Source organism: Onychomys torridus, chromosome 12 (genome assembly GCF_903995425.1).
Source record: "Onychomys torridus chromosome 12, mOncTor1.1, whole genome shotgun sequence".
NCBI classification, from domain to species: domain Eukaryota; kingdom Metazoa; phylum Chordata; class Mammalia; order Rodentia; family Cricetidae; genus Onychomys; species Onychomys torridus.
Genome location: NC_050454.1, coordinates 11,102,470 through 11,244,761, shown reverse-complemented (window position 1 = coordinate 11,244,761; position 142,292 = coordinate 11,102,470). Strand labels below are relative to the sequence as shown.

At 47.6% G+C, this 142,292-nt stretch overlaps 3 protein-coding genes and 1 long non-coding RNA gene across 8 annotated transcripts; 2 read left to right on the top strand and 2 right to left on the bottom strand.

Moving 5' to 3' along the window:
- Window positions 1-41,233: 41,233 nt before the first annotated feature.
- Fam43a (family with sequence similarity 43 member A) lies at window positions 41,234-44,112 on the bottom strand. Its single transcript, XM_036203628.1, has one exon. It carries the CDS (start codon window positions 43,166-43,168, stop codon window positions 41,891-41,893), a length of 1,278 nt encoding a protein of 425 aa, XP_036059521.1. The 5' UTR covers window positions 43,169-44,112; the 3' UTR covers window positions 41,234-41,890.
- Window positions 44,113-57,709: 13,597 nt separating this feature from the next.
- Lsg1 (large 60S subunit nuclear export GTPase 1) lies at window positions 57,710-84,963 on the top strand. Its single transcript, XM_036203915.1, has 14 exons — window positions 57,710-57,861; window positions 59,715-59,841; window positions 65,600-65,720; window positions 66,120-66,206; window positions 67,695-67,781; window positions 74,154-74,214; window positions 74,679-74,843; window positions 76,494-76,955; window positions 78,703-78,804; window positions 78,888-79,031; window positions 79,664-79,787; window positions 81,171-81,250; window positions 81,699-81,872; window positions 84,505-84,963. The coding sequence occupies exons 1-14, from the start codon at window positions 57,763-57,765 to the stop codon at window positions 84,682-84,684; spliced, it is 2,013 nt and encodes a 670-aa protein (XP_036059808.1). The 5' UTR covers window positions 57,710-57,762; the 3' UTR covers window positions 84,685-84,963.
- Window positions 84,964-89,981: 5,018 nt separating this feature from the next.
- LOC118593907 lies at window positions 89,982-97,382 on the bottom strand. Of its 2 annotated transcripts, none has more exons than XR_004946309.1 (2): window positions 96,897-97,382; window positions 89,982-90,308 (listed from the first exon to the last, which is right to left on the bottom strand). It is a non-coding gene; the product is annotated as an uncharacterized LOC118593907 (long non-coding RNA). The 2 variants fall into 2 exon arrangements; XR_004946310.1 differs by lacking the exon at window positions 96,897-97,382 and adding an exon at window positions 91,627-91,745.
- Tmem44 (transmembrane protein 44) lies at window positions 96,509-128,072 on the top strand. 4 transcript variants are annotated; one of them, XM_036203495.1, is made up of 11 exons: window positions 96,512-96,985; window positions 99,516-99,642; window positions 101,656-101,749; window positions 104,177-104,346; window positions 104,523-104,609; window positions 107,015-107,185; window positions 108,442-108,585; window positions 109,995-110,099; window positions 118,131-118,289; window positions 124,150-124,182; window positions 127,159-128,072. In XM_036203495.1, the coding sequence occupies exons 1-11, from the start codon at window positions 96,849-96,851 to the stop codon at window positions 127,267-127,269; spliced, it is 1,338 nt and encodes a 445-aa protein (XP_036059388.1). In that variant the 5' UTR covers window positions 96,512-96,848; the 3' UTR covers window positions 127,270-128,072. The 4 variants fall into 4 exon arrangements, with proteins under 4 accessions (XP_036059391.1, XP_036059388.1, XP_036059389.1 ...); XM_036203499.1 differs by lacking the exon at window positions 96,512-96,985 and adding an exon at window positions 99,069-99,256; XM_036203496.1 differs by lacking the exon at window positions 124,150-124,182.
- The last annotated feature ends 14,220 nt before the right edge of the window (window positions 128,073-142,292 follow it).

Sequence of the window (142,292 nt, the reverse complement as noted above, 5' to 3'; positions counted from 1 at the left end):
GATCTCTTCTTCCCTTGTCACGGCCCCCTTTCTTCTTTCATGACCACACACATACATGCACACATGCACACACACACACACACACACACATGCACACACATTCTGCCTTTGGTTTATTTTGCTTAATATAATGATCTCCCATCCCATCCATTTTCCTATAAATCATGACTGCATTTATACCTACCACATTTTCTTTACCCATTTATCTGTAGGTGGACACCTAGGCTGGGTCCAGTTCTTAGATATCTTGAGACGTACAGGATCTCCTCTCAGACCTCCACCCTACTCTACCTCTACCTTGCTGCCGGGACCCCAAGAATCTTGAGAATGCCTTAAGACCCACAGTAGCCAGCCAGATGTCCAAATGCAAACCTGACTATGGCAGATCTCTGCTTCAGATGTCCACTGCCCTTAACATAAAAATAAAAGCCTGGATGAAGTGTGCTGCCATCTACACACACACACACACACACACACACACACACACACACACACACTGCCTCAGCCTCCTCCCTTCCGGGTCTTATACACACCAGACTTCTCCCAGTCTCAGGTCTTGGGCACAGCCATTCCCTATTTCTGGAATACTCCTTCTGTGCTAGTCTCCTATTCACCCCTATGCCCGCCCCCAACCTATCCCCATCTTCCCTGTTCTCCCCTGATGACTCATCTTCTCAGCAAAGCCTTCCCTCGCCCCCCACCCCTCCACCTGGATCAAGCCCCTACTTCTAAGTGTTCTTGGTACTCTTCACTTCCCATAGCTTTATGGTTTTCTGTGGTTCTTTACGTAATGTCAACCTCCCCCCACTGAGCTGCGCCCTTAACAGGGAAGGAAGTGCATTGGTTTAATACACCACTGCACACAACTGTCCCCCAACCCCAGGTCCGCCCAGCACTCCTCCCATCTAATAGGAGCTGTTCTGCAAATGTCTTCTGTGTGAATGCTTCTCTATTTCTAGGTACCTCGGGCTTAGAAGCCATGTTGCATAACAAAAGAAGCAGCAGCGGGTATCCAGACATCTGCATTTCAGTCCACCCCCTTCTAAGGGAGCTCTGTAGTGACCCTAAGCACATCCATTCCCCTCCAGAGGCAGAAAATCTGCAGATAGTCTGTGTGATCCGGTCTCTCAGACTGTCCCAGTTGAAACAGCCCATAGCTGTCTCTTCCTATCTGTACTGATTTGGGGCTCCCCTTCTCCCGGGACACCCTAGACCTGTCAAGGAAGTAGCGGGAACAGAGGTGAGAATAAAGCTTCCTAAAGAAAAGAGTACGTTTGTGTCCTTTGTTATTGCAATACTTGTACAGCAAAGTGACCTTCAGAACCACAGCCAAGGGACTGCTTTGTCATCTCAGTTTAATTCCTGGTTCTGGTCTTTAAGCCCATGACTTACACTTTCCATTTCCTCACAAGACAGCTGGAAAGCGGGCATCCCCCACCACAGGGCATTCCTACAGACAATGTACAGTCTATAGGTCGACAATTCAACATCCCCGAGTCTCTTAAAATAAACCATTACCAATTGTTGACGTTGCATGAAAGAGCAAGGAAGGACATCTTGAGGACATTAACTTTCAGGGTCTCCTTTGTGTCCCCAATATATTTCTCCCCTTGCAAGTATCGCTCTCCTAGCTTCCATGCCTGGCTCTCTAGAATTAGACTGTCTAGCCTTGGCTTGCTCAGAATGCCAGGTACTAATTACGCTGCTTCGTTGGGCAGTGGCAGCTGGTGTCTCCTATTTGCACACTTTGTTTCCAAACAGCGCTTAAATGCAGCAGAGAGAAAACAGACTCCTGCAAAGGAATCAGAAATCTGAGTGAGATGCTTTGTTTCCGTCATTCAGAGTCTCTGGAATCCTGTGCTTTTCTGTCTGGGGGAACTGACTGGGAATTTCCTCCTGTTGTTGAAACTGTTAGGTCTCACACCCAGGACAAACGGAAGTGCCCTTTTAACCTACCAAAGCGGACCTGGCCACCAGGTTCTCCCAGCATCCTTCAGTCCCTCTACCCTGAACTCCCTGCCCAGTGGCTGGGCGGCCCTTCCCCCAGCAGCTCTTCCATATATAATCCAGTTCTTCCATGTATAATGGCTCCACTGATCTCTTGGCCTCATGGCCTGGGCCACCTCTTGTTCGGTGGCTCCTCTCCTGCTCTCCCTCCCCATCTCTCCTGTTGCAGTTGGGTTTAGTCTGCTGCCAGCCATGTTCAGCCTGGACTCCCCCCTCTGCCTGTTTTCTCCCTTATATCTACAGTAAAAATCGTCTCCATAAGTAGTCACGTCCCCTCCTTTTATTTCATTTGTTCATTCAGAAATTAACCTCCAAAAAGCCTGGCAGACTTCCAAGGGCCCCGGACCGCTAGGACAACACTCAAATTTGGGGACTTCTTAGGGACCCCAACACCCCACCCCAACCCCCACCAGCCTTCCAGGGGAGTCCTGCAAGGTATGCAAGGATGCATGGTGATGGCACTCCCCCGAGCCTGGACTGGGAGCCCTTCTGGGCAAGACTGAGCATAGCTTTGGCCCGTACCAAAGAACTAGCTACTTAGATGGTCCTCAGGCATATTAAAGTGAGTTCCAGCTAATTAGGCTTTTAAAAGCTCTTCTGGCTTAATTAATCTGCTCCGGGTGACTTGTAGAAAAAGCCTGAACACAAAAGAAAATTAAAACACGCCCCAACGTGGCAGTGTCTCTGGTGTACTGTCTCGAAAGTGGCAGCCATTTAAAATTTAATCAGAGGACCGGCTGCGATTCTTAACAGTCCAACAGTGCACTGTGAAAACTAATAATAGTTGTGCCCCCTCTACAAAAAAAGGGGGTGGTGGTAATGATACTGCAATGTTTTTACAAGACCAGGGGGATGGGAAGATGGGGAAGATGAATCTAGGCTACTGGACGGTCTCCTGACCTTTTGACACACACCAGTTAAACTCTTCATCTCTCACAGGTGAGTAACTCTTGACAGGATACAAATCGCTTTCACAGCTCTGGAGGCTGCCAGACAGACAGACAGGCTGAGTGGCTGATGTATCCCAGGTCCTGCTGTCAATCAATGGCCCTGTGTGCAGGCTCTCAGCTGCTAACTGGGTTACTTCATTCCCAGGTTGACTGATATTCATGGTCCATGTGTAAAATAAGATTTTCAGAAGGAAAAGGAGATAACAATTTTAATAAAGGGGTGGGGGTAACTCAAGTCTTTATTCCCGGGCTTGTTCTCATCAAACATGATTTTGGAAAAATGTTCATTTTTGTTGTTGATGTTGTTTTAATTTTTATGTCTCTACCTTTCATTTCAAATATTGTGAAGAGTCACAGAGAAATTAAACTTTTGAACCTGTGGGCCTGACAGCCAACCTAAGCCAGCCCTCAGCTTGCCCAGCCGGTTCACCTGCTGTGTGCCCTTGGGCAGGTGGTTTCACCTCTCTGGTCTTCTAGCTCTTCATCTATAAAATGGGACAGTAATGGCCCCTCCCTCCAAGTGGAGGTGGGAGAACAATATTAGATAACTGTCACCACCCAGGGTATCCAGCAGCTAAGCATCTGACCAACCAGGGTAGGGAGCAGCTAAGTACCCGAATCTGTTAATGATTTTCACTTGTCTTGTGTGTGTGTGTGTGTATGTCTGTGTGTGTGTGTGTGTGTGTGTGTGTGTGTGTGTGTGTGTGTTTGTGTTTTGTTTTTTGAGATATGTTTGTTCTATGTAGTCCTGACTGTCCTGGCACTCACTCTGTAGACCAGGCTGGCCTCAAACTCACAAAGAATCTCTCTCTGCCTCTGCCTCTGCCTCCCCAGTGCTGGGATTAAAGGTGTGTGCCACTATGCCCAGCTTAATTTATCTTTTCATTGGGCTTGTCATGGTGTCACTCACCTTTATCCCAGAACTCTGAAGGCAGAGGCAGGAGGATCTCTGGGAGCTCACGGCCAGCCTGGTCTACACAATGAATTCCAGTACATAGAGAGACCCTGTCTCAAAAACAAACAAACAAACAAACAACAAAAAAACTCCACAAAATACTGACCCCAATGTCTCAGCCCCCCCTAAATCAGATGCACTTTGTTCAGAATACCAATCCTCACTGTCCCACCCAGAGCCCTCTGGTAAGATATGGAAAAGACAAGTGTCACAACTTCTTTTTTTGGTGGGGGTGAGGGGTGTTGAGACAGGGTTTCTTGGTGAAACCATCCTGGCTTATCCTGGAACTCACTCTGTAGAACTGGCTGGCCTCAAACTCACAGAGATCCGCCTGCCTCTGCCTTCTGAGTGCTGGGACTAAAGGCGTGTGCCACCACCGCCCAGCGATACAACTTATACATTCAGATGAACGAGTCGTTAACACAAAGGCTATGTGTAGTCACTTTGCACACTGGTCCTCAGCACTCAAAGGTTGAACAGTCTCTTAAACTCATAGAAAACTGGCTTCTCTGTGTCCAGGGAGAAGGAACCACAGGGACTGAGGGAAAGCAAATGTTTATTTGGTTCCCTAACAACAGTGGCCTCCCAAAGAGGAGCACACTCCTTCCTTAAGTGTTTGTAAGCTGAGTTCCAGCCCCTCCACTTCCTGGGGAAACCGGAAACTCTGAGCAAAGTATTTATTCCCTCTTGAGTTCAATTTCCCATTTGAAAAACAGGCTTGATGTGTTACTATCTGGATTAGCCATAACATGTAAACACATCCCATGTGAGATGGTGTATGCCTTGAACCTCAACACTCCAAATGCAGGGAGAGGAAGGCAGATCTCTGTAAGTTTGAGGCCAGCCTGGTCTACACAATGAGTCTCTTAGTCAGGGTTTTTATTGCTGTGATAAAGACTACAACCCAAAGTAACTTTTAGTATGGATAACTTGGGGAGAAAAGGGTTTATTTCATCTTACACTTCTACATCATAGTCCATCATCAAAGGAAAGTCGGGGCCCAAACTCAAGGCAGAAACTGATGCAGAGACCGTGGAGGTCTGGCTTGCTACTCATGGCTTGCTCAGCCTGCTTTCTTACTGCACCCAGGACCACTAACCCAGGGGCAGCTCCACTCCCATCAATCATCAATCAAGAAAACGCACCACAGGCTTGCCCATGAGCACTTCCTCAGCTGAGGTTTCCTCTTCCAAAATGACTCTGATTTGTGTCGTGCTGACATAAAACTAGCCAGCACAGTGAGTTACAGGCCAGCCAGGGCTAGCCAGGGCTACCCAGTGCGACTCTGTCTCAAAACAACAGCAGCAACAACAAGAAGTAGTGGAAACGTGTGACACCACGTGCTCAGAACACCGCAGAGACTTTGCCAACTGCGTCTGGGCTCCAGGCTGAAACGAAGTCAAAGAGGAATTTCCTTGAGTCCCACAAGGGGTTGAACCACTACTAGTCTTAATTCACACTGCCCCAGAAATTAGGACCCTTGGAGCAAGTACCAGCTCTCCAAGGTCACTGACTTATCCTGAGTCTCAGAGTCTCAAAGAAAATGATGGAGCTCTAAGTCCATGGAGCCCAAGGCATCTAGTGGCGATGGTCCTAATGCCTGGAATTGTGCTGTTGGACTGGCTAAGTTAGAATAAATACGATCTAAATATATGGCCTGGAAAAGTCACTCTCAGGGGCACGGTCAGCAGGAAGCCTGCAAGTGTGCACCCTCACTCGCCACAGAGCTGTCTGTAAAAGCCAGCAACTGGAAACAACCCAAATGCCCAGGGATAACCGTGCATGAGCAGGTTGTGGTGTCACCATATAGTGGGCTCCATGTACACATGGCAATGAACCAGCTGTGCACCCTACTACAAAGCGGTGCAACCACAGCCTCATAATGTGAGTCTAAGAAGCTAGACCAGAGTGCATGCCGCAGGAATCCACAAACACAAAGTTCAGAAACAGAACTAAAGCATGATGTTAGCCATGAAGAGAGTGGCTACCTTAGAGTAGCAACTGAAGGGGAAATGAGGTGGACTCCCGGGGTGCTGGCTGATGTCATCTTATTGACATCATCACTGTGTATGCTCCCATACACTTACAATGTGTGTGTTAGTGTGTGAGAAATTCATCATTCAACAGAGGTATCACAGAATCCTCTTTGGTCTTCAGTAGTCATTGCTTCCTATGTATTAGTCACTGTCCTGGGGAAGAAGTGGGGAGAGAAGGCTGCAACTACATGTAACCAAGAAAGCACAGCACATTTTCTCTAGGGTTTTTCCTAGGAATTCCCAGTTTGAGAGTAGGCAGCTAGGTGAGCAGAAATAACCAAGTGCCAGCATGCAGATTGGAACAGATTATTGTGGGAACCCGGAAGAAAAGAAGAGCTGACATTTGAGCAAGATCTTAAGAAAGAGAAGATGAGAGAGAGGAAGAGGGAGAGAGGGAGAGACGGGGGAGAGAATATCAGACTGGAGAGACTCACCATGCTGGCTAGTTTTATGTCAACTTGACACAAGCTGGAGTCACCTGAGAGGAGGGGGCCTCAGTTGAGAAAATGCATCCATAAGGGACTATAGGCAAGCCTGTAGGGCATTTTCTTAGTTAATGATTGATATGGAGGGCTCAGCCCATTGCTGGTGGTGCCACCCCTGGTCTAGGTTCTATAAGAAACCAGGCTGAAGAAACCATGCAGAGCAAGCCAGTAAGCAGCACCCCTCTATGGCCTCTGCATCAGCTCCTGCCTCCAGGTTCCTGCCCTGTTTGAATTCCTTTCCTGGCTTCCTCTAGTGTTAGACTATGATCAGGAAGTGTAACCCTTTTCTCCCCAACCTGCTTTTGGTCGTGGTGTTTGATCACAACAATAGTAGCCCTCAGACACCACTCTGCAGGGAGTAAGAAGGGCCCTGAGCTGGCGGCCAGAAGCTGTAGTCTGGGGCACAGGTGTTCAGCCTTCAAGTTTCACATCCCAAGACAACACACCACCGGGAGCTACTGATGGGGGAGCTTAGCATCGGAGACCTTCCAAACTGGGTCCCCGGCATCAGCTATGCTTTTATCTCCCAGCCTTAAGGAAGAACTAAACTCGCCTAACAAAGGCCACCTCTTCCATCCCTCTGCTCTCTCCCATCACTCTCACCTACTTGAGATCATCACTCTGGTCCGGCTCCTTCTAACGCCCGCATCAGCTTTCCCGCTCTCAATGGAACCTTCTCTGCAAGCACAAAAACATGCGGTTATTTCTCCGATCTTTAGAGAAATGCTCTCTTCATCTCTTTCCTGTCTAGCAACCACTTCACGCCTCTCTTTTACCTCAAGACTCCTCAAAACACTGGGAATGCTGGCAGCTTTGTCCTCCTGGTTCTTATCAAATGTACTGGGGCTATGTTTGCACCCAAGCAGTGCCCTCCGCCTTGCCAACCCCAGCGGCCACATCTCCACTTAACCTCACTAAACAGCAGAGTATGGTCTGGACAATGACTTTTGGTAAAAGGGTTCCAAACTGGTTTTCCCCTGCCATGAACCTGCTCCTTCTTGTATTTGCAGGTCCCTTCTCTTCTCTGTGGATCTGTTCTCTATCTGCTCTTACCGTGGAGCCCCCATCCAGTGTCACATTTCCAGATTCCACCCACTAGCTATTGACTCCTAGGTCCTTGTCTCTGCCTTGTTTTTTATCCCCAATTCCAGACACACACACAACCAGCAGCCCATCAGACATTGGTGGACCTGGTGGTCTAAGAGACATCCTAAAACCACCATGCCCAAAACTGAACTGAGCTGTCCCTAAAACTTGCTCCTCCCTGGCTGCCTATCTCAGGAACAGCCACCCCATCTTTCCAGTTCCTCCAGCTAAAATGCTCAATTTTGAGTCTTACCTCCCATCTTTCACGAAGTCTGTTGACAGAGGTTGTGAGCTTCATCTTCAAGTCTTCAGGAATCTGACCACCCTTATCACTTCCAATGTCATCGCCCTCCTATAAACCACTGTCGTCCCTACCTGTACTCCTCCAACAGCCTTCAACCTGAGAGGCATCTGCCCAACCCTCTTCCTACTCCCCACCCAGTAGTGCTGTATAAGGCTTCCCTTGGAAATTGAAGCATTCCATCCTGCCGGGAAGCTCCTTAAACAGGAAGGCAAACAACTCAAAACAGCCTCGGGAAGTCCCTGAAACTGACCAGATTCACTAGGCCCCTCCCTGCCAGAGTAAACAATAAAAAGCTGAGAGTCCTTCTCAGATGGAGGAAGGATGTTGAGCTTCAAGAAAGACTCTCGCCGGGCAGTAGTGGCGCACACCTTTAATCCCAGCACTCGGGAGGCAGAGCCAGGCAGATCTTTGTGAGTTTGAGGCCAGCCTGGTCTACAGAGCGAGCTCCAGGAAAGGAATAAAGCTACAAAGAGAAACCCTGTCTTGAAAAAAAAAAAAAGAAAGAGAGAGAGAGAGAGAGAGAGAGAGAGAGAGACTCTCAGAAGAGAAAAGCTACAAAGAAAACCCTAGACCCTGAAGAAGCAGAAACCAGACGAGCTGCCTGGAAGAGGTTTAGACCAGAGTCACTTGGCAAGGACACTGTCCAATCTGTTGAGCTGCCTGCAGGCTGTGCAGTGTGCTCTGATTCCCAGCTTTTGTGAGCTGTCACTCATGCTGGGATGGGCTTTGGTGATGGAGCTGCCTTTGAGTCATTTCTGTTCCTGTGAGTGACCCCTCATCCATTTTCCTGTAAGGAACCACAATAAACTCATTATTTCCCCAAGTTGGACTTTGGTGGTATCTGTACCTTGGCCTGTTGTGGGATCCCTATCTGGGGTGAGTAGACACGTGTGTTGTGTCTCCCCAGGGAAGTTTTGTCACACCTCATTAAGCAATGGACTAGACCAAGCTTCCAATAGGCTTCACCTCCAATCCAGGTCCTCCACAGGCATCCAAGACCCTGTATGCCTCGCATTACCTCCTTCCCCATGGCTTCTGGCTGTCCTCTTCTCTAGACACACCAGTCTCCTGGCTCTTAAGCAGGCCAGGTGCCCTATGGGCTCCAGGTCTTCACACTTGGGGAAGAGCTGTTCCCTCAGAAACCAGCAAGGCGTACTTGCTAAATAAGACCTGTAATCTCTTCCCAGAGAGGCTCTCTGTGGTGGTTTGGATGAGAATGGCCCCTATTGCCTGAAATACTTGTATGCTCAGACCTCAGTTTAGAAAGATTAGGAGGAATGCCCTTGTTGGACAAGGTGTATTGCCAGGGATGGGCTTGGGCTTTGAGCTCGCTTTCTCTCTCTCTCTCTCTCTCTCTCTCTCTCTCTCTCTCTCCCTCCCTCCCTCTCTCTCCTTCTCTGTCTCTGCCTATGGATGAGAATATAGCCCTTAGCTACTTCTCCAGTGCCATGCCTGCCTGCATACCATTTGGCCTTGCTCCTCACCATGGTGATAATGGACTAACCCTGTAAGCCAGCCCCCAGTTAAATGCTTTCTTTTGTAAGAGTTGCCTTGGTCAAGGTGTCTCCTCACAGCAACTGACCACTAGCTAAGACACTCTCCTCTGAGGGATTGCAGCCCCATCCCCCAGCAGAGGTCCTTACCTCCCTCCCTTGCTTTGTTTTCCCAGCCATGACACACTCAAACTTTACCAGATTCCAGGTCCTTATCTGCTTTCCCTCTCTTCACTACTCCCCAAGGGCTGTTTTGATCATTGCTGTAGCTTGGGGTTTCAACAGTGTCTGGCCCACAGAGTGAATGGGAGTGTTGTGACCAGCACTGTCCTTTGGGGCTGCCGTGTTTTGTGCTATGAAGCAGATGGGCTCATGGGGGGGGGGGGGATATTGGCACTGCCTAGAAGTGTTTCTGTGGTCCAGGTGGGATGCAGTGAGCTTTGAACTAGGGAATGGAGGACTAGGAGAAGTTATTCAACATACATTTAGCAACCAGATTTGGCAGCTGCAAGGAGTAGCAATGTTGGGTGGGGGGCAGCTAGCACGACTTTGGAGTCTCTGGCTTGGAGGACTATTGGGTGGTGACTAGGCCATCAACTTCCATCTGGAAAGGAAACAGAAAAGAGGATTAGATTTTGAAAGGGGAAAAAAATGTGACCAAATTTCTCTGTCATCCAAGCCACACACACACACACACACACACACACACACACACGCACGCACGCACGCACGCACGCACGCACGCACGCGCACACACACACACGCGTGCGCCAGTTAAAACGTGATGAGTCCCAGAACATGAGCTTCACCCAGCCTACAGCTCTACAGTGCCTGAGCCACGCCACAGACACCTGACTCCAAAACTCCCTCATGCAAAACCCGCCTGTGTGAACGCGAGCTTAGTCACAAAGCTACTGCCAGTCTCCAGATGGCCAGATTCTCTAGTCCTCTTCAATTGTATCAGCCGAGCCAAGCCTAGTTCACCCAGGGTCCCGCAGCCTGCCAGAGCTCTGCATTCTGCATAAACACGACATGAGCTTCTGATACTTCCTCCGACCCTCTGCATTACTCACTGTCGTCCTCAGCTCAAGCAAACATATGCTTCTGTTGTTATATGGACTTTGGGACACAAGGCCGCTCTGGGTTTGGTTCTATGTCATACAACAGAAGTTTCTCTCACTCAATCTCACGATGCCTTGGGATTCCTAAAAAAGCTTAAGTCAGGGGTTTGTGATCTTGCGGGGCTGTGGGTTTTGTGCATTGTGATGATGAAGTTACGGAATTGTGTGGACATCTAAAGATCCTATAGAAAGTTATTACGTGGCCCTGGGAAGAGAGCTCCGTCAGTGAAGGACTGGCCGTGCATGTGTGAGGCAGCCCGCAGAAAGTGGGGGTTGGGGGGCCAGGTGCAGCAGTATGCACCTGGAACCGCAGCTGGGGAGGAGGAGGGGAGGAAGCAGAGACAGGCAGATCCCTGAGGCTCCATCCTCAGCCAGTCCAGCTGGATCAGCAGTCTCCAGGTTCAGTGAGAGATCCTTTTTCAAAACGTAAGGCAGAGTGCAATTGAGGAAAACGTAGCTTTTACTAGTGGCCTTCACTTGCATGCTTACGAATGTAGGTGTGGGCCTGCACAGGAACACACACACACACACACACACACACACACACACACACACACACACACGTTGTTGTAAATTATTTGGGGGTGATACCCACTGGTCATGGATTGGATTCAGTTTTTTTACATGAATCCAGGTGGCTCTGGTAGTCATTCTGGTTGAGTGCTTGTATTGGCTTTGAGTCACTAGGACAAAATGCCCGAGGCAATCAGCTTAAGGAGGAACAGTTTACTACTGCACCTGGCTTCAATCCACCGTTGTTTGGAATTTAGCAGGACAAGCCGCCTTGGTGGGATCATACTACAGAGGAAGTCTGTCTGCCTCCTGCTCACTGGGTATCAAACAGAAAAGGAAAAAAGGGCCTGGGGTCCCAGAAGCTCCTTCAGAATCATGGCCCCATGACCGGACCTCCTCCCACCATGCTCCACCTTCTGAAGATTCTTCCACCTCCCAGAAGCACTCTGTGCTAGTGACCAGGCATTCAGCACATGGACCTTTGGGAGACATCCAAGATCCAAAGCTTAGCAACAGGGTTGTGCTGAGTGAGGTGTAAGTGGGAAATGAAAACCCACCAGCCTCTATCTGGGCTGTAACTTCCCAGAGAAGGTGCCTCCCTTGGTCAGATGTCCACAGCTGTGCGGTGTGGGCTGGTGCTGGCTGCATATAACATGCTGGCAAATGGTGGACTATATGAGGGCATCTGAAGCTTTCCAAAGAAGCGCGGGACACAGATTTGAAGGGTGCATGTTGGCATTGTTCTCTGAAACACTAATTTCTTGCACTAAGATCATACACACTTCATGTACATCAAGTTTTTTTCTTACAAATGAACGCACATAGAGTAAGTGGCAGGGAATGAGCGCCATAGCTAGAGAGGATTGTGTGGGCTTTAGTTAATCCCAAACTAAGCATGGCTCCATATTAGAGAATCTCTCAACTGGGCTTTTAACTAAGGGCCAGCCAGCTTTGTACAATCAGCGAGTTTCCATGGGCATATGGTTGCTTAGAAATTAAGTAGCACTTCCTGGCTAGTACAGAGGCAAGAGGCACACTGGGGTGGCTGTTCTTGGTTGTCAGCCTGACTACATCTGGAATTAGCTGAAACCCAAGTGGCTGTGTACACCGGTGAGGGATTATTTCCTTGATTAAGTCATTTGAAATGGGAAGACCAACTTTTAACTCAGATCTTTTGAGGTGGGAAGATCCACCCCTAATTTGGGCCACACCTTCTCCTGACAGCCTACATAAAGGACATGGAAGAGGGAAGCTTGCCCTCTTAGCCTGCTTGCTCTCATTGGCAAACTCATTCCTTCACTGGCATTAGGGCCTACTTCTTCAGAATTCTGGCATGTACTGAAGACCAGCTGAGACATCCAGCCTCATGGACTGAATAACTACTGCATTCTTGGACCTTCCATTGGTAGACAGATGTTGGACTAGTTGAACCAAAGCCATTCTAAGAATCCCATGTATATGTACACACACACACACACACACACACACACACACACACACACACACACATACACACATACACACACAATCAGTTCTGTTCCTCTAGAGAACCCTGACTAATACACTAACCAAGGACTCTCCTTTCCAAAACAAGGGCCTAAGATTTCAGAGCATACTTGACATTCTTGCTTCCATTTCCAACTTGAGTGTGTGACACAAGGCGTTGTGACTCAATGTGGACTTGACCTCAGAGCCATTTTCAACCCGGTGATCTAGGCAGCCACAACCCATTGGGCCATCAGGTTTGGTGTACATAGTTAAATCTAACTGCCTGCCCTTCTAACTAGCCTCTTATCCTTTGCTCATATATAATCAAACGTGCATAGGCAGAAACAGGGAAAACATACAATATTAGAGATGCTACACCATGGAAATAATCTTCCAACTCCACCCACCTCCTTCAAGACTGTGGGTGTCTTACCCAACATCCCTCTCTGAATCTGTGTCCCTATAGCTCCTAACAGTTCCTGTGAGGATGGGCGATTCCTACCTTTTTATAAACGTGCATTGTTGAAAAGCATATCTTAAGTGGATTGTTTCCTTAAAGTAATGATGGGACAATTAAAGGCTTTGCTACTGAGAAAGAACTTGGCAACAAATAAATCACAAAGACAGACAACAGTACGCCATGCAGGCAAGATCACCAACCAGAACTTCTAAGATTAACTAGAGCATAGAACTTTAAAGGCCCCCAGAATGGATTTAACCACATTACACACATGGATTAATCAGTGTTAATATGATGCTTACGCCCCACATAAGAGCAGCCAGCTCAACTGATTCACTGGTTTAAGCCATCTAAAACAAGGGTTTGTGTAGATGGTAATTAACTAATTAAAAAGAATTGGGCTTGCCATAGGAATTAAGAAGGGTTGGGGGATAATGTGATGATCCAGATTTGTCTAGAGCAGGGAAGACATTGCCAAACCTATTCTGAAAAGGGTGGTACTGGCTGGTGTTCCTGCTGTGTGTTCGTCCCTGTTCTGGGAGCGCCAATGGACAAAGCCAGTCAAATCCCCCCCACCAATGTCAGAGCTGCACGGATGGGACCATGCCTTACAAAGTCGCCCATTTCAGTACAGAATTTAGTTATGCCTGCTTGTCGCCATTTTATTCTCCTTTGTCTTTCATGTACTTGTTAATGTTTTTATTAATTCGGGCTTTCATTCACAGTAGTCATTTGAAGGTCTCATGCCGATGGCCTAACATCCACACCTGTCCTTCCTCCTCTATGTTGCTGCCTGTTCATCAGCATCACTGGGACAGCTTTTAAATGTCCTGATGCCCAGTGACATTCCACAAGTTAAATCAGAATTTCTGCTACTAAACCAAGGCATCAGTGGCTTTTAAATGTCCCTAAGTATGTCCACTGTGCTCCAACTAGATGCCACTGCCAAGATCTCTTTATTAAGTGGAAGGGCAGGTGTCCCTCCTGACTGTCCCCACCAGAAGGAAACTTCCCTGTGCTCTGTATTTGCCTGTTCTTGACTTCCAGATGGTACCACAAGGCTTGAGCCATTGGTGAGATGCGAGGCTGACTGAAGACCTCACTCAAAGGGTCCCTGAGGAAGAAAGTAGGGGGAAGGCAAGTCCAATTCTATCTCCAAATTCCTTTCCATAGACACTTCCCAGCATGCCCTACAAAGTACCACACACTTGGTAGCTTTAAACAACAGAAATAAATCTGTTCATCCACCTGAAAGCTGGTGTCAACAGGACCCCCATTTCTTCTGGAAGTACTCTGGGAAAATGAGCACTTGGCTCTTCCAGCTTCCAGTGGTGGCCAGCGACCGACCTCTGTCACTCCTCAACTTGCAACCTGCCGGCCTGTGACTTCTCCCTGTGTCTATGATGTCCTCACTATATATGAGGATAGCTAATCATGGGATTCAGGATTCCCCCAATCCAACCCATCTCATCTTAATTTGACTCCATTTGCAACAAGACTAAGGCAGTTTGAATGAGAACCACAGGGTCGGGCTTTTGAACACCTGGTACCCAGTTGGTAGCACTGTTTGGGGACATAGAACTTTAGGTGGCACAGCCTTGCTGGAGGAAATACATCACTGAGGGCAGGCTTTGAGGTTCACTGTCTACCTTTTGTGTGCAGGTGGAGCTGTGATCGCCTGGCTTCCTTCTCCAACTGATGGGTGCCATGCCTCCTCCAGCATTATGGACGCTCCCTCTGAAAACAATAGGCCCTCATACATCCTTCTATATGTTTCCTTGGTTATGATAGCTAATCACAGCAACAGAAAAGTGACTAATACAGATACTCTTCTCCCAGGTAAGATGCCATTCACAGGTCCCAAGAGGCCATGCATTCGAGGGGACACATGCAACAAGTCAACTGGTAAACCATCTGTCAACAATTCTTTTCTGCTGCTAGAATGCAGACTAGAGACAGTCATCCAAGGTGACCTGTGCATCTACTTAGATATACAGTCCTTCTGCGGGATGGTAGAAAGAAAGCTGTCTAGCTGTGGCTAAAAGAAAATAATGTGGCTAATTAGATTGGCCTTTCAGAATTGTTTAAGGCAGAGTTGTTAGGGACTTTGGTTTGGTTTGAAGTCAGACATCGTGAGTTTTTTTTGGGGGGGGGGGCGGACAGGGCAAGGATAGGTTTTTACTTCATGTTTCTAGCCACCAAGGTAGTTCTGTGTCTGTGTAGAAATAGCAAAGATTTATTTAACGTATAATCAACTTATTCTTTTTACTTCTAATGAGGGTTGGCAGCTAGCTGGTGTACAGCATTGACTGAGAAGTCTTTGGATTTTTCCCGTTTAGCCTTGGACCTATTAATGCAGGTGGCCGAGAAGGCACTGTGGGAAGCCCGGGCCAGTAGTCAGAAATTCCTGTGAGAGACTCATTTCACACTTCCACTCCACGTATAACTCCTTTGTACAAAGTATCAGGCAGGTTTTACCCACATCTATCATTGGTATTGCTCTCCAGACCCTGGTGTATTTACAGAGTTAAACCATGTTAGGCTTTGAGGAATAAGAGGAGGCAGTTATAAAAATCCTCCAAGTCCCCAGGGTTCCTGGGCTGATCTAAAGGTCTGGGCCTGGGAATTCGCCAGTCCCACTTCCATTTCTTCCTATCATTTCAGCTGTCACCTTGGAGATGTCGTAGCCCATATGTGCTTCCTTCTGTGAAATGAGGCCCACGCTCATTGGCTCCGGAGCACCAGGGGAGCAGCCAGAGCAGCCAAGGGATGTAAAATTACCCTCGCCCTCAAGCCACGCCAGGTCTGTGCTAAGAAAAGCAGAAGGCGGGGCAGGGCACGAGGTGGAAAACAGAACACAGAAAAGGTTGCATGCACACAGCACTCTGCCTTGGACCACCCGGGTTCAAAGCATAGATTCCTCTTTGGAGAACAAGAGTCTGAACTTCTTGAAGGATGATTGCTCATCTAGAAAATAAAGATTGAACAGCACCTGCCTCAAGAGTCGTGTGACAGTGACACAGTAGCAAATAGGGTAGTCCCAGAGCACACAGTAAGTGTCACACAGTAAGATGTCAGCCCTTACCGCCTTGAGTGACAGTTCTCTCCAGTGTCTGCAGTTGTCTGGGTCTTCAGAGGTCCCACTCAGGCCCACTGGGAATTCATAGACAGATAGGTTAGCGATGCCTGCTGTACTGGCTGGTTCTGTGTGTCAACTTGACACAAGTTAGAGTCATCAGAGGAAGGAGCCTCAGTTGAGGAAATGCCTCCATGAGATCCAGCTGTAAGGCATTTTCTCAATTAGTGATCAATGGGGGAGGGCCCAGACCATGGTGGGTGGTGCCGTCCCTGGGCTGGTGGTCCTATAAGAAGGTGGACTGAGCAGGCCAGGGAAAGCAAGCCACTAAGCAGCTCTCCTCCATGGTCTCTGCATCAGCTCCTGCCTCGGGGATTCTGCCCTGTTTGAGTTCCTCTCCTGACTTCCTGTTGCCTGCAAGATGTAGGATTCTCGGCTACTTCTCCAGCACCATGTCTGCCTGCCAGCCGCCATGCTTCCCACCATGATGGTAATGGACTGAACCTCTGAAACTGTAAGTGAACTACCATAATTAAATGTTTTCATGTCTAAGACTTGCTGTGGTCCTGGTGTCTCTTCACAGCAACAGAACATTAAGACACCTGCCTTGGATGTGAACTAGAAGATAGAGTCTCCTGGAGCTTATACAGTGATGGCCATTCCAGAAAGCACAATGTTGGACTTCTTTCTTTCTTCCCAAGATCTCATCCCAGGATTCTCCACGTAGAAGGCCCTCATCAAATATGTGGTTCAATAACCAGCTAGAATTCTTGCTCGTTGATGTTAGGCAACAGGAGAATGAATGGGGGGAGGGAGGGACCAAAAGTAGGTTCAGAGCCAGATACAAAAAAATCTCTCTCAGCTACATGAACTTGCTGTCACCCTTTCACAGACGAAGTGTTGCCAGGATTGAGTAATCTTACCTGTGGCTAAAAACTTGCTTTGAAGCTGCCTGGGCTGGTATGCAGGAGGGAATGTAGAAACCCGAAGTGTGATGTGTGGTGCCTAAGAGCTGGAGGCAGTGCTATAGGGTAAGGGCCATGGTTAGTGCCGGCTGCTCAGAAACTCAGCCCATGGCCCGGAGCACATCTGAGCATCTCTCTTGCACTCAGCTCTCCATCCATTCCACGAGGATCATAACAGGCACCTGTGAGGCTCAAGAGACGTAGATGCCAGAAATAGTTCAGCACAGGTTGTTTTGGAAGAGTATCAAAGCAAGGAATGAAATGCTACCTACTCACAAGAATCTCAAAATAAAATAAAATATATATATATATATATATATATATATATATATATATATATATATAGTTACAGCAATTGCTTACTTTTGTTTTTGTTTTTCAAGACACAGTCTCTCTGTGTAGTCCTGGCTGTCCTGAACTTGCTCTGTAGACCAGGCTGGCCTCGAACTCACAGAGATCCACCTACGTCTGCCTCCTGAGTGCTGGGAATAAAGGCGTGCACCACCACAGCTGGCTGTCACTCCTCTTTGTTAGGATGATGGGCGCAGTCTAAGAGGAAGTTGTAGCATGCTAGGCCACCCCTAGGCCATCTCTAGGGTGCAGTTGTATTCTCTGGAGATGGACTGGAGCTTAGAGGGGGGGGGGGGGCTTTGTTGCACTGGTGTCTTTGTTTTCTTTTCTCCCAGAGGTTCTGCAGTTCTGTAAGGTTGAACACCATTGGAAAGCCTCATCAGAGCTGGAGGCTGGGACCCAGGTTCTGCTGCAGGAATCTGGGAACCTGGGGTAGTCTGGAAGAGGAGTCCCTGCAAGAGAGAAGCAGTGGAAGAAGGGGAGCTGGTCAGCTTAGGGAGGAAGAAACTGTCCCATGCCCAAGGCCTGAAACATGAATCACTAAATTGGGCCCTAGGAAAAGTGAACAAATGCTGTGCCAGGCAAACCCAGCCAGCTAGTTCCTGCACTTGTAAATTTGCTAAATGAGGTATGTATTCTGCAGCCATGATGTCAAACCAACCTAAAGAGGTAGAGCTGTGGTTACCCTTTACCAGGGGAGGAAGGGCAGGTCTGAGAGGAAGGGCAGGTCTGAGAGGGGCGTGATGTGCCTCGAGTCATTTCTGCTTGCCAGCTGGGGTTCCGAGGTGACTTTCCTGATGCCAATGCCAGGCACGGGCACCAGGGAGACAACTCAGTTTAGAGTTTCTCAGAATTTTGGTGCTAGCCAAGAGATTGGAAAAGATGAGGGAGACAGATCGGTAAATGCGAAATAAAACCCAGAACGCAGAGGCTTCTGGGAACTGAGCATCTGCGTGAGCTTGAGAAAGTTCAAACAAAAGTCGGGATTTCTAGGCCAGGAGATCCCCTGTCTTCCGCAGGTGGTAGGCATGAAGCTGTGTGACGCAAGTCCTAAAGCAGAAGGACTAAACCCCCCAAAAAGGTCACAGGAAAGGGCTGAGGACACCTGTTCCCAGGCAGCCCTGGGCTGAAGCCTTTGGTTCCAGGGTGCAGCCCGTCCATCATGATGAGGGAAGTATGGCAGCAGGAGCCTGAACCAGCTGCTCATGTTGCATCATAGGAAGCAAAGAGAAGTGGATGCTGACAGGTCCTGGGCTGATTTCCCCTCTTCTTCAGTCTGGGCTTTAAGCCCACTGAAGGGGACCAGTTCCTTATCGTCTTTCCCTTCCTCTATCCTGAAAGGAAACACCCCTCAGAAATTCAGCTGTTTACATGCAGAACAGTTTACTGTAGAGACCCATAAATAATCAATAGTAATACAGTGTTTTTAACTTAATGCAGTCATCCTGTAAGCCTGGTAGGAATTCATATATTAATAAATGAAAACTGTAAGCCTGGTAGAAATTCATACATAATAAATGAAAATAATGTTTGTGTAAGAAGAGTATATTAATATGAAATATTATGTAGTAAGTAATATTAATGAAATCAAACTGATACTTACTGCTTAACTTAGTTTTTTTGCCCAAGTCTTTTTTTTTTTTTCCTGGTTTTTCGAGACAGGGTTTCTCTGTGTAGCTTTGTGCCTTTCCTGGAACTTGCTTTGTAGACCAGGCTGGCCTCGAACTCACAGAAATCCGCCTGGCTCTGCCTCCTGAGTGCTGGGATTAAAGGTGTGCGCCACCACCACCTGGCCTTGCCCAAGTCTTGATCTGGGACCTATCCATGCCAAGCCAATGCCAGTTCACTTATGCATTCTACTATATAAAAATACCAAAATTTACATATATATTCTCCTTTTGACAAACACAAAATTTTTCCAATGTCTTGCCAGTTCCTTACTGTAATAAGTGATGTCAGAATGAATATTCATATGTGTATTATATATTCTGGTTCTGTACCTAGCAGTGGAATTGCTGTGTTCTGGGCACTGTAGCAATGAGCCTCAGACTCATGCCCATTGTAAGTGTCTTTCCTGGTCCCTGCCATCACACGTACTCTTCAGGTGTGGTCACTTCTGGAGTCCAGGGTGTGGTCAGAAACCGCTGCCCACTGGCATGAGGCTGATCAGCTCAGGCCCTCAGGGTTAAGGAGGCTTTGTGTGCTTATCTTTGTGCATCAGCCAGATCTGACCCAGGTCTCCTGGAGATAGAGCCATAAATTAAAACTATCTATGTTATTATATTATGAAAGTAGATAAGTTAAACCACGGAACCCAGCACTACCAGGCCCCATCTAAAACAGGCCACTTCTCTGCCTGTCTTTGTTGTGGAACAAGCCATGGGAAGCGAGCCAGGGAGCAGCGTTCCTCTGAGGATCAGCTTCAGTTCCTGCCTCCAGGTTCCTGCCGTGAGATCCCACCCAGACAAGCCTCCATGATGAACTGTACCTTGTGAGGTGGAATACACCCTTTCCTTCCCAAGTTGTTTTTGTTCAATATGATATCACAGCAGTGAAGCAGGACAAGGATAGATGGCCGACCCACTTCCACCCACCAGCAAATTGTGAGACCTCTTTACACTGTGGCTCAGATGTGGAGAGGAAACCTTCAGATCTTGGCTCACCCCTGGAGAAAAATGCTTGGCTTCCTCCCAAGCTGTTTGCATGAAGCTGCTTCCTTCCATGAGAACAAACAGGACAGCAAAATAGACAGCTGACACTATGGGAAAGGCAGCCCACACAATGGGACTCTTCCAGTAAGGAGAGTTGAAACAGGCCACTGGGACAGTAGATGGTATATTGCTTTGCATTCTTCAGGTTGACCAATAATGACAATCAAAATAATAGTAGCAAATTTAAGCAGGGGGAAAAAAAACCTTTTTTCTGGGAACTTCTAGGGATGAGGCTGTATGCTTTGGGAAGATTGTATACTGCACAATTGAAGTGTGTGAAAACCATTCGTTCTGTATGGATAGCACCTGCTGGCACAGTAGAGCAGAACATTGCCTGTACAACCACCCATCAGGCTTGAGCATCTCATAAAACTCTCTCTCCACTGTTTGTGCTGAAAGACAAGTTTTTAAGTACTGTTAGTACTCAGATCCATTGTGATCCAGGACTTTGATAAAAAAAAGGAACACGTTGCTAGAAAAATAAAAATCCCTTTGACATCTCAACAGTGTGGGTCTCAGTTTGGGGAAACAGCCTTGATCCACAGACAAAACTCCACGTAGCATGGGAGATCTTGTCCAAATCGCATAGGGGTGAGGATGAAGGTAGGCATGCAGATCACCTAGAACCAGACAATCCACCACATTTGGACTCTTCTCTGCCTGTTGGGACTCCCAGCCTCATTTCAGAATGGGGATGGTCAAAACTACAACAATGTGCTGTGTTTTACAACCTAAGCCATGTGGAGAATTACTGGTTGCAAATTCTAAAAATTCCAGACAAAGGACTTAGTAACCCATCTCAGGTCTGAACTCCCTACTGAAGAGTAAGAAGAGGGTAGTTTGAGTCAAGGGTAGGGCATCAAAAACATTAGCTCTGCATTGGGGAGATGACGTGGCTATTTAAGGGCTTGCTGCTCAATCAAGAAGACCAGAGTTCAGATCCCCCAAACACATGTAACTGCCAAGCGGTCCCACCTTGAACTTTCAGCCTTAGAAGGCAGAGATGGAACCTTCAGAGAAAGCTTAGCCTGCCATATTGGCTAGTTCTGGGTTTAAGAGATCCTGCCCCAAAGGATATTCTAGAAGACAGTTGAGGAAGATTCCTCCACAGGCACACATGTGCATCCACGTGTTGTGTGGTATTTTGGTCACATTCTGACAATAAAGCTTGTTTTGAATCAGAGGACAGAGCTAGCCACTAGCTGACCAAAATTAACCATAGAGATTTTGGAGGACTGAGGACAGAGACAGGAAGTAGTAAGGCAGGAGAGAGGATCTCAGTCCTTTTGGAGGAACAGAAGAAATAGGAGGTCACTGGTCACTTCTCTGCTGATTCTCTGATCATTCAGGTTCTTACCCTGATATTTGACTCCTGATGGTTTTTTGTTGTTGTTGTTGTTGTTGTTTTGATTTTTTGTTGTTGTTGTTGTTGTTGTTGTTTTTCAAGACAGGGTTTCTCTGCAGCTTTGGAGCCTGTCCTGGATCTCGCTCTGTAGACCAGGCTGGCCTCGACCTCACAGAGATCCTCCTGCCTCTGCCTCCCTAGTGCTGGGATTACAGGCGTGCGCCACCACTGCCTGGCGACTCCTTATTTTTTATTGATAAAGAATAGTTAGAACACACTCACACACATATGAACACACCCACAAACCCACACAAGAAATAGAAGAAAAAACACCAGCTCCTTCGGGGACCCATGAATGGGGCTGGGTGCACACTTCTCAGGGATGTGGTAGACTGATGAGAAAGTAGGTTTCACATTATTAAATCTGTGTTTTCCTATGTCTGTTTTCCAGTAACTACATCATCTGAAATATTCCCCCCCCCCACAAGGTTTGTGGGTCAACCAAATCTGGGGAACAGATTTCATCACACTCATAAGGGACCAGAAGGTGTTTCAGCACTGAAAGCTCCCGAGAGGCTTGCAAAAAAGAAACTTGTTTAACTGTGCTCAACCCAGTGTTTCCCAAGCTCACTTGGTCACTAAACCTGTTTTAATGTAATGCCAGTAACCCTCCATGGGGTTTGTGTCATAGCACATTTTGGAAGAAAACATCCTGAGTAATGGATACTCTCCAGAAAGATCTGAGTCAGATTCATCAAAGAAGGCGAAACAAACAAACAAACAATCCTGAGAGCTGTGTATTTATAGAAACTTCTGGTAAGCTATGTGGAAAGAGTTGTTTCAAAGTGTAATTTTAACATCACCCAAGCTATCATTTCCTAGGCTCAGAGTTTTAGGTGCTCAGAGTTATGTTTCTTTTTGTTTTGTTTTGTTCTCTGAGTAACACTGATTGTCCCAGAACTCACTCTGTAGACCAGGCTGGCCTCGAACTCAGAGATCTACCTGCCTCTGCCCTGTGAGTGCTGGGATTAACGTCATGCACCACCACTGCTGGGCTCAGAGTTATGTTTCTTAATGTGGGGTATGGCTATACAACCCCACGCCTTCCCTCGCTGGAGCATTCTTTTCCCAGTTCGTCCTAACATTTCATGTGATAGCTGGTACCCTGGTTCCTTTGGAGTAAGGTATATCTACGCCATTATGAGGTTGGCTACTACGGTCCACAAAACCAACTTAGTAGCATGGGGGCATCTGTCCTGTCCTGTGTGTCTGTGTAATAAAAGGCCCCAGTAAGATGAGCAATGCGCTTGAGAACAGCATCAACAGCACCTCATATCTGGGGAAGCTTCAGGGCTGGGCCAAAATTAATTAGTATAATGAAGGTCTTCACCTCTCTAATGAGGGCTTAGGATTTCATCCCAGATCAGCCAGCCGGATTACAGGCACAGCTGAAGGGCACAGTGAAGCGCTTGGGCATCTGAGAACAGGGCACTGATACAGGCTACCAAGTCTAGAAATACAGGCTGAAGTATAATAGATGGTTTATTGATATCACAATATGATGTATGGCAGTATAATATCTGTGTTTCCAGACTTCGTGGCCACACTGTAGTAAAAGCTGTTATTTACATCAAGCAGTCGAGCGTCACTGAGTGCCATTATCAGTGCTTTACCTGCCCTACCTAAATGAATCCTTACAGCCCTAGGAACTGGAGGCTGCCATCATTTCCATGGGAATGGGCCAGGAAACTCAGGCAGAAAGGGAATTAGTAGCTAGACCAAGTTCCTCTATTGGTAAGTAGGAGAACCAAGCTTCCAGTCTAGAGAGACTCAGTCTAAGCCTGGCATGCTCCAGCTGCCTTCCCAGGAGGACCAGAGGTCTTAGTGCTTTGCTGAAACACAAATAAGCACAAATTTGGAAATTTGGGGTACTCTATCTTACTCTTTTTTTTTGAGCTGAGGATTGAACCCAGGGCCTTGCGCTTGCTAGGCAAGTGCTCTACCACTGAGCTAAATCCCCAACCCCCTCTATCTTACTCTTTTTTTTTTAACCACAGACAATATAATTAGGATCTGGACAGTCATCCCTCCAGATCTGAGGGAAATGGGTCTAGCCTGCTCCTTTCTGGGTACCCAAATCCACAGGTGCTCTTATATGAAACAGCACCGTATTTGCATATAAGTAGACCTACATCTCAGATGCTTTAAGCCGTCTCTAGGAAACCTATAACACCTACTACAAATGTCAATTCTATGTAAATAGCCATTGTGTTGTTTATAGAATACTACAGGAAAAGTGTAGACATGTTTAATACAGGCACTTTTTTTTTCCGATCTGTGATTGGTCATCATCCTGGATGGAATTGCAGACATGGAGTTCTGACTACCCTTTACTTTGCCGCTGACTCTTCCATCACCACCCACTACAGCCAACCAGGCAAGGACGACCACTCATTTTTATAGATGAAAAAGCCAATGCCGTTGACAGGATCCCTTCCTACCAAATAGCAGAGTCATGTCCTCTGACTTCTGGAGTCACTTGATTTTCGCTCACTGCCTGCGTTGGGTTGTGTGAGAGGCAACCCTGAAGATGGTGCCTGATGATCTCTGCCTTTTGTATGACTTCCTCCTGTACCAACTAACTACCAACCTGTGTAGTAATCATTTTCACACCACGGAAGTGCTGGTAGATGTCTTCTAAAGCTAGGCCATGAAAGGCATTAAAGATTCTGACTGTCTTAGTCTGTCTTGGACTGTCACTCATGAGAGCCAATTGTCCGGTCATGAGGACACTCCAGAAGCCCCAACAACAGGCAGCATCAGCATCCCTCAGCCAGCACTAACTTGCCAACCATACACACAAGCTCCTTTGGAAACAAGCCTACCACCCTCACTCAGATGATTGTGAACCCAGCTGGTACTTTAAGATCCCAAACCATGTCGTCGTGGGTAAGTCATTTCTGAATTTCTGACTGACAGAAGTCATGAGACAGTAAATGTCTAGACAGTCGGCTTAGCTACTTGAAAGATTATTAGCTGGTTGTTATTGTTGCTGCTGTTTATTTATTTGTCTGTTCATTGTAGTGGGAGAAAATTCATCACAGTTCCAACTTCAACAAATGACCTAGGTCTCTACGTGGAAATGTGAGCTTCAGAAAATCTTCAGCACATTCTTTGGAACTCAGTTTCTTCCCCTGCTAAATAACAATCTAGGTCTACTTGAGAGTCATTCTCAAGGTTCAGAGAATGCCCTGCCTAAAAATCGACTCCTGGTTCATGAAGGCTCTTTCGTGATGCCCCCGGGCCATGCAAGTCCCCAAAGAGTACTTCATTTGTGAGTGTAGCCTATCAAGTCATGAGGACCTGATTTAGGTCCCTGGTAACAGCCCTCGGATGGTTGTTGAGTATCACTTCCCTGTTTCATGCCAAGATCTCTCGAAAGGTGTGCCTTTGCACACAGTGGTTAGTTCACTAGCAATACCTTCCCCTACCCTACCCCAACCATCTTCTTCACTCATGCATTCCTGTCCCAGGTCCACCTCGTGCCTCTGAAGCATTAAGACACTGCCCTCTGAACAGTCCACGGTAGGAGCAGCTTCAGGTAGCTGGCGGAGGTGTGCTGTTAGAGGTGTATTAACCAGCTCTCTGTAAGGGGGCATCTTGGTCAAGGTTTTCATCGTTACATTATAGACCATGACATAAGCTACTGGGGAAGGACAGGGTTTGTTTCAGCTTGTAGTTCTACACTGCAGTCCATCACTGGGGGAAATCAAGGCAGGACGTCAAGAACCTGGAGGCAGGAGCTGATGCAGAGGCCATGGAGGGGTGCTGCTTACCGGCTTGCTCCTCATGGCTTAAACAGTCTGCTTTCTTATAGAACCCAGGGGTGGCAGCACCCACATCAATCATCAGTCAGGAAAATGTACCACAGGCTTGACCATCTGGTAGGAACACCTTCTGAGTGGAGGCTGCCTCCTCCAAACTGACTCGCGCTTGGGTCAAGTTGACAGAAACCTGCCAGCGTGAGGGAGAAATGGGTCTTTATTTCCGAGTTGTGACTCCCCCGACCATTAATGATTTGATCAGCTGCCAACCTTGCTTCCCTGAAGGGGGAAAGAAGCCTGTCTGTTCTTACACCGCTGTTTCCAACACCTCTCGCTTCCTCTTGCCTGCGTGACTGTTATGCAATATCCTTGGGATGTGTCCTCTCACCCACAGTATCTCTCCGTCAGCCTCAGCCTTCCTCATTGTTACCTAACTATTGCAAGAGGCTCTTCTCCTTCTCTCCACCCCCTCCTCACTCCCTTCCCTCTTCCACAGTCCCACAGGTACATACCCCGCCATCATCTCGTGGCACAGCACCATCCAATCTGAGATTCATCTAAGCCTGAGGTAGTCCATGAAAGTAGCAAAGTTACTGAATACATGAGCACTTGATGACCTGACCCCTATATATACTTTTCTCATACACACACACACACACACACACACACACACCACCTAATCCCAGCACATCTCTTCAATCAGCCATGCTTCAATTGTGTCCCTGTGACATTCCTATGGCTGTATGTACCTTATTCCCAGTCACAAATCCCCTCTCTGGATCTATCACCATCGTCCTCTTCCCTGCTAAGTATCACTTCCACAATCCCCCTGTTTCCTTGTGTAATGATATGGTACAGGGGGGCTCAATTTCATTGATGGAATACTTACCATGGGGAACCCTGGATGGTTCTGAATACATCTGGTTTTCCCTTCCCAAAGCCACAGACTCTTCCAGGCAGGCAAGACGCTTTGATGAGTCTCCTATTCTTCCATGCCTGGCACCATGCCCTGGCAATAGGGGAGCCTATTTGGATCTAGAAAGGGCACAGTTGTGTGAGTGGAGGACCGTGAGGCGAGATCACGGAAATGACGTAGTCAATGTCCTCTCCTGCCTAGGGAGGCAGAGAGAGATGCCAATGGCTGAGATGGGGATGTCAGAGGGGGCACAAAGGAGCAGGAGTCCATCTAGACCCCTCTGCATGGCTCAGGCTCCTAGAACCGTCACCTCCCCTCTATCCAGTTTCTCTGTATTTCTCCTAACTCTCAGCGGTTAAAGTTCCGCCCTCGAGGTTCTATGCCTCTTATATTGCTTTAAATATTGGATATTTAAATTGGATAATTATGGGCTCAGAACCAGCTCTTGTTAAAGGCTGTGGTCCAGACCTTAGCCCAGAGTGTGGAGGGTGGTCAGTTCTCTCTTCCCAGTAACATCGGAGCTGAAGAAATGGACCACGGTTTGGATCTCAACTGTAAGAAAATGCCTTTGGCATGTTTGTTCTGGTCCACTTACTAAGGGATGAGCGAGCCTCCTCATTCCAGCTAGCTTCTCTATGAGAAAAAAAAGAAAGAAAGAAACTCTGTGGCCAGAAAGAAGGTCATCACTACCTCCGACACTGTGACCCTAAGCCAATAGCCCCTCTCTGAGCCTTAATTTCCTGACCTGTAAATAAGAATAATTATCTCTGTCCAAAGCCAGGTGTGGTGGCTCACGGCTGTATCCCTAACACTAGGCAGAGGCAGGACAATTGCCAAAAACTCAAGTCATAGCAAGTCCTTGTCTCAAAATAATAATAATAATAATAATTAATAATAATAATAATAATGCTAAATTTAAAAATTAACTTCTACCCATTTCAAAAGTCTATTTACAATCAAATGAGGTAATGGAAATAAAAATACCGTGGTAAAATGTACTATGCTTTATCAGTTATTATAAATAAAACAGTATACTGATACTGTTTTATGGCTATTTCTGGGTAATCTTAGTCAATTTTACCATGATTATGGACATCATGGTGAATGCCAATTTAAGAGAGAAGCAAGAATATACCAAATTAATGTCCTCTGAAGTGGGTGTTCTTTCCATGGCTGAACCCACTCAGGAGTCAAAGGCCAGGTACAGTGGCACACATCTTAGTGGCAGGGAGGCTGAGACATGAAGACCTAGAGCCCAAGCTGTATAGTGAGTTCTAAGCCAGTAAGGTCTTGTCTCAGAGCCAGAATCGAAGCAGCAACGACAGGAGCTAAACCTTGACTGAGTAAGCTGTGGACAGACCACGAGCCGAGCCTGCGTCTGTAGTTGATCATTCCCCGAGTTCTATGCTAAGGACTGGCCATTTAAATCCAGGCATGCGTGTTTATTCTAAGGCTTGTCCTGAATGTTCAGTCAGCCTGCTAACAAATGTGCTGAAGGGAATTAAAGTAACTCATGCCTGTTTGCCTTTCCCAGGTAGAACGTAACTAGGCCACTGTCGTGTTTCAAAGCCTCTTTATCGTTGTTATTATTCAGCTGTTCAAAAGCAAGGTCAAGATTCAGAAGTGAGCCAGGTCTCACTTTGATCTTCGAGATCATGGCCACACTCTGCCCAGAAGCCTGTATCCTTGTGTCTCCAAGCACAATAAAAATATGATTAGGAAATCTTTGTGGTGTCCTTGAGTGTTGCTATACCCAGAGGGACTGAAGCCAGAGACCATATAATCAAATCACTGCATGACTTTTACCTAAAATGATGGCCCACCATACCTCTATGATGAAGCTATACAATGAACCTGTCTTTGTCTTGCTTCGTAGAGGAGACCAATTATCAGGGCAGCTTTTTCGGGTGATAATGGAGGTGCGGTTCCAATTTCAGGAGTGCCATTTGATGCCTGGAATGCAAGATCGATCCCTGAGCATCTCACTTTTCATTAACATACAGGTATTTGATCTATACAGGTGGACGGAAGCAGATGGGCAGGTGACCAAACCACTGGTGACATATCTGTCTTGTAGTGACATGGAATCTTCTACTGATGGGAAACCCTGAATGAAAAAGCATGACTTATTTTTGTCCCCACCACAGACAGAGTTAGCCAGGGCCACCACCGACTGGCAGCCCAGGAACCTCTTTGTATCTGAAACACGGCCTTCTGGAACATGGTATGAAAGCAAAGCCCACAGACATTTTGTGAACTAAACCCCATTAACAATGTCTAACACAGAGTCCTTGATGTTTCTAAATTAATTTACAGATAAAGATGTGCATTTCTCTTGCCTGCCATCTCCCAGGACAGCCTTACTAATTAGCATAATATTGAATGATTCCATATCTGTCAGGAAACAGCCAGTAGCCCAGGCTTCTCCATGGTGTCACCAGGCTACCATGTCTCCTTCGTGAACCTTTCCTCTCCTACATTCACATGTGTCCATGATCTAGCTACTGAAGAAATATCACTTAGCTAAGCAGAGGACCCAAGCCAGGCCCCTATTTGGGCCACTGACTGTTCAGACATGGGGTGCCCATACCCTACTGTGTGCCTAATACTTTGCTGTCATTGTGATTTTCTATCCTGAGTCACTTGTGTGCAGCTGTTCAGGGTGCCTGTGGTCTTTGCTGTCCACACTTGGACCACTGGGTCTGGCTGGAGGGGACCCCAGCCTAGGGACATAAGTCATGAGCCTCAGCACAGCCACAGGGTAAATGCCCAAAGCCTAGGCAGGCCCTGCACTAACCCTGAAGGAGGTGTAAGAAATGCCCGCTAAGACTAGCACTTAGCATGGCCTCTTTCCCCTCAGCTGTGTCCCTAAGCCTGACGTGGGGTGCCTCTTAAATTCCAGATATAATGACACCTAACAGCTATGTGGGGAAGTCCTTAACCTGCTGTCTGCGTCCACGTCCCTCAGTTCAGGCCAATGGAGAGAGATAATGACCTATCCTAGGTTTAATTAACATCTGGGCCATGCAGCTGGGAGAGTCCCAAACCCACTTCTCCTGTAATTGCAAGTCTTTATTTATTTGGGCACACTTTGATGACAGTCGCATACTAGAAGCCATGGCCCCAACCCCACCCACTCCCTTGTACATCCCAGCTGCCGTCCTCTCCTCCCCATATTCTCCTTCCTGTCTACCCATCTTCCCAGTGCTCCTCAGCCAGTCCCTCTGGCCTGAGCCATTTTGCCCTAATTGAACACTTAGAATCAGGAGTCTTGGACTCTGAGCCTGGCCCTGCCATGGTTTATTCTCTTACAATGAGAAGCTCACATCTGATCAGCAGCGCTTTGCTGTGTGCAGTATGGGCCATCTTGTCCTTTCTGCTGCTCTCCATTCTTTGCTTCCTAAATCTTTTACCTAAAAGCTGAGTTATGAATACTCCCCTGGCTGTGTGACTCACTGGATGGCTATGAACATTGGATAGAAATTAGCTGAGAGCATTGCTGTGTTGGGTCAAATGTGCCACACACACAGAAAAGTGACTTCTTCAGGACTGGGGTGTGGATGTGAGGATCGCTGACTGCAGGATCCAGCCTTCAATATCACTGTGTCTTGGGACTTTGTAGTTGGAGCAGGAATTGAATGAAACAGTTAGGGAAGGCAGCAGCTGTCAGAATGCCTCGCTGGCATCCTCTGCTCCCCTCCACCATGCTGAGTCGCAGCCTTAGCCTGGTGATTCCATGAGATACGGCTTCTATTGGTTTCCTTTGAATGGAACAATGCCACAATTCTCCCTGTTTACAAATGATCATGAGTTGGACACCTCAGAATTGTACCATCTGGGACATGCAGAGGGGGCTGCAAGCAGCCTCTGAATTGCTGGCCTGCTTCCCCTCGGGGTGGTGCATTCACCCAGCTTGTTTCCTTGGCTTTCTTTATTCTTTTCTCCCTTTCTTCCTGTCTTCTTTTTCCTTGACAATGACACCTTAATTTCAACTATTATCAGATTCATCACTAAAGTTAACAAAAGAGAATAACTAAAATCCCCTCATTAATCAATTTCCCAGATATCCTTTTAGGAGCCATAAACGTATTGAAAAATGCCATGATAGATCAAAATATTCCTAAAGCATATTATCTGCCAATCTCCACCCACCACTTCCTCATAACCCAACACTGTGCTAGGGATTTATAAACATGAGACCATGTTTTTACATGGGTGTTGGGAATGATCCAAACTCAGGTCCTCATGCTTGCTTAGCAAACGCTTTACCAAATGAGCCATCGTCCCAGCCCCAGGAAGAGAATTTTTAATATTTGGGCTGATGAAAGTCTCATCTTTGAAGATTCAAATGTGCGGCATATGAACAGACTTAGGATGACCAGCGTGGTCCCCTTTCAGCACGTTGTAGACTCTGTCTCTCTCTTCTCCACATCCCTTTCGGTCCTGCTTGGGTTTTGTCTGTTTTTGTTTTCAGTTCCTGCCTCCAGATCCCTGCTCTGAGTTCCTGTCCAGCCTTCCCTTCACCATGGACTGAACTGTACAATGAAATGAACCCTTTCACCCCCAAGTTGCTTTTGGTCATGGTCTTGATCACAGCAGTAGAAAACCAAACCAAGACACTTTCCTTTTTCTTCTAAAAACCCACAGATATTTCCTCTGCATTGACAGGTACAACTCCATCCTGGGCTCTCTGGCCATGGAAATGTGGGCTGAAGTGATGTGCATCACTTCCAGACTTGACCTATTTGGGCCTTGTAAATGGCCGTGACCACTATGGGACCCTCTCTGCCTGGATGTGGAGGGAAGAGCTCTGTGACTTAGAGTAGCCGTCAGAATCTTTTTATGTAAAGCGTAGGGCAGTAAACACTTTGGGTTTGTGGGCTACACAGTTGTGGGAGTCCGCCTTCTGTCACTTAAAACATCAAGAACATCTAAGACAACTCATGAAAAGAATGGTTTTAATTTATTTTATTTTATTTTGGAGAGTCCACAGTTCACAACTGTGGAGAGTCCAATGCATGGCAGATTGGATCCATCACCCTGGGTCTATTATGAGGCAGCTCATTGTGACAGGAGGAAGTGGTAGAGAGAAACAGCTCACCTCATTAACAGGGAGGCAAAGGGAAGGGAAGAGTCCTGGGGTGTCGTGGTTCCCTGGGTGACTCTGTCTCCAAGACTTGAGGACCTTTTACCATGCTTACCTTCTAAACATTCCTCCACAGTGTTACACAGGGACCTTTTGGGAAATACTTCTCCAAATCATAACAACAGTGTTTGCTGCAACTACAGTTGGTCCTTTGTACCCTAAAGCTTGGCCTTTATAAGTTTAGTCTGCCATGGGAAAAACTATAATACTAATACTAATAATACAGTTAAAATAAGAGCATATCAACTACCACAGAATTTACTTTTTAGTAGTTACTATAATACAAATATGGTTTAAAGTATCCAAGAGGACCTGCCTAAATTATATGGCAAATAAATAACATTTACACAAAGGATTTAAGCATCCTCAGATTTTGTTTTCTGTAGTGGAGTGAAAAGGCACTCCTGGAACCAATTTCCCTTAGATATTGAGGGAGAGAATATGTTAGACACTCCTGTTGTGATGCCCAAGCAAGAATAGGAAATATGCAAATGAACAGGTATGACTGAGTTTTTGGTTTTGTTTTAGTTTTTATGTGTAGTTTTGGTGCCTGTCCTGGAACTCACTCTGTAGACCAGGCTGGCCTTGAACTCACAGAGATCCACCTGCCTCTGCCTCCCCAGTACTGGGATTAAAGGCATGTGCCATGACTGCCTGGCTTATGACTGAAAAAAAACTTCATAAACAAAAACAAGTGTCTTGCCCTAGGAAAGAGCCACAATGTAGAAGGAGCCTGGATTCCTGAATGACTGACTTCCGGTAACCAGAACTCTTTGTATTGTATTTAATGTCACTTGATGAAACATAAATATTCATGATATCAAGCCAGTGAAAGTAGGCAATTTGTTAATGTATCTAGTAGTATTTACCCTATTCCATTAGGGCCATCATATTATTTCTTTATCAATGCCAAAGTTGTGGATGAAAAAGTGGACCAAAGTGGAAAGGGAGAAAATAACGTTCTTCTTGAGAAGACCTTAGCTACACTAGAGGGCCAGGAACTTGGCCAGAAGAGAATTTGCCTAGTGTGCATCCTGTTTGATCCTCCAGTACTGCCTCAACTTAGCATGGTGGCCCATACCTGTAATTACAACACTCAGAAGTGGTCACATGAGGTTCAGAAATTCAGTCATCCTCAACTACACACTGAGTTGAAGGCTAACCTAAGCTACATGAAATTTTGTCTCAAAAAAAAATTTTTTTTTAGTAATGTAGCTAGAGAAACACCTCAGTGGTACTGAGCTTACCTACTAAGCACAAAGCCCTGGATTCAATCCTCGGCACAGCATAAACCATGCCTACATGCCTATAATCCCACTTCAGAGGTGCAGCTAGGAAGAACAGAAGTTCAAGGTCATCTTCAACTACATGGAAGTTTAAGGCCAACCTGAGATACATTAGACTCTGTCTGAAAACAAAACAAAGTAAAAAAGAAACAAAAAACCTCTCTGGTATCCAGGCTTGGCAGCAAGTGTCTTTATCCCCTGTGCCATACCCCATCTCCCCTCACTGCTTCCTCTCTCTTCCACCCCTCTCCTTTTGGTTATACCTTTCATGTTGGAGTGGTATCGTATGCTTGGCACATTACAAGTGTGCTTTCAGAGAGGAAGAGAACCAAAAACAATGAGAACTGCCTAGGTGGCAAGTGGGCAGTAGTATCATTTTGAGACTGGAAAGAGCTTTCACTATAATTATGGGAGGGCATCGGGTACGCGCCAAGGCTGCCTTGAACAAGCTGCAATCTGTGGCAAGTCTGACGAGCCAATGCTTCTTTGGGTCATGGTCTTTGGCAATATAAAGCATTCCCAAAGGGAACTGGTGATTTTTTTATTAGCTCAAGGACCACTTAATATTAATAAAAAACAAAAAACAAAAACCCAGAAATTGAGAGCATAATGGAGAGGAAAGGGTGATGTGATCCGAAGTTTTTCTTGGCAGGAATCTGGGAGGATCAGCATGGTGCTGTCATTGCCCCGAGTTCTCACTGTCCATTTCACACCGAAGCCAACCACAACAGCTGGAGTGTGCAGCACAGCTTGTGTTCTGAGCATCATTCCAGCCATGCCCACCCAAAGGGCAACCGCACATGTGGACAGGCATGCCTGTTTGCTTGTGCATGTGCGTGCGTGCACACACGCGCACACACAGACACACACCACTGTTTCATCTTCACAGAAGAATCCTAAGAGAGCCTTCGTGTGCTCTTTTCCAATATATAACGCCTCTGAGAAAAACCTCAGATCCTCCACCCTTCTAAAAGACCGTCTCTCTCTGCAGAATTGCTTTAGGAGAATCTATGTGCATTTCAAAGACGTCTGTTTAAGAGGCAAATATTTATGGGAGGAGAGAGAGAGAGAGAGAGAGAGAGAGAGAGAGAGAGAGAGAGAGAGAGAGAGAGAGAGAGAGAGAGAAGAACATTAATCACACCAGCAATATTGATCTGGGGCAATAATCAAGTGCTGACATAATGCACCTCATTACAAGGACCAAATACAAATTCATCCAGAGAACACAGTGGTACACAGAGGCGGTGGTACACTCCTCTGCCACAGCTGATGGAAGAGACTGGTACAGAGATGGCAGAACCATGTGGACACCTAACATCTTGGTAGGGATGTTAGCCACAAATTGTCTTATGCCATGTTAATACTCACCTGCAGTTTCCTGCTCTTAATTCATTGTGTCCTCATTTCCACGTTTGCCCTCCTTGGGCACTGGAACACAGTCCATGGAAACTGTCCCTGTCTGTGGACACGTGTGGTCTACAGGAGCCCCACAGAGGGTCTCCAGCCAACTGTCATTTTACCTGACTATTGTAAGAGCAACCACCCCTTCCCTACATGCATTTCATCCAGCATTTCCTCATCCACTGGTTAGGTCCCCAGCCCAAAAGCAATCGAGAGAGTATTCTGTCAGGTTCTAGTATTTCCATCCCACAGAAAGAGCTGCCCCCAAAGGAAAGTCACCCAAAGCAAAAGAGCTACCCCGAGTAAAGGCAAGGCTAGACCCAGATGAAAAGCTCATCTCCCCTTTAGCGTCACCGTTCAGCCTTGCCCACAGGAACACCCATCTCAGACACCCCAGTCTCCCAATCCCCTGCCTGATGTCCCAACCTTGGACATTTGCTAGGATCTGGATCAAGAGAAATGAATGGAAGATTTAGGGCACGTGATTAAAGTTATGTAATCACACTGGTGTGAACATGTCTAAAGGGGCTGACTGGTCAAGGGCTCTGCCAGGTCCTTCACTGACCAACTACCTCAGATGTGAGAAAGGTTGGGTCACACGTGATGTGGTGTGTCTGTAAATCTTTTCCAGACAAGCAGGTGCGCTTTTGTTTAGGAAGCAGAGGCTCTTCCAAAGAGCTGTGTTCCTCTAGTGGAAATCAGATGTCTGGTTGTCCCTGGGATTCAGGACCCCAGAGAAGGTCTACACAGGATGAGTTTCTCTTCAGGGAGAAGACAGCAGCAGCTGTTGCTAACAGTTCATGGTTTTCTTGATCTGTAGGTGGTGTCTGGGAAGCATTTGCCAGGCCTGACCTGGAACACAGAACCGAAAGTGTGCTGGTGCAGGACCTGATGTCCCTACACACGTGACCTTGGAAACATCACTTTCTCTTTCTCCAGGCAGGAAGTCAATGCAAGACTGATACCTTTAGGGATGTGGCATCTGGTGTTAGGATAACATCTGTGATGTTATGAGAAGTATTCCTGCCCCCAAAACATTCCTTACTACCCACTAACATTCCCCCAGCCTGGTTCCTGAAACCCCCTTATTATTAAGAAAGAATCCGGAGCTGCAGAGATGGCTCAATGGTTAACAGCACTGGTTGCTCCTCCAGAGGTCCTGAGTTCGATTCCCAGCACCCACATGGTGACTAATAACTACCTATAATGAGATCGGGTACCCTCTTCTGTCATCCAGGCATACATGCAAATAGAGCACTCATATACATAATGAAATAAAATAAATCTTTAAAAGAAAAAAAAAGGGGTAATCCAGGATATCCACTAAGCCTAAGGAGACCAAATTGGGTACTTTAGCAGTTGTGTTTGTGTGTGGGGAGGGATATCCAGGATATCCCTTATCTCTCATACATGCAACTGGCACTTGTTCCCAAAACTATGGAACTCCCTCATTACTGCTACAGGGTTCTAAAAGGGAATTGTAAGACATCTTGGAAAGAGGTGAAATCTTGGGGGTGAAATTGCCTCCTGAGTCCTAATGTGGGCTCTGTTCTGAGCTTCTTGTGACTTGTTTAAAAATCCTCTTGAGCCTGGCAGCAGTGGTGGAGTACACCTTTAATCCCAGCACTCGGGAGGCAGATCACACAGATCTCTGTGAGTTCGAGGCCAGCCTGGGCTACCAAGTGAGTTCCAGGAAAGGTGCAAAACTACACAGAGAAACCCTGTCTCAAAAAACCAAATAAAATAAAATAAAATAAAATAAAATAAAATAAAATAAAATAAAATAAAATAAAATAAAAAAAAATCCTCTTGGTCTCAGTTTCTCCATTTATAAAATAAAAAGCTTAGAGTCCAAGGGTCTGTATGGCTCTCAGAATGAGAAAGGACAGAGGACCCTGGAAGTGAGCCGAAGATCTTGTTAGCCATGGTTGGCTCACTCTGGAATCCCAGCCAGGACAGACTATATTGTTGGGAGTGGCGAGTTGGAATTTGATATAGATCCTGAAGAGGCTCTCCTGATCATCTAACATCAGCCTCTGCCTGATGGTAGAGTGAAGCGTCACCAAGATTGTCAGTTCCTTGTAGATTGCCTGAGGTGGGTCTTAGATTCTGCTGTGACCAGAGCGCTCCGCTATCAGATGCACTGATGGTCCTTGATGGCATGTGTAGGCTTTGGTGAATTTCCTCAGGCAGAAACTCAGCTGCTTCCAAATTAATGTAACCATATCCTATGTTTGCAGAGTCTAAGACCTGGACTTGGGAGACTCAAATTCTGGTCTTATTTACTAAGTGATCTTAGGTGAGGATTTGAGCTCTAGAATGAGTAGAAGCAAGATACTATATATATTTTTTGCATAGCCAATTCCAAATGAACCATCTTCCTCTAAGCCAGAATCACCTCTCCCTAGAAGGCTGAAGAAGGTACAAGAAAACTCCTGGGAACTGAAGATCAGGTAGAAGTGAGAAACTGAACCAACTTCCCACCTCACCCAACACAGGCCCTCAAAACTAGATTCCTCCACCTGGGTGGTGACCTAGAGATTTTTCCAACTCTACTTCTAGCCTGGAGTGGACGGACTTTTTCCCTCCCTCGGAGTATTTTCTGAGTACCGACTCGATGCAAACCTCTGTGCTCTGCAGAGCCAATCGGAGATGCCTAAGACACAGGGTTGACCTTGAATTCTGCCCAGCAGGAAGGATGCAGATGATTGATAACCGTGACGCAATGGGAAGAACTCCTCACTCTTGCCTTAGACCTGCTCTTCCAGGGCGGGGTCTGGCCAGACCAGATCTCAAGGGTAGAAGAACAGATCAAGCTGCTCTGGGGACCGCCTGCCACCCACCCACCCACCCACCAGCAGTATTCTTCTCAGGAAGACAGGTACTTGACCTCTCTCCCCTCTGCTCTGTGCATCTTGTTCATATTCGTTCTCGTATTGTGATGGGATGCTAACCAACACCATAAACATTCATCATCGAGTGTCTGAAAGCTTCCAGTTCCGGGTAGCCAGAAGCTGATGAAAGCAACTTTGACTTAGTGCTTGGACCCTGGGGACCTTCCTGTGTGGCTTGGGCCAGGGCAAACAAACCCTTCACATTCCTCTTTCCTCAATTCTTAAATGTGGGGGCAGGGTCACAGAGAGGGCCTTCCTTACAATTTCACGAGTGCCGATGATTAATAGCAACACGCTTGCCTTAATATAACATTCCCATGGGAGTTTTATTCTGCTTTTGGGTAACTGAATTTCTGAGTGTGTTGAGGAAAGATGGAGAAAGAAGCCATGACTGGGTGCAGATTGTATCGGTGGAAACTGGGTGTGCAGGGGGAATGATGTATTCCCAGAAGTGGGATGGGAGAGAGATGAAGAGGGAGTTAGAAATGGATCCTGAAGCTGGCAGTGGTGGCGCACGCCTTTAATCCCGGCACTTGGGGCACTTGGGAGGCAGAGACAGGTGGATCTCTGTGAGTTCGAGGCCAGCCTGTTCTACAGAGTGAGATCCAGGACAGCTACCAAAACTATACGGAGAAACCCTGTCTCAAAAAATCAAAAAAAGAAAGAAAAAGAAAGAAAGAAAGGAAAAAAGGAAGAAAGAAAGAAAGAAGGGAGGGAGGGAGGGAGGGAAGAAAGAAAAGAAAGAAAGAAAGAAAGAAAGAAAGAAAGAAGGGAGGGAGGGAAGGAGGGAGGGAGGGAGGGAAGAAAGAAAGAAAGAAAGAAAGGAGGGAGGGAGGGAGGGAGGGAAGAAAAGAAAGAAAGGAAGGAAGGAGGGAAGGAAGGAAGGAAGGAAGGAAGGAAGGAAGGAAGGAAGAAAACAAGCCTGTTGGAAGGACCGCTGTCCACGGGGGTTAGAAATAAAGACTTTCATTGGTGACACTGAATATCCCCAAGGCAGAGAACGGAACAGCTGCCATGGAGCTATTCAAACCGCCAAAATGGTGACTAGCCATGGCTGTTCAAGTTGGGTCACTCAGAACTTGCAGAAGGGTATGGTGGCGGGGACCTTTGGGCAATGAACAGAGGAGAGCCAACAGGAACAGGAGAGGCCCTGCCTCCCAGTAAAACCAGATCCAGATGTGGCCGTGTGCACAAGAGCCAGGAGCAGCGAGCACAGCGTGCCCTGGCCCCCACCTGCCTTCAGTGGGGAGTAGTTTCCCAAGCACCTGATATGGCCCCTGGCTCCGGCAGTCTATGCTCACCAGCCAGCTCTGTCACTCAATCCCCGTCAGCAGTCACTGGGTCTACCCATGCAGAGGGGAAAGGCCTGCCGATTAAATTACCAAATCCTGTTAGGAAACAGGGCAACTCGCTCCTAATCGAATTTTTATGTTCCTCGTGATCTTTGGTGACTCCTGTGAGAGTGTGAAATCTCCAGTGTGGTGCCAAAGGTAGATTCTTCCCAACAGTTCATTCTCCTTCAACAGCCAGAACCCTCAAACACAGCTGTGTCCCCTGGGAAGGAAATGTGCTCCTAACAGAGGCTTTCTAATTGTTTAGAGCCACTGGGCTTCTGGGGTGGGAGTGTGGAGAGAGAGAGAGAGAGAGAGAGAGAGAGAGAGAGAGAGAGAGAGAGAGAGAGAGAGAGATGTTTTTTAAGGAGACCTATGTGTGGGGATGGGTAGGTGGGGGTGGGTGGGCGTTCTCTGAAACTGTCGTAGTTGAGAGTGTCTGTCATGCTGTCGTTTATTTCACACCATCCTACTTCTCTCTCACGCTCCCTCAACACACACAGCACAGGGCAGACACCAACGTGGGCTGTTTGCACTGGAGGAAGATGATAAACTCGGCTCCAGGGACTCGGCTGCCACGTCTCCGACGAGCCCTCCTGCCTCCAGAAGTCACTTGGGTTTCACACAGTGAGGCCGCACGGTCGGACTTGGAGCGTGACTCAGGCTGCGAAGGAATGCAAGGGGGGCGTCTCCGCATTTTGAACACCACTGGGTTGCCTACGTGCAGGGGAAACAGGCGCCTGGCCTTGCAAGGAGGAGGAAGTCTACTGGACGACTGACCCAGACTTCAGGTCTTTCTGGGGTGTCTTTTTCACCCCCTGGTCTGAGTTGGCTTGTGTCTCACCATCCTAACACCCCTGGGAACCAGAAACAAACCAAGTTTTACTGTGTTTTCATCTGAGACATTTCTCCTGTCTCTAATGATATCATCCCTGGAAGACGGGGATGCGACGAGAGGTGAATCATGTATCACTTCGCATCTCTTCTAGAATTACGTCAGCCGAGAGCCCTGAGGAGCAGTGGCCAAAGCCAGGAAGAGAAAGAGCAGGAAGGCTTCGGAGGAAGGGAGCTGGTTCTTTTTCCGTCTGCATTTCTTTTCATGCTCCTCAGACCGCCCCTCCCTGCTACTCACGAATCAAATAAGAAGGGGGAAAATCAAACTCTAAAGAGATAATTGCCTGTACTTATTGGTGGCATCGGCTTAAATGTCTTTGTAGTATCTACATCCATCACTGATGAGAGCCAAACTTGGCAGGTTGTCTGGCTAACAGTGAAAGCCCACCCACCCCACCACTACCACCCCCACCACCCCACTACCCCCACCTGCTCCTAAGCAGTAGCCGAATGGCCTCCACTGTCTTACAACTTCAGTGGTTTTGATTGGCAAGGGAAGTTGGCAATGTGAAAATAATTAGAAATGTGAACTCTGTTGGACAGAAGAACAATGGCCCACGCAGCTACCTGCTGGGGTTGTTGACATGGAATGTGTTTTTCCTGACCTCTACCTGGACATGTGAAAACGTCATCATTGGATGATATACATCTAAGGTCTACTGAGAGAGGAATGAGGACTCCACCAAGTCAGAATAGAAGATTAAAAGGTGTAGCCTGTGACCTTAAGAAGACACTGAGTATTTAAAGAAAATATTCCCACCCCCCACCTTTTTGCTCTGCTTTATCAAAGCTAGCCTTATTGCTGAACCACTCCCATTAATTAGGAAGAAATCTCGCCCTCCCTTCCTCTCTGATTTCAGTGCATTCCAGTCTCCTTGGGCTCCTTGGGCCGAGCTGTTCAGAGCATATTTATGAAGAAAACAAAGCAAAGTGGCCTCGGGACACCAGGGAAGGCCAGAGTGAGATCCATTTCTGCAACACAGGAAAAGAAGCTCAGAAGGGCAAAGGGAAGAAGGATTGGCAGAAGGGAGCTTGGCCAGCATCGTATTACCACTTCCAGCTGATTGGGTGTAGCCCAGCTAGAGACATGTGGTTGGAGTTCACAACAGAAACAAATACAGCAAGCCTGAGCATCCTGCAGTACACACACCCACACCAAGCCAACAGCTAGCTCCTCTGCTGTGTTCCCTGATGGGTTCCCACTGGGCCAGGCTGTTGGAGCTGCCTTCTCCAACTCCACCTGCACCATGACTCACTCCTGGGCATCTGGAACCTACAACTTTTCTATTTGCTTCCCTGCCCCCTCTGTGCCTCCCCCTCCCCCAGGAAAACAAAGCAGGCCCCACTCCACAGAGTCCCCTTTAGGGCGCTAGTCCGTCTCCAAAGCACCGTGGCAATCTGCAGAGGAAAAAGATTATATATTATGCTTGTACTTCATCATTAGGCCGACCCACAGGAGGCGGTTAAAAAAAAAAAAAAGCACATGGCCAGTCACTCACAAAACAACCATACCCATCTAAAGAGCGTAGGCAATTGAGTTTACTCTGATCTCTCCAAAAACTAACTTGAAGAGAAAAAAAATCCATACGCCAGCAAAGTGGCTCACATCTTTGATCCCAACCAACACTTGGGAAGCAGAGGCAAGTAGATCTCTGAGTTCAAAGTCAGCTTGGTCTGTATTCTGGAGTTCCGGGCCAGTTAAGAGTTGCAAAACCCCACACATACGAGAATATGAAAGATGCAGAAGGCTGACCCCAGGCATAACACCTCGACTGTCTGATCCAAAAATGGTTTCACCTTCTCCCTCTCCAAGTGCCATCAGAACCACACTAAGGGAGGAGGCACCCCCCTAACACCTCACCGCCAATCATCCCATCTTCGGCAGCATTTCCAGGGGCTGTTCTGACAGCTTTTCCTCTTTATTCTCACCCCCACTGACATGCAAACGGAACCAAAACAATGCTGCTCAAAAAATAACAAAATGTTTTATACACATTTCTGTATATACAACTGAACAACATTTTACAGCTACCTTTTGCACAGCAAAAGATATATAAACATCCGGCTCTGAGAACACAGTTATGTACAAAAAAAAAGTCAAAAATACTTCACAAAGGTGCAAAAATATTTTACACAGCATCATGGAGTATGCTCTTTGGGACAGGAGGAAGGTGTATTTTCTAAAGGAAAATTCCTTTTTTTTTTTTTTTTAAGATATTAGATGTCTTTAACTGTAAACAAAACACAACTTTCATACCCTGCCCCCACCCCTACCCGGAGTACAGTTATTTGAGAAATTTGGCATACTCTCAAGAGTTTTGAGTCTGAGGTAAACAGCCCAAGCTCTCCAATCCAGAAGAACTAGGGGCAGGTAGGCTAGTGCCATTTAAGCCTCCGTTATTATGAGAGTGACTTTGTTAATGAGATATTGATGACAGAGAGAGGCCTCCCAGTCAGGGGGTCTGGAGAGGAAGTTACCCCTCCTTCCCAAGCCCCAGCTGCCTCACAAACAGGAAACTGGCTGCTGGGCACCTCTAGCCCGCCCTTGGCCTTTTCCAACCTCAGCCAGCTTTCCCTCTTGCGCACCCTCACCCACCCCTGTGGGCCCGTCTATCTTTAGTTCTTAGTGTTTCTCTCTCCTTCCACATCTCCCTACTCACAACCCGAACCACCTCCAAGTCAAAAGTGCTGGGGCACACAATGGGAGAGAAGCAGCCCCTGGGAACTGCAAACCTGGGTCTGGACCTCAGGTGCATAATTTTCCCTGTCCTGCTTTCCTGGAGGTTAGGGGAAACAGAGCTACGGCTGGGGAGTCAGTGTGGGGTGCTAGGCGCACGAAGTGTTCTGGGAGCTTAGCCGGAGTAGGAGTCATCTAGGCTGGTGCAGTCAGCAGGGCCCGACGGGGTGCCGTAGGTGGCAGGGGTGGCATCCAGGCCTCCGCCCTCGATGGAGCTCTCACTGCCCGTGCTGTCGCCCGACAGCAGCCGTGTTACCCTTAAATCGGACTCCAGGGTGCGCACATCATTGCCAAAGCTAAGGTCGCCCAGGTCACTAATAAGCTGAGACAGCTGGGCCTTCATGTCGGAGTCACAGCCTGGCAGAGGAGGTGAGGTCCCAGAGCTGGGGCCCAGCGAGACCCCGCTGTCTCCCAACGCCTCCTCGTGGCCATTCTCCAGCGGGTCCAGCAAGTCCCCACATTCCAAGTGCATAGCCACCACCAGCGCCCCCTGCGCCTCAGCCTCTTCCTCTGCTGGATCCCCATCCCCCACACGCTCCTCTTCTTCCTCTTCCTCCTCCAGGCAGCCCTCGAGGTGCTCCTCTTCTTCCTCCTGCAGCTCCTCCTCCTGCTGTTCCCCAAGCAGGTCCTCGGTGATAGAGCCTAGCTTGGGAGCGCTGCGGCTGCGCTCCACCGGCGGCTTGTAACAGCAAGGTCCGTGCAAGAGCAGTTTACGCAGTGGCACTAGAGGGATGGTGTGTGCACCCACCAGCTCCTGCTGCTGGTGACGCGCATCGTCCCGCCGCTTGAGACGTTTAAACTCTGCCAGAGCGTTGGCTGACGTCTGGTAGAGGAGCAGGGCCATAGCCTGAGCCTTCTCCGGCTTGGACACCAGCACCGCGTGGCAACGTAGCATCACCGCCTTGTGCTTCAGCTCATGCCGGTACACCCAGGCGAAGACTTTGGGCAGCCGGGTGTCTGCCACACAGTAGGTGACGCGGTGCAGCAGGTAGAGGTGGCCAGGTCTCCGCAGCGCTCGTTCCTCCGCGTGCACCATGCGGATGCCTTGCGCGCTCACCGTCAGCTTCATCTTCGTGCCTTGACGGCCAGCCTCACTCTTGCTCCAGATCTTGCCCACCGCTAGGTCCGTGCAACCGTCGCCGCGCGCCTGGATGGTGGTAGCATTACCCAGGTAGAGCACGGTGTAAGTGGGGTCCTCGCTAGTAATGTGCAGCTTCTTGCGCTTGGAGCGGAACATGCTGCCCACCCGGCTGAGCGCCCCTTCCGGGCAGGCCCTCGCCAAGGAGCTGAGCGCGGAGTAGTGCAGGCTCACAGCGTAGCCCTTAGGCTTGGACGCCTGCCGCGGCGGCGCCTCGGCCAGCAGCTCGAACTTGTGCTTCTTCCACGGCAGCATCTCCGGAGGACGCCCGGGAGCGGCTGGGCGGCGGCGGCCGAGCGCGGGGTGCGAGCCCCGCAGGGCCACCAGCCCTGGTTGCGCTTGGCCGGGGCAAGCCCGGAAAATAAAACTCGAGCTGGGAGCACAGCCGGGACAGGGAGATGGAGGAAGGAGAGGCCAGATAGTGCTTGAGAACCCCGCAGCGGGTGGGGTAGAATCTTAGAAGGAAAAAAATATTCAGCTTTGAATGTGCAAGACACGAGAGAGAGAGAGAGAGAGAGAGAGAGAGAGAGAGAGAGAGAGAGAGAATGAATATATTACAGAAGCCTAGATGAGGAGGACCAGGACAAAAGTCTCAGGCAAGCAACAAAATAAGAGAGAGCGGAGCGGAAATTATTTTAGAAAAAAAAAAAAAAAAGAGCCATATGAGTACGTGCAAATAAATAGAAGGGGGGGGGGAGCTCGGCCAAAGCACCGGGGTTGGTGAGAGAATAAGCAGGAACTCTTCTTCAGCGAACGTGACACACACACAAGTCTTGGGCCAGGGCCAGGAGCCGCGGAAACTACAGCAGTGCGCCCAGGAGCCGGTGCTCCCCACAATCAAGTGGGTGCCGGAAAGGGCGAGCCCCTCGGCTGGGCTGGTCCCGGAATGAGCAGCTTGCCCCAAGTGCGGTCCGAGTGGTCCGGCTGGCCGCGGCGGGCCAGGCACAGCAGTCCCGCGGCTCACTGCATCCTCGCTGCGAGGGGACGCCGGGGACTCGCGCTCGGCCGCCTCGGCCAGGGTAGCGCGGGGCTCCGAGGGCAGGACGCGCGCATCGTCAGCTCCGGGGACTGCCGCTACCTCATCGCTTCCCTCCGGGGGTGTCGGACTCGGCTTCGGGGGTTCTCGGCCGTGTGCAGCGCGCCCTCTGTAGTCGTAGGCGCGGTGGCCGGCTCGCCCGCCTCACATCATTGCCGTCCGAGAGGGAGATCTCGGGTTAATATAGGCCGGCGCGAACCATTCGCCGCGCGGACAGGGGAGGAGCACAGAAGAGGATCCACAGGGGCTGCGACGCGGGACGCGTTTCTGGCCTCTTAAAGGGACCCAGTTGTAAGCACTGGTCCAGGGAAAGGGACGACTGGTCCAATTAGGCAATCTCGTCCCAAATTTACCAGTATCTCCTTTATCTGTAGAAACCACAGAGGCCTGCAGTTACCCGGTAGCAAAAGGAACTTAAACTTTGACACTCCACCCTAGGCTAAATTGCAGCTCACTGAATAAATGTATGTCTAGATCGAAACTTCTGGAGGAGTTGGTGGAAGATGAGATTGTAGACTCTAATTTCCTGAACAAAAAAAAAAAAAAAAAAAGGTTGGGGAAATTTGTTCTCCTTGCGTGACAACTTCAAGAGGGTTTGCAAGCTCTGTTCACTATTATTCTTTAATAATCATCTATCAGCGAAAACACAAGAGTCAAAGCCTTAGCTGTCATTGCCTTGGTGACATTTGTCCACAGGAGAACTGCGGTTAGGGAAGAGGGAGCGTGAAGATGACTGGAGTGGACAATATTGAACACAGTAGTGAATGGTCAATAAGATAGGGACTCGCAGTTCCCACCCCGACCCAACAATACCCTCTGTTGCCACACCCTCAGAGGGAGGCATTCTTTTGAGATCTATGAAATTTCTAGGTAAGGCTGTGTTGCTGTTTGTAGACCTATCAGTTTCATTAAATCACTGATGCACTTTGGATGAGAATTCTCAGTAAAAATTCAAATGACATTTTTCACATGCTAACTGAACAATGTGGGGTTTGTTTTCCCTTCCCTTCCCTCTATTTTTTTTTTTTGTTTTTGTTTTTGTTTCCTTTGAGACAGGATCTTGCTATCTAGATCAGGTTCACCTCCAACTTGGATCCTCTTGCCTCCAACTCCAGAATTACAAGCATGGATCATGGATCATCATGCCTGGCTCTGGACAAGATACTTTTAGTCACTCACCAGCTTGCTTCTCTGCTAGTAAGTTATTTCTGGGCCCTTGAAACAACCTACTTGGCACTAGGGGCCATTCAGTCCAAGCAACATGACTTCTGTTTGATGAATGAGACATTCGAGTAAACAGAAATAATTTTTGCTGGGCTAAATTCAGCCAGAAAAACCCAAAGTCCCCTGAGAATCTGGGAGGAATAAAGAGTTCACTGTGACTAAGAAAACCAGAAAGAATCATGGAGGAAGTGATGTTTGAAAGACGATTTCAGCAAACAGGAGGAGAAGTGGAGGGCTGAGAGTAGAGGACACAAATTACAGAATGAAAATGCAGGTACTTGTATAACATACAATAGAGTCAATGATGATAACAATAAAAGAATGTTTCCCTATCAAAGAATTTTCCTGATGATGGATCAAAACCCCTTCTGCTCTCCAGGACAGTGGTTCTCAACCTTCCTAACACTGCGACCCATGAACACAGCTCCTCATGTTGTGGTGACCCCCCAGCCACAAGATTATTTTTGTTGCTGCCTCATAGCTGTGATTATGATTCTGTTATTAATTGTAATGTAAACATCTGGTATGCAGGATGGTAAACCTCTAAGGGGTCGTGACCCACAGGTTGAGAACTGTTGCTCTGGAGAAAGGCCTGGCCTTCTTTTATGTCTGGCTGGGCCTGTGAAGACTCTTAACTAGAGTCCTAATGCCTTACTTGCTGGCTGTGTGGATGGGTTATTGGAGGGATTCCGGACACTTCTATGGAATGAACTACAATTATAATAAACCATCAAGCCATCACTGATTTTTCTTTCCTGCTGAAATGGCTGGAATATCGTGCAGTGCCAATCACGATAACTTAAAATCCAAAGGACAAACAAATTCTAGAGGAAGCATACCATCTTAGCCTTGGCTGGGTGGCCTTTTCCTGATCTATAATCCCAAAGTCTGAATTCTAAAGTAGATCCCATATTCCAGCAGTTAACATGTCCATGTGGCTGGGACACCTAAGGGCCAGAAGGGCTTGGGGGAGGAGGAAGGGGCCCAAGACTGGTCTCACAGCCCTGGAGGCACAGCCATGAGCTCCACATGGTGACTGATGGAGAAACCAGAGAGAGACAGTAATAAGGAGGCATCCACTGGCTACCACAGCTCTCGGTGGCAGCCAGAGTGCCAGTGTTGGGTGTACAGGCTGTGTCATGCCTAACTACCTATTTAATAAGCTTCTTTCAATCTTGGAAGTACAGAAAGGTTGTAGGTGAATGAGAACACCCTATGGGTGAGTCATGTCCCCGGTCTTGTGCTCTAAGACCCAGCCAGGAGGGAAACCTGACTATCTCCTCCAGGTCTGGATCTGGGCCAGCCTCTGGGGACTGCCTACCTTGCCTTCTGGAGACCCTGGTCACCCTTGCTACAAGCACCCATCACATCCGGGTTATACCTCCTCCGTGGGAGGTGGGCGGGAGGAATTGGAGCCTGGCAAGCGTAAGATAACATTGTAACATCTGAGATTCAGGGCAGCTCTAGGATAGAACCTCTCACAGAGACCATTGAGAAACTGCTTTGACACGAGGGCTGCACTTTTAATGACACTACTCCACCTACTGGTGGAAGACCGAAGTGCCCCTTGGTAAGGTTGTTGCTCATAAAACTGGACAAGCCGGTGATAAACTCAACAGAGCCAGGGCACAGCTGAAAGGAAGCACTGCCAGCAGGAGTGCCAGGCGCTCGCTTGGCATCTGAGAACCAGCCTTTTATCGCCTGGAGGGCTTTTGGACTGGCTGTCACCTTGTGTTTTGCGTAACGCCCCTCCATCTCTACCCTCCTCCCGTGATGGATGTCTCACTAAATGGACATTGACTTCAAGGGAGACATTGGTGAATCTGGAATCTTCAAGTCCTTTGAAAAGTATCTGTTGGGAGTCTGCTGTGGTGATGATGTTGCTGGGGATAAAGCAGTAGAGACGTCTGAGGGTGTTCTCTCTCCTGGGAGTGATAGCCCGAAGAGAGGCAGGGAATCAACATCTAGGAATAAGATGCCAGCTAGTGATCCGTGGCGGCTGGTGAAGGGGTGGTAGTACTGGTAGTGGAAGGGGCCGATTTCAAAGCAGGAACACAGAAACCCTGAGGGAGCCGGGCACTCAAAAGAGATGAGATGAATGCTGGCCTGCACCAGAAGGTAAGGTTGGCGTGTGTGGCCTTTGAGCACCCAGAGGTAGTTGGCTCAAGTTGAAGCAAGCCACGAGTGTGCTTTGGATGACTTTAGTAAGACAAAAAGTTGGAATAATTTTATGTGAATTTTATGCTGAAACAACAATATTTAGGCTACCGTGAGTTAGATCGACTGTGTTGCATTGAAATTAGTTCTGTGCTGGGCGGTGGTGGCTCATCCCTTTGATCCCAGCACTCGGGAGGCAGAGCCAGGCGGATCTCTATGAGTTCGAGGCCAGCCTGGTCTACAAAGTGAGTTCCAGGACAGGCGCAAAGCTACACAGAGAAACTCTGTCTCGAAAAGAAAACAGAAATTAGTTCTGCCTGTTCCCCTTCCTCCCGTAGTGTGGCTATAGGACTACACACACAGGTAGTGTTGTCCTAAGCAAAAAGTCAGCTAACATGGAGGCCTGCCTGTAGGTTTAGTAATAGACTGGCTTAAGGACTTTCACACTTCTTCATCCCACTCTGTGATCCTAACCTCTTACTCCAGTCCTTTGTCCTTGACTCCTGTCATGTCGGTTTTCAGCCCTCTCAGGGTCGGCCGCCACCTACACTAGTGTTAATGAGGGGCCATTGAGTCATTGGAGATGCTGCCTTTAGAAGAGGTTACAACGGTGTGTGTGGGACCCCAGTTAGTTTCCACCCGAGAGTAGTACTATGAAAGAGAAAGGCTGGGCCTCAGATCTTTTTCCAGCTTCGCGTCTCTCCACATAATTTCTGCCATGTGTAGGCTCTCACATTCACCGTCTGCCATGATAAATTACAGCCAAGGGACTTCATGGCAGAGCTAGGGCCATGTTGTTTAGATTTTAGGCCTCCCAAACTGTGGGCTCCACAAATCATTTTCTTTATAAGTAGCTAGCTTTGTTCTTTGTTTTAGCAATGGGAAACAGATCCACACAGCCAATCTTCTTGGGAGATGTCTTCTCCATCTAGCTGTCTCTCTAGTGTAGCTGACCAGAGTGATGTGATGTTTCCCCAAGAAAAGTGAGGCCGTTAGAGAGACCTTGACTCCTGTCCCAACCCAACTAACTACAAACAGTACATTCATGCACTTGCCCACCTCTTTCCTCACGGCTCAGATAGCTCCCCTCTTTGGAGCCTGTCTCCCTCAGAGCTACTCTATAGCTACCACACCACAGCTCTGGCCTTGTACCTCTCCCTAGATTTACCCCTGAAATGGTTTCCCAGCCACTCCAGGCACAGCCCCACAGTGCGACTCAACAAGCATTCTGATGGCAGGCCCCTACCTAGCTGCCCAGCCTCCTCCACCTTTCCTGGCATCATAATCTATGCTGAGCAATGATGGATGGCCTGGCCTTCCCCTTGGGCTCCTAAGACTGCTTCTTCTGTCCCTTCCATTGCTTATATGGTGCCATCTAATTGAAATGGCTTCTGTTACATCCCCTGGCTGGTCCCTCGTTTGGCTGGCCCCCTCCACCACCGCCCTCCTCCCCCCCTTCCCCCTCTCCCTCTCTCCCTTCTCCTCCTCTTCCGTGTTGGGAGCTAACCCAACGGCCATGCTAGGCAGAAGCCCTACCACTGTGCTTCAGCTCCAGCCCTGGTACTCATTTTCAAGGGCCAGCTCAGATGGTATCTTTTCCAGGAAACATTCTGTGTCTACCAACCTCCTCTGCCTCACTGTGCCCTTTGTGATAGCTCTTGTCTGGATAGCAACGCTGTCATGTTGACTCTCCACGTTTCCCACCAGGCTGTGAGCTCCTTTAGTGGGTCACTGTGTTTTATCCACTGTGATCTCTTTGGCTCCTAGCTCAGGCCTGCCATGAATGCATGCTCAATGTGTGGTGTGTGAAATGGACACTAACTACGTGGATATCTCCCCAGTAATGGTTGTGCCTTAAGCACACACTGCCAGAACTAGAGAGCCCTTTGCCATTGTCTAATCAAGTCCTTCTGGTTTTACAAAGTAACTGAGGCCCAGAGAGTGAGTACATGCACATGGCCAGAGAGCAGTTTAGTGGCCATGCCAGGAGGCTCCTGTATGACTCGAATCTCAGTTTTAGGCCCCCTTCCTTCTGCTACCTATAAAGTCAAGGCTTTTCAACAAATGTGTATATAGAATCCATGCACTACACTCTGTGAAAGTCTATGTTTTGGGGTTCTCTGGTACATTTTATCAGCTAGGCTCAGGCAGCCTGCACGAGCCAAACACAGTTCTCTCCATTCACTGGCCCCGTGACACACACCTTTAATCCTAGCACTCCGGAAGCTGAGTAAGGCAGGTGGATCTCTGTGAGTTCGAGGCCAACTTGGTCTACAAAGTTCCAAGATAGATAGTCAAAGCTACACAGAGAAACCTTGCCTAAAAAAAAAAAAAAAAAAAAAAAAAAAAGGAAGGAAGAGAGGAAGGGATGGATGGAGGGAGGGAGGGAGGGGGAGGGGAGATAGAGAGAGAGAAAGAAAGGAAGGAAGGAAGGAAGGAAGGAAGGAAGGGAGGGAGGAAGAAAAAGATACACTTAGGCCTGGTGGGTTGGCGCATACCTTTAATCCTAGCACGCAGGAGGCAGAGGTTGCAGAATCTCTGTGAGTTCAAGGCCAGCCTGGTATACATAGAGAGTTCCTTTTAGGACAGCCAGAGGTACATAGTGAGACCCTGTCTCAAAAAACAAAACAAAGGAAAAAAAGATTATACTTAGGTACACGAAAGTATGGCAGCCATGGACTCTCTTTGTTCTAGTTACTAACTTTGACCTCTTCAGTATTTTTAACTTCAAAAACAATCCCTGCACAGTTCCGTTTCCCAGGAAATAGTATAAAGTAAAATGAGGCAAATATATCGATTTCGAACTGAGCTGGAGAAGGCTACTGAGCAAGGCTGTGTTTCACTTGTCTTTTGTTTTATAACTTCTCTCCTACATGTGGGCCTGGCACACCTCTAGTTAGTTAGCCTGTGCCAAGAACTAACAATATAATGGCTTTTCAATATCAAGATGAATTCAGCTGGCTTCTATACACTTAATACTGGGAGAGGTACGTGATCATATCCTTTGGTTTTATAATTTATAGTTCTATATCCCCTGATATGGAGAAGGCTTGAAGAGGTAGCTTTTAGTATGCCTACGAGATGTCTGATCTGAGGTGATTACACTACGTATTCTGGGAACTCCATGGAGAACTAGTGAGCATTGAAGAGATCAGGATCTCCTTCATTGAAGCCTTATCTTATTAGGGGCAGGGCACTTCGTGTAAAGCATTGGAGGAAGGGCAGGTTGCTACAGAGACAGGGGAGAGAAGTCCAACGGGGAAAATGACTCATGTCAAAGGTGTTTTGTGCAGAGCACTAAAGGACAGTCAGGAAAGCAGAGACCCTGAGTGTATTGAGCACCTGTGTGTCTGACACAGACCTAGTGCTTTAGATTCTTCCAAATCAGAGTGTTGTGAGGTCTGCTCCAGTCCCTTGATTTCTTTTTTGTTGTTGTTGTTGTTTTGTTTGTTTTTGTTTTGTTTTTTGAGACAGGGTTTCTCTGTGTAGCTTTGTGCCTTTCCTGGAAATCACTTGGTAGCCCAGGCTGGCCTCGAACTCACAGAGATCCACCTGGCTCTGCCTTCTGAGTGCTGGGATTAAAAGTGTGGGCCACCACTGCCCAGCTCAGTCCCTTGATTTCGCAGGGAAGGACTGGATTTGAAGAGGTTGAGAAGAGCCTGCCCTGGGCCCTGTGTTGTAACAGGAATGCTCTCTAGGTACCTGAGCTACAGCTGTGGGCATAGCATTTCCCTGGTTCAGTGTCTCTGTTAACTCTCAGGTGACAGAGGCCTCCATCTGTAATGTAATTTCTCTGTCCCACCAGCCAGCTCCCAAATAACAACACAGAGACTTATTAATTATGAAAGCTTGGCCTAGCTTAGGCTTCTTTTTAACTAGCTCTTCTAACTTAAATTAACCCATTTCTACTAATCTACATTCTGTTAGGTACCGCCCATTTCACTTATTCCATGTCTCCTGTTGTCTCTCTCATGCTTGGATTCATCTCCTACTTCCTCCCTCTCTGTCAAGAAGTCCTGCCTGTACCTCCTGCCTAGCTACTGGACATCCAGTTCTTTATTAAACCAGTCACAGCAAAACATCTTCACACAGTGTACAAATATCCCACAACACCCATCTCAGGAGATAAACTCTGGCTCAACTTAAACACAAAAAAATGTTGACTTGGCCATCTTGGACAAGTCCTAATTCCCAGTACCTGTGCTTGTGACCTCATCTAAAAAGGTGTCTTTGCAGATGTAATCACAAGAAAGTGAATTTATAGTGATTAGAGGGGCCCCACAGCAAAGCCTGAAATCCTAAGCCCATTGCCTCTTTTTAAGGAATACCATTGAACTCAAAACAGAGGATCTTAGAGTTTCTGTTGTTGCTATGAAACACCATGACTAAAAGCAAATGGGGAGGAAAGGGTTTACTTGGCTTACACTTCTGTACTGCAGTTCACTATTGAAAGAAGCCAGGAACTCAAACGGAGAAGGGACCTGGGGACAGGATTATGCAGAAGCCATGGAGGAGTGCTGTCTGTTGGCTTGTTCCTCTTATAGAACCCAGGACCACCACCCCAGGGACGGCACCACCATGGGCTGGGCCCTCTCACATCAACCACTGATTAAGAAAATGCCCTACAGGCTTGCCTACAGCCTGATCTCATGGAGGCATTTTCTCAACTGAAGTGCCCTCCTTCTCAGATGATTCTAGCATGTGTTAAGGTAACAAAAAATCACCCAGCACAAGAGGCCATGGCTGGAAATGTAAGAAGTAAGGGCAGAATAACAGAGGACTGAACTCAGCTGTCCAGACGTGACCCTCTTGATTCCCACCCCCAGCGATGTTCTCTCCATGTCCCTTTCCAGAGAGCCTCTTCTTTCCTGGGGCTGTTTGCTTGGAATGGTAAAGGCCAGGCAGAAAGCCAGAGATACCAGAAGGAAGCCAGGAGAAAGGTAGAGACAGAACAGTAAAAGACTAGCTTAGCTTTCAAACAGAAGCAGAAACCTTGGATCTTAAAAACAAAAAAAGTTCCACACATTTTAGGTATTTTCTACTTGTAATAATCATAGCCAATGATGACCAAATTTGCTAGTACGATGGTTCATGTCAACCCTCTTGTGACAAGGAGGGCAAGATATGGTCTTTTCAGTTTCCATGGTAAAAGCACTGCTCTACTGTTGCCAGCCCAAGGACTCTTTCTGAGACTCTCTATATGCACTTGCTGTTTTAGATACTAGGGTAAATCACGGGGTAAAATGAAGAAGAAGGGTACCTACCAGGTTAGGGGGCTGCTGAGCACCTCAGGGGCCACTAATGTCACCCACTCTGGTGCACAGACTTGAGCAAAAACACTCTGATACTTGGTTATCTAGCCTTTGCTCAAATACTCCCTGTGGCGGGGAGCATGCTACCTTTCAAATCTGCACTTGCCATCTTTGAGTCACTGACTGTAAGAAAGTTCAGACCCATTTAAATCTCAGATTGTGACTCTGGTTCCTACCGTGTATGATGGCGCTGTTGGTTTTGCATCCACTTAGGACAATCTTCTTCCCTTCTTTATGGCCATAAATAGAAATGGCCCCTGTGTGCCCTCAATGTGCTGTCCTACAAAATAGATCTGTATTGTCATCCAGGATATTTAGGGGGATTTAAGAGGCTCAGACGGCATAGAGACAAAAAGAAAATGCTGGTCTGTAGGGGGCCCTCTTGGTGGGATAGGATCTACCTGGTGGTTCAGTTCATGGCTCCATTGCTGATTTGAGCTATTTAGCGCTGGATGACTGCCACTAAAATGTACACTCACTCAGTCAGGATCTTGCCCAGTGCTGACTCTCCAGAGGCTAGTGATCAATGGACTGACAGAGGAAATGAGTGGCTGAGTGGAAACAACCTAGCACGTGCTAGCTGAAAATTGTTGATTTGGTGATTATTAAACCTATATCTAGATCACTTAACTTTGATTAAACTTTTCTACAACTTCTGTAACTTTTAGGTGCAGAACAATAGTAATGCCCTTTCTTACTTGACTGTTGTGAAGGGGAAAGTCAATTTTAAAGTCATTTGTGAGTGAGACCATAGATACTTCGCATGTAAGAGTTGATTTTTTAAAAACTCATAGGTATAAGGGCTGGCAAAGTGGCTCAGGAGGTAAAGGCATTTGCTGCACATTTAGTGGCCTGAGTTCAATCCTCAGAAGTTTTGTAAAGGGGAAAGGAAAAAAGTTACTCCACAAAGTTGTCCTCTACCCCCTACAGGAGTGCCATGGCACATACATGCATGTGCACACCACCCACACACACTAACAATAAATGTTTTAAGTTATTTTTTAGATCCATTGGCATATATACAATTCACATAGGGTCCTATAGCTGCTAAATGCTATATATGCTATGTACATATATATAGTAGAGTATAGCAGATATAATTAAAACAAGAGCCTCTTGATAATTTTCCTTGCTGTACAACTTACACAAGCAGGTAATCAATATTTAATTGCAATGGCTCAATCATTAATAATGACCACCAATAAATGTCTGCGAAATTATTTAAACTCATGGCGTGTGAGAACCCACCCATATCCAACAAAGATGAACTGGGAATGACAGATAATAGAAGGGAGTTCCCCTGTTGATTCACTGATTCTCCGAAAAGATGGCCAGACTTTAATTTTCACAACTCTCAGGCTTACGCAAACTGCTTTGCTATTCCTGAATAAGATGTGTAGAAAGTGAGAGATGGACGGATGGGGCTCTATGCTTACCTTGGGAAAATGTCAGCCAGTGACACATTTTTGGGCAAAGGAGTGATAAGACTAGAATAGAAGCCAATCTGCTTCCCTCCTCCATCCCTGGCCAGATGTGAAACTCGGGAGCTCAGCAGTGTGGAGCTGGATTGCTGAAAGCTATTCCAAGATTTGCTCCTGGGTGTGAGTATCAGGGCTTGTAACTACATTTGTTCAGGCAAGGTAAATAATCACCTGTTATGCAACACGGTGAATGAGGAGCACTCCCTCCCTGTGCTGCTGTTTGGGAGGGAGGTACAGGCTCCCAACCCTAAACCGATGCAGCCTTCTCCAGGAATCAGCCTCTCAGAAAATCCTGGCTTCCATGGAACGGCTTAAGCTCTGAGAATTGGGAGGACCTAACGAATCTTCAGATGGAAGTCTGGTAGAGATGAGCATTTCCGGTGGCGTGACAACGTGATGGTGGGGAATTTGGCTGGGCTGTGCTGTTCCCTACAGTGTGTGGGTGGAATAGTTCCTGCGGTCAGAGGGCAGGGACCTGGGCTGATTCATCATGGCAACCCCCTCCTTCTGGCAGCAGCCAGCACCTTGTTCAATCCTTCATCTCCTCTCACACTCGCACTTTGTTCTCTTGAATCTGGGTCCTATGCCCTTGCCTCATCAGCACCCTCAATTACTTACCTCTTTGCCCTTGTCCCTAGAACAATTATCTAGCTGGGCTCTCACATATATTGCTCAGTTGTGGTGTGTGTGTGTGTGTGGCGGGGGAAGGCAGGAAAGGTTGTTAATTCAGCTGTGCCAAACTGGTATCTCCACAAACTACTGGACAATGATCTTGCAGAGTTATTTTGATTTGCTATATTTGAAGAACAAAAATCATAACCATCACTCTGTTCGTTTTGTTTTGAGACAGGGTCTTACGATGTAGCAGTCCTGGCTGGTCTGGTATTCTCCATGCTGACCAGGCTGTCCTCGAACTAGCTGAGATTGATCTCTCTCTCTCTGCCTCCTGAATACTGGGATTAAAGGAACACACCACATTAAAGACACGACAACCATTCTTATTCCTGTTTACCAGATAAGAAAACTGAGACTGACTTTTCTGAGTATTGTGTTGGGGGAACATCTTAGAATAGGTTGTGCTTTCTTATCTGTTGACTTGGAATAGTTGCTGCTAACTAATCTTACAATGTTGATGCTCTTTTGACATTCCCCAACCAATCTTGATGAAATTTCCACATTGGTTTATTTAGATATTTTAGAGTCCTTAAAAGAATGGCATTAGGGCCGGAGAGAGTGTTCAGCTATTAAAAGGCTGGGCTTACAACCAAAAATATAAGTGACATTAGAAACCCAAAGTGGCTGGACCTAACGGTAAGTGCTAACAATTCCAATCACTTGGGAAGCAGGAACCGGAAGATCTTGAGTTTGAGACTAACCTAGATTATGAAGTGTGAATCTGTCTTAAAACAAACAAACAAACAAAAACACAAGTGTTCACTTTTTCGAAAGCCCTGGAGAAGGAAACTAGGGTGAAGCCTTGAGTTATTGGCTGAACTCTAGGAATGAGATGACCATTTTCTCTACACTATGCATTAATAAAGATCCAGAATTGTTTTCATTTCCTTGAGTTATGGTTCTCTTTAACAAGAAGGCTCTCTCTAATTCTAGCCGGGTGTCTTCTCCCTATGTTCTTCATGGAGATTGTGTTCAGAGATTTTACAGTCATGCTTCTAAGTTGGGAAATGGAGAAATCTCAGAGAAAGCATTCCTTCTCTGGTCTGTTAGCACTGCCTTTCCCAAAGTGTCTCAAACTACTACTGGGTTTCTCAGCTCCCCAAAGTTCACTCCAATTAAGCAAGAGTCTACTGGAGGTGCAGCACACAAAAAGGATGTGACGAAAAGTCAGAAGTGGGGGAGTGGTGTGGTCCCAATTCCGCCTGCTGCTAACTTGCACTGAATGACCTCATGTTAGTTCACTACAGTGTCTTCATCTGTACCCAAAAAGAATGGACTACTCTTGCTACTTAAAGAGTGGTCTGTGGGCCTTCCCCATCCTTGTTACCTGGAAACAGAGACCCTGACCCAGCTCTTATGAATCAGTCAACCTGTTAAGGAGATTTCTGTGTACATCAAAGTTGGAAAAGTACTGGAGCAGGTGGCCTCTTGACTTTTATGATTTATCTTAATTATTTTAACTGACAAATATAGTTTAATGTTATACATATCTAAGTCAATCAAGTAAACAAATGAGTTATCTTGCTCCTATGACTTCTGCAATACATATTAACCTTCAGTTCTTTCAATAATATGTGGAAAAGTAACAAGACTTGAGTTTGATCCCTGACACTCCATGTCTTTGATCCATAGCTGGTGCAAACTGTTTCCTTGTCTGAGCGGCACATTGTAGTGGTCTCCCTAGTAATGAGAATGTTGTTCAGCACACACATGGTTATAAGCTGATTTGGGGGTAGGGGTGAGGTAGTTCGAGACAGGGTTTCTCTGTGTAGCTTTGGCTGTCGGAAAACTTGCTCTGCACACCAGTCTGGCCTTGAACTCACAGAGATCCGCCTACCTCTACTTCCCGAGTAAAGGCATGAGCCTACACAGCCCGCTGATTTTCTTTCTTTCTTTCTTTCTTTCTTTTTTTAAGACAGGATCTCACTGTGTGGCCCCAACCGTCCTGGAGCTTGCTGTGTGTATGTAGAGATTTGCCAGTCTCAGCCTCGCACGTGCATCACCATGCCTGGCTTAAACTGACTTTTTATATTCACATTTTTATATCTTATTTTATTGGTTTTTCGAGACAGGGTTTCTCTATGTAGCTTTGTGCCTTTCCTGGAACTCATTCTGTAGCCCAGGCTGGCCTCGAACTCACAGAGATCCTCCTGCCGCCTGGGCTGGGATTAAAGGCGTGCGCCACCACCGCCCTGCTATATTTACTTTATAAGGAAAGCTGACGATTGGTAGAGGCCACTAAATATCTATTAGTGGAGCCAGCTCACTATTTTCGCTTTAATTTTAATTATAGGAAAATATTGAGACAATGCTTACTGGAACGGGTAAACGTTTTTCCTCTCCATAAAGCAGAGGAGTGATACGTTCGGCTTTTGTTTTCATCTCTCAAGTTCTGGAAACGCTTTTCAACTGCTCATTTCAAAATCTCACCCAGGTGGGAACTTTTGTCCCCGCCTCACAGCTACAGAATACTAGGAAAACAAAAACAGATTTAATTGCTAGGCGAAAACCCAGCAACTGGAACCTCCTGCCACCTAGAGCCACAGAGGCACCCTACACCCGAGTCCCCTCCTCCTCTTGACGAAAGCAGCGGGGAAGGTGGAGTTAGTCCTGTGAACCTAAGCGGTCGTATCTTCCAGTTGTCCCAGTTTCCCGCCGAACTTTAAACACCGCCGTACAAGTCTGGAATGTACCATTCTTTTAAGTAGGTCAGTCTATCCAAAATTGAGACAGTCGTAGGAATAGCCATAAAGAAGTCCCCAGAACAATTTCCACATCTCTTCTCTATAATATTTTCAAGCTCGAGATCTACCAAGAGCATTCTGAAACAAGTCTTTCCATTCCCCCAGCGCAACTTCGGAGCTGAACGACTTGGACTCGCTCATACGTCACTTCCTGATTTAGAGCCAGGGAAACCGGAAGCCTCACGCGCTGAGAAGAGGTTCGTACCGCTGTGGAGTTGTTATGGGCCGGAGGAGAGCGCCGGGTAGCGGGTCTCTGGGCCGGGTACTTATCCGGCATCAGACTCAGCGAAGCCGCAGCCAACGTCATACTGATTCCTGGGTAAGAAAATCCTCGTCATCCATAGCCTTTCCGTCTCGTTCTGAGCGCCTCCATGCTACAAAAGTTGGAGCAAAGTCACGCCTGAACAGGATTTCGAAGCGGGTGCCCCAAGGCGCGGGGCACAGAGCTGGAGAGGCTTTAAAACCCGACTAGTGTGTGGTGAGGTGGGACTGAAAACGTGTATAACCTTTCATGCCGGAATGTTTGCCTGTGTTTGATCTTTGCTCTAGAAGCCGTGGGCGCTCTTGGAAATGTCTGAAGGAAAATAACTTGTAATCTTATTTATTTATTTATTTATTTTTTGAACGAGACTCCGTAGGCAGCCACGGTTGGCCCAGGACTACCTTCCTTCCTCCTGCCTAAGCGGCAGGGTACTGGGATTACAAGCCATGGCTACCACGCTTGGATAGACCTTTAAACTTTCCGATTTTAATTATACAGAGAATGGATTCTCGAGAAGTGGTTGGTTCCATCAGAAAAACAAATAACTCCGATCCCTGCTTTCCCTGTGTTTTCCTCCTTGGGGTTTAGCTCAAGGAATTAACGTTGTCTCTAGGAGCTTGAGGAGGATCGTAGTAGGATCCTTAAAAGGTAGATGAAGTATAGAGATTACTTTAATCGCAGCACGCAAGAGGCATAGGCAGGCAGACCTCTATGAGTTTAAGGCCAGCCTGATCTACATAATGAGTTTAAGGCCCAGCATGGCTCCTGTCTTTAAAAAAAAAAAAAAAAAAGTGGTTTGATTTTTTTTTTTTTTTTATTCTAGTTGTCACTTTTATTCTCTAGAATATTTGAGAAAATTCTGAGTTCTCATTAAGATCTTGTGCTGGAGTTGTTTGTCCTTGGTGCTCATGTGACTGCATGTCCGTCACACTGTCCCATTTTCCAACCAACTAGATGTCCTAAGGAATACACACATGCTTCTCAGTATTCAAGTCTGGACATTTGATTATTGGTCAGCTAGCTGATTTGGTGGGGACTTACTGTTGTAGTAGCCTCTGGGAAGTAGTCAGGGTAGTTGAATTTAAGTGTAAAAAAATAAATTCTTATCTGTATCCTGATTGTCATTAATTCTAAGCTTTTGTTTTAATTTCTTTTTAAAACTGTGTTTGTACCTGTAAGTAAGCATATAGCAGGATGGTATTTATCAAACTCTGGGTTGTATGAGAAAATCAACCTAATAGTTTGCAGCTAGATCTTTTTTAATGGTCATCCTGGCCAATCCAGTCTTCCAGCCCCTGGGGGCTTGGGGTGGAGGAGACTAAGGAGAAGTGGGGAGTAGATGTCTACACAGTTCAGGATGGCCCTGAGACCTGTGGTCTCTGTTCTCTCTGCTCCTGTGATCACAGCATGTATCACCACACCTGGCTTTAAAACAGTCTTTCTCATACATCCCAGTGGAAACTTTTTAACTAGCTAGCTGGCAGAGTCAAGACAGTCTGGGTTCTACCTCTGCCTCTCTACTTAGTTTGCAACTATAGGCGAATTATTTTACCTGCTTAAACCTCAGTTTCCTAAGTAGCAAAGTGAAGACACAATACAATTCACTTCAGAAGAGTCTGAAGATGAAATTGAATGGTGGAAGGGAGGTGCCCTTGCTGAGCTAAGAAAGAGTTCATTTAAATATTTGATCTGGGGTTTTTGCATTGCTGGATTTCGATGCCATTGACAGCAAAGGGCAAATATTCTGCTAAGCTATGCCCCCAGCCTAACTAGTGTTAGTATTAGTAGTGTACATTGGAGAAGTGTCAACGCACCTGGAGGACATAGACCAGTACCAGCAAAGTTTAGAGCCGATAGGATGCCAGGAGCAGAGGAGATGCTTCAGTCCTTCTGCTGTGTTTTGTCTGTAGCTGCACACAAGTGAACTCAATGATGGCTATGACTGGGGCCGCCTTAATCTTCAGTCAGTGACGGAGCAGAGCTCCCTTGAAGACTTCCTTGCAACTGCAGAACTTGCAGGGACTGAGTTCGTGGCTGGTAAGTGATTTATTACCTAGTGCTGTGACACTGGTCCCGGCCGTCTCGCTCACTTCATATGAATAGGCTGTCTTTAATCCAAGAGCACTGTGGGAAAGTCCCATGGGGGTAAGGTAAAGTCCACACTGGTCTTTAAATTTAGCTCTAAAGAACACTTCAGATGCTAGGTGTGGTGGCTCATGCGTTTAATCCCAGAACTCTGGAGGCAGAAGTAGCTGGATCTCTATGAATTTCAGGTCAGCAAAGGTTACATAGTAAGACCCTATCTCCAAACATAACAACAAAAACTACTTCAGATTGTACATCATCACATCAGACTCAAAACATACCCTTGCTGCTCTCAGGTACCTGTACTTAGGTGTGTGTGTGTGTGTGTGTGTGTGTGTGTGTGTGTGTGTGTGTTCTAAGCACTCAGAACAACAACTGACAAATAGCATTATAAGTTATTTCTCTTACTATTGTGAGTGGCATGCTGCTTAGCGAGTCATTCATTCATTTGTTCAAAATGCTTTTGTTTAGCACCAGTCATTCTCAAACATTGTGCTGGCTACTCAGAATAATATTAGAAGATAAATTTTATTTCTTTAAAATGTTTGTTTATACATTTTGAAAGAAGTCTATAGAAAACAATGGGCCGTAAAAAATGGAGCTCATATCAGATTTTGACAGAAGATGGATGAGCAGGTAATAGAACAGGAGATAGCCGTTCCTAGTGGTGCACACCTGTGATCCCAGCACTTGGGTGAGCTAAGGTAGGAGTATTTCCCCAAGTTTGAGGCCAGCCTGGGCTACAAATAGTAAATTCCCGGCTTTGGCTACATAATAAAACCCTATCTCCGAGCTCAAGTCAAACAGATAGGCAGAGGCATCTCGACAAGATGTAAAATAGCAGTCTGCTTTGTTCAGAAAATTGTTGCAAGTTTGGTTTTGCTGGTGCAGGGGACAAACTGTAATAGGCACAGACACTGGGGAGGTGGCAAGGGCCAGATTCCAGGGAGGATAAGTTTAAGGAAGGCCAAGTGTGATAGCACATGCCTTTCACCCCAGAAGGCAGAGGCAGCAGTGAGTTTGAGGTTAGCCTGGTCTACATACTGAGTTCCAGATTACCCAGGACTGCATAGTGAGACCTTGTCTTTAAAAGGAGAAGACGGGGATGATGGACAGACGGTAAAGTATTTCTTTATAGGTTTTTAGGCAAGTAATGACATGGTTTCAGATGTCATTTTCTGTTGTTTTGTGAGTGAGTGCATATGGCCGGGGGGGGGGGGGGGGGGGGGGATATGTTTGTTTTGATTTGGGGGTTTTTGATTTTTTTTTCCCCAGGGGGTAGTCATGCTCCCTACCTCCTAGCTTTATATAGTTGTGGTGCACAATATGTCTTAATATGCACACACAGTGTATGGGCAGTGACTTCCAAGGTAATTGACAGGTCCATCAGTGTGCGTAGTTCTTTTGTGTGTGGTCAGATAAGTCTACTACTATCTTGGTAGATTTCAAGTGGACAATACACTATTCCTAGGTGAGATCACCATGCTGACCGTTAGTTGTCTAGAGCTCCTCCTGCCTCATTAAACTTTGCACTTTTTTGTTTGTTTGTTTGTTTGTTTTGTTGTTGTTGTTGTTGTTTTGTTTTTCAAGACAGGGTTTCTCTGTAGCTTTGGAGCCTGTCCTGGAACTTGCTTTGTAGCCCAGGCTGGCCTCGGACTCACAGAGATCTGCCTGGCTTTGCCTCCTGAGTGCTGGGATTATAGGCATGCGCCACCGCCACCCCCCCCCCCCCCCCCCCTACTAAACTTTGCACTCTTGATGGCCTTTTTTCCCCCGTGTCATCTTCGTAACACCATCACTCCCTGCTTCTGCATGCTCCACCTTTTCAATTGTGCTCACTAGTGAGGTCACTGTTTCTCTGTGCCTGGCTTATTTCCATTAGTGTAGTATTCGTCCACATCATTACAGATGTTGAGATTTTCTTGTCTTTTGAGGGTAAGAAATGCTCTTTTGTACATGTATACAGTTTGTTCCTCTGTACAATACAGTTGTCCTACAATTCCTGTAGAAATAGTTACAGCATACTCGCCCCACCCCACCCCCATTGCACAGGTTCTTAATTCCCTTATATAAAATGTCAGAGCACTTGTATAGAACCTCTACTTAGCCTCCTGTTTGGAGGGTGGGTGTGGGTGTGTCTGTGCACCAGGTCTGTGCCTGGCTATCTACAGCCCTTAGTTTTATTTTATCTTAAAGCATGGTCCTCACCATAGGACAAGCCAGCCTTGTGCTTGCTGTGGAACCCAGTCCTACCCCAAGCTTATGATCCTCCTGCCTCACCGTCCTAAGCGCTGGCATTACAAGCACGTGCCACCACCTTGGCCCTATCTTTAACTTTTTTTTTTTTGAGGAGTCTTTTCTGTGTTTCCTAATTGCTGTACAAGACTTCAGTGTTCTAAAAGCTGACTGGTGGTTTTAAGGAAGAAGGATGAATTAGGAGACATGTCTTAGTCACAAAAAGAAGCAAGTCAGATCTGGAGGAAGGAATTCAGACAGGAATGTTGGGTGCATGAATAAGCCAGGCCTGCTGGGCAGAGCTGGTGAAGAGCAAGAAGTTGAGAGTAAACTATTGGGTTTCATCCTGACACATTACCTCACTCACTGCTATTGCTGACATTACAGAGACTGATAAACAAATGTCGGTGAGGCTGTGGAGAAATTGGAACCTCATATATTATTTGCAAAATAATGCAGCTCCCTTAAAAGCTGTGTTGGCAGTTTCTGAAAAGGTTAGAATAAAATAGCCATATAATCCAGCAGTTTCACTATTGGGTAGATAACAAGATAGCCAAAAACATGTCTACATAAACACTTGTACGTGCATATTCTTAGTTGTATCATTTGCCACTAAAAAATGAAGTGGAAGCACTCTCCATTAGCTAAAGATTAGATAAACAAAATGTGGCACATCTATGCCGTGGAGTATTTGACCACCACAAAAAAGCAAGTTCTGATATGGGCTACAACATTCAGGACCTTTTAAACATTCTGAACTGGGGTCATAATTCAGTGGTGGAGCACCTGCCAAGCATGTGGAAAGTCCTGAGTTCGGTGCCCAGCACCAGGAAAGAATAAAAACATATGGTTCTATTTATAGGAAAAGTCCAGAGCAGGCATATTTACAGAGACAGAATAGGGAATGGGAAGTATATGCTAATGGATGAACATTTCTCTCTGAGGTTTCTGTTTGAATGTGGATTACCCTCACAAAGCTGAATTTGAAAAGGCTCTTAATGCTCTTTGCCAGGCCATGTCCGTGTGGGTTTAGGTGAGAGGGAGAAAGAGTGAACCATGAATTATGTCCTATGGATTGAAAAACAGCACACATCTTTATCCCAGTAAGGCAAGTGGCTCTCTGTGAGTTGAGCCAGCTTATCTCCATAGTGAGTCCAGAGCAGCCAGGGCTAAATAGTGAGACCCAGTCCCTCTGAAAAGAAAACTTTTGGGTTTGGAAGCTGGAAGTGTACATCTGTGAACCTACATGCTGCTTCTCCGTGAAGCTCTGAGGGTTATTCTCACATTACTGGGCAGCAGTTACTCAGAGATCTTGTTCATAAACATACTCCTGACTCTTCCTCTGGAGACTGTGATTCAGCAAGTGAGGTCTAGACCAGTGACTTTCCATTTGTAACAAGGGCACAGAAGGTGGTGTATCTGACTGGAAGTGTGGGTGCTAAGTGCTCCCTCAGCAGGGACATCACTGCACTGGACTACTGAGCAGCCGTTGATTACCACAAGGCTCTCCAAGGCCTCTTGTCAGATGAAAAGACTATGTTCCCTGACCAGGCTGCAGGTAGGCCTCCATGGATGAAGCACTTCTCTGCCAACCCTCACACCCTGTATTAGGTCCCCAGGACCCACGTGATAGAAGGAGAAACCCAACTCCATCAAGTTGTCTTCAGACCTCCACATGTATCAGATCCCACCCATAAATAAACATGTAAGGTGCATGTGAATATTAGAAAAAGAGACTCTTGCTGGGCGGTGGTGGCGCACACCTGTAATCCCAGCACTCGGGAGGCAGAGGCAGGTGGATCTCTGTGAGTTCGAGGCCAGCTCAGTCTACAGAGCTAGTCCAGGACAGGCTCCAAAGCTACAGAGAAACCCTGTCTCGGAAAAAAAAAAAAAAAAAAAAGGAAAAGAAAGAAAAAAAGAGACTCTGAAGACTACATGTTTAATTCAAGGGAGTGACTTAGAGTGGCCAGGATAGAGAGAAGGTTGGAGGTGGGTCAGAGGAAGGTTTACAAGGAGAGCTTACTTTGCAATTGTGTAGTTAAAAGTTACAGTCCAAACATAAAACAGATGAATAAGGAGGAGGGGTAGAGCGTAGGACTGGAGGGAGGTGGGACTAGAATGAGGTTGGAAACAGTTGGAAAGGTCAGTTCCCGCAGGGGAAGGAGCACAGCTTCCATTGCCCCTTCAAAAGGTGATGACAAGGCTGTCCTCGGGAAAGGGAAGGACAGAACAGTTGCCACTTAGGGACTGGGGCAGGCTAACCAAGTGCTCGAGCAGTCCTCAGCCTAGCCATTTGCCATGCCGTAGCATAGTGTGGTGCCATTTCCTATAGCAGTGTGCATCTCAGGACACACGGGGAAACGAGGCCAGGAGAGTTTAGGGTACAGTGGTGTAAGGAATTCAGCATCGGTTACGGGATGGATGTGCAGGACTTCCAGTGAATTAGCGAAAGGCAGGAATCAGGAGCTAAAGTGGGGGTGCAGTGGGCAGTCACCATTGGATGGAGACGCTAACAGCATAGGAGCATCAGGTATGGGGGGGAGTGCTTAGCTGTTAGTGGAGCTTGATAGGTGAGGGTCCTGGTGGGTTAACAGTAGTGTAGGTTACAAGGCTGCGGGATCTTACTTGGTGTTGTGATGGTTTGAGGGGGTAGCAGGCTGCAGTCCTTGCTCAAGGCTTTGAAACTGCGCCTTCACCTGCTACTTGAGGAGGAAGTGTAGCTGCCTTCTCGGGTTCTCAGACAGTCTAGGTGGTGGCTGAGCTGTGAAACAGGAACTGCCCAGCAGCCCAAGGGTTAGCGCTCTAGAGCACACATCTCTCATTACTAGGCACACAGGATCACTCAGCCACTAATGGTGGCCATTAATATATATCTTGTATAAATTATAACTATAGTAGTTCACTGCTTCTAAATGGAACAAGTCTTTTGCTAAATCTTTGCCTCTACTACTATGAGCTAAAAACTACATATGTAAAATGAGGAAATTGGTTATACTGAATCTTTATCATCCTTTCCCATTGTTACTGTTTCTGTAACCAGAAAATCCATTCACCACGTGGAATTTTGTAACATGGTACCCAAAGAAGTCTTAGCTTTTTGGAAGTTTTAGTGAGGTAGTGAAGATGTCTTTTTCTTGCAAAGTTATCTCTGTAGAAAATTAATTTAAAAATTAACCTAAGAAGGCTTAAATTCTGTTTTAGGAAGTGGTTGGTATTCAAGCTTATCAAAATGATCAACATTCAGTATTTTAAATTACCTCTTTTAGATTTTGAGTCAGAATCTCATGTATCCCAGGCTAGCCTCAAACTCCTGATCCTCCTGCCTCCACTCCCAAGTTCTGGGATCGCAGGTGTGTACCACCACACCTGGTCATCCAGTGCTAGGGGTAGAGCACAGGGCTTCCTGCTCACTAGTCAGGCACTGCAGCAGCTGAGGTGCATCCTTGACTAAGAGCAGTTTTCTTTCTGTGAACAGAGAAGCTTAATATCAAGTTTGTGCTGCCTGAGGCTAGAACTGGACTGCTGTCTTTTGAGGAGAGCCAGAGAATTAAGAAACTCCATGAAGAAAACAGACAGTTCTTGTGTATACCGAGGAGGTAAGCTGAGCAAGAATTTCGATCATCAGAAGACAGAATGACTGGAGAGCTGGCTCAGGTTAAGAGCTGACTGCTCTTCTAAAGACCAGGTTCCGTTCCCAGCACCCACATGGCAGCTCACAGCTGTCTGTAACTCCAGTTCTGGGCATGTGGTGCCCTCTTCTAGCCTCTGCAGGCACCAGGCACACACATGGTGCACAGATGTACATGCAGGCAAAAACAGTCATACATGTAAAATAATAAATTAATAAAAAATGTAAAAGAGACATAGCCACTGAATAATATATTCTTAGTTGTTCATAATTGTCCTGTTTCTGTCTCAGCTGCCACTTACATCCAAATTCTCTTTTGAATTTGGTAGCTTATATATAAATTTCTTCTTTTCTGTGATTGTTTCAGACCAAACTGGGATAGAAAAACTAGCCCCGAAGAACTGAAACAGGCAGAGAAAGATAACTTTCTAAAATGGAGACGCCAGCTTGTCCGGTGAGTAGTGGACCCCAAAGATTGCCTGGAAGCACTGGTGCTGTGGGATGTCTTTGTATGCTGTGGATATGTGTTGCTCTGATTGATTGATAAAGCCATTTGGCCTGTGGGAAGGCAGCTTAGAGGCAGGTAGGATATCCAGGAGAGAGACAGGAAGAAGAAAGGCAGAGGTGGAGGAGACGCCATCCAGCTGGCCAGGAAGCAACGTGTAATGGCACACAAGTATAGCCATGGAACATGTGGCAAAACATAGGTTAATAGAAATGGGTTAATTTAAGATATATGAGCTAGCTAGCTAGAAGCTTGAGCCATAGGCCATGGCTATGCAATTTGTAATTGATAGAAGGCTCTGTGTGTTTCTTTGGCTCTGGGTGGCTGCAGGACTGGGCAGGACACAGAAAAATTCCAGCTACACGCTGGGTCCAGGCATTTTAGCTTGCACTGCCATTTGCCTCCTGAAGCCTTTTAAAAGGAAAGGGAAATACCAGGCTGGGGAGATAGCTCAGCTGGTAGAAGCACCTGCTGCCAAGCCTGATGATCTGAGTTCAGTTCTCAGGACCTAAAGAACCGACTCCCACAAGTTGTCTGTGGGCCTCTAAACATGCACACAAAGTAAATGGATAAAATGCTGTTTTAAGTGGGGGGAGGGTGGTAGCATCCATTACAGGTGTGTTTTGGTGTACATGTAGACAGCATTGCTGGGTGCAGGTGCAGCTGTGCACAGAGGTGCTCAGTGGTTATTTTGCTGCATTCTAGTCTTTCCTTATTCATTGTGTGTGTGTGTGTGTGTGTGTGTGTGTGTGTTTGCCTGGGTGTGTATGTGTACCAAGTGCATACATTGTCTCCCCAGAAACTGAGTTACAAGTGGTTGTAAGCTGCCATGTGGGTGCTCTGCAAGGGCAGCCAGTGCTCTTGACTCCTCAGCCAGCTGTCTGACCTTTAGTTCCCAGAGGTGCTCCTCTGAGCAGCCTTCCAGGAAGAGTTGTAAGAGAAACTCTTGCTGTGTAAGGATAAATATGAATTTGGTGGAGTATAATATGACTAAGTTTTATTCTTGTGTTGACTCAACAGTAGGTATATTAAAATAATTGGACAGAGCCTGGTCTGGTGGGGGTAGGCCTGTAATTTCAGCTAATCAATGGCCTGCCAGGGCTACAAAAATTGTCAAAAGAGGCTGGATGTGGTGAGTGGTGGAGCACTTGCTTGACATGATCTTCTTTTATTTAGTTATTTAGTTAGTTTTTTGTTTTTTTTCGAGACAGGGTTTCTTTGTGTAGCTTTGCACCTTTCCTGGAACTCACTTGGTAGCCCAGGCTGGCCTCGAACTCACAGAGATCCGCCTGGCGCTGCCTCCCAAGTGCTGGGACTAAAGGTGTGTGCCACCACCGCCCGGCTACATATCTTCTTAATGTAATGAATTTGAGTGTTTACAGTTCTCTAATCCTATTGTGATCAGACAGAGATGTAACCTTCTCATTCTGGAGCCAGGCTAGAAGAGGAACAGAAGTTGATACTGACTCCCTTCGAACGAAATTTGGACTTTTGGCGCCAGCTCTGGAGGGTCATTGAGAGAAGGTGAGTAATGTTTTCCTTGTTTAACGAAGACATTGCAGTGTTGTTACTGAACCTAATGTTGACATGTGCTCTGGGCTGTGTATCCAGCAAGAGGGAGATTAAATTACACAGTGAGCTACTGAGAACTATGAAAAACAGAAAGTGGCCCTAACTAAACTATAAACAGTCACTAAACCAAACCAGAGTCTAATCTGGGAAGGGACTAGTGAGATGAGGGAGGTGTTCATAGGCTGGGACAGAGCTAAGAGAGGGAGAGAGAACATTATCAGAATGCATTATGTGCATGGGTGACATTTTCAGAGAAATTAATTTTTAAAAATTAAAAGCTAAAAATAGAGGGCTAGAGAGAGGACTGAGCAGTAACAGCTTTGCTACTCTTGCGGAGGGCCCAAGTTTGGTTCCTGGAACTCACATTAGGTAGCTCACAGCTACTTGCAGCTCAGGTTCCAGGGGTCTGGCTTCCATGGCACCTGTGTACATTCACATGGACACACGCATGTAATTTAACACATCTTTCTTTTCACTTTTTTAAAAGAAACCTGAAAATACACTGTATTTCATTTAAATTGTGTTTTTGGGTTTTTTTTTAGGTCTGGGGAGGTAGTTGAGTTGTAGAACACTTACTTATCTAGCATGTGTGCAACCTTAGGTTCATTCTTCAGTACGAGGGGAGGTGTGTGTGTGTGTGTGTGTGTGTGTGTGTGTGTGTTCGATGACTACGTTGGACAGGTGTGTAAGAATAGAGACAGCTGGAGAGATAAGAGCTCTTACAGAAGTTCCCAGCACCACATGGCAGCTCACAGCTGTCTCTAACTCCAGTTCCAGTGGAACCAACACCCTCTCCTGGCCTCCACGACATTGCAGATACCCAAACACTTGCACACATAAAATAAAATAAAAATAAGTAAGTAAGTAAATAAACAAACAAACAAATAAATAAATAAATGTTTGCATAAGGTGGGTTCTGGAGCACCTGTGGTTACTTTCCTCCTGGAAAGCAGGCATAGAAAAGCGCAGCTTTAGAGGTGTGTGCCGTGAGGAGAGACTGCCCAGCCAAGTTCCAAGGACACATGGAGGAGTGAAATGCAGTCCTTGAGCTCAGAGCACACAGCGCCTAGTGAAAATCCAGGAGCAGTGTGATCGCAAAGAGAAGGCCGTGGGGCTGTAGCAGAGGAGGTGTGGTTGATAAGGATTGAGGACAACAAAGGTCTGTCTTTGTTTGTGTGGAGGACAGGGTTTCTCTATATAGTCCTGGCTGTCCTGGAACTCACTCTGTAGACCAGGCTGGCCTCAACCTCAGATATCCGCCTGGCTCTGCCTCCCAAGTGCTAGGATTAAAGGCAGGCACCACCATGCCCAACCCAGGTGACTTTTCAAAGCCACTGTCCTTCAGCCAGCAGAAGTGTGCTGCTGTTGGCAGGTTCTGCATAAGCTTCTCCTGAGTCTTAGGCTCTGCTGAGCTTGCAGATTCTGTTCTCTTCTCCTGGGGAGCTTTGGCAGAGCAGAATGGATGTGTGTCCTTCAGAGCTTCCGTAGAGTTGAGGGTGTGCGCTGCTTTTTCTGAAGAGAAGTGGACACAGAGTCTGCCGTACCTCACTGTTGACCTTGATGGAAGACACCGTCTACATACTTACCCACAGTTCTCTTTTTTGTTCTCTTTCTCTGTTTTTCCTGGCTTCTGCTGAACTGAAATGCCTGGCATTTGTTTTCTATTCACACTTGAGAATGAAGTACTACAAAGCTGTTCAGATATAGTTTGCCTGCTGGTGAACCTGTCTGTAGAGAGACTGGGCACGGATCAGTTGTTCGGAAGACTCCAAGATATTAGTATCTTTATATCTTTCCTTAGCACCTGTCAGGGTTTGTTGTTGTTGTTGTTTTACATTTATTTAATTGTGCATGTATGCCACATGCATGTGTGGTCAGAGATCAGCTTCAGGAAGTTGGCTCTCTCCTTTCATCATGTGGGACCTAGAGAATTGAACTCGTGTGTTCAGGTTTGATGACAAGCACCTTTACTCATCTTTCCAGCCCCCGTGTGTTCCTTAAAGTAAAAAAAAAAAAAGAAGAGAACAAAAGGAGTGAAAATGAAAACACAGCATACCTAAATCTATGGGGAAAAGCCAGTTCTAAGTGCCTACCTTAAGGAATTGGGGGAGGGGGCCGAGGTGATGATCTCTTTAATCCCAGCTCTCCAGAGGCAGGCCCAGCCTAGTCTACATAATGAGCTCCAGGTCAGCCAGAGCTACAAAGTAAGACCCTGTCTCAAAAGAAGAAGAAAAAAGAACTCTGTGTAGGGTCTGACGCTGTAGCTCCGTTGATAGGAGCACTTGCCTGTCATGCACAAACTCTTGGGTTGATCCTCAGTACCACATAAACCTGGGCATATGTCTTAGCCAATGTTCTGTTGCTGTGGGGAGACATCATAACCATGGCGACTCTCTTAAGAAAGCATTAATTGGGGCTGGCTTCTCGTTTCAGAGGTTTAGTCCAGTCTCATCATGGTGGGGAACATGGTGCCGCACAGGCAGCTAGAGAAACAGCTTGAGAGTTCTACATCTGGACCGCCATGCTGCAGGGAGAGAGACTGGAACTGGCTGGGGCTTTTGAAAACCCAAAGCCTACCCCAGTGACACTTCCCCAAGGCCATACCCACTCTAACAAGGCCCCACCCCCTAATCCCTCTCAAGTGGTGCCACTCCCTGGTGACCAAGCCTCCAAATCCATGAGCCATTCTTACTCGAGCTGCCACAGCATGGTAGTGCCTGCCTATAACCTTGGCTCTCAAAAGATAGAGGCAGGAAGCAGAGAAGTAGTTCCCAAAAGTTACCTTCTGACCTTCATATGTGTTCTGTGCGCACACTCACTTATATAAACACACACAAATTACATACTTTAAAAATCTTATTTTTTGCTTACTTGTTTTGAGAGAGGGTCTTGCTCTGTAACTCTGGCTGGCCTGGAACTCAATGTTGTAGGACCAGGCTGGACTTGAAGTCACAGGGATCTGCCTGTCTCAGTTTCCCAAGTACTGGGATTAAAGGCCTGTGCCACCATGTACAGCCTTAAAAAAACAAAACAAAACAAAACAAAAAAAAAAACAACATCAGGTTCATCTCTGGCTACATAGCACCTTCAAGTCCTGCCTCAAAAGACAAAAACAAAGCCGGGCGGTGGTGGCGCACACCTTTAATCCCAGCACTGGAGGCAGAGCCAGGCGGATCTCTGAGTTCAAGGCCAGCCTGTTCTACAGAGCAACATCCAGGCCAGGCACCAAAACTACATGGAGAAACCCTGTCTCAAACCCCCCCCTCCAAAAAAAAAGACAAAAAGACCCCAAAACTCATAGCTTTAAAGTTACACTTCACAGGGTTAGAAAAAACAAGAACAAACCAAACCGAAAATCAGTAGATGAAAAGAAATAATTAAAATCAGGGCTGAAATTAATGAAATGGAAACAGAAAAAAAAATCAATGAAACAGAGGTGATCCTTCAAAAAATGATAAAGATGAACAAATTCTTTGCCAAACCAAATGAAAGAGAGAAGATCATCCATAAAATTAGAGGCAAAGGTGGGGGAGCATTATGACAGATAGCAATGAAATTTGGAAAATTATTAGAACATACCTTAAAACATATACTGCACCAAATTGGAAAAGTCTTTTTTATTAAAAAAAAAAAAAGCATTTCCAGAGTGGTGTGATGGAAAGGAGCTGGGCGTCTTCACAGGTCAGTCTGTGTTTAATCCCTCCTCTACATACAATACCTCCTTCCCCATCTTGTCCCATGCCTGAACTCAGGTTCGTCTTATCCACAGTAAACCCAGCCTTCTGCTGCTGGGTGCTGAGCTACCACAGCAGAGCAGCCTGGGAACTTACTGTTAGACTCCCTACAGTTCTGTGCTCAGTTCTTGCCTGGGCTTCTGGGGCTTAAACAGTCTTCCTTCCCACTGATCAGGCATGTCTGTGGCGGTACTCTTGCTCTTTAATGAGGGTCCTTACTTTTGTTCTTATAGGGGGTGGGGGTGGGGCAGAAGCAACCTATATTATATAGTCAGTCTTCCATGACTGACAGGTTGTACTGTGTTTACTTTTCATGCCCCTAAGTTAGCATCTGGGTTCCTCAAATGAGCCTGTACATGTGAAAAATGGGAGGTTCAGTTGGAGTACAGTATTGCTGAACTATTATTATATTTCCTTTTTAAAGTTTTTCATTACATTTAACCATTTATGAGTATCCACATGGTGGGGATGGACATTGACTACCATGACACACTTGTGCAAATCAGAGAATAACTTGTGAGAATTGGTTCTATCCTACACCATGTTGGTCCCAGAGTCTAACTTGGTTGTCAGACTTGACAACAAGCTTTTACCGGCTGAGTCATCTTGCCAACACATTCCTTAATATAGCAATATGTTTTAATCACACAGTATGGTCTGTATCACATAGAAATTGACCCGAGTAATCCAGATATATTAGTGAAGTGACTACTGGCACATCATTAATAGGAAATATCTTATTGATGTCTTCCCTATGGCAGATGTCTCCTGTTTGCTGACAGGTTGACTGAGCCATCTGTCTCTTTAATTTCAACAGTGGTTATCAAAAACGATTTGATACGTAACACGGAGGAGCTGCAGGAAAGGGCTGAGGCATGCAGCAAAGAACATTCTGTTCCAGTAAGGCATTCCCACTGTTACTGTTGAATAAATGCCTCCAACAGGCTAGCCTGGAGTGTCTTCCCCTGCTGATTTGAAGCTGTTTATTCCTTCTGTGTGTTGGTAGATAGAGCTAATGTTTGTCTTGTGGTTTAGCTATTCGTTTTTGCAGTCATGTAGATTAATTTGGTTTAAAAGTAGAGTTTACCCTGAAGGAGATACTGAAACTAGCTTAATTAGAGAAGTTTAAAACAGTTTACTACAAATTAGCAAATCTAAGCCCTCTCGTGTCTTTAATCCCAGCACTTTCGAGATAAGAGCAGCAAGTCTCTGAGTTTGAGACCAGTATAGTGAATTCTGTCTGTGCCTTTTGAGTGAGACCTTTGTCTCAGAAAACAAAGTTGGCTGGTCAAATCAGGGTTTGGTGAGGGTGCTGTAGGGATGTTGTGTGTGCAGTTTATCTCTTTGCAGTGGTAGCCACATGCCCTGACCCAACTTCCTAGCCACAGGGGCTGAAGGGAGGGAGGGGGGCCTCTGAGAAATGGGAAGTAAGTGTTCTAACAAGGAAAATGCTGGAGTGTTGAGCATGCTGGCCTATATGCCCCTTCTACATCTAGCTGAACCAAAGGGGCTTGCTGTGAGCATAGAAAGCTGTCTTACTGTCACATTTTACAAGAGGACAGACATCTTGCATGTGGACTTGACATCCTTGCTTCACGATGGTGCCTAAAGCTGACACTTAGTTGCATTTTACTGTTTAAACACATGCTGGGAACCTGTGGGTGATCATTGGCTAGGCCTCAGCTCTCCTCTTGGAGTACAATACTGACCGTAGTGGAAGCTGTAGGTGATAGTGTGAATTCAGATCAGACTGGATACTCAGTGAACTTCACCGTGGGGTAGTTCGGGTACTGTCATGACCTGAAGTTAATAGAAATTGTAGTGGAGGGTTTAGTGAATATCATACGAGTCCTCTAAGCCAATTAGAGTGGTAGAGTGTTGAAGAGCATGGCCTCTAGTCCAGACTGCCTGGGCACCCATTCTGACGTCATCACTTATTAGCTGACTTTGGGCAGGTTATATGACTATAATATATATCGTGAAAACTGGGAATAACTATGCCTTAAGAAGTTAGTATGTCACCGGCTTAATGCATGCAAAGAATTTCCTTTATTACCATTAATACATGTCAGTGGTTCCTTTTTTAATGTTTTTCTATGGGTTTTTGTTTTTTTTTTTTATAGCCCACTGAGTCCAATTTGTGCTCCCCATATACTCATAGGTCTGGGGACCTCCATTGGAGCAAAGTGGATGAACCAGGGGCCACAACCATAAAGAAAACTGACCCTCCTGAAGCCTTCAGGTTTCAGTAGGGGAGAGTTCGTGAGCCCCTGTCCCACCCTAGAATGGTGACAGATTTGATCTTGCTCAGGTCTTGTGCAGGCAGCTAGGCTGCTGAGTTCATACGTGCACTGGTCCTGCTGTATCCAGGAGACACTGCTTCTGGCTTTTACATTCTTCCTGCCCCTCTTCCTTAAGGGTCCTCGGACATTGCAGGAAGGAAGTGGGATGCAGATGTATGGTCTGTGGCTGAGCACTCCCCAGACACTTACCCTCTGCCCTCTGACCTGTGGGGAGTTCTGTGCTAAGCACTGTGTCAGTGGTCACTTGTACTTTACACTAAATGGACTTTCTCACTTTCTTCCCCCAGTGATGTTGTGGTCCAGATAGTAGATGCTCGAAAACCACTCCTGTTCAGATGTGAGGATTTGGTAAGTAAAGTCTGACTGGATTCTTGGGACAGTAAGGAGAGAGCAGCATTCCTCACAGCAGTAGCTGAGCAGGCATCCTGCCTTCTCTAGCTGGCTTACTTAGCCTCCCCTCTCCTGCAAGCTCAGGAGCTTGCATAATGCGCTATTTAGACAGAGCTCTGCTCCAGCGGTGGTTGTCTGTAGAAAAAAGCACAGAGACTTGCACTCCAGGTTCTAGCTGCTGGGTTGGAGGATACTTTGTTGCTAGCCATTTGCTGGTCTCCTGTTTTAGGAGACAGAAGTCAGGATGGCAGTTTGCTTTTAGTTAAGATATTCCAGGCACTTTCTACTCCATCTCACTCTTTTTACATCTTATTACACCCTTGGGGGGAGGCCATAAAATTTTAATTGGAAAGCTCCAGTGTGATTGACCCAGAGTCTGTCTTGCTTGTTTGAGCAGACTGGTGATGCCTTTATCTTTACAGGAGTGTTATGTGAAGGAGGTGGATGCCGCTAAGGAGAATGTCATTCTGATAAACAAAGCGGACCTGTTGACTGCTGAGCAGCGCTCTGCTTGGGCCTTGCACTTTGAAAACGAAGGTGTGAAGGTTATTTTCTGGTCAGCTTTGGCAGAAACCGTTCACTCTAAGGTAACCAGAGCTGGGGAACTTTCTCACAGTGGATTTCGGGGATTACTTTGAATTTTGGTTAATGTGCTTTGTTTATATTGGCAATTTGTAGGAGTTACTTTTGTTTGGGGATTTTCCTTACCCCACTGCTGTGATTGTAGGATAACCTATAGAAAATATTTAGACTCTTTAATCAAATCATACAGTTACTTTGTGATTTCGGGTAATCAGAGATGCCTGGTGTCACATTTGGGACCTTAAGGAAGTTTCATAATGGTTTTGTATTTGCTTTTAAGATAAACCACGGTACAGCTGAAGGATATAAACTTGCCAGGGTTTATCAGGATCTAGGTTTGTTTTTAAAACAAACTAAACTTGAGTTAAAGATATATTATGCTATTTCTTTTAGCTTTAACCCAAATTTTACTAAAACAACTTTAAAAAGTTAGTTGTAGGATCTTTGATATTTAGAAAACATTTAGAAGTAATATTCCCCCTCTTTCATCTCTTCTCAGTCGTTTGATTTTGATGGTGTTAATGTAGATGCTGTGTAGGCTGGGTGTGCTGGGGAACACCTTTAATCCCAGCATAGTCAGAAGGTGCTCTCTGAGTTTGAGACCATCCTGGTCTGCATAGAGTCTGTGACAGCCAGGGCACAGAGGGACCCTGTCTAAAAAAAGATAGGCTCTGTGACTACAGTGCTTTCATTGGGTGAGTTCATAATTTACTGAGCTCTAAGCTCCAACTGAAAGAAGAAACCCTTCCTCCACTTCCTGTCAGATGGTCATGTTATCTCCCACTGACTAATTCTGGCTGAGGACGTAACTCAGTAGAACAATGTTTGCCAAGCATGCAGAAGGTCCTGGGCTCTCACTCCAGCAATGACAACCACCTCAAGACCAGGCAACTCGTTCCTTTTTAACCTGTGATGTCGGAAGTTCTTCCCTTCAGCGAAGCGAAGTTAGCTCCCTAATCTTTGATCTGGGAATTTAGTCTTTGTCGTCTTGGTTCCTTCCTATACAGCTCATTCATTTTTGCCTCAGATATCTTACACACACCATGTTTGGGCTCTCATCTTGGTGCTTCTCTATTTCTGCTGTACTAACACTAAAATTGATAGACCCTAATTGAACCTATTTATTCCGTGTGTTGTCTGCTAGGGCACACATGGATAGATTTCAATTTCTAGAGCTGGGGAGATAGCTCAGTGAGTGAAGTGCTTGCCTTCAAGTGTAAGGACCCCAAATAAATGCCAGTCTTGGCCAGCCGGGTGTTTTGACACCTGGGAAGCAGAGGCAGGAAAATCTTGGTGAGTTCAAGGCCAGCCTCGTCTACATAGTAAGACCCTATCTATCATACTAATAATAATAACAACCGATCTAAAATGAAGTTCTGCTACTCCTGAATTTTGTACACAGGAGTCTGCTCCGTAGTACTTTTGACTTATTTAAGGCATTTACAAAAGCAAAGTAAGGTTGGGAGTATAGCTCAGTGGTCCAGTCTTGCTTCACACACAAGCCCCAGGCTCTGGTCGTCCTGGACAGATGACTGCTGCACCCACATATCCACTTGCCTGTCTCCAGCATATTTCCTGTTCTTCCCTAACCAGCCCACCGAGTGAAAGGTACAGTTCCACAGGTCTGAAATTTGTCGTTTCTGTTATTTCTTCAGGACCAAGGCAACGGTGTTGCTGGAGAAGCCAGCGGTGTTGCTGGAGAAGCCAGCGGTGTTGCTGGAGAAGCCAGCGGTGTTGCTGGAGAAGCCAGCAGAACTGAGTCTGAAAACTCGAGTTTGGATGAGAATGAAACTCTGCACAGAGATTTGCTCTCACTTAGGGAGGAGTCCACAAGTGACGAAGATGACAGTGAGTATGAGGACTGTCAGGAGGAGGAGGAGGAGGAGGAGGACTGGCAGACGTGTTCGGAAGAAGACAGCAGCCCTGAGGAGGAGGACTGTGGTCAGGACTGGAAGGAACACTGTCCTGTCGATTCTGAGACTCAGAACAGAAAAACTCCAGAAAGCCAGCACATGAACAATTGTAGTCACCTGGTGTCCAAGCAGGAGTTACTGGAGCTCTTGAAGAAGCTCCACACTGGGAAGAAGGTGAAAGATGGACAGCTAACTGTCGGGCTGGTAAGATGGAGTAGATCATGGCACTGACACCACAGGAGAGTCTTCAGTCCTGTCCCTCTGCAGCTACGCATGCCCCATAGTCAGGCTTCTGATGTCCTAGAGAACATGCTTCCTTCTCGGTGCCCTCTGGCATCCTGGGAGGAGGCAGTGTGGGGGCAGGGTCCAACTCAAAGGAAAGATCTCTGGGTTTGTATAGTTCACATACATGTTTATATGAAATGTGTCCTGTGGTCTCCTAGTTCAGTTCCTTGTCACTCAGTTACTGAGAGAGGAGAAGAAGAAAGTCTTTGGTGTTGCTGCCAGACTTCAGTGAGGTGTTCTGTTGACATCCTGTGACCAGCTTACGCTGTTTCACATGCCCTTAGGGAGAATCTCAATCCTGGCCAAAACCATGACAGGTACAGTCATTGCATAAACATAACAAAATGGCATCCCAGCTCTAGTCTAATTCTAAATGGCTGTGGAACTGCCCACTGCTCAAGGATACAGCATGGCTCTGGGCTGCAGCATGGCTCTAGGGGGCCCATCCTTAGCTAAAGACAGGTAAAGGCTTAGAGAAGGCATCAGTAGTAAAAATCTTCCCAGGGAAACAACACAGTGGAAGGCGGAGTAGCCTGTCAGCTCTTCAGGGTAACTAATCCTAACTGGGTTCAGCCTTTCTCTCCTGCGTCCCACCACTTACAATAGAATAGGAAGCCTACTTAAAATGTAGGGTCTAAGCTGGGGGGGGGGGGGGGGCGCGGGCGGTGACGCTGCACACCTTTAATCTCAGCACTCGGGAGTTCAAGGCCAGCCTAGTCTACAGAGCGAGCATCTAGGACAGGCACCAAAACAACACAGAGAAACCCTGTCTCGGAAAAAAAAAAAAAAAAAACCAAAAACGTAGGGTCTAAAGAGAAGATTCAGCAGCTGAGAGCTGCTTGTGCAGAGGACCCACATGGCAGCTCCCAGCTGTCCATTATTCCAGTTCCAAGGGATCTGACACCCTTCCCGGCCCCCCGAGCATTGCCTGCATGTGGTGCACACACGTAAATGAAGGCAGAACATCCTTATACATAAATACAACTAAAGTCTTATTTTAAAAACGATGGAGTAAATGATATTTACTGTAGGTATTGACTAAAGCCCTGCCTCTGGGGTCAGATAGGCATAGTATAATTCCTAATTCCACAGTAGATCTAACCTGAACACAAAGTTCCTTAATTCCTTTGAGATTTAAGGCTGTATTCTCCGTGCTAAAAGTTCATTTCCGTGTGTATCAGAAAAGCCCAGTTTCTCTACATGTGTCTTTGAGTTCTAGAAATAAAGTAGCCTCCACTGCTCTCTGTGTTCTTAACCGGGATATCATCCCAAGAGTAGCTTAACTTACTGTTCTACAACTCTACATCGCCTGCCACACTTCCCTGGGCCCTGACTTAAAAAGCGCTGACGTTTTTAGATGTTCAGAAGTTGTGATTATTGTTTGTCTGAGCTCAGCTTCACCCCTTGTAAAAGATATGGTGGAAACAGTGAAATACCTATAAACGGAACGTTGTGGGGCAGGCACAGGGGGGAGGCCTGTTGTAGGGGTGCCAGCAAAGTCCGCAGAAACAAAATTCATATAGCTGCATCATGTGTCAGAGATGAGTCTGAATAGATGAACCCAAGGACAAGAAGGGGACAGACACACAGATGGCCTGTTAAGTCGGCTTTCGGAGCAGCCAGGCTAGCATTTCCACCACTCAGGTAACTTCCAGTTCTTTTCTAGGTGGGCTACCCTAATGTCGGTAAGAGCTCAACCATCAACTCTATCATGGGCAACAAGAAAGTGTCTGTGTCTGCCACACCTGGCCACACCAAGCATTTCCAGGTATTTCGACTTCTTTGCACAGTGCTGCTCCTCTTCCCTCCCTCTTGCCAGGCGCCCATCACAACCTGCCACATGTCTTTCAGACTCTGTATGTGGAGCCCGGCCTCTGCCTGTGTGACTGCCCCGGCCTGGTGATGCCGTCCTTTGTGTCTACCAAAGCAGAGATGATTTGCAATGGGATCCTCCCGATTGACCAGATGAGAGATCACGTTCCCCCCATATCACTAATATCCTTCCTGTGTCAGCACCACTCTGGATTGGGGGCATAGACTTAGTCTAGCATAAATGTAGGCATTAGAAACAAAGACATGATCCTTTGCATCTCTGTTAGATAGTCTCTCAAAGTTAGAGTTTGTTTACAGTATTGTTCCTCAAAGTGTTAAGGTCTGTTTCAGAGATATTTTTTTTTAGATTTATTTTTATTTTATGTGTGTGTGTGTGTCTATATGTATGTCTGGGTACCACTTGCATGCCTAGTACTCTTGAAGGTCAGATGAGAGCACTGGATCCCCTGGAACTGGAGTGACAGACAGTTGTGAGCTGCTTTGTAGGTGCTGGGAATGGAGCCCTGGTCCTCTGCAAGAGAGGCAAGTGTTCTTAACCCCTGAGCCATCTTTCTAGCCCCAGAGATTGTTTGTTTGTTTCTGTTGTTGTATTTAGAGACAAGGTTTCTCTGTGTAGCTCTGTAGACCAGGCTGGCCTTGAACTCACAGAGATCCACCTGCCTCTGCCTCCTGAGTGATGAGGTTAAATAATCACCCAGCCTTGTTCTTTTAAAGAATGCATTTAAGGTGATCATTGGTGTGTAAGATGTAGGAGCATAGAGTCAGTTCAAGAGTGGATTCCTTGACAAGTTAACGTTTGCCAGAATATCCCACGCCATGTTTTGGAAGCTACCTATGGTATTAACATTATAAAGCCTGGAGAAGGCGAAGACCCCTACCGACCTCCAACCTCAGAAGAGCTGTTGACGGCTTATGGATGTGAGTTGTCAGTCATTGTGTGTCATGGGCAGTGTTCATAGACGTCTGGAGCAGGTCACTAGGCACCCCCGTTTCATCCTAATGACACAGTACTGCTTTCCCTCGCATACTCCAGATCAAGCCGGTATTTCCTGTTTGCAAGAACAGATGACCACACGTGTACAGATGCTCAGACCACTGTCCAAACAACGCTCTGTGTAGAATAAAGCCTATGGCTATGAACTTTAAAGGCATTGCCAAGTTCCTCTAATTTTACTTTGTGTTTCTTTGTAAGATGTATTACTTTAACTTACGTGTATGTGTGAGGTTGTGTGTACATGAGTGCTGGTGCCGGTGGTAGTCAAGCTAAAATTTTATTTTCTGTGTATGACTGTTTTGCCTACATGTATGTCTGTGCATTGTGTGTATGCCTGGTGTCTGAGGAGGCAGTGGATGCTCTGGGACAGGAGTTATAGACAGTTGTCAGCCACCAGGTGAATGCTGAGGATCAAGCGGGGTCTTCTTGGGGAGGGGGTGCTCATGTCTCTGTAGGAGTCTGTGTACATGAATGCAGTGCCATCAGTCAAGAGTCAGGTTGGGGGCTGGAGAGATGGCTCAGGGGTTAAGAGAACTGGCTGCTCTTCCAGAGGTCCTGAGTTCAAGTCCCAGCAACCACATGGTGGCTCACAACCACCTATAATGAGATCTAGTGCCCTCTTCTGGCCTGCAGGCAGAGCTGTGTACATAATAAATAAAATATAAAAAAAAAAAAAAGAGTGAGGTTGGATTCCCTGGAGCTGGAATTACAGACAGCTGTGAGACACTGGGCATGGGACTGAGACCTGAGCTTGGGTCCTCTGCAAGAGCAGTGCATGCTCTTAACCACTGAGCCTTCTCTCCAGACCGACATTTAGGTTTTTGTGTGTATAACAGAAATTAGGATTCTGAATCTTTTCTCCTAAACTGGGAGGTCCAGCATAGCTAGTACATGCAGGGCTGAGTTTTGAACCTAGCATTAGAGCAGGCTTCCTAGTGTGTTTGGGAAGCAGAAAAGCACGTGTAATTATTAAGTTAGGACGTTTGCCTGGGTTGCCTTTTGTTTTGCAGATGGTATTCTCCTGCAGGCAGCCTCCATGAGTAAATGCCCAAGATCAGGGATAGAAGGAATAACTCATTGTGAGAAACAGGACATGCCTGTCAGAGTCCTAAGTGATTAGATACTAGATAAGCTGCAGAGGCCACTCTGTGTTAGCAAATGTTGTTGATGACAACATATGTTACATGGCGAGAAGAAATTCATTTCTCACAGGGCTGTGGGAGAGCACCCGACACACATCACCTCAGGCCTTCCTGCTGTGGTGCCGACCCCTAACTGAGCTTTGCAACGGTTGGTTTCTCTCACAGGCATGCGAGGATTCATGACAGCACATGGACAGCCAGACCAGCCTCGATCTGCACGTTACATCCTAAAGGACTATGTCAAAGTAAGTGTTCCTGTCTCCCTTGAGGAAGCAAGCTTCCTTTTCCATGCCTTGTGTTCTAGCTCAGGGCAGCCGTTAGGGAGGTATTTCCTTTGAGATGGACTGAAGGCGGGTGGCGTGTTTCTAGTGGTGCTGGGACTTGACCTGTGGGCCTCCCACATGCTGGGCAGCTGCTCTACCACTGAGCCCCGGCCCAGCCCTCAGAAGTGATAGGATTTTAGACTCCAGCCTGATGTTCCCATGCGCGTCCTGACGTAAAAGAACTACTTAGAAAGGAAGTGCATGAAAGGTCACAGAGAAGGGCCCGGGAGGAGCTGCTGGCAGAGTAGGACTCCAAGGTTGCTGCAGACTGAAACACAGAAAGCTCCCTCAGCCTCTGCCTGCCTCACCCTTCCTGGAGGACCTTCGCCCTCCTTGGTAACGTGGTCACGGTGTACTGTTGTCTCTGTAGGGCAAACTACTGTACTGCCACCCTCCTCCTGGAAGAGATCCTGTGACGTTCCAGAATCAACATCAGCAACTCCTAGAGAACAAAACAAAGGCTGAAGAAATACGACTCCAGCCTGGCAGAAACCAAAAAGCCAAACAGATTGAAAATGGAGTTGACAAAGCCTTTTTCCATCAGGTAAGTGTAAGAGTGTGTTTACCTTCTCACCCAATACATTTAAAAATCCAAATATTTACTATTGAAACATCTAGTGGGCTGGAGAAGTGGCTCAGTGGTTAAAAGCTGCTCTTCAGAGAACCTGAGTCTGATTCCCAGCACCCACAGCACGAGGCTCATGGGCACCGTAAGTTCACATAGCACACTTTGTTACATACGGGTATGAGTGTCTGGAAGTCAGATGGGGGCATCGGGTCCCCTGCAGGTGGAGGTGAGCCACCATGTGGGTGCTGAGACTGAACTAGATCCTCTGCAACAGGTGCCCCCCTGAGCTCTCTCCCCAGTCCCACTTCTTTGCTCTTGGGTCTTGCTTTGTGCCTCAAGCTGACCTTAGCTTCACTGGTACTGAGATTACAGCTGTGCATCATCAGCCTGGCTCCACACACAGATTGGAAGTGTACAGTAGTTTCTATTATAGCCACAGCTGTGCAGCCATTACCACAACCAGTTTTAGAATTTTGTCACTCCAAAAAGAAACCCCATACCACTGACAGCCACTCGTTTTCCCTCTCTCCCCTTCTCCCCTGCTCCCCTGCCAACCACTAACCTGCTTTTTCTCTGTGTGTGGGGTGGTCTGCTCTGGGCATGTCACAGAAGTGGAGTCATGCTGTGTGATCTTCTGTTCCTTCCCTTAGCTCTTCCAAGATCCACTGTGTCAGAGCGTGTGTCCACACATCATTCCTGTTTATTACAAATAAGTTACTGTAAAGAAGTGCCATAGTTCTTTTCCATTTACCAGTTGACAGACATTTGGGGTATCCTCACAGTTTTGGCTGATAGGATTAGGTTGCTCGGTGTGCATGTGTGTGTCTGTTTGTGAAGTGTGTGTTTTCACATTCGTGAGTGAGCACTGCGGAACTGGAATGCTTCCGTCATTTGGAAAGCTGTGCTTTTAGCTGGTGAGATGCAGCCAGCCTGTCCAGGGTTGGCTGTGCTGTTGGGCATGCTGGCCAGCAGCACTGTGGGCTTCATGGCTCCACATCCACACCAGTGTTTCCCGTTTGCTGGTGCTGTTTCCGCCATCTGAAGTAGTCTCTGATCAGCCTTTTTTCCTTCCCCTGGCACTTCATGACGGACACAGAGTCACAGGGACCTGTGCATTTCCTGTACAGAAATGAGTTGTGAGAGGTTTTTGTTGTTGTTTTGTGAGTGTGTGTGTGTGTTGAGGGAAATGAAACAAGGTCTTATATAACCACACTGACCTTGAACTCTGTAGCTAAGGATGGTCTTGAACTCTTGAACCTCCCTCCTCCACATGCTGTATACACTCTAAACAAGGTGTGGTAGTGCACTCTGTGATCCTAGTACTTGCACTCATCTCCCACATCCACACACACACACACACACATCTTCTCACTTCCACAAATATGCATGCACGCGTACATGCATATAAAATTATGTGGATCAATAGTAGTAACTTGAATTGCTTCATCATAGCTGGTAGCCTTTTCTTTTTGTGTTTGGTTGGTTGGTTGGTTGGTTTTTGTTATTGTTTGTTTAAGACAGGGTTTCTCTGTCTAACAGCCCTGTATAAACAGTAAGGTTGTCTTGGAACTAGCTCTGTAGACCAGGCTAGCCTCGAACTCAGAGATCCGCCTACCCTTGCCTTTCAAATGTTGGGATTAAAGGCGTGACTCACCACACACAATGGCTGGTAGCATTTTTTTTCAATGTCAGGTTTGTTTACAAGCATTAAGTCATTTGGTTGTGTTTAATACACATTTTCAATATTCTTCAGTAGGGGCTGGAGAGAGGCTCAGTGGCTAAGAAGACATGCTGCTCTTGCAGGGAATCTGGGTTTGGTTCCCAATGCCACAACTGTGGCACAGAACATTCAATTGATTTATTTTTTTTTCCCCTTCAGGACAGAGTTTCTCTGTGTAGTTTCTGATGCTTGTCCTGGATCTCACTCTGTAGACCAGGCTGGCCTCGAACTCAGAGATCTACCTGGCTCTCCCTCCTGAGTGCTGGGATTAAAGGCTGGCTCAATTTAATTTTTTAATGCTTGCAGAGATTTCTGAAGGCATTGCATGAAAAAGCTGCATTATGTGAGAAAAACATTTATTTTCAATAAAAAGAAAAAAAGAAGAAAGTAGAAAGTGTCGCCTTAACAACGTCCATATCTAAACCTTTACCCCAGTAGTAATATTTTACTGCATGTGGCAGTCGTGGATATCACTTTATAGTTTTCATTCATATTACCACACAAACACTATTTCTTGAGCATCAGTGTCTAATGTATGCTGAAGCAGCCTGAATCTGACATCCGTGGGGATTCAGGCTCTGTGTGGTCGTATATACCTATAATCCTAGCACTCCAAAGACAGAGAATTGGGAACTCAGGATTTGCTGGGGCTACACAGTAAGACCCTGACTCAAGAAAGAACAAAATAGAAATGCCCAGGAAATGGTGTGAGTTACGGGGTTTTGGATGGTTCTGGATGGCGTTGAGGGTGGAAAGAGGTGAGCTAAGAGAGGTGCTGGGGAGCCTCGGATGAGGGCTAGGGAGTGAGACGGGCCGGAGGAGAGCCCTGTGCTGAGGGAGTTGCTCCTGTCTCAGAAGCCTGTTCATCTCTCCTGTGTTTCCTCTCAGGAGAACGTCAGAGCGCTGACCAAAGGGGTCCGGGCTGTGATGGACTACAAACCTGGGAGTGGCCTGCGGAACGCAGCTGCTGTGAGTGCTGGGAACGCGGCCGGGAAGCCCTGGAAAAAACACGGCAACCGAAATAAAAAAGAGAAAAGTCGTAGGCTCTACAGACACCTGGATATGTGAACTTGCTCAACAGAAGTGGTGTCTGCATCGCGCAGGTGGACATGACCAAAGCCACAGCTGCCCGTGGGGCTTTCCAGACACGGGCACTGTGGAATGCACCCGGAAGTCTAGACAGCGGGGCAGCCTTTGGAAGCACCAACTGTGCCTGTAATAGTCAATGCGGTGTCCCAGGAGTCTGCTTCTGCAGCAGGCTGACGGATGTGTGTGTAAACATACATACAAATGCATATTAACTTTGTTTTTGAAAAGTTATTAAATTAATTGGCCACTAATTTTACATTCCATGTTATAATAATTTGAATTTGCCAGAATATAACTAGGGGAGGGTCTAGAGAGATGGCTCAGCAGTTCAGAGCACTGGCTGCTCTTTCTTAGGACCCAGGTTTGATTCCCAGCACCCATATGGCAGCTCACAACTATCTGTAACTCCACAGTTTCAGGGGATCCGACAACCTTGGTCTTGATGGGTACCAGGCACACATACATGGGTATGGTTCACAGGCAGAGAGAGCTGTCTGGGAATGGAGTGGGCTTTAGGAACCTCAAATCCCATGCCCAGTGACACCTCTTCCAACAAGGCCACACCTAATCCATCCCAAACAGTTCCACCCACAGGGGACTGAGCTTTCAAATGTACGAGCCTATGGGAGCCCTTCTCCTTCAAACCACCACTCAAGGTCACCTCTAGGAAGCAGAGAAAGCCCCAAGTGAGTGGACATGCTGTTTACATGGGTACAGCCATATCGGGCCTCCAAGCCTTTCCCCAACCCCTAGGCCACACCCCAAGGGGAAATGGCAAAGGCTTCCCTTCTGGTCTGTGTGCAGGTGTTGATGGTGATGTGGAAAATGACCGAGATAGCTTTCTCCCTCTGAACAGTTACCAATCAGGAGACTGCTCCTACAGAGAGAGCTAACCCTGTCTCCCTGGTCCAGCTCTATACCATAATCCCCGCCTCCTGATTCAGCTGTATGTAAAAACCCTGCCTCTGTGTTCAACTCTATACAACAAACCGGAGGAGCTTCGAGGGTGCTGAGGTCTCTCCGTCAGCAGCCTCCATCCACCCGACTTCAGTCTTTCTGTGTGTCTGTGTATCTGTCCTTTCTTTGTTCCCTCACTGCCCCTGTCAAATGTCAACATACCTCACACTCAGGCAGTCCTCACCGCCGTCCAGGAGCTGGGCTTACAGGTGTGACTCACCACACCCAGTAAGAAACTACATTCAGCAAATACTTATCAGTCAGCTACCTTGTAGCAGGAAAACAATCCCTAATGAAACCAACCTGGGGGAGGAAAGAATGTAGGAGCCAGTGAGGTCAAGGATACCACAAGAAACCCCACAGAACCAACTAACCTGGGCTCACAGGAGCTCACAGAGACTGAACCGGTGGCAGGGAGCCTGCATGGGACTGACTTAGGCCCTCTGCATATATTACTACAGTTGTGTAGCTTGGTCTTATGGGCCTCCTGACAGTGGGAGCAGGGCTGTCTCTGTTGCTTGCTTTTGGGACCCTTCCCTCCTACTGGATTGCCTCATCCAGCCTTAAAAGAAGAGGAGGAACCTAGTCTCACTTGATATATATCAGTATTCTTGCTAGCTAGCTCTTATAACTTAACCCATTTCTATTAATCTATGTGTTGCCACATGGCCATGGCGTTACCATTCTGCTGACATCATATTGCTCCTTGGGTGGCAGACTGGTGTCTCCTTTGCCTCTGCCTTTCTTCTTGTCTCTCTTGAATTTCCTGCCTGGCTATAACCTGACTTGCCATAGACCAGAGCAGCTTCTTTATTAACCAATCATAGCAACACATATTCACAACACTGAAAGACATCCCACAACATACAGGGACAGAAAAATCTCACCATGCAGTTTACTGGTAAAAAGCATACAACCCATGGGTTTAACATATCTAGAGTTGTGCCACTATAGTAAATTTTAGAACATTTATGCCGGGCGGTGGTGGCACACGCCTTTAATCCCAGCACTCGGGAGGCAGAGGCAGGTGGATCTCTGTGAGTTCGAGGCCAGCCTGGTCTACGGAGCGAGATCCAGGAAAGGCGCAAAGCTACACAGAGAAACCCTGTCTTGGGGGGAAAAAAAAAATCAGTCCCACTCTACTTGTGCTAGTTTTATGTAACCTCAACCAACCAGCTAGAGTCATTTCGGAAGAGGGAGCCTCAATTGAGAAAATGCCCCCTCCAGATTATGCAAGCCTGTGGTGCATTTTCTTGATTGATGATTGATGTGGAAGGGACCAGGTTACTGTGGGCAGTGCCACCCTTGGACTGTGGTCTTGGGTGCTATTTAAACACAAATAAACAGACTGAGCAAGCCAATAAGCAGTATTCCTCCATGGCCTCTGCTTCAGTTCCTGCCTCCAGGTTCCTGCCCTGACTTCTTTCAATGACGGGCTGTGATGTGAAAGTGTAAGCAAATCAAACCCTTTCTTCCCCCAAGTTGCTTTTGGTCATGGTGTTTTATCACAGCAATAAAATCCCTAACCAAAACTACATATCCCAGATCCCTCCTCCTTGCCGGAGGCAACCATTGGTCTATACTTCATCTATGTGGTATGCAGGTTGCCTGTTCTGGACACTCCATATAAACTGCATGGAATCTGGTAAGGATGAGGGCTGGCACTTCAGCTTCCCTGTCACACAGTGGGTTCATTCTATGTGTCCTTCAAAAGATGCTAGTGAAGTGAGCCCAGCTGCCCACAAGCTGGAGGCATCTCATTCACCCTGCAGGGCTCTTCTTTCCCATCCACTTCTTCCCCATCCACTACTTCCTCTCCACTTCCTCGGCTTCCTGTAGTTACCTCTACAGTAAGGAAACTGAGCTACAGTCCTTGCTTGGAGTCTGAGGCGCCTGAGCGAGGGCATCCTGACAAGGGAATTCCCATTTTTGACCTTTGCTTCTGAATGTCTCTCATTGAGTTTTCCTTGCCGGATGCTTTGATGTCCGTCCATGTGGAGGTTTATGGTCTAGCTTTATGAATTAGTCGTCGCTATCACTTTCCCACATTTTATGAATGGTAACCCGCTATGCATCTGTCTTCTGTTTACTTTCAGGAAATTAGAAGGAAGTCGAGGTTCTTCCCAAGAAGCCAATAGTCACATATGTTTTGTTTTGTTTTTTTTTTTGAGGGGGTGTGGGAGATAAACTGGAAAAATTGCCAACAAGCCAGAAACCTTCTAAGGGACACATTGCTTTAACAGGTTTTTCTCTTGTTTGGTTTGGAAGTGAGGAAAATCATTCAAAAATCTTACTCAGTGTCTACTTGCCCCGTGTTGTGTTCAACACGTTATTTTTAGCTCAGTGGTAGAGCGTTTGCCTAGCAAGCACAAGGCCCTGGGTTCGATCCTCAGCTCAAAAAAAAAGAATGGAAGGCACTCGAAGGGAGTAGTGTCCCCCAATTCCCTCCCGTATAAAGGAGACCATTTTGCACATGCAACAAGCAAATGTCAATACCCATGAAAAATGTGGTCCGTGGTAGACTGGGTATTTTCTGTTTTTTGAGATTTATCTTTATGTGTGTGAGTAATATGCCTGCAAATATGTCTGTACACCATTTGCATGCCTGGTGCCCTTGGAGGCCAGAAGAGGCATTGAACCTCCTAGAACTGGAGTTACAGACAGGTGAGCTGCCATATGGGAGCTGGGAATTGAACCTTGGTCCTCTAGAAGAGCAGTCAGTGCTCTTAACCTGCAAACCATCTCTCCAGCCCCTAAACCAGATTTTGAACGTTCTCCTATGTCTATAGAAAGTGCACAAGCCACCATGTACAGATAAAAAGCAGCCTGATCATGGCTCCAAGCCTGACCTGCACCCCAGCTTCCTTTTAGCTGCTACTTGCCAAGGTGGCAGCCTCTTTTTCTGACCTTTCCTCTGCCTTTGTATTGTAGAGAAGAAAGTCTACAGTGTGTACTCTTGGGAATCTGAATTCTCTAATCCAACATTGTGGGGGTCATCTATAGTACATGTGATAACTGGACCATTGGTTCTCATTGTTCTGTAGTATTGTACATGTCCAGGCTCAGGTTTCCAGTTTGAACTTGCCACTGGCCAAGATTGCTATAGCCGTAGTGAGTATTCAGCGCTCGAAGTATGACCAGTATGGCGGAGGAACTGAATTTTGTTTGTACTTAAGTATCTTCAGTATAAATAGCCACATATAGCACCAGCTGCTATTGGCCAGTGTCTTTGTTATTTTTCTATCTCTGTGACCAAACACCACGACCAAGGCAACTTAGAAAAGAAAGCCTTTAATTGGGCATATGGTCTCAGAGGGTCAGAGTCCATGATGGTGGAACAAAGGCATGGGGGCAGGGACAGCCGAGAGCTCCCGTCTTTTATCTGAAAATAAGGGGCAGAGCAGCTTGGGAATGGCATGAGTCTTTTGAAACCTCAAAGCTCCCCCCACTGACATGCCTTTTCCAAGAAGGCAGTACCTCCTAATCCCTCCCAAACAGTTGCACCAACTGGGGACCCCGTGCTCAAAGATAGGAGCCTGTGGGGGACATTTCCATTGGATCCACCACATCCAGCGTAGTCCTCATACCTGACTTGAAGGAAATACTCTGCATTTTTGTGGGATGTGCATCCAGAAGCAGCAGTGAGCATTCATTCAGCATTAAAAGATACACAAGGGATTTAACTTTCATTCCTTTCTCATTCATGGGACTCTAAGAAATACAAGGATGGCATCTACATCTCCCGAGTTTCATCATGTTTATGTCGCAGGGATTGAAGCTGTGTGGTGTAGACGAGCCTGGATATTCCAGACTTACGGCCCTCACGGGGAGGTGCAGTAAGGTAGGTGGGACTGTTAGTTCTCAGTGAAAACCCATTTCTCTCCAGTTGTCTGATGAGCCGGACCTCCCCTCCCTAACACTCTTGGATCAGAACTAGCGCCTGATTTCTGAGTGTGGCAAGATCCACCCAGGAGGTTGGCATTTGTTTAATGGAGGAACATGGGTGGGCTGGGACATTAAACTGAAAACATTTGCAAACCTGCGTTTCTTTTTGCTAATAGAGTCTGTTTGCTAATAGTTTCTGTTTGCTAGTAGAGACTGGCCCCTGGGTGTGTGTGTGTGTGTGTGTGAGTCAAAGTGTGGCTCCGAATGTCTCCTTTCTTCTGACTGTATCCAGTGCCTGTGTGGGCAGCTCCTAAGAGGTGCTCTGTGTGTTATCCCTGCTCCCGTGCTCGGGGAAACAGTGGTCAGATCACTTTTGAGTCATTTCTTACATTGACATAGGACAGGCAGATCAGGAATTCAGAAAGACTGGATTATATAGCCTTTGCCTTCTTTATTTTACTAATCTCATTCAGCCTCTTATGTTTGCCGTGCTTCCTCCTTTATAGTCATCTTTATTTTTGTGAAGACAAGATCTCAGTCTGGAGCCCAGGCTGGCCCCAACCGCATGCTCCTCCCGCCGTAATGAGCTCAAGTGCTGGGACTACAGGTGTGCGTCACCACGCTGGCTCTTCTCTGGTCTTTGCTTGCATCTCTAAAGGTCAAATACGGATACGGTGATTCTTTCCGGGACACAGGTCGCTCTGTTGAACCCTTCTCAACAACAGTTGGAATTGCCGAGTGTCGCTGGGTTGGTTTGAAAGCTGCAGCAATTGACGAGAGAAATGTTGTAGAGAATTATTTTCTGGAAAGTGTTCTTCAGAGCTTTTAACTCACTCCCACAAGTTGCTGTTGTCTCTCTGACTGAACTGGGATGGCAGTTACATTTTCCTGGTCCTTGGTGGTCGGGGGATAGAGATGAGGAAGCCATTTTGAGGGAGATAAAAGGAAGATGACCGCAGACTTCAGGCCTCACATGGCACTCGGCCACTGTAGTCTCTTGCTATTTCTCTGCTGAACTGTCCCTAAAGACTCAAACCCAAAACCATTTTCTGAAGTTTTTTCCCCCTCATTCATTAACTTAGTTTTTTTGTTGTTGTTTTTGATAACTTCAAACTTGAAAAGAACACATTCTGATTACTTCTCCTCGCCTCTCTTATCTCCATTCTATCCTTATCAATCCCTCCCCCCATCCCTTTTCTCAGATTCCTGACTTTTGGGTTGGGTTGGTTTTTGCTGTTGTTTTTTGGGGGGGGGCGGTTCCCCCGAGACAGGGTTTCTCTAAGTAGTTTGGTGCTTTTCCTGGAACTCACTCTGTAGACCAGGCTGGCCTCAAACTCACAGAGATCCACCTGCCTCTGCCTCCTGAGTGCTCGGATTAAAGGCGTGCACCACCGCCGCCGCCCGGCTTGGGTTGGTTTTGGGGCCCATTTAGTCTTACCAGGCTATGTGACCGTAGATTAGAAGTGTGCCTTGCAGCCTGGCTGGGTCAGTGTTTATACAGCTGAAGGCACTGACTCCCTCACTCCCTGAATCCATCAGTAGCTACAGTTTAGCAGGGAGGGGTGGGGCCCATCCATCCACACCTGACTGTTGATGGGCCCGTTCTTGTACAGATCCTGTGTAGGCGCCTAAAGCTGCTGTGAGTTCATGGACGTAATGGCTGCGCCTTGCCCAGAACTGACATTCTGAAGCCCTTCTCCTTGTCTTTTGCCTCTCACAGAAGGAGAACAGCCTCCCCATCTCCCACAATGTTCCACGAGCCTTATAGGGAATGATATAAATGCCTTGCTTAGGGCTGAGGACTCATCTGTCACCTATCAGAAGCACCTTGTGTAGCCATGAGGCTCTGCATTTTCTCCCTTCCACTGGAGTCTTCTCTGGTTAAGGCTGGGGTAAACATTGCTAAGAGTTGCCATGGCCATGGTGTCTCTTCACAGCAATAGAACCCTAATTAAAACACTGAAATTGGCATAGTCACCAGCAAAAGCACAGATCCAAGGCCAGTCTGTCAGTGGATGCTGAAACCAAAGATTCCTGGGGAGCTGGAGTAGTGTGGTTGTGGAGCAGGGACACACATACCATGGTGAACATGTGGAGGTCAGAGGACAACTTGGAGCCGTCAGTTATCACCTTCTAGCTTGTGGGACATGGGGCTTGAACTCAGATCATCAGGATTGGTGTCAAGTACCTTTCTCCACTGAGCCATCTCACTGAAGGAATACACATAGTGAATACATTACACTTGTTGGGGAGACATAGCTGATGTCATCTAGGAGAGATTGAAGTCGACACCAAGGTAAGTGGCAGCACTGTTATGTGTGACAGGAGTGACTGCCACCGTCTGTCCCCACAAACATGTCTGACCACCAGGCCACGAGGAAACCACTATACACTCCAGCCTTTGGACACAATAGAAGAGACCTGGACTAAAGAACTCACAACTCAATTACTGAATCTTGTACTAGGAAAACCATGCATTATTAAAACAAGTGAGCAAATGTTCATGTGGGTTACATATCAGGTGGCATTGCCGTATGTGTGGGACGGAAGTGGCTAGAACACTCTCTGTAGCCCAGGATGGCCTCACACTTGTGATTGTCCTGCTTCAGCCTCCTGCACGCTTGAACTACAGGTGTTCAAACTGAACTTTGTTTATTGTTTTTGTTTTGTTTTGAGCTGAGGATCGAACCCAGGACCTTGCACTTGCTAGGCAAGTTGCTCTACCACTGAGCTAAATCCCCAACCCCGAACTGAACTTTTTAAAAAAAAGAGTCTTAGCCGGTCGGTGGTGGCCACCGCGCACGCCTTTAATCCCAGCACTTGGTAGACAGAGGCAAGTGAATCTCTGTGTGTTCGAGACCAGCCTGGTCTACAGAGTGAGTTCCAAGACAGCCAAGGCTACTCAGAAAAACCCTGTCTCAAAAGAAAGGAGAGAGGGAAGGAGGGAGAGAGAGAGAGAAAAGAAGAGTCTTAAATCCATAGAATATTAAAAACTGAGAGAGAAAGGTGTGTCCTTGGAGACACCAATCTGAAGTGAAGTGTTATGATGGCTGAAATTTCAAGTGATTTAGAGGGAGAGAGAGAGGGAGCAGATGTGGCAGAGTATTAAGGGCTGGCAACACTAGCTGCTACTAGCTGCTATTCTTTTACCTTTCCTAAAGATTAGAGTTTTTCAGAGAGAGAGAGAGAGAAATGTAAAAGGTTATATAAACTATCAGGAGACCTCAGGAAGCATCTTTAAAAGCAGACAGGATAACACCAGGAATCCTGGTGTGGTGGTGCACGTCTGACCTCCCAGCACTTGGGAGCTTGAGGCAGGAACATTGCAAGTTCAAGTCCCTGACTCTGGAAAATGACAACCTAAGAAGAAGCACTGGAGATGTGTTGCTTCCAGAGATGGGGGGGGGGGCTGTTTTGTTTTGGCCCCTGTGGCTGTTCACAGCCACGGCCCTTCCTGTCCGGGCTGCACTGTTAGAGGTTGGCAGGAAACCCGGTGCCTCAACCTTGGGCCCTCACCAAAAGGAAAGCCCCTTCAGGAGGCTCAGGCTCAGCCCTTCCTTCTTCGCAGGACAATGCCTGAGGCCGCCCTGCCGCTGCCAGCAGGAAATGCCTGGGAGAAGCGAGGTGGACCACTGCCCGGGAGGACTGGAGCCGAGCCTCAGGCTCTCCGTAGGTATTCTCTTCAGAGAGTCTGGACCGTGGCCCAAAAGCAAGGTCTAAGCTCCAACGCGGCTGCGGGACTCTGGGAGGAGCTTCCAGGGAGGGATGAGCCAGAGGTGGTCTCTTCAGGCACAGACCCTCTCCTGGCTTCAGGCTGTCACCGTCGCATCTCCCTTCAGAGCCCCAGGACCTCCACTGTTTGTCTTTCTCAGGAAGCCTTTCCCTCCTTGTTTCTAAGAAGGCCTTTACAGGGCTGGTGCTGGGACCTCGGGCCAAAAGCATGGGGCTGGCGGCCTGTGTTCTACCACTGTGGTGTTTCTGCCTCAGCTGACACCAAGTCCTGGAACTTTGGGAGGGAAACCAAGAGTTTGGCTTTGACCAGTTCAATTAGGCACAACGGGAAAAAGCAAGTAGATAGCGGAGCACGTGAATCTAAAGAATGAGTGTCGATAGCCCAGAGGAAATAAACCAGACAATTGCAACCTACTGGGGTTGAATCTGGAAGAAACAGAAAGCCCGTGCAACAAAGAAATGTGCAGTAATTACAAAACCCACTCACAGAGAAAAATTACCAAACCCACTCACAGCTGAGTCCTGCCCACACCTACAGTCCCAGTGTTGACGCAGGAAGATCACTGTGAATTAGTTCATACACTGAGTATGGAGTTGCAGGCCAGCCTGGGCTACATAGTAAGACCTTGTCTCAAAACCAAGCAAAAAGGAAGCTTGAGTGCACATCTTAAATCCCAGCACTGGGGAGGCAGAGACAGGCAGGAGCTCAAGGCCAACCTGATCTCCATAGCGAGTTCCAGGTTAACCTGGCCTACATAGTGAGACCCTGGCTCAAAAAAATCAAAGTTAGCCGGGGCAGTGGTGGCACACACCTTTAATCCCAGCATTCGGGAGGTTGAGGCAAGTGGATCTTTGTGAGTTCGAGGCCAGCCTAGTCTACCGAGTGAGATCCAGGAAAGGTGCAAAGCTACACAGAGAAACCCTGTCTTGAAAAACAAAACAAAAAACAAACAAACAAACAAAAAATCAAAGTTGAGCTTGGTAGGGAGGTTTGACAGGAGATGAGCATGTTGGAGACGCAGGAACAGAGCTAACCCAAGGTGGTGAGGGAGGGGGAGGGACCAAGAGCTGAGCCATGGTCTCCCTGCCCTTATCTGACTTCTCTTCGCTTCCCTAGGATGACAAGAGGGTTAACTTCCACCACTGGCCTGTGTCTCTGCTTGAACCGCAGGATTTCTAGTGTCCCAGGACACTAAGGCAGGTGCCTCTGCCGCCTCCTTTTGTTTGGTTTGGTTTTTCAAGACAGGTTTCTCTGTGAAACAGCCCTGGCTGTCCTGGAATTCACTCTGTAGACCAGGTTCTCCTTGAACTCACAGAGATCCGCCTGCCTCTGCCTTCTGAGTGCTGGGACTAAAGGTGTGCACCACCATTTTAAGTAGGAACACATACAAGTGCAGAGAGGTTCCGTTCTCTGCTTCAAGTCCCCAATGCTGTGTCAGGTCCACAGTCATGTGCTGACAGGTGTGTGTGTGTGTGTGTGTGTGTGTGTGTGTGTGTGTGTGTATTCATGTGTGTGCAAATGTGAGCACATTCAAGTGGGGAACTCAGAGGACAACTTGTGGGGTCAGTGTTTTAGTTAGGGTTTCTGTTGCTGTGAAAAGGCACCATGACCACAGCAACTCTTATACAGGAAAACATTTAATTGGGGCTGGCTTACAGTTCAGAGGTTAAGTTCATTGTTGTCATGGTGGGGAAACATGGCAGCGTGCAGGCAGACATGGTGCTGGAGAAGGAGCTAAGAGCTCTAACATCTTGATCTGCAAGCTGCAGGAGACTGAGTGCCGCACTGGGTGTCCCTTGAGCATGTGAGACCTCCAAACCCACCCCCACAGTGACACACTTCCTCCAACAAGGCCACACCTCCCAACAGTGCCACTCCCTGTGGGACAAACCTTTAAACATGTGAGTCTATGGGGGCCATACCTGTGAAGCCTTCACATCAGCTCTCTCCTTCCTCCAGATGGGGCCCAGGGATCGAACTCAGGTCTTCAGGCTTGGCAGCACACACTTTCACCCACACACTTTCACCCACTGGCCTGGTCTGCTTTTGTTTTGTTTTGTTTTGTTTTTGACAAGCAGAATGATTCATATTTCTCTCCCACTTCCCTCTCACAGAGTTTTCACTATATATCCCAGACTGGCCTGGGACTTTGATCCTCCTGCCTCAGCCTCCTGAGTGTCTGGATTACAGTTCTATGCAACCACACATCTCAGGGTGACTCTCCTCCTGAGATCTATGTATGCACACACACACAATAACTAAATTGAAATTGTTTAATCTGGTCCAGCCATGGGGGGGGGGGTATATGCTAAGCCTGAGGGAAAGCTGTAATACAGAGGAAAACAGGCATAGAGCTGGATGTGGTGTCACGTGGCAGGCCTGTAATCCCAGCACTTGGGAGGTGGAGACAGAAAGATCAAAAGTTCAAGGTCGTCTTGACTATTTATGGAGGCTAACCTGCACTACAAAAGATCCTGCCTCCATAGCAGAAGCAAAAACAATTGTAATGAATAAGTACAAACTGAGAGCATATGGCTTCCCCACCTTGATGCTGGTGTGACGGTGACATGTGGAGGGTTCCCAGTTTAGTAATTCAGTGAGTGGAGGATCTCTGGCTTCCCCGGAGAAGCTGAGGATGGAGCGCCCACACGGGCCAGCACCAGATAGGCTTTCTCTGTGTAGCCCTGATTGCCCTGGAACTCTGCTGGCCTCGAATTCAGAGATCCTCCTGATTCTGTGTCCCACATGCTGGGATTAAAGGCCTGCACCACCACTGCTACCTCCGCTTTGTGATTAAGTTGCAATATACGGAACTGGAGCGGACACGAATGTTCAGACCACAGCGACATCTCATTTGTTCTGAGCAGTGGTCACCACTGTGGACAGTTCTGTAATCCCAACACCGGGGAGGCTGAAGCAGGAGGTCTTTGAGTTGGAGGCCCACCTGGAGGCTACTCAGTGAGCTCCAGACTAGCCTGGGCCACGAGGCAAAACCCTGCCTCAAAAGTAAACAGTTAAGTGACAATGTGCCATGCTTTGAACAACCTTACTGAAACCAATAAAGACTCTTTGAAATTATTCTAATGGTTTGCTTTAAAGAGAAAAAACAAACATTCATTTACCTAATTGTGTGGCACTGTGGCTGGATGGGAGCGGCACGTCCCAAAATTAACCCCTCTCTGGCTGGGTCTAGGAAGACTGACTGGGTGGCGCCAGGCATGCCCTTGACAGCTTCAGCAGAGTAAAAGGCGAGAGCAGAGGCGATCTGTGCCCGCTCCGTCCCCTACCCGCCCTTCTGTGCTGCACCTTTTTAACCAGTGACCTCGCGCCTCGCGGGGAGGGGCTTGTCCCCCACCCCTAGGAGCTTGACAGCGCCAGAGAACCGTCTGGCTTGGCAACCGGGGTGAACCCGCAAAGGGACCGGGTGCTGGCGGCGCCCTCCTTTGTGCGGCGGCTGCGCGCGGCTCCACCGCTAGGGGGCGGCCCGCAGGCCCCGACAATAGGCGAGGCTGGGGAGCGGTGCGGTCCGGGAACTTTCCCCGGGGTCGGCGGGAGGCTCGGCTGGGCCATGGAGGAGGGGACTGGCGCCGCGCCCCCGCTCTGGAACTGGGACTACCTGGACCGCTGCTTCGCCCGCCGCCGCGTCTGCATCTCCTTCGGCCTGTGGATCTGCGCCGCCTGCTGCTGGATCGCCGCCCACGCGCTGTAATGGGGCCGGGACCCGCGCGAGGGGTGGCGGGCCATCCGCGCCGGGGGAGATGGGGCGCCGCTCGCCTCGGCTCCTCTAGGAAACCCGGGGGAAGGGGCGCAGAGGGAGGCGGCTCAAGTCCGGGGTCAGCTCTGGCACGGCTCTGTGGACTGTCGTGGAGTCAGACCCTTCTGGATTCCCAGCACCGGGAAGCTGGGCTGTGAGCCGGCGGCAGGAGGCTGGGTGGTGCAGTGGAGGCGGCTTAGATGGGCTTCTATTGTCAGCCTTTCCCTGCTGGCTGGCGCGGAAGCCAGGGCAAGGTGTAGTAAGCCTTTGGGCCTCGCGTGAATGAGGATATGCCTCCGAAACAGGAATGTGAGGATTAAATGAGGCATGCCAGGCAAAGGACTTAGTAAGTGCTCATTAAACACCATTACGGCTCTGGCTCTGCCACCCACCCTTAGGGACCCTAGCAAGTCCCTCGATGTTTTCTATTCTATTTTTAATCCATCCAAAGCTGGGAAGAGGTGTGGAAGTGGTGTTCCGACTCTGGCCACAGTTTTTTTGCTTTTTGTCTACCTTGCAGTGGGTTGGCCAGGTAGTCCCTGTCGCCTGGGTTCTAAGGGTGGAACTTCCAAGTCTTCAGCCACGCCAAGTATACCCAGGCAGGAGAGGGAGGGTGCATCATCGCTCTGTCCCCACTGCTGTAACTGGCTCACCTTAGCACTCTGGGGACAACCCCTCAGGCTCTCTGTAGTGGTTCAGAGAATCTGCAGTCCCATTGCCTAGTGAGTGGCGTCCAGGAAAGACGCTCTGGGCCTGGGCTGCATTTCTTCACGCCCTTGGTCCTTGCCTGCCCGGGTCCCTAAGGTAGGTTCTGTTAGCACACTTTTGGATGAGGAGCCTGCTCACTGAGGATGCAATAACACAGGCAGGCTTCAGGGATTGAGCTATCCTGTCAGAGGGTGCAAGGTAAGAGGGCTCCACAGGCACCATCTCCTTTCTCATGGGCATTGTCTCCTTTGTTCCTCAGCCACCCCATGCTGCCAACACTGTTGGGCATGCTTGCCCCTGGAACCAAGGCTTACCGGGGTTCAGCAGTGTGCTGAGAATGCCCGGCTGTACAGGCTAGAGGCTAGACGTGGCCGTCTCCTCTCAGGAATCCAACCACTCCTGAACCCCTCTTCCCTCCTCTGTCTGCAGAGAACGGGTCTTCCATGGTGTGGTGTGGGGGCTAGGTTAAGGGCAGTCCAGGAGTCCTGGCCCCCGAGAGCTTGGAGGACATGCCTGAGGGCATCAGGACATAAGGCAAGGGGCCCCTAGCATGAAGTCAGATGCTGCAACTACTCACATCGACACCCTAGGCTGCAGATTCTTCTCTCTCCTATGCAAAGGCTGAAATAAAGCATTGCTAATTTGGGTCTTCACTCCTTGACCTTGGATTGGTTTTTAACAGCCCAGAGCGTAGATGTATAGCTAATGATAATGCTCTGAGCTTCAGACTTGGGGCTGGCCGATCCAGAAATGTTTAGGGTGTTGAGTAACAGCCTTCCTTCTGTAACTATGATCTTTGGGACCGATGCTCAGAACCCGATCAATGGAGTGAGCACCAACCATCCTGTCTGAGTGGATGAAGCCGGAGCTGCTCCTGGCCCATTTCTCTATAAAAACCAGCAGGGAGACACCTGACACTCGGTGTGGTGGAGACAGCATTGGTGATATTGCCAGAGAGGCTCTGGCCTCTACTAGTCTGCCCTGCCCTCTGTATGACCCAGGTGTGTGAACGGTGGGGAGAGGGCTAGAGGGAGAGAGACCAGCCGCTTGGAGACCTGGGGAGAGGGGCCCAGAGCACTGCGCTGCTGCTCCGCAGTTCTGTTTTGTTTTCCCTGCATTATGAATATGCACAGGTTGCTCAACTGGCAGAGTCTGCCACCCACTGCACAGATGGACTGGGTAGATTTCACTCTCATTTCAAAGAAACAAATTGCCTTTTAAATTTAGGCAATCATCGCTATTGTTAGCCGTGCTGGTTGGGGGTGACTTTTAGAAACTGTTTCCTTTTCAGAAAAATCAAACCTAACAGCTAGCTCGTGAGGGAGGAGAGGGCTCTGTACATTGACCCAACCTGATTTGGAGGAGGAAAAAAGAAAAGAGCCCTTCTCTTTTCTTAAAGACAGGACCTCCCAGGTAGTGCAAGCTGGCCTCGAACTCGAAACCTCCTGTTTCTGCTTCCCAAGTGCTAGGACCACAGTTGTTTCCAAACATGCCAAGGCTTGGAAGACTCTGAGGTGCATGTCTCTTGCCCAGCTGGTCTCCCCCTTCTGTAGAAGAGGATGATATGTCCACAATTCCCGGCATGGCCTCGTGTTTCTTCTGGTCTTTTCTTCCCCACCTGTAGACTAAATCCAGAAACACATGCTACACCTAGGGGGTGGGGGAGATGATGCTTCACCGAACAGAAGTTACAGCTGCCTCTTCTAGGTGTCGTCTCTGGCCTCGCCTCCAACTCACAGCCCCTGTGTTCTGTTCACACTCCTATCACCTCAGGATTCTCTACCTGAGATGCACCAAAAAATGTGGCCGGGACCAGTCGACACTGTGCGCTGCCTTCTGCCTCCTGACCAGTCTCTGTGACACAGTGGGGGCGATTCTGGCCAGACAGCTCACCATCCAGGTATGTCCCGCACAGGCCTGGCTTCTGCTTCTCTGCGGCAGCCACAGAAGACGCCTCTGTCTTTTCCCTCAGCCTGCAGAGCAGTTTCCTCTCAGAATCTGTGCCTTGTCCTGCCTGCCTTCTCAAGTGCTCTTTCCCTCAGTGTCCACACGGCCCACCATACCTCCTTCAGGGGCTTGTTCAAAGCCACCTTCGAAAGCAAAGCCTCCTGGGGCTGCAGCCATGTCCCAGTGGGTAAGAGCACGCAGAGAGGACTAGGGTTGGGTCCCCAGAACCTGTGTCAGGTGACTTATAACTGTGTGAACTCCAGCTCCAGGGGATCCCATGACTTCTTCTCCTAGTGTGGCTGCGCGCGCGCGCGCGCGCGCACACACACACACACACACACACACACACACACACAAACACACACACTAAGGCCTTCCCTGTGTGAAATTGTAACACACCTCTTCCACAAGTCCTCCAAGCTCCCTTCTCCTGCTGTGTTTTTTGTTTTGTTTTGTTTTGTTTTGTTTTTTAAGACAGAATTTCTCTGTGTATCCCTGGCTGTCCTGGAACTAACTCTCTTTGTAGACCAGGCTGGCCTTGAACTCAGAGATCCGCCTGCCTCTGCCTCCCAAGTGCTGGGATTAAAGGCATGTGCCACCACCACCGCCCGGCCTGCTGTGATTTCTTATCTTGCCGTGTCTTAGTTAATTTCCAGTTGCTGGGACAAAACATCATGACCAAGGCAACACATAAAAGAGAGTATTTAATGGGGCTCCTGGATTTAGAGGGTTAGGGCTCATGACGGCAGAGCAAAGGCATGGTGGTAGGGACAGCTGAGAACTCACATCTGGATCTGCAAGTAAGAGACAGAGGCACTGGGAAAGTCTTTTGATACCTCAAGACCCAGCCCCCCCCCACACACACTCCCTCTTCCAACAAGGCCACACCTCCTAATCCTTCCCAAACAGTTCCACCAACTGGGGACCAAGGATCCAAACATATGAGGCTAAGGAGGCCATTCTCCTTCAAGCCACCACAGTGAGTTACCATCATCAGAAGAACAGGGACTTAGTCACCTCTGTATTGTCACTGTACACAGCTCCTAGGAGATGCTCAGCAGATAGTCATCATCATTACTGTTTGCAGGGCTGAGACTTGGTGGTGGCAGCCGAGTCCTTCCCCGGGTGGTGATGTGGGATTTTGGCACAGGGAAAAGTGGTTTCTAGTTTCCCCAAAGTATGGGCCCTCAAATAAAGTGTTCTAGCCCTCAATGCATATCCCAAGGAGTATATTTTGAGCCCTACCGCAAGGAACTTGTGATTTTATCTTTGTGGACACCCAGGCAGAGATGGGGGGAGGGGTAGCCTAGTGGTCAGGACACTGGTTCAGAGGTTTGAACCTGCTGAGAACAGTGTCAGGCTGGTTCTGGAGCAGACTCCCTTTTCCATTGGCTTGTGGGGTAGAATGAGGCTCTGTTCATGTCCAATAGGGATGGCTGGCTGGAGTCTGTTAAATATTTAACTGCATCCTTGATGCCGAGATCCCCTTGTGTATTAACTCATTTACTCCTGAAACTGTCCCATGATATGGATCCTGTCATCATCATTCATCTGCTACACAGATGGGGAAACTGAGGCACAGTGAAGCTTTCTGTAAGCCCACCCTCTAATAAATACCAGGGCCAGATTCCAAAGCCACAATTATCCTCTTCCCACTGAAGCTCTTGTCTCTGGTACTGTTGACGTTTTCTAAGTCCAAGTTCCAGTATTGGCCATGAATTGTCTGCAGACGTCTATATGACAGTCATTGAGGGAGACCTGGTTGTGTGCCGGTTTTACAGATGGGGAAACTGAGGCTCAGAGTACTTGCATGTCTGGGATATAGATCCACAGCAGAAGCTACCCATGCCACAGACATGCTACCCCAGTGTAACTCATGTGGGGGGGGGGTCTCGCAGGATGGCAATGCTGTGGTACCTGGGGGCTGGTGCTTGATCACCCAGGCTCTGTCTCCATTTGCTTCCAGGTGTTCACTGGAGCCTACCTGGCAGTGGTCGACTTTGTGAACTTTATGTCCGTCCTCTTCCCAGTCTGTGGCTCCAAATCCAAGTCGAAGTCTGGTGAGTGTGCGTACACAGTCATCCCTTCTGCCTCCGCCTCCATTCTTCCGTCCATCCATATGCTGGGTGCCTGTTCCCTTACCACACCCCGAGCCAGATGAAGGAAGGAGATCCCTGACCTCAGCCGCATGAGAAAGATGGGGCCCTAAGAAGTTACACGGAGGGATGAGAGTCAGAGCTAGGAAAGCGTGTGACAGCATGTGACGACACCATGACTGGTGGGTGTCACAGGCAAACAGACCAGAACGGGCCAAGGCCAGAAGCAGGGACGTAGATGGCTTCAGGGGACAGTGTGCAAGTCTGGCTGACCAAGCCAAGCTACACAGTTTCTGGAAATGGATGGCAGAAGCAGGCATGCATCACCTCTGCAAGAGCAGGGCTGGAGGGACTGAGATGGGGTGAATAGCCCTGAGTACATAGGACTGGGGGTTCCTGAGGAGAGAGCAGTCAGTGTTCTTAGACTCTTGTCCAGAAGCAGGGTGGTCACATCGGTGGGTCAACCCAGTCCACATAGCTCAGAAGAAAATTATTTTTTAAAATGCTCAGGGGTTGGGGATTTAGCTCAGTGGTAGAGCGCTTGCTAGCGCAAGGCCCTGGGTGTAGTTAGATTTTCCTGCCTGGCCCAGTCAGGACAAATCTCTCTTACCCGCCAGTCCCACAGTCGCTCAGACCCAACCAAGAAAGCACACAGAAACTTACATTGTTTACAAACTGTATGGCCGAGGCAGGCTTCTTGTTATCTACTTTTTCTATCTTAAATTAACCCATTTCTGCTTATCTATACTTTGCCACATGGCTTGTGGCTTACCAGTGTCTTTACATGTTGCTTCTCATGGCTGCGGCTGGCGGTGTCTCTCCCCAGCCTTCTACTTCCCAGAATTCTCTTCTCTTTTGTCCCGCCTATACTTCCTGCCTGGCCACTGGCCAATCAGAACTTTATTTACACAGAGCGATATCCACAGCACTTCCCCTTTTCTGTTTTTTTTTTTTTTTAAGGAAGGTTTTAACTTTTACATAGTACAATTACATATAACAAAACAATTATCAAGCAAGAATTACAGTTACAATATTAAAGAAGATATCCTATCTATCTTATATTTATGAGTCTAAGGTTTTATATCTAATGTATCTTTTATCATAACTGAGGAAATTATAACTATCTAGTCTTCAACCACATCAAAGACCTCAGAAGGATATAATATTACCTGAGAACAGGGAGAAGGATGCAAGCAACTTTCGGGAGTCTTGCAGGGTAGACAGAGACAGCTGGCAGCCTGGACAGTCATCTAATGTTCCTTTGTAAAGTTGGGGCATTTGTCTTTAGCCTACAGGGCTAGAGACCCTTGGTCCCTTTTTTCAGTGTCCTGTAGATTGTCTGGCAGTTTCCTCTGTGAAGCAGGAACCTGAAGGACCATTTTGAAAGCAAAGTTCAGTGGTCACCTTTCTATGGGTCCTGCATGTCCAGGTGATCGAGCAGTCCAGGCAAGAACAGTTTCTTGCCAAAATGGCTATTTTTGCCAAGGTGAAGATAAACTCCATATGAAGTGTCTTCAATGCCCATCCTCCTCTCTGAAGTAAATCGGTGCTCCCAGGAGCAGACATGTCTAACTGTCCAGAAAGTCTAAATTTTAAAAGTATTTTAAATGCCATATTCTGTAGGTCTTTGAAGTATTTGAAGATTACCTATCTATCTGAAATATGTCTATGTATATCTAGAAGACTTAACTAACATGGCTACAAGTATGATTATCATAGATGACTAATTATTAATCTATTTTAATTATCCATTTCAATTTAAAATGAGCTATACAAACATAATACCTTAAACACGATTAGAAATATACACACAGTATAACAAAAATTAACTTTAAGTTTGTATCAATAAACTAAAATCTACACCAATGTAAAACATTTTAAACAAGTTGTTGCTCTTTAGAAGTAAGTTCCTTAAACTACCCTTTTATCCTATTATATCTGGGTTCAATCCTCGGCTACACACACACACACACACACACACACACACACACACACACACTGCTCAGAAGAGCGTGTGTCCTGTGTTCCACAGAAACCTGCAAGAATGTCCTCTCTCTCAAAGAGTGGGTGGCATGACGCACAGTCACTTATCTGTGCCAGTGACAGGAATGGCTGGAACATGGTCACTGGGAATGGAAGTCTAGAAGAGGGGTTAGCGTTCACATAGATACTAGCGTTAAAAGATTCCTTCCAAGGAAGCCGGGCAGCAGCCTCTGTCGGGGGAGACAGTTTCTGGAAGAGGAACTTGACCCCAGGGCTCTGAAGGGGGTCATGATCAGCCATAGCAGGACATGCAACAGAGGCTAGAATCTCCACCAGCTTCTCCCCCAGCAGCTGTCTGGTGGATTCTATCATCCGGGAGCATCATGGGAGGTCTGGCGTTTCCCACAGGTAGGAGGAGCTGCGGGGAGCGGAAGAGCAGAAGGCACCTGAGAGCCAGCGTGTTTGCCCTGGCTCTGCCGCTATGCCTGGGTCCCGGCTGGGCAGTCTGGGCTGCCGTCCCCAAGGCTTCAGCCCCAGTCCGAGGGCCACAGCGGAGGCTGCTGGGAAGCCTGCTGCAGGTAAGGCTGAATATAGACGAAGATGTGGGGTGGTACAGGTCACTTCCTCCTGTGCCCTTGGAGAGGGTGAGGGTTCTTGCCATTGGAAGGAGGAGCCTTCTAAAAGCAGAAGGGACTGTGTTGGGTTTGTTGCTCTTTGGGACGTATGCACAGTCTCGGCACATCCGTTCTTGCAGGAAAACCCGGAAGTCTTCGGCTACCTGCTGGGTGGCATCGCTGCCTTTGGCTCCTGGGCATCCCGGATCCCTCCATTCTCCAATATCGTGAGACTGGGGTGGGGTTGGGGCTACGGGTTGTGTGACCAATCTTGGGGCATCGGGAGATCCTGGGGTTGTGATGTCCCTGTGTGTCCATGTGCTTACATTTTTCTGAGGAGCTAGTATATGACAGCAGTGTGGGCTGTGTGTGTATGCATGCATGCATGTGTCTTTGTGTGTAGGTCTGTGTGTGTCTAAAGGGCCATGGTTGCACAGTCTGAGGTGTTTCTCTCTGCTTCTTGTAGCCAAGGGAAAGTAGAGCATGGATGGACAAATTAAAGTCTCACAAGAGAACAAGAAAGACACAGAAGTCCAGCACAGTTAGCTACCCACGGTCTTATTGGCAAATATTTCCAAACATCTGGGCTGTGGGAAGACTTGCCTGCCATGCCTGTTGAGGCCAAATGGGTCTTATCCTTGGGGAGCTCTCAGTCCTGTGGAATACTCAGACGGTGCTGTGAGGGGTTTCCTCCTGGGAAGCAGGAGAGACGGCCCCTGTGCCGTCCGGGAGAGTAGAAACCATTACAGTATCGGGCTGTGGGTGGTCTCTCATAGTGGCTCGCAAGGGCAAAGGGGACCAGTGGAGGCAGAAGCTGAGGAAGGGCTGTCTGTACACGGGAGAGGGCATGGGAAAAGCCACCATACAGGACGGTGCCCGAGTGAGCTCCAGGGCTGGTGTAGAAACTGGCCTGCCAGGTTTTCTCTGTAGAAGACTCTACTGTAGAGTGCTCCTGCCTCAGTGGCAGGCCCAGCGCCAGCCCTGACACCCAAAGGTGAAAAGGGTCTGTCCTTTAGGCTGAAGACAGCCACTTGCCCAGGAGTGCCACACTTCAGCAGCAGATCCAGAAGGACAGGAGGTGGGAGGCAGGTGGCTTGTGACTGTGTGCGCACAGAGCCCTGCTGTGCTTCCAGGCCTGGGCCTCGGAGTCCTGGGGTCCTGTCTCCAGAGATTCCCAGGCTGGCTGCAGCAGCCTGTGGTGGAATCTCCAGGAAGGAGGTGGGGCATCACATGGCAGGGAGACCTTCCAGGGAACAAGGGCTGTATCTTGACTCCCTGTTCTAGTTCCCTAGGATCTGCAGTGGGATGGTCAGGCTGGGGAACTCACAGGCCCTTAATGGCTCTGAGAAACTTCTAGGGTTGTGGGAAGGAGCCATGGGAAGGGCATCATTACCCTTGGGCTGTGGGGCCAGGGACTAGACCCACCCTCACCTCCAAGTACCCCACAGTTAGATGTTTGACTGGTTCTCTCTACTCACTGGCCTTCTGCAGATGGTGACCAGAAGAGAGCCTGGGGATAAAATTGAGATACAGGAATATGTGGCATTCCTGGCCAGTTTTGTTTGTTTGTTTGTTTATTTGTGCAGTGCTGAGCTTTTAACCCAGGGCCACACACGTACTGGGCAATCACTCTGATGCTGAGCTACATCCCAGCTGTCTGAGCATTCTTGGGGGATTTAAAGCAAAAAAAAAAAAAAAAAAAAAAAAAAAAAGTGAAAAATCAGCCAAAATACACTTTTCTCCTGAAATTTGTTCCATTCCTTAGCCAACACCTAAATATTTCTAAATACCATCACCTAACAAGCAAACCAGATTATACACATTTTATACCTACATATGTGGAAACTTAAATATATACTGTGCAGTTTAGTATGTAGTCTTGTGTATGCATGTATAAATGTATATATAAAGTGACGTTTTGAATATTTATTTATCCGGGGGTTGGAGATCTGGCACATGGCACATGGCTCGGGTGTTATGAGCAGGGGACAACTTGCAGGTGTCGCTTCTTGGTACAGTGTGGGTGCCAGGCTCTAACCTAAGTTGTCAACAGCAGGTGTCTTTACCTGCTGAGCCACTGGCTGTAAAGTAACTTTGTGCCTATGGAGACTCCTTACATGAAACATGCACGTGTTCCTTTTTTGTGAGCCAATATCTCTGCTGTTCATTCTCTCACAACACCCCGTTGGCTTCACAACGTCCAGAAAGTCATCTCTCAGTTCTGCAGCAGGGAAAGCTGGGCAGTGGCTCTTTATAACTCAGTCTCCCTCATTTTCCCCAGCTGGTGTTCCCAAGTCCCTACCCACTGGCAGGGGGGGTCACTGGTCTGTCCCCCAGGAGTCCTCTGATGTGTAAAGTCTCGTATTCCTCCATGACAGAGGGATGCGCCAGGCGTGACAGGGTCCCGAAAAGAACCAGAGCCCCATAGGATGTACACAGGAAGGAAAGGTGTCCGGTGTTAAGGTTAAGCCAGAGTCTTAACTAAAGGTAGCTGCTTGAACAATAGCTAGATGCCTAGCAGGGGGGGCACCCTCTGTGAGTGACCTCTTGTAGAGGGCTATGCCATAGGCCACCAGAGCTGGGGTCTTAGGATGCAATGTCCACCTGCCCAGACCCTCCTCTCTTGGCACAGTGTCGGGGGAAGTCATTCTCCTACATCCACCTGTGGGCTCGGTTCCTGTCGGCTCTGGCTGGCCTCCTCTACGCCTCGGCCATTGTGGCCCACGACCGGCAGCCTGAGTACCTCCTCCAGGCCACACCCTGGTTCCTGATTTCACTGGGCCGAGCTGCGCTGGACCTCGCTGTATCCGCCCAGGCCCAGTGGCTGTGGAGTCTGGATTGCCTGCAGCCTGCGGCTTTGTCCTACCTCCCACCTGTCCTGGCCTCTTTTGGTCTTGCTAGGTAGCATGTGGTCCAGCAGCGCAGTGATTTGAAGCCTGGGACAGGCAGGTACCAGCTCAGTGATCTGCGGTTCACGGGCTTTCCCAGTTCAAAGACAATTCTCTTGCCCAGAGCAAGGGAAGTGGGAAGGCTTGGGGGTCAAAGGCCCCGGCTCCAGGGGCTCCAGGCTCCATTCTGCTTCCAACCAGGCATCCATCTCTCCAAGGATCCCACCCTCTTCGGGGAGGAGTCTATTTCTTTCTCCCCGACTAGGCCTTTCTGAGAGGGCTTTGCGGGCTGGCCTGCCAATCAGGCTCTTTCCGCTCCATCCTCTTGTGCCGGTGCAGAAATCAAAGGTGACCAGTGTGCCGCCTCCAGTCAGGGGCTGCTGAGCCCGCTCCTGGGGCCCCAGGGGCGCTGCCTAATGTCCTGTCACCTCGGTGTCCTTGCATGAGAGTTTCAAGGGCAAGGGGAGCTGAGCTGGTAGCTGGAGGAAGCTGCTGGTGGTGGTGACAGCCTCCGAATGTGACCCTGCTGTGGTGGTGGTGGTGGGAGAGTGTACATCACCCAGAAGTCTAAGACCAAAGCAGGCCCACTCTTAAGGCTCTGCCCAAGAAGCTGCCCTCATCCCTTCTGCTTATCTGTGACCTCCTGAATTCTTTAGCTGCCGCTTTATATGGTTTTTCCTTTATGAGACAAATTCTTGGAATGTAGCTAAGGCTAGCTTATAATCCAGCCAGATCCTCCGGCCTCAGCCTTGGAAGTGTAGGGATGACAGGCGGCGTCTGCCTGTCTTCTCAGGTAGATCTCTGCACGCCTTCCCTTCTAAGGCATTGTGTGTAGGTCCATTTTGGGTCTCCTTTCAAATAAGCCTGTGTTTTCATGCCGACCACATGTGTGTGTGCCCCCCCCCCCCCCCATTGCAGGTGCTATCACTGTGAGGCATGCCCCCGAGGAAAGATGGTTTTCAAATGTTTCTGCCTCACAAGCGTTTAGCAGGGAACAGAAAGAGAAAAACTGATCAGGCCCGGGCTTCGAGATGTGCTCTGTCTGCCTGGGACAGGATCATTCCAGGAAGGGACCGAGGCAGGCTGCTAGGGCAGAAGGGTGTGAAGAGCACCACCTGGAGGCTGAAATTCTCCACTTCCGCTTCCGTTTACCTTAACTTCCGCGTCTCAGATCATCTTTCTGTCCTGTGTGATTAAGAGCAAGATGAGACCAGCCTTCGGATTTGCCGCTGAAGTCAGAGAGGGCCCCGACACGCAAGCCCTTTTGACCTGCGCAGAGAGAGAAGAAAACCAGGAGGCGGGGACTGAAGACAAGGTCTTTCTGGGTAGAAAATGTCTAGTTTGCTGGCTGGGCACACAGAGGTGCAAGTACTGGGTACAGGGACTTCTTTCCAGGCTTGATCTCTTTAAAAAAGCTACTTTTTATGTCCAAAGCTCACACGATCCTGAATGCAATGGGGTCCTCCACTTTCCCGGTTCCAAGAACTCTTTTAGTTTTTTGTTGTTGTTTTGTTTTGTTTTTTGTTTTTTGTTTGTTTGTTTTTGTTTTGTTTTGTTTTGTTTTGTTTTGAGACAGGGTTTCTCTGTGTAGCTTTGCTCCTTTCCTGAAACTCACTTGGTAGCCCAGGCTGGCCTCGAACTCAGAGATCCTCCTGCCTCTGCCTGCCGAGTACTGGGATTAAAAGCCTGTACAACCACTGACTGGCTCTTTTTTAAAGATTTATTTATTGGGCTGGAGAGATGGCTCAGTGGTTGGGAACACCGACTGCTCTTCCAGAGGTCCCGAGTTCGATTCCCAGCAACCACATGGTGGCTCACAACCACTTGCAGTTAGATCTGGTGTCCTCTTCTGGCCTGCAAGGACATATGCAGGCAGAACACTGTATACATAATAAATAAACCTTAAAAAAAATTCTTTAAAAGTGGGGGGGGGGGCTTTAGCTCAGTGGTAGAGTGCTTGCCTAGCAAGCGCAAGGCCCTGGGTTTGATCCTCAGCTCCACACTCACACACACACAAAGATTTATTTATTTGTTATGTAGACAACCATGGTAAAATTGTGCCTCACCGGGGAGCTCACAGTACGGAGGTCTGTGTGACTCTGGACAGACAGGGAGAAGCCTCTGGGTGTCTGCCACAGTCTCTTGTAGGTGTGTGCAATATTTTGGCATTGTCATCCACAAAGTTCACACTTGAGAGTCACACAGTTGTTACCAAAAAAGCGAAAATAGATCTAACCATGGTTTGAGCAAGGTCGTGATCTTGGACTGGGCTCTATCCATTCATTGTTGTGGTGTGGCGGGCGAGTTGTGGATTGAACACACCTGGTAATAGTCAACACATCGTGGTCCCTGGATCAGATGTCCCTACTCTAAAGCCAAGGTGGTCTCAAGCTAGCTTTCCTAAGGTCACATCAGGTCTGAGTCACTGGACCAGACTGTCCTCAGTGCCTGCTGTGGTGGCCCCCAGATTCTGTGCACCCAAAGATCTCTGGGAAACTGCTTTTTCTGAGGTAGGGTCTCACTATGTATCCCTGGCTGGCCTAAACCCCACTATCAGGCTGGACTCGAACTCACAGAGATCCACCTGCCTCTGCCCTCTGAGTTCAGGCTCAAAGGCGTGCCCACCACATCCTGCTTAAGGTCTCTTTTGAATAAAATGAGACCTTCCTTTCAGAAAGTGGCTTTACAATTTCTCCTTCTTGCCTCTCTGTTTCTGTTTCAAAGAACCCGGACTGGGTGCCTCTCACCAGCCTGTCACACTGCAAGCCACTGAGGACAACGACAGCAATCAGCCGCTACATGGAGCTGACCATTGAGCCTGTGCAGCAGGTGAGTGCTGCTGGGTATCCAGATGGTGAGAAGAAAGCAGCTCTGGAAGGCTTCCTGAAAGAGGTGGTACTTCAGCTGCTGGGGTCCATTTAGAGTTCTCCAGAGTTGTGGTGGGGAACCCATGGGAGAAGTTCTTTGCCCTCTGCTCTCTTAGGGCCCATGGCTGGGGACTGGGAACCGTATGGATGAAAGAGAAAGGAACCATTTAGTTACCTCTACAAGGGTATTCACAGAGAAAATGTGGTCCAAGAAAGTCTCCAGATGGTTGAGGCTTCTAACCCATCTCAGGCTCAGGAAAAAGGCCTAGAGCTTGTGGGGTCAGGAGGTGAATTAGGGAAGGGGAGGGGAGGGGAAGTGTGGCTTCTTATGTGGGAAAAGTCTCGGGTGACAGACAGCTGTATCTGGACGTGGCTTACCTGGTGGAAAAAAAAACAGGTTTCCTTTATAAATGTGAATTACCGCACAGGAAGGAAAATGTATACAGTTGGCCTCCTTTTCAGATTTTAGTTTTTATTCACTTAAATGTTTTTCCATTGTATCTGTTCGTCATCATATATGGTTCCTTGTTACCTGAAGATATTTTCATACCAGTATAAACTGTATGTATGCTTATGAATGTTGTATGTCTACTGTGTGTTCCCCACCCTGTGTATTAGTACTTGATGCATTGCTCAGACAAAATAAACAACTTCAGAGAGACGGGTTTATTTGGGATCACAGTTCGAGGATACAGTCCATCATGGCGGGGAGCCTGAGGCGGCTGATCACATCGTATCCATCCGGAGGCAGGAAGCAGGGAAAGATGGGTGCTTGGGCACAGCTTTAGGACCCAGCCCCGGGAAGAGTGAAGTCCACTCATAGGATGGATCTTCCCACTAAACTGATCTGCTCTTCACGTGCTTACCGAGAGGCTGGTCTCCTAGGTGTCAGTCAGTGTTAGCCATAACATCACGCCCTGCTTCCTGGCTCTTTTCTCTCTGCCTCCTCCCCCTCTCCCTTCCCTTGAGCTCACTTTGTTTTCTCTGGCAGTGTCTTAGTCAGGGTTTCTGTTGCTATGAAGAGACACCATGACCTCGGCAACTTTTGTAAAGGAGAACATTTCATTGGGGTGGCTTACAGTTCTGAGGTTCAGTCCATTATCATCATGGTGGGACATGGCGGTGTGCAGGCAGACATGGAGCTGGTGAAGGAGCTGAGAGTCCTACATCTTGGTCCCCAGGAAGCAGGAGCCTCTGTCCTACTGGCCAGACTTGTATTTATACGACCTCAAAGCCCACCTCCCACAGTGACACACTTCCTCCGTCAAGGTCCCACCTACTCCACAAGGCCACACCTCCTAATAGTGCCTCTCCCTATGGGCCAAGCATTCAAACACATGAATCTACGGGGCCCACACATATCCAAACCACCACAACCAGTTTTACTTCCATGCTCATGTCGTAGGTACTTACATAACTGTCTCTGATATAAAAATCGAGGGACCACATGTAATAACTTACCTTTCTGAGACTGATGAAATTCTCTTAATGTGACTATCTAGAGTCAGATCTATTTTCCCACAAATGGCCTGGCAGTGTTTTTCTTTAAGTCCATTCCATTATTATGTGAGCTACATTGTCTGTTCATCCTTCGGTTGCTGGACGCCTGGGCTGGTTCCATAGCTTATAGCTACTGCACATAGTGTCGCAGTGAGCACTGATAGGCGGGTGTCTCTGTGACACATTGACTAGGAGAAGTCCTTCAGGTTTGTACCCAGGAGTGCTCACTGGCTTATGTGCTAGATATATTTTCAGCTTTGTGAGAGTCCCCCATACCGACTTCCCGATGGCTAGACCAGTTTATATTGCCACCAGGAGATGTGTGAGGATCCCCCTATGTCCGTTTTTTAATCAGCATTTTTTGTCTTCTTTTTCATTCTGTCTGTCTCTGTGTCTCTGTCTCTGTCTATGTCTCGTGTGTGTGTGTGTGTGTGTGTGTGTGTGTGTGTGTGTGTGTGTATGTGTAGGCCAGAAAGGACTTTGGAGCTATAGTTACAGGCTGTTGTGAGCCATGTGATGTGGGGGCTTGGATCTGAACTCAGGTCCTCTAGAAGAGCAACGTGTGCTCCCAGCCACTGAGCCATCCCCCCAGACCTGCTGTTTGTTTTCTTAATGAATGCCATTCTGACTAGGGTGAGAGAGAATTTCAACGTCGTTTCTAATTAAGATTTCTCTGATGGGTAGTGAGGTTGAACACTTTTAGGTGTGTTTATTGATCGCTTATATTTCATCTTTTGTGGACTGTACATTTCATTAGACTATTTATTGATTAAGTTGATTGGTTTCTTATTATTCAGTGTTTTTCAGTCCTTTGTATATTTTAGATGTTAATGTCAGATGGATAGATTGTTAACATTATTATTATATAGTTCAGAAAGTAATGTCAGCTAGCAAAGATTTTTCTCCTCTTCAGTAGGCTCTCTATTTGATTAGCTATTTCCACTGCAGTTCACAAGCTTTTTAATTTCATGAGGTTTCATTTATTAACTCCTGAGCCACTGGAGTCCTGTTCAGAAAATTCATGCCTATGCATGTTTCTTAAAGTACTTTATCCCTTTCCTCTAATAACTTCAGAGTTCTAGGTCTTACTTGGAAGGCTTTGGTTCATTTGGGGCCGTTCTTCATCTTGCTGTTTTGTTTTCCTGCCCCCTCCCCTTGAGATGGGTTCTTACTATGTAGCTCTAGCTGGCCTGAAACTTGATACATAGACCAGACTGACCTTGAACTCACAGAGATCTTCCAAATCCAGCACCATTCTACATGAGGGACTTGGAGCACCCTGAGATTCCCTGGGCATGGTGGTCCTGGAAGGAGTCCCCATTTTGAGGGATGACTGTGCCTTTTAGGCAGTTAAGATATGGCAAAGGGGGTTGGAGATTTAGCTCAGTGGTAGAGCGCTTGCCTAACAAGCACAAGGCCTGGGTTCGGTCCTCAGCTCTGGGGGAAAAAAAAAAAGATATGGCAAAGAGTTTCTCCTGGTTTTTACTTGTCTTTAATTTAAAATATGTGTGCCAAAGAGATGTTTTGGTTCCTCCCAGAATGCAGTGCATAACTGCCAGGCGATGGTGGTGCATGCCTTTAATCCCAGCACTCGGGAGGCAGAGACAGGCAGATCTCTGTGAGTTTGAGGCCAGCCTGCTCTACAGAGCTAGTCCAGGACAAGGTAACCAAAACTACACAGAAAAACAAAAAACAAAAACAGAAAAAAAAATGCAGCGCGTGTGAATCAGGGGTCAGATCACCAGGTGTGGTATCCAGCTGTCAGTCCAGTATCCAAGCTGGAGAGGCTTTTGGTCTAAATTCAAGGTCACCTGTGCGTTTGAACCATCATTGGGTGGCAGATAGGCAGGAAGAAGTGACTAGAAGTTGGCGGTTAGCAGTGGTCACAGGTGGTTAGCAATTGTCACAGGTGGTTAGCAGTGGTCACAGGTGGTTAGCAGTGGTCACTGTGAGTCTTGAGAAGAGGAGGTAAGACTTTGGCTAAGGCTGGAGTAGACGGGAAAGCAGAGAGTTAGAAGTGGAGTTGGGGAAGGGGCTGCAGGACTCTGGCCTATCTCCTGGGTCTTCAAGAGGGAGAGGGCTGGGAAGGAGATGACAGGAAGTTCACCCCTTCAGCCCACTACTGTCAGGTTTCTAGGCCAGCTCACCAGTGACACCATTTCTGTCTGAGACTCACTTGGCCTGTGGTGCTGACTCTCTGGTCCCAACACTGTGTTCTGCCACCTTTATACTCACTCTTGGTTAGCTTGCCCTTAGGGTGGGATTATCCCAACCCTGCGGGGGAGTGCTCCCTCCTCTTGGTGTGCTCTTACAGACCCCAGCTCCACTGCCCACTCCTACCTCATGCTGACTCCCAGAATGCCTCTGTTCCTCTCCCCTTACTTCTAGTCCCAGATGCCCTGGTGCCTGTTCACAGCACCTGGTGGCATCACATTCTTACTACATCCATGTGGAGCTCAGGCTTTCCCTGCCCAAATGGGCTCCTTCTGCATCACAGGAAGTGGTGTCCCCATCTATGCAGATTCCCAGATTTCCCTCTCTTCCCCTTGCTCCATCCCCTTCCCACTCAGTCCAGTTGCTGGTTCTGCAAATGCTTCTTTTAAAATAGCAAATGAAACCTATAGTCCTGTACTGGAGAGGTGAGGCAGAGGATTGCTCCAAGTTCAGAGTCAACCTGGGCAACACAGTGAGTCAACACCTGAAGTATAATGAAACCCTGCAACAAACAGAACAAAATAATGTCTGGGCTCTGTATCGAAACCCAGGCTACACACAGACACTGTCTAAAAAAAAAAGGGGGTGGGGGGCTCTTAAGGCCACACATAGACACTATGTAAAAAAAGGGGGGTGGGGGCTCTTAAGGCTGCACATAGATACTGTCTCAAAAAAGGGGGTGGGGGTGGGAGTTCTTAAGGCAAACAATTGCCAACTGGCTCCTCTCTACTGCCACTCCTGTACCATCCTGCCATCTACACCAGCAACCATAAGGGTTGTGTCTGGTTTGCTTTTTTGGTTTGCTCGGGTTTTTGCTGTTGTTGTTGTTTTAGTTTGGTTTGGTTGTTGTTGTTTGTTTGAGACAGCTCTGTAGGGGATGCTGTTCTGAAACTCAGCTCCTCCTACCTCAGACCCTGGGGTTGTAGGTATGTGCCAACAGACCAGGCAGGAAAGCTCTTTACAGACATAACTTACATCTTCGATTTTTTTTTTTTTTTTGGTTTTTCGAGACAGGGTTTCTCTGTAGCTTTGGAGGCTGTCCTGGAACTCACTTTGTAGACCAGGCTGGCCTCGAACTCACAGAGATCCACCTGCCTCTGCCTCCCGAGTGCTGGGATGACAGGCATGCGCCACCACCGCCCAGCCACATCTTCAAAATTTTATTCATTATTTTTTTTGTGTGTGCATCTGAGTTATGTATATGCACCACATGTGTGCAGGAGCCTATGAGGTCAGAAAAGGGTGTCAGATCCCTTGGAGCTGGAATTATGAGGCAGTGTTGAGCCACCATGCAGGTGCTGGGATCTGAACTTGGGTCCCCTGCAAAAGCAACAAGTGCCCTTAACTACTGAGCCATCTCTCCAGCCCCCATAACTTACATCTTAACCTGTCTTTGTTTAAAGCACTTCTCTGGCTTTCTCTTTCACAAAAAATAAAATCTAAACTCCTTCCAGGGACTCCAGGCCTTCCAGGTCCTGGCCCATTCCTTCCACTCAGAACCCGCTCAGTTCTCCCTGCCCTCCAGCCTGCTTTCCTCCTCTCCCATTGCTCAGGCCTCTCTACTCCTCTGCTTCTCCCTCAGACTGCAACCTGGGTGTCACCGCCCCAGGCCTCCCCAACCCTCAGGGAGAAGTCACCCCCACTGCTCTGTCCTCTCCCATGATTCTCTTCCCTCTGGGGTCTCCCAGCAAAGCCCTGGTCCCTGTTTTACTTTTCTGCACTGGCTCTCTCTCGCCTGGCTTTCTCCCGGAACCTGTAACTTGCAGGTCATGGGCCCACAGTACAGGTGCATTTTGACCATGTAGCTCAGTGGTGTGGCCTCTGTGCCACTATGTGGTGGACACGGGTACTCAGAGGACTTGGCACCTGACGGCTAGGCTTGACCCTTTGCTGGGTTCCTTGTCAGTGACTCCCTCTGCCCGTGATGAAGTTCAGAGAGAATCCAACGCACCAATGTACAGTGAAGAGCGCACTTCAGCCACGCAAGCATTCTTCTCACCAGAGGGAAGGAAGAAGGGGAGCGAGGGGAGGGACGAGAGGGGAGAAAGGAGGGGCCCTCGGGAGCGGTGATTTTTAAATCACCGCACTAAGGGAAAAAAGTTTCCGAAGCCTCTCTGGGGTGGGATCTGGGCTGTGACTCGCTTCTGGAATGCTCGCTTTGCATGCACCTTGAAGCCCTGGGTTCCATCGCCAGCACTACAGAAAAGAAAATAGTATGGAACTGTGTTCATCTTCAGCTACTTTATGCCTCAGGGTCGTATGGTCGATACTAGGGAACTGCCCTCCCTGTGACCCGACCCGTGTCCGCAACCCCTACCCATGCACTAGGGGCATGGGACTCCTTCCTTCTCCCTGCACCAAGCCCAACCACCAGGGCATTTCACCAGCCTCTTCCACCTGCATCCACCAGGGGGTGAGAAGGGCTGAGGCCATGGGGACCAACAGCTCCACCCTCAATAGGCAGGTTTGAAACCCCTTGTTCATCTGTTGATTTGGGTGTATAATCTGCCCTGGGAAATTTTAGAATTTGTTCTGTTGCCTAGGAGCCACATGCTTCCCCACTCCACCCACAGGCTTCTATTTCAGCTCCCTTCTCCTGAGGGCAACAGGGTGGCACCTTACCCGTGTTCCAGGGCTGCCTCCAGAACACTGCCTTTGTTCCCTGGTGGACTCCTCCACCTGTCCCACTGACTCACATGGAATGGTGCATGCCGTCCACCTAGGGATGAGCCCTCATTATGGGGCCAGAGCACTTACATCGGGTCCCATTGTGTTTGCTGAGACCACCACCCTTGGTGATTGGCTGTGAAACCAAGACCCAAAGGGAACACATTTCCTTTGGTGGTGATACAGTCAGTTAGCAAATGACCTTCCAGAAAGCCCTGTCATTGTTGGGCACATGAATAGAGGAGTCACTTCTGTCCTTTCCACCACGTGGCTTCTGGGGGATCCAACTCAGGTCACCAAGCTGGGTGGCAAGCACCCTTACCTGTTAGTCATGTTGCCAGACCCAATGTGAAGCCCAGGCTGGCCTTGAACTCACAATCCTCCTGGCAGTTCCTCTTCAGTATATCCCACCAGCTTTGCCATCACAACCCGATCCTATTTATTATTGTTGTTGTTATTCGAAGGGAGAGTCTTGTAAGCCAGTCTGCCCTGGAACTCACTATGCAGATGAGGATGACCTGGAACTCCTGATCCTCCTGCCTCCACCTCCCTAGTGCTGGGGTTGAGGGCATCCTCCACACCCTGGCCGAAGCCCAGAATGCTGCATGGTTCTGAAAGTCCAGCAGATGGAGCTTTTCTGATCACTAGGGAGACTCGGTGCTCTGTGTGGGGATAGACGGGCTAGGGAGGTTGAAGATAGATGACTGACGGATAGACCCCAGTCCACAGATCTTCCTCTGGTGTCTTCCTAGCCTCCCACCATCCCTTCACAGGCTGCTCTCGTGTGAGTCTCTGCATCCTCAGCGGGATGTGTTGTAGCTGTCCAGGTTACAAATGAGCGCCCCCTTTCATCCAGAAAGTCCTAGAGATTCTCTGAGTACCCAGAAGTCTGAGATGTCTGGCTGGGTTTTTTTTTTTTTTTTTTTTTTTCCTGTTGCTTAGAGAAAAAACCACGACCAAGGCCGCTGATAGAATGAAGGGTGTGTTTAGGCTTACCGTTCCAGAGAGTGAGAGTCTGAAATGGGGAGGGCAGCAGGCAACAGACACGGTAGCTGGAGCTGGCCCCTGGAAACGGAGAGCTCACACCTGAAACTACAAACACAGGAGAAAAAACTGTCAATGGCAGGAGTCTTAAAGTACCCAAGCTCCCCGCTGCCACCGATGTACTTCCTCCAATGACTCCACACCCCCTAGATGGCCCAAACAGTGTCACCAACAAGGGCCCTAATATTCAAAAGCCTGAGACTCTGAGGAACATCTCATGCAAACCACTGCACTGGTGTGACTTACTGGAGTCTGCACAGACCGGAAAAGCAAGAGATTTCAAAACCCTGAGTGCCCATCAGTGAGGGATTGGTTCAATGGACTCCAACATCTATAATGCTACTCTTAACAAACCCCCAAAGCTTGTCATATAGAACTATATCCCAGGCATATCATTAAGTGAACGTAAAATGTGTAAGAGACTATGGAGTGTGCTACTATTTGTGGAATTCAGGAACACTGCACCACACACATCCGTGCCTGGAATACTAAAGTGCATGCATGCTTTGAGTGCTAAAGGGAAGTAAATCAAGTGTCCCTTCTCACCCTTTCCCTTCGTGCCTTGCAGGCAGGCTGTAGTGCCACCAGGCTACCCGGTGATGGACAGACAAGCACAGGAGATCCCTCCTTGCAGGAGCCTCCCTCATACCCTCCCATCCAGGTCATCCAGGCCAGAGTGTCTTCCAGCAGCTCCTCCGAGGTCTCCTCCATCAACTCTGACCTGGAGGTACAGGACCTGCTGGGAGGATGGGTGGGTGCATGGTTGTGTCACCTGCCAACACTTGCTGGGGCCTCCTTGAGATTGACCTGCTTTCTAACGCTGCCTTATTAACCTCAAAACTGCTAATCACAGCTCCCATGTTCTATGGAGAAGCTTCTAAAACTGGGACAAGACTCCAGCTATTTCATGTTCGGGCTGGTCAAGGGAATCCTGGATCCTGGGTCAAGGAATCTATGGTCAAGTTCTCACAAACTACTTAAGTATTCGGGTCCTTCCTACAGGGGGAAAAAAAAAAGCAAGAGTAGTTTAGGATTGATGGCTCAGGCTGTAACCCCAGCGCTCAGGCGGCTGAAGCATGAGGATCATGAGTTCGAAGCCAGCCTGGGCTACATAAGAACCTGTTAGAAGGAAAGGAGAGAGGAGAGAAGGAAGGCTGGTGTCAGTGTTTCCCCACCCATCTGACCATAGAAGAGTTTCTTTACCCCAAGGAACAGGAACCTATGATGCCGGCGCTGGCCCACACAGGCAGGACCCGTGGGAAGCAGCAAGCCTAGCCTGCATCTCACTGTGTATCTATGCATGTCACACCAGGGATGCACAAACAGGGATAACTCTCAAGTGTGTCCTGTCACTCTGGGTTCTAGCAGCTGTGGTTCCCAATCACATTCAACAAGGGGGTTTCCATTTGTCCGAGGACAGAGGAGAGAGCAAGGACGACATAGGGTCACATGTATGTCCAAGAAGGATGCCCTCTGGCTTTTTTGGTGGAAGAATGACTGAGTTTTGTGCCCTACCTTTTTGGGTGCTGAATGCCCATTTGCGGAATGATGGTCGTAAGCAGTAAGTAATGTAGAGCCGTGGCTTGGGTTTGGTTTGATTTTTAATGCCCTTATTTGGCAAAACAATCGTGCTCAGAGTCTAAAAATTAGTCAGACTTATACTGTATCCTGAAATCCGAAACTCAGAACTTCTGACTGTGAGGTAAACCAGATTCCGTAGTGTGATATTCCAGATGTTTCCAGCCTGTGCGCCATGTTGTTTCTGCTCGTAGCTAGGGTTCTGTCCTGGCCATTCTCTCCCCTGTCCCGGGCCTCTGGACCTTTTTCCCTGGGTTCCCTCTAGCCCCATTTCCATGGGCCAGAATTCTACCCAGAAGCCTGCTTCTGTGAACCCCCACCCCAGGACCAGAGGCTCCCTCCCTCCCTGCTGCCCACCTTTCCTGCCCACCTCCACAGGTGGCCATGGCCTGTTGAGTGTGGGTGCGTCACTTGTCCCTCCCTCTTAGAACAGCTGGTGTTTGAGATCTGGGCTGGAATTGTGCACCAGTTGGGGCCATTTTCCTAAACTGAGTCTGAGAATACCAAGAAGCCTGGAGCTGGCAGTCTCCACTGAGGTCTGTAGCTAAAGGGACTACAGAGTGAGCCCAGGCAGAGCAGGGACAGGAGGGCCCATGGGGGAGTAGGGGAATATTTACTTTGTGGAAATGATGACGTCTCCTCCCCCACACCACCCCCAAAAGCACTTGGCATCCATCTTGAACATTGCTGGAGACTGCCCCCGTAGCTAGTCCGGGCCATGTCTCTGTTCTGCGGCCCTTATTCTTCCCCTAATTTATAGACTCACAGTTTTTAGAAGTCCATTTTTTAAAAATATGTGCCTCCTTGCTGTTTGGGTGTCTCATACCTGTAATCCCAGCACTCTGGCAGCTAACACTCGAGGATCACTGAAAGTTCAAGACCAGCCTGGACTACACAGTGAGACCCCATCTCAAAACAAAGCAAGGAGTTAATTATCTTCTCCATGCCGTTGGTTTGGGGAGCCATGTTCCTTGAAGGTTTTGGTTTATTTGCTACTAAGTGAGATCAGGAAGATGTCTGTTAGCAGGTGATGTACCTCACCCCGGCATCTGGTCAGTCATCCAGCAAACATTTTCCAAGCGTAGGCATTTGAAGGAAAAATGAATGAGGACAGAGGGGCTAGCCTGAACCTGCCCCAGGCAGGCAACTACAGCACCTCTTGGCCACGGTGATTCAGGTCTTCTCCACATGCTTCAGAGGGAAGCGTGGGGTCAGAGTCAGGCCTCACCTCTCCCATCCCTAAGCTGGCATCATTCACATAACTTGATGGCATTCAAGCCGGGCATCCAGGGCATCTCTCCTCCCTCTTGGGATGCGTCTCCCTTTTCTGACTGCTCCTCTTTTCTGACTGCTACCGAGTGCCCTTCCCCCACCCCCCAGCTTGAATCTGTCACTGACCACCCGGGCTTCCGTTTGATCCCATTTAACATAATCTAGGAGAGATGGTACCTATTGTCTCTCTCTCTCTGGCCAATCTGAAAATGTGAACCCTGCCAAGTCTAGTACCATCCCTGGTCTTGGGGACAGTCGCTTCTCCCCAAATATAGGAGGAAGTAGTTGGACGGATGGTCTCCAAGAGTGTTTCCAGTTCCCACGGTCTGTATCGTAAACCTAGAATGTGGCCTTACTTCATCAATGGTCAACACCCCCCTGCTCCCCACTTCACTTCCTCAGGAATGGAAGAAATATTGCCACATGCTGGGTAGACAGAAACTAGCACATGTTTCAGAAGCATGAAAAAGCCTGCTTCAGGAAGCCCATGAACTGAAACTTCACATAGGGGACAGAATCATGGCCCTGAGAATCACTCAGGAATGCATGAAGCCAGGTATGGTGGCCACATCTCGGGAGTTGGAGTGACATGTCACAGTCCTGTCCCAAAGGATAAGGACTGTGGACATGTTTATTGTGTATGGGAAAAAAGTATTTGCGCAATTTGATATTATTGCAGTGTACATAGTGTATACATATGGTGTATGTACATGCAGCATGGCTGTGATAATTGTTCTCAGAAGGTTATTCTATAACTGTTCAGATAGAAAATCTCCCAAGGATAGAATATATATAGAATGTGTATGTGTGTACTTTTAAACACTTATTTTTATTTTATGTATATGTTTTCCTGCATGTGTGTCTGTGTACCACGTGCATGCAGTGCCTGAAGAGGCCAGTAGAGGACGCTGTATGCCCTGGAATTAGAGTGAACCATCATGTGGGTGCTGACAATCAAACCTGGGTCTTCTAGAAGAGCAGCCAGTGCTCTTAACTGCTGAGCTGTCTCTCCAGTCCCCAGTGTGTATATATTTTGATGAGCCTTTTTTTTTTTTTGAGTCTTATGTAGCCCAGGCTAGCTTCAAACCAATATGTAGCTGAGGCTGGCCTTGAAGACTTCAGATTCTCCTGCCTCACCTCCCCAGTGCTAGCTGGGATGTTATTTTTTAAATCTTTTTCTACAAGGAAAAAAAAAAAACCATGTTTTTTTTTCTTTTGTTGTTGTTGTTCTTGAAACAGGGAAAAGAACTAAAACATTTTACTTATTGTTAGTCTTTTGGGAGGACAGACTTCTGTTATAAAGATTTGAGTTAACTGGGCTTACAGTGTCATCATAGGTTAATATATAATAGTTTAAAAGCCAGGTCTGGTGGTGGTACATGCTTGTAATCCCAGAACTACAGAGGCAGGAGGGGTGCCAGTTTGAATCTACAAATAGACCCTGTCTAAAAAAAAAAAAAAAAAATCAAAAACCGAAACAAAACAAAAAACCAACATCAAAAACCTTAACTACTCCTTCCAGCAGAGGGCGCTCTTGTTAACTCTCGCGCTGTCCCTGGTGTTGGCTCTTGGAATGCCTGTCCAGGTTTTCATTCCACGCAGCTGGGAGACTCGAGCCTACTTACTGGTTTGTTTGGCTTTAAATAAACTTCTCATTTTGGAATAATTTTGGATGTACATTTTTTTTTCAAAATTAGTACAAATTTCCCGTTTGCCCTTTTTGGCCCAGCTACCTCTTTTCACGTCTTACGTAACACGCTACATTTAGCAAAGCTAAGAAACGAACTGAGTACATTTCTACAGCTGGACTCCAGGCTCGGCTTGGATCTCGGCAGTTTCCCACCAGCTGGATGTGGTCCAGGACAGCGCACTGCGCTCTGAAACAGCCCTTAAAGAACCGAGTGTGCCAGGACTGTTAACACCGCAATTCGCCATTTACATCTTGGGTGGATGTCTATGTTTTTCTAAGGAAAAGCAAAGTGCTTTTGAATTTAACTTCTCCCCTTATTTCCATCACACTTTAAAATCATGGAGCTTTTTCAGCCCCTGCGTTCTATCAGTTTAGTAATTTGTACCTCTTCTAATGAATTTTTCTGCTTATGTTTCCTCCAGAAGAATGCCAGTCAGAGATGGGTGGGGCTGCAGCATATCTGTGCTATCGATTTGCTTCTGAATGTTTCCTTGCCACTTAGTGAGGCAAAAGATGAATGTCAGCAGGCCGGAGGCAGGGGAAGATAGGTGGGGACAAATATGAGCAACAATGATACATGTGTATTCCAACCTGAAAAGAAAGGTGAATACTAGTCAATCATAGTGGTACATGCCTGTAATCCCAGCACTGGGAGAGGCCGAGGCAGGAGGATGGCACATTTCTTGCCAGCCTCTGCTACACACTGAGAGCCTATTACACAAAATTGATTACTTAACTAAAAATAAGAAGATGCATGGCAGCTAGGCCAGGTTTGGTGTATCACACCAGGTTTGTTGTAAAACCCCAGCTCTTGAGACTGCCACATGTTCAAGGCCAGCCTGAACTACAATATGAGAACTTATCTCAAAAAAAAAAAAAAAGAAAGAAAAAAGAAAGAAAGAAAAGAAAAGAAAGAAAATTCAGGCTTTGCATGCATGAGGCCCTCCTGGGTTTCAGGATAAGTACCCCCTCCCTGCAAAATAAGATGAATATTAAGGATTCTGCACAGAGGATAGCTGGGGCTATGTGGAGATTGTATTGGGTTTAGTCATGATATTACAATTTAGGATTTATCTATGGAAGCCTTCTAAGTAATTTGCAATTAAATGATTTACTTTAAAATACCAAATTAGGAGATAGGTGAGCAGGCTCGAACTGGCCTTCATTTGTTTTTGGTTTTTACTACAATCCCTACAATTAAAGCATTTAAACATGAGCATTTAAAAAGTAGAACAGGCCAGGCATGGTAGTCCAGTATTTGGGAGGTGGATCAAGCCCAGCCTCAGCTAGGCAGTGAGTTGGAGGCCAGCCTCAGCTACATGAGACCCTGTCTCAAGAAACAAGTCCATAAAAGACTTTGTAGAAGCTTTGTTTTCAATGGCTGCTAGGTGGTCTCGTCCACGAACAGCCTATCAGCATAGACTCCTAGCTCCTGAGTCAGAATTGCACGTCTCCCCGGCACGGACTGAAGAGCTGGAGGACCAACTCAGACAGTCTGCACTTGCTCACCCAGGATCTTGAGTCAGGCATATTTGAGGCTTGGAGTGGAACCAACCATGCAGTAAATGCTGAGTAAAAATGAACGTAAGCTGCTTGGCAAACCCCATATTTCAAGAGGGAGATTTTATTTGCACCTCTTTCTTAGAAGTTTTATGAGTTTGCATTGGGTAATCTCAGCTATGTGGTTAATAAGTAGAAGATTTACTGTTATTATTACTATTATTAGAACTACTGCTACCACCCATAACTTCTAATTATAGTAATTGTGAAGTTCCTGAGAGTCATTTCTCCCAGAACCCAAAGCCCTGCATAACCATGGTGGGTTTATTTTCTTTTGATCATTTAACTAACTTACTAAATTAATTACTCTGCTAATAGCGACTGCCTTCCTGCTTGCTGGAATGTTGTCCCGCCCCCATGCCCCATTCCCCAGCCATCCAAGGCTCTGACTCCCAGCTCACTGAGCATGTGGGCTGACTCTGAGCTCTCCTCTGTGGCCCCGGGCGAGATCCGTCCAACACTCTCTGTCTCTCTTTTCATCCTACAGCAGAAGTATTGGGAAGCCCTAAACTCGGAGCAGGTATGGACAAGCGTCTGGGCTCTTCCGGGAGGGACTTCCATGGCTTGATTTTCCATTTCTGTTTCCGTTTGAACCCCCTTGGATGGAGGACATGACAGTTTTTTAGTTTAAAAAAAAAAAAAAAAAAAGGAATGTGGTCTGGAGATGCAGCAAAGTAAATACAAAAGAAATAAAGATCAGGAGGCAAGCCTGGGATCCGTGGAGTTTGGGGAAATATTGAACTTCAAGGTCTTTTCTGCACTGGGAAATATTCAGAACCAATTGGCTCAGCTTGGGAAGAACTCAGTGTAGCCCAGTGAAGAAACACAGTCCGGCTGATCTGTGAGCCAGAGTGGCTGCAGGTCACATGTGGCATGTGGGGTGTGGCTGCAGGTCACATGTGGTATGTATGTGGGGTGTGGCTGCAGCAGTTGTGATGAGAAACAGCCTCATGCGTTGTTGGTGGTTGTCTTTCTGAGACCTCCTGCAGCTGGCAGTCTCCTCACTTGCCATGACAGACAGGCATGTTTGGTGACAACTACCTGTGCCTGTCATCATCCAGGATTTCTTGTGACACAAGAATACATCATCTCTCACACAATTAATTTTATGCCTTTTTTTCTTTCTTTTTCTTTTTTTTTTTTGTGTTTTTGTTTTTTGAGATAGGGTTTCTCTCTGTTCCTGGAACTCACTTGGTAGCCCAGGCTGGCCTAGAATTCACAGAGATCCACCTGCCTCCTCCTCCCGAGTGCTGGGATTAAAGGTGTGTGCACCACTGCCCCCCAGCTTTATGCCTTCTAATTATTTTTTTTTATTATTGTTCAAAGCATCTGAGCACATTATCCTATAAATGTCTAGATTTCAGCACATTCTCCTATAGATTCTGAAAACTTTAAATGCCTTCTAACATTAAAGGGCTCACCTGCTCAAAGCGCCAGATGGGCAGGTGACTCCATCAGGGTTAGCAAGAATAACTTCCGAGGCATTCAAGGAGTTGGAACAGTAGCTTTCAAACATCAGAGCATCTAAGAAGTACTGTAGTGACTTGTTAAGATGTCAAACTGTATGTCTCATCCAATCAACAGTGGCCGCAGAGCACCCGGTGTCAGCCTGGTGACCACTGGCATAATGCTTCTGTCCTTGTTAATTCAGAGCATGTTCAGAGATGTCCGATCTAGAATCTGGGTCTGTGCTTGCCAACAGTATTCATAAAAAGTGCCGTGGCTGCTGGGCGTTGGTGGCGCACGCCTTTATTCCTAGCACACGGGAGGCAGTGGCAGGCAGATCTCTGTGAGTTCAAGGCCAGCCTGGTCTACAAAGCGAGTTCCAGGACAGGTGCAAAGCTACACAGAGAAACCCTGTCTCGGAAAAAAAAAAACAAAGTGCCCTGGCTATCCACAAAGGACAGAACAGGCCCCTGTTCGCGCCACTGTGCACATGGCTCTGAGGCTAAGGGCCACTGAGTTATTTTATGTATAATCTTCCATGTCTGAAAGAGTTTGGTTAGAGGTGCCAAGTCTGCAACCACAACTCCACAAGAAGTTGGCACAACCCAGACAGGTACAGAAGACTGAGCTGCATGGACCAAGTTACCTCAGGGCCAGGTCTGCAGGGTCACTGGGCTGCAGTGATCTTTTTAACATGCTGTGTGTGTGTGTGTGTGTGTGTGTGTGTGTGTGTGTGTGAGAGAGAGAGAGAGAGAGAGAGAGAGAGAGAGAGAGAGAGAGAGAGAGAGAGAGAGAGAGAGAGAGAGAGAGAGAGAGCTCGCTCACATGTCGAGATTAGAAACAACGTACAGGAATCAGTCCTCTCCCTCCATCATGTGGGTCTCAGGGATGAAACCTGTACTGTAGGACTTTGCAGCAAGCACCTTTTACCCACTGAGCCACCTCACTGGCCCTGAAGTGGTGAAGTGGCTTTTTGGGAAAAATATTTATTTTATGTGTATGGAAAATTTTCACCTACATGTATGTCTGTGAACCATATGCAGACAGCAGCCAGAGAAGGGGATCAAACTCTGGAATTAGAGTTACGCATGGTTGAGTCGAAATGTAAGTGATAGGAACTGAACCTGGGTCCTCTGGAAGAGCAGCCAGGGCTGTTCCCGCTGAGCCATCTCTCTGGCCCAAGGTGGCCTTTAAGAGTTTACTTTAGCTGGGGGGTGGGGTGGGGTGGCCTACACCTTTAATCCCAGCATTCAGACTCAGAAGGCAGAGCCCGCAGATCTCTGTGAGTTCAAGGCCAGCCTGAGCTACAAAGTGAGTTCCAGGAAAGTCACAAAGCTACACAGGGAAACTCTGTCTCGAAAAACCAAGAAAAAAAAAAAAAAAAAAAAAGAGCTTACTTTAGACTACATGGGGGTAAAGGCACAGCTGTGCCCTGCCCTTCAGGAACTTACCATCTCCAGGAGGGCCAGGCAGATGTTCAAGCTGTCCAGCTGCAGATGCAGATGAGCAGTGGAGGTAACCCCTAGTGCGGGGTGAGAGCCCACTGGACTAACACTTCCTAGAATGACACCAAAGGAACCGTTTCCTTGGGCTGGAAAGAGAGTTGAGTTCATCTGCTCTTTTCCAGGAGAGTTGTTATACATCAAGGAGATTTCGGGACAAGGCTTGGTGAGGAAGGAATGGAGGAGATGGAAAGGGAGGCGGGGCTCGTCCGCTCAGGGTGGCTGTTCTTTCTCTCCTTGATTTAAAGCTGCGCTGTGTGAGGGCGTGATGCCAGAGTGAGGGCAGAAGACATAACTCAGTGGTAGAACACGTGCCTAGCATGCTCCAGGCCCTGGCTTCCATCCCCAGCACCAATGGAGTTAATGAAGCTATGTTCTCTCTCTAGATCTGAGAACATAGGCCTGACTAGCTTGTGCTTACTGACTTTCCCTTGTCTTTGCTTGGGTCCCGAGACCCAGGACTGGGCTGTCATCTGGGGGTGGCTGGGCTTGAATCGTTGGAAAGGATCTGTTGTACCAAGATACCTTTTCTGTCTTTTTTCCCACAGTGGGACCCTGAAGATGTCAACCTTGAAAAGAACAAGGACAATGTGGGGCTCCTTAGATCACAGATGCACAGGGGCTCTCTGAGCCCAGTGGACTTGACCTCTGATGACTGACATCTCCAGGAGCCAGTCCATCGGTGCAGAACTCAAGGTCAGGCATCTGTCAGTGACAAGATGGGGACCCACCTACAGTGCCACCCATGGCAGACGTGGAAGCGGCTGCAGAAGCTTCCCAAGGAGGGAGGAACCCCGAGCTGTCACTTAGCTTGGCTAGTCTACCCCATGACTCAACATGGAGCTAAGGCTGTGGGGTCTGGACAGATCTGCACATGCCAAGTTGACCCTCATGATGAGAAGTTCACAGATGAACCCCGTATGTAAAGATAAGCTTTCTCCCAAAGGACATGGGATCTCTTCCTATGAGATTCAAGCATAGATACTGTTTGCTTAACAACAGGATCGAACTCACCAAGAGCTACTATTTGGGTCTCAACAGAACGCATTCTTCAAGACTCAAGTAAGCCCAGATGAAAGAGTGCATCTGTCCGTCAGCTAGAGGACCTGGGCACAAGAACTAACATAACTGCCACACATTATGTAAGACTGCCTGGTCAGCCGAATATTTGGAAGATCACCGGGTGGGCAAGGGTAACTGATAACTGATCTTGGTAACAGGATTCCCTCCAGCTTGGGCAAAGTATGTGCTGAGGTTGGGTTTGCACATTATGGGATCGTACGTGCTTTAGGAGGTAACAGAAAGCATGCCAAGGATAAGGGCACAATGCAAAGTGTGACTTCAAGTATGGCAAGGCTGTCTGAGGATGATCTTGATACTGTGACCATGAGTGAGGGGTAGAATGAGGGGATGGGGCCAGCCAGGAGCAAACACTGGAGTGAATAAAATGTGGTTGAATGCATTGAAACAGCTCACGGTAGAGTACAGGGATAAGTCTGCACCCTAGCACAGAAGTCTGCCACAAGGTGAACTGGGAGAAATGCCAAGAAACACAGTTCTGCTCCGAGCTGGCCCATGACCGCCGGTGACTCACTCAGCTGCAGCTGCCCAGTTTCTCCTAAGGGGCGGTACAAGTCCCAACAGTGTAAAGAATGGGGTGCTGGTGGAAGCTGGTTGGTTGTGCAGGTTTCTGCATAGTGCCTAATTCCCTGGGTGACCTCTAAACTAGAATTCAAAGCCACTTTATCTGCTTTGAGTCCTTGGTTTTCCTGTGAGGGAGCTTGCTGAGGTCAGCTTTGCCTTGGAGTCATCTCCACTGAAACCACTTTGAAGGGAGAGGACCATGGGATGGGGAGAAGCGGAACATTCCAGCCCAGGTCATAGCAAACCCGAGGCAGGGAAGGTTGAGATCTCCTATATAGTATTAAAAGGACCATCCTTACTATTATACTTCCCAGGGGCTCAGAAGAGAAACTACAAACAGTGAAAATTATTTTCAGGAAAAGAATCTAAGCACACTGAGCTCTTAGTCCAATCATTTATTCTTCCAAGTCCTCCTCTCCGACCTCCCATGCCCTGGGAGGCCCGGTATATACACACTTACATGCAGTAATCCCTTGGCAGTGCAAAGCCAGGCTTCCAGGGTCAAATGGAGGGGTGATAAGAATCACATAGAAGGGCAGTAATTGTTAATTATCATTTGCAACCCAAAAGGGAAGTGACTAATGGGGAAATGAATTAACTAAGGGCTAAATTCGGGTAATATCTAAGAAGAGGGATCTTATGTGCTCCACTATAATCTTAAACGTGATTGGAAGGAAATGTTAAGAATCTACAAGTCGCTAGATCAATGGGTGAAAATAAAACTGCTTTCTTTTTTCCTGTGGCTCCTATCTGTCCAAGCTATCTGCTGTTTTTTTCTGCAGGGTGGGAGAAAGTATGCTTGGTCGGTCGCTAGGCAACCTGTGTAGCTAGATGCCTCTGGAGATCTGGAACTAGAGGTAAGATTTGGGAAAGGAGGAAGTTAGGCTTAATTAGCAGGCCTTCTCAAACAGGTAGTCTGGATGCTTAAGTATGTTCTTAGAGGGTACAGAGGTGTCTCTGATAAGGTACTTTCCTCCATCTGGGGATGGACCTGGCTGGATGCTGCCAATGATGATAATTACAGGGAGGCTTGAACTGGTGTTCTGGCTGTGCATAGGTGTGAGCGCAGAAGGTTATCTAAATATTCCTAGAAGGTTATCTAAATATTCCTAGAAGTGGTTAGGTAAGGTGTTAAAGGTCTATAAAATTAGTAAGGCTGTAAGAAAAGAGGGTCTGAGCTAAATTGTGCAAAGCTATTGCTTAAGTTCTATGTGACCTAGGCGGTGTCTGGTGTCTCCGTGTGGAATTTACCTTAATTTGGGAGACTTATTATGTGGTAGTCTGGACTGTTATTTCTGTTAGTCTTTGAATGTGGCTAAGGGAGATATCTGATTCTGGTGCTAAAAGGAGAAGAAATGGATAGGCCTGAGGGAAGGAAGTCCTTCCTGAGGTTGTTCTCCAAATACCTGGAATGTATATGTCCAAATGGTGATCATTCCACCCTGTTAACAATTCTTAGGAAAAAATCAATTGGGAAAGCTATGAAGGCACACATGATTTTCCCTAACAGAAGACAGCTGATATATAACAAGCCAAATAACTCCAAAAGCTCCTTGGAATTTGACTTCCTCTGAAGGAATTCCTTGATCCCTTCAGGTAGCGACTTTGCCATAACCAGCTGAGTTCTTATAATAAATTCCTGCAGCCTGTAGCAGAGATCTAGTCAAGGAAGGAGAAACCTGACGTGGCCAGGAGAAAGCTGGAAAAGAACCTGGCTATGGAGACTAGGGAGTTAGTACTGAATGTCGTAGCTATGCAAGACACCAAAGCAGGAAGGTGACTGACTTGTTCAGATAGGCTACACTTAGTGAGTTTCTCATCCCTGACTTTTCATGAAGCAGAAATGCAGTCATGGGTACAGAGTAAACATGAGACACATGCTTAAAGTATATTCATTAAAAAAAAAAAATCAGGGACTGTAAGAGGCCAAGATAACCTCAAAAATCATGACCCTCCTACCTATCCCAGCTTTCCAACTGCCGGGGGATCACAGGCCCCAGCCACCATGCCCCCCAGCCTTGCACTTTATAGACGAGGGACCCTGCTTAAAAACAGTAAGCAAAGTATCAGCCCCACAAGTAGAAGAGGCCATTATAATAAATGATAATGCAGGCCTGCATAAACTCCTGGAGTTTGGGCTATGTTATCTGTCCCAATGTCTGTATGATTTAGGGAGCACTCTGATTACTAAATTCTCTTACAAGCTTGCCTGGAGGGCTGTGGTTCAGTTGGGTGAATGCTTTCCTAACATGCACAAGGCCCTGGCTTCTGTCTCTAGTTCAGCGTAAAGGAGGTGTAATGATACACATCTGGAATCGGGAGGTGGAAGCAGCAGGATTAGAAACTCAAGGTCATCAACCGGGCGGTGGTGGCTCATGCGATTAATCCCAGCACTTGGAAAGTAGAGCCAGGCAGAGCTCTGTGAGTTCAAGGCCAGCTTTGTCTAGACTTGGAGTTAGTTACAGGATAGTTGGGCAACACAGTGAGACCCGACCTCAAACAAACAAAACAACCACCACTGACCTGGGGATAAGCTGCAGCTCAACAGTAGAGCACTTGTCTAGCATGCATGGGCCCCTGGGTGCCATCTCCAGCATGAATTGTTTTTCTTCCTTTTTTCTTTCATGAATATGCCAGCCAGGATTTTACACATAAGACTGGCATCTTTATAAACACTCAGGAAGAGATGGAGGTAGATTTCATGTAAAATAGGTATCATTGTATAGTGCACACTTCCAATTCAAATGATTGATTTTTGTGTGTTGCACCTGCACCCCGAACATGTACGGAGGTCAGTGACAATCTGCGGGGGTCAGTTTTCTTCCCACTATGTGGGTTCTGAGAACTGAATCAGGTTTCAGTTTTAGCAGCAAGCAGCTTTACCAGCTATACCGCCCCCCCCCCCCTGCTTAAATTCCACTACCCATTTAAGAGAATACTGGTGCTAAGATATAGCTGAGTGGTAGAGTAAATGCTTGCCGTGCGTGAGACCCTGGGTTCAATTTCTAGCATCGAAAAAAGGTCAAAACCTTCACAATACTTTCAAAGTTCTCTGCCTCTTGCTCTTTCACGTTTTGGAACTTGTTGCAGACATTAAGCTATACAATTCCACCCTTTCCTCTTTTCTGAAGTTAAAAGGCCATGCATGGGCAGAGGAGGCTCTGCACCCAAAAAACAAAACAAAAACAAAAAACAAAACAAAACCAGATATACCGTAGTGTTCAAAGACTCTTTAATGGGTGAGACACGATCTCTGACAAGTTCAAGACTCAAGACTGGTGCTAGATGAATGATACAGAGAATGCCTAACACGGGCAGGGACGGGTGGCTCTGGCCTGTAATCTCAGTTATTCCAGGCCAGGACAGGAGGGTGGCAAGATCGCCAGTTGCACGGGAACCCTGCCGGCCGCTGCCAGCGCTGGAGTCGGCGGCCGGGGCGTTGCTTCGTATTCCCCGGGGTCTGGTCTCTCCCTCGAGGGTCGCTGCGGGATCGCAAGGGGTGTCCTCCGGCAGCGGGGCAGCACAGAGCGGACCTGAACCAGGATAACAACTCCAGCTGGGGCTATTTGCTCCACCGTGGGCACTTCCGGGAAGAAAAGCAACGCAAGACCTGCGCATGCGCACCCTGCTGCCGCCGCCTTTGCGAGCAGCGCAGGCTCCTCCCCGTGGGCTCCTGGCATTCCCTGCCTGGGCATAGCTGACTTAAGTGTCTCCCCGCTGGGTTTTTAAAAGGTAGCTACAAGGCTATTCTGTCGTGCATTTGCGACTGACTAACAGCCTGAAGCTGTACTGAAACCATTCTACCAAGTACATTCAACTTTTTTAAAAAAACAAAAGCGCAGGTGCATGATTTAACAAAAGAAAATCAGATCGTGCCAGAGTTTATGAGGAAAACAACAGCGCCCTGCCGCACCCAACGGCCCCCTTCCAACTTCCCTTGGGTGTTTTGTTCCCGTGTCTTTGCACAATGTCAAAATTTAATGAGTAGCAGTGAATTCAAAACCTATTTGGAAGTCTAGATTTCCCTTGGTAACAGACAATTGGCAAACACGAGTTCTTATATTTTGACTTCAATTGCTATACTAACTCTCAGATCACACACTGCACATCACCATGTCATTGTATATCTATTGTCTGGGATTCAGCATAGCACAGAAGTGTTAAAGGAGCGGCAGAGTTGGGGCTCCGCTGGAGGCAGAGGCCGAGAGCTGGTACCGATGCAGAGGTGTGGCGGGTGGTAGATAGATACCAACACCCACAGTCTGACTGTGGTGCTGAAGGCAGAGAGCCAGGTCACAGGGTCTTTCGGTCACAAGGGACCAGCCTCACTGCAGAGGCTCGGAAACTAAGGAGGCGAGGTGTAGGACCTGATTTGGACAGATGGACAGACGATGGCAGCTCCGGTAGTGGAGACTGAGCTAAGCTGAAACCTAAGAACAGTCGGAAAGTGGGTGGGCTCACTGGTATTGCCTGTCAGGTGTCCTTTTAATGTAGTCTAGGTGAGGGTTTTGTTCATCTAGTGAGTTTGATAAGTTGTTGGGCCTGGTTTTATTGATAAGGATTTAATTACACCCATGTGCTCTTACATTCCTAACTTTGAAAAATGTGTAAGTGATGCGTTTTTACTTTTAGGCATAAGTTCTTGCTAAGTGTGTGCCTCATGGGTATTGCTGGAGTCATGATGGTGTCCTCATGGACAACAAGGTTCAGCGTCACCCTGCCTCTGCATATGCACCCATAGAATGGAGCCAAAGGATGCTTGAAAAATGGAGTTATGTAAGCCAAGGCACAGCCTGAAGCTGCTGTTTCTCACACTACGGAGTGACCTAGAAAGAGGCACAGCATGATCTCCACTCTTGGACCTTGTAGACAAGCACACCAGCACTTAGCTTCATCCCCAGACTCCAATCTGCTTTCCAGCTACAAGTGCTGAGTTTGAACTAGATTCTCCCCAGCTCCCACTGAGCACAGGTTAAAGTCAGCAGTTAGACAGGGTCACTGGCAGACTGAGAAATGGAAAAAACTGGCTACGCATCCAGAGTCGTGGAGACTTCAGACCAGGACCACCTGGATAGTGCCTAGCTAGATCTGGCTTCTGAGTTCCCAGGTCAGAAAGACCTGAGCCCTCTCCAACTACATGCAAACAAAAGGATATCACACATAAAATAAAATTAAATAAATCTTTAAAAATTTTAAAATAAGGGCTGGAGAGATGGCTCAGTGGTTAAGAGCACTGGCTGCTCTTCCAGAGGTCCTGAGTTCAATTCCCAGCAAGCACATGGTGACTCACAACCATCTATAGTGGGATCTGATGTCCTCTTCTGGCATAAAGGTGTGCATGCAGATACATTTCATGCATTAAATAAATAATTAAATCTTTAAAAATTTTAAATAAAATAAAAAAACCCGAAAAGTTAAAAACAATTCAACACAATGTCAAGTACAAGAGAGCATGCAGCACCACTAGCAATTACAATCATGGAATCGTGTAGCTGTGATTTCCAAGCTGTGGGAGCACCTAAATACATCATACCTAAAAATATAGCTCCCTGTGTGTAGCTCAAGGATTGCCTCGCCTGTGAGCTGCCCTAGATTCCACCCACCCTTGCCACAAAACAGATGCCAATAAAATTCCTTGTTTTTCGAAGTTTGTAGCACAAATACCTCCTATTCCATCTCAAGAGATGCCCCTGGGCTCAAGCAAATGCTGTAGTTCAGTTCCTTGCCAATTGTGTCTCCTAAGACTCAAGAAAGATAATAGAAGATTGGACAGAAACTATTCCCAAACTGGAGAAAACCCGCCAGAGAGAGCCCCTGTGAAGTCTAACAGCCAAGATGCTAGTTAAGAACTTTGCAGGAGGGAGCGGAACAGTAGAGGAGAACTAATAATAATAATAATAATAATAATAATAATAATAAAATCTATAGTCTCTTTTGTGTTTGTTTTGATTTTTTTTCCAGACAAGGTCTCTCTCCATAGCCCTAGCTGTCCCGAACTCACTGCATTGACCAGGCTGGCCTCAAACTCACAGAGACCCACCTACCTCTGCCTCCTGAGTGCTGAGACTAAAGGCATGCACCACCACACCTGGCTCTTCCTGTAGGCTGACTTTTTTTTCCCTAGGGAAGCTGTAGGAGAAAATAAAGACTTAAAGAAAGGCTCTCAGTGTTGGCCGCATCTGAGAAGGCTCTCTGGGACATCAATCACTCTTACCAGCAAGTCCCTAAAGTCCTCTGGCTCCGTGAAAGGAATAGATGGCCAGGGGACACTTCTTAGTGGCTTCCCATGTGTGGCTGGGTGCCAAGCAAAGCAATACTGTCAGGCCAGGATGGGTAGACTCCAGTTGGTCTGCCCCTGAGAAAATAACAGGACCTACGACTTAGATGAGGTGCCTGATACGAGTCTGATACCGTGCCTCTGTGGCTACAGTAATGGGGAAGCACGGGGCTAGGAGAGCAGGACGAACGGAAGGCCTGGAGCGTCCAGACAAGGAAATTCTCTCCCTGAATTGCCTTTTCCTATTGAGATAAGATAATATACAATAAAGCACAGGCTCTGGAGTGCTGCCTCCAACCCCAGCAGAGGAGCCAGCGCTCAGGCCTGGCTGAGGAATGTGATTGGCTCTGGCTTGCTACACCTAAGACAAAGGCATTGATGTTAGACCCAGAAGGCAGGTTCTGACTCCTATAGCCCACTGGCTGTGGGATTCTGATTTCTTTCTTTTTTTTTTCTTTTTCTTTCTTTCTTTCTTTCTTTCTTTCTTTCTTTCTTTCTCTCTCTCTCTCTCTCTCTCTCTCTCTCTCTCTCTCTCTCTCTCTCTCTCTCTCTTTATTTTTGAGGCAGAGTCTTTCTGTGTAGTCCAGGCTGGCTTCAAACTCACTCTGTACACCAGGCTGGTCTTGATCTCTTGATCTTCCCGTCTCAGCCTTTCCATTACCAGGATTACAGGTGTGAGCCTCTGGGCCTGGCTGTCATTATTAGTAATCTCACATAGATGTCCACCTCTTCTCCTGTTAGGAAATGCGAAGACTCCTAAGGAGGCCATGAGCGAGCTCTTTACACTCCAAAACGTCACAAAGAGAGATCAGCACTAGGGATTTCATTTGTATAGGTTTCCCCATTTTTCAGGACCAGATCCACTTTTCCTTAAAACTCACCTAGTTATCTTTTAATGCCTGGGCACATTTTTATTATCCAGCTGCGTGTACGATTAAAGTTGTGAGCGGGCAAGACTGAGGACCCTGAAATAGGTGAGCACAGTGGCAGATCGGGTCACCTTGTTCAGAGAGCCTTAGACAGGAACTAGATCCCTGTAGGCAATCTAGTGACTCATCTCTCATCCCAAGTGAGCCAGTGTCCCAGGAGACCAGAGCTGGCAGCCACCACAGAAGACGGAAGGCAGGGTCTAGGGCTGGGCTGGAGTAGCGACTTTTCTTGCCACTGTGACCAACAAGAAGCAACTTGAAGGAAGAAGAGGAGGCATAGAACGGGAGTATGGGGCAGCAGTTCACATTTCAGCCAGTCAGGAAGCCCAGAGACATCATAAATGCTCAGCTCCGTTTCTCCCTTTTATTTAGTCCAAGACTCCAGCCCGCGGGGATGGAGCCATCCACATTCAGGGCAGGTCTTTCCTCCTCAGTTAAATCTTTCTAGAAACACCCTCCCAGACTCTCCCTGAGGTGTGCTGCCACAGCCATTCTGAGTCCCGTCAAGTTGACAATGAAGAGTAACCGTCAGTCTGAGATGTTGGCCTGAATGTCTGCATCAGGGAGTCGGAGCAGATCCCCTTGATCGGGAAGAGAACCGACGCCTTGTGAATGGTTGGCGAGCGCCCTCCCCCATGAGCTGCGCCCCAGCTTCGTTTATTACCCTCCTTAGCTTCCTCGGCTGTAAAATGAGATAATTGGTATCTTCCTGTCACACGGGGTTGTGAGACAACGGATGTTTCTTAGTAAAACGGTAATTTCACCTCTCTCTGTACCCACAGTTCCTGGGAGATAGGCCAGTCAGCGCTCCAACTAGTTCTCATGGTGCTGAACAAAGGTTGCATTCTCTCCAGGGTCCAGCATTCAATCAGGCTTCACTAGCTAGCCTATGAATGGGGTCACATTTCTGCCCCCCTTGCCTTCCTTATCCCTTTGGTCTTCACTTCCTTTATATTCCATCAGCTAACACTTCCTGAGGGATTAGTGTGTGCAGGCCACCCTGCTGGATCTGGAAGAGGATAGAAAACACCCAGTCTTGGCTTGTGTTGACTGCAGAGGAGAACACAGTGCTTGGGGGGGAAGGTTGGGAGATATTTCTACTGCTACAGCAGGGAGGCATTTCCAAGGATACGACCTTTGCATCTGGCTTGGAGGAGCAGGTCATGCTCTCCCAAGCAGGGGAGGAAGGTCAAGAGCACAGAGCACAGGGGTGCATACATGTTGTGCCCATGTCTTAGTACAATGACCTATCCCTTTATGACAGAAAGGCAGTGTCAACCATGCTGGCCAGCAGCTTCTCTCTAAGCAAGAGGGTTTAAATACTAGACAGTTCCTGGAAATAGCCCTGCCTGTTATTTCTGGGTTGTGACCATGGCTAAATTAAGACATCTGTCCCCCACCCTGACCATACACCAGAATTACCTGTGGCTTGTTCTAGGTTTGGACTCCATTCACGTTTCCTGGCCCCACCCTTCATGAGCCCTGATTTAGTGACTGGGTTTGGAGCCCTGTAACTGCGCTCAGCTTTTACAAATTTTGAGGGCAGAAATACTGTTTCATACTTGTTTTTCTAGTTCCGCACTAGAGACTGAACACAGGCCAGTGTGGTGGTGCATGCTCACAATCCCAGCACTTGGTAGATGGAGACAGGAGGGCCAGGGGTTCAAGGTCAGACTGTTGCATAGCAAGCCCCCACACAAATACTTCTAGTAAATGAATATATGAGCCACATAAAATATATCTATTGGAGAGTAAGTGTATACCTCCGAACACAATGCATCAATAAACCGGGTGGTGGTGGTGGCGCACGCCTTTAATCCTAGCACTTGGAAGACAGAGCCAGGCGGATCTCTGTGAGTTCGAGGCCAGCCTGGGCTACAGAGTGAGTTCCTTGACAGACTCCAAAGCTACACAGAGAAACCCTGTCTTGAAAAAAAAAAACAAAACAAAAAACAAAAAACTAAAATAAACAAACAAACAAACAAATAAATAAATAAATAAATAAATAAATAGATCCAACAACCAAAAGGCACATAGTGAGGGCTAGTAAGGACATAGTAAGTACTCCATAGTAAGTAAATAGTAAGAAGAGACCAGTGTAAGACCGAGAAATATTGTCATTACCTCTGCTGTGACTGCTTACTGCCTGCTGGTGTCACTGTCGGACACTGCCCCACTGTGTCTTCAGCTGGCTCCACAGAAGGCTTTTCATAGCCGGCTGCCAGGGCCGCCTTCCCCTTTGCTGACCTTGGCTCACACTTGAGCCATCCAGTTCACCTGCAGAGGCTCCTGCCTTTACACCCTCTGGTTCCGAATGTCAGGTCAGACCTGGTTTGAGCCCTACACTGCTCACTGAGCCACACCTCCCCTCTCCATGCTTCCCCTCCCCAGAGGGCCATCTGAGAAGCTGCAGTTTTTCTTTGATTACCTTGGAGCCTTAGGGTGGGAATATGTCCATTTTCACAGACAATGAGATTGTCCTTTTAAAGAAAATGCCCAGTCAGTCCTGACCTCTGTTCAGAAGGCTGTACTTGTGGCTCCTATCATCCTCTAGAACAGTTCTCAATGTTCCTAAGGCTGTGACCCTTTAATATAGCTCCTCATGTGACCCCCAACCTTAAAATTATTTTTGTTGCTACTTCATAATTGTAATTTTGCTACTGTTATTAATCCTATTGTAAATATCTGTGTTTTCGGATGGTCTTAGGTGACCCCTGTGAAATAACGCCCCCCCACACACACACAAAGGGGTCACAACCCACAGGTTAAGAACGGCTGCTCTAAAGGATGATATCCCTTCAAGACTACCTATACTTTTGGTGAAGCCAATATCTGGGACTCCAAGGCAGGTGTTTGCTTCTTTAAGGGAGCAGAAAAATTTCCCACATGCCTAGTCTCTGCTTGGAAACCTTGTGATGGGTGGATTGTTCAATATCCAGCAAAAATCTCTATGCAGCCAAGAAAAAGGATCGGTGGGTCAGGAAGCTTGAGCCTTCGTAGTTACTGAAGGTCGCCTTCAGTAAGAGGTGGGAGGCTGTGTGTGTATTCATTTGAGGCTGTATCCATCTACACAGTGCGCCACAGTGGGGCTACATCAAAGTCTGGTGCTAAGTCAGTTCTCAGATCACCTGCTCCAATCCCTGGGCTGCAGCGTCTGAGGGTGTCATGCTCACAGCAGATTCTCAGGTCTAGACTTCTCACCAGTAACACTGATTCAGTGAGTGACATGGGGTGCAGAGGAGTGGGGAGGAACCCCAAATCCTGGTAAGAAGTCATAGAGAAACATAGAGGGCTTGGGCAAGGTGAAGGGCTGCCTGCACGGTCGTGCCTAGCTAGGGGCTTATCCAACAGGAAGAGCATTGCACATATAGTCCAATATATCAGAGCTGTCAGCAAAGCTGGGAACCAGTGGCAGCTTCCAGATAAATCTCAAATCTCTTGATAAATAATATGTTGCCTATCTGGCTGTCAGGTCATAGTTTGAGATGGAGGAAAATGTGTGTATCCAAAACATCTGTGGGAGCCGAGGTAAAGCCCCTGGGAATCCAAGCAGGAAGACAATGGTGGCCAGTGGTCAGTGAGGAAAGCCTGGGGCTCCGATGACCTCATGGCTCTTTTCTAGACACTCCCTTTCCTCCTGCCCACCTCCACCCACAGGCATATCAGACAGATGACCGAAATGAGCACAGGGGAAAAGTGTTCCCCATCGATAACGCTCATTCTCACGTGGTGCTGCCCACCCCCAGCCGTGTCCCCCGAATGTCCCCTGACAGCATGCTGAGCTAGGCTGAGTGAGGTCAGTGGGAACTCACGCTCTCTCTCAGCAGACCCAGGAGTGTTTGAAGATTGCATAAGGGCGAATGCCTGGTCATGCCTTGAATTCTTTGTGTGAAACTTTCAGCTCTGACAACGCAGGTCACATTTTGTTTCCTGGCTTACGACACACGATTCTGTCTTCTGAGCAGTGTTGGCCATGAGAATAGCTTCATATCTCCTCAGAAGGGCCAGCAAGGGACTCTAACCGACGTTGAGAAAGAGACAAGATATAGTGTACTTGGCTCTAATGCTCCAGCCTCTCGAGTCCACACCTCAGACAGAACCTCCCTCCCCAACAAAAAGGTTGTGAGTGGCCCTAACCTTTGTCTGTCTTTCCAGTCCTTCACAGTTAGTGACCTATAAGCGATAACACAAGTCCTTGGAGCCAGAGTGCCCTGGTGTGTTACCACAGACAGAAAAAAAAAAAATTGCAGAGGGGTCATCCACATGATCATGCTTCCAACCTCATTGCTCCCCAACTCTCTCAGGCCTCCCACTTAGCTAAATATTTGGGAATTGGCACAATAGCTTTACTAAAGCTGGGTGAGCAATTATGTGGTGGGAAGTCATGTGATCGTCCAAATTGAACCAATTTGTCAAAGACCATTTTCCTCTCACCACCCCCCCCCCTCGCTGCCACACCCTACGATAAGATAGGGTCCCCAGAGCACAATAATCTTTTCCTGAGATACAATTTAGAGGCTCCCAAGAGAAGAAACAACAGTGAGGCTAATTTTGGATTTTCTAAGACTGAAGAAAAACACACAGGCAGGCAGGCCTTGTCCTGCCCCAGGAAGCCAGGGTGGGCCCCATTTTGTCTCTCCAGGGTATCTGCTCAGATCACCAGAGGTTTGGGGGAACAATACTGAGGGGTGAGGGGAAGATGGGAACAGAGTCTGGCCCTCTCAGCAATGACCATGACCGAGCCTCTCTGGGGTTCTGAGCATCTGATATCTGTATTTCAGGATTAACATTTTTTTCTTTTTTTCTTTCTTTCTTTTTTTTTTTTATAGATTTATTTGTTTATTACATATACAGAAGAGGGTGCCAGATCTCATTACAGATGGTTCTGAGCCACCAGGTGTGTGCTGGGAATTGAACTCAGGACCTCCGGAAGGGCTTTCAGTGCTCTTAACCTCTGAGCCGTCTCTCCAGCCCTCACATTTTTTTTTCTTTTTCTGCTCCTTACCATCCCTCCAGCTAAACTGCTAATAAACTAAGGGTTGGGGATACCTTGAGACCCAGCTGTGGCCCTGATGCTTCTCTGTGGCTACCCTCTAGGTTTTACCATGTTGGCAGACATATGCACTTTTCCCCCCTGCCACATTTGATTTTCCTCTGATTCTTAGAGGGATGTGTAGTTAAAAACAAGCAAAAAATCCATTGCTCTGTCAACACTGGTGAGGTTTTAATGCAGCTTCGAGTCTTGAGAGTCTTCCGGTACCTTTTACGGTAGTCTGGGTGAGGCTCACACATCTGCCTGAGCTCAGGGTGCCACCCAGGCTGCTGTTCTGCAGACCACGCTTGGGTAGCAGAGCTTGGAGGCGAGTGGTAATTCTGAGCCCGTGCCGCAGCCTCGGCCTTCTGTCTTCGGTCCGTCCATTCAACTCCAGCCGGTTCCTGTTGCCTTCAGAGGGATCTTATAGCACAATGCCATTTTCCTCCTTGCTTGAAATCCTTCTGTGATAGGGCTGGAGAGAGGGCTCAGCCACGAGAGGACCTGAGTTCAACTTCTTTTCTTTTTTTTAAATTTATTTATTTATTATGTACACAGAAGAGGGTGCCAGATCTCATTACAGATGGGTGTGAGCCACCATGTGGGTGCTGGGAATCGAACTCAGGACCTCTGGAAGAGCAGTCCTCCTCTGAGCATCTCTCCAGCCCTGAGTTCAATTTCTAGAGCCCACATCTGGCCGCTCATAACTACCTATAACTCCAGCTCCATGGGGTCTGATTCCTCCAGTCTCTGAAGCCACCTGCATTCACATGTATAACACCTGCACACACACACATGATTAAGAGTAAAATAGGTCAGGCAATGGTGGCCCACTCCTTTAATCCCAGAACTCAGGAGGCAGAGGCAGGCAGATCAGAATGAGTTCCAGGACAGCTAGGGCTACTCAGAGACACCCTGTTGTCTCACAAAGACGAAATAAAATAAATATTTTTTAAAAATATGTGTTATAACTAACTGTTTTCTATTCCATTTTCCCCCATTGTATAGGAATAGGAATAATCCTACTGTCCACAAGGAGTAACTGAGTCAAGGGAGTGTCTGGAGACTTTTAGCTGCAGGTTTCTCCGTGCTCAGGAAGCAGGGACAAGGGTGAGTAATCCTGACATGGTTACCAGTCCCTGCTTAGACCACATTCTCCCAGGATGCTTCATTCTTTCTGTGCGGAGCAGATCGTCTTGGCAGAAGTGACTGTTGTTGGCCATTTCCTGCCAGTTGTCCCTGAGTTCTCAACAAAGTTAAGAATTAAGAACTCTCTGGCCTGGCAATGGTGGCCCCCACCTTTAATCCCAGCACTCAGGAGACAGAGGCAGGCGGATCTCTGTGAGTTGGAGGCCAGAGCGAGTTCCAGGACAGCCAGGGATACATAGAAAGACCCCATCTCTTATATTTTTGGTTGTGAGCCTAGCCTTTAACGGCTGAGCCACCTCTCCAGCCCGGAAAAACCCCATCTCAAAAAAAAAAAAAAAAAGATTCTCAGGAAATAAGAACCTGTGGTCCTGATGTCTGCTCCTTTGAGGAGTTGATAATTAATTTTTAAAATTCTTAGCCATCTTCTTTGTTTGTTTGTTTGTTTTATCTCATGATAATCTCACTATGTAGCGCTGACTGGTCTGAACTCATTACTTAGCCCAGACTGGCTTTGAACTCACAATGCTCTGTCTGTCTCTACCTCCTGATTGTTGGGATTATAGGCATATGCCCACCACACTCAAATTCTTTTTTTTTTCTTCTTGTTTCTTTGAGACAGGGTCTCACTTGGTAGCCTTGACTGGCAGGGAG

Bases quoted from the DNA above. Each gene is read 5' to 3' on its own strand.
- Fam43a (XM_036203628.1), bottom strand. From the start codon at position 43,168: ATGCTGCCGTGGAAGAAGCACAAGTTCGAGCTGCTGGCCGAGGCGCCG.
- Lsg1 (XM_036203915.1), top strand. From the start codon at position 57,763: ATGGGCCGGAGGAGAGCGCCGGGTAGCGGGTCTCTGGGCCGGGTACTT. The intron at 78,805-78,887 runs GTATTTCGACTT...CATGTCTTTCAG, and splicing joins GCCACACCAAGCATTTCCAG to ACTCTGTATGTGGAGCCCGG. The intron at 81,873-84,504 runs GTAAGTGTAAGA...GTTTCCTCTCAG, and splicing joins ACAAAGCCTTTTTCCATCAG to GAGAACGTCAGAGCGCTGAC.
- Tmem44 (XM_036203495.1), top strand. From the start codon at position 96,849: ATGGAGGAGGGGACTGGCGCCGCGCCCCCGCTCTGGAACTGGGACTAC. The intron at 108,586-109,994 runs GTCTTTCTGGGT...TCTGTTTCAAAG, and splicing joins AGGCGGGGACTGAAGACAAG to AACCCGGACTGGGTGCCTCT. The intron at 110,100-118,130 runs GTGAGTGCTGCT...CGTGCCTTGCAG, and splicing joins CCATTGAGCCTGTGCAGCAG to GCAGGCTGTAGTGCCACCAG.